Consider the following 103,278-nt stretch of genomic DNA (forward strand, 5'->3'; position numbering starts at 1 on the left):
TATATATATATATATATATATATATATATATATATATATATATATATATATATATATATATATATATTTATATACATACATACATATGAGTGCATTGGTCTGTTTTGAAAATCTGTTTTCATTTATGTTTAATACTTCTAATCATTAAGTCGGTCAAAAGTATATCAATCATGAAGCTTTGTATAAGTAATGGTGTCTCGTGTTATGTTTATTTTTATGTTTTTTGTATTAATATTATTAATTTTATCTACGTTTCATTTTTATACTATACTATTCTTTAGTACTTGTTTTTTTTAAAATAATAATTAAGACCAGTAATTGCTGTTTAATTTGATTATTACAAATCTATTAAAAAGAGCTTTTGAGCAACCCTATTTGACTATTTGAAAAAGGGAAATAATTTATGGAAGTGGTTTGAGCGTTTGCCTATCTTTCACACTACAGCTAATGTGTATATATTTTAAAAATATTTTTTTACACAACAGCATGTCTTAGCTACTATATAACATCACTGCTGTATTAGATCTGTTATCTGTTTGTTATTTACAAGGTTCCAGTGACGAAACTAATATATATATATATATATATATATATATATATATATATATATATATATATATATATATATATATATATAACACGCTATCATTCGTGTATTTATTTGAGACGTTTGCCTTGTTTTCTAGAACAGTGGTTATTAAACGTAAACAATGTCGGCACTTTATTTCTTGGATATTAGTTGTTGGAGCGTTAGCTTGTCTACACTACCACCAATACGAGCCAGCTTAGTTGTTGAGGCGCTATCTATTCGCTTCTTGTAAGGCTAAGAGCGGGAGGGGAGGCCTCAGAAAGGAACTTAAAAGGGACAACAAAGCACTGATGTGCTTTTATCCATCAGTACCAAATTTGGGATGGTCTCAAAAAGCCGTCTTAATATCTAGCGGCCTCTCGCGCAATTGATGTTTTTTCAAAAGAATTTGCCGACAACAGCGTGTGTTTGATTGTAGGAAAAAGAATATACAAGAGCGTGGGATGGTGTCTATAGAATAAATATACTCCAACCGCAGCTACAGTATTCTTTTTTCAAAACAACCATCAGGTCAAAAAAGAAAATTAATTTTAACTATAAAAAAATGATTATGGGCGGCTGTGGGCCCCCTAAACGGCGTGGGCCCCCCCGCATTGCGGGGTCTGGCGGCACTGTAGTTCCGCCCCTGGGGGGGGGGGGACGGTGAAGGGGGGGGGGGTATCGTCCTTAATGAGCTACTTATAGTGTTTTAAAGAAATATTTTTAGTGGCAGCGTTCGTACTGTCGAATTCACAAATTATGAATTACTGTAAAGTAGAAAAAACAACAACTAAATAGCGGCGTATGATATGCCGCGGACCGGCTCGAATTGTATATTCTTGTGGCGCGGGTTTGTCTACAGAGCGTGTTGTATGAAAGTCTTGAGTGTACGTTCATCACACAAAATAGAGTTTCTTTCAGGCATCTCTTCGGGGGGGGGGGGGAGAAAGTCTACCGCCCCCCTCCCCCGAATGAGATGGAATTTATATAGTAAACATATCCATTTACTAGTTTCCCCCCTTCCCCCGGAAAATGTAGACCGCCCCCCCCCCGCAAAATATCAACTGCCCCCCCCCCCACCCCGGAGAAAAAAGTCTGGAAGAAACAGTTACAATAATAACAGGGAGGTAGAACACACCTTGGTGACCGTAAAGGTATCACCTGTTACACTACTGCAGGGGCCGCGGGTGGTGGACGCTGTAGTCTGTCTGTGGGTGTGAAGGTCATGTGAGTTGACCAGTGAAGGTCACGTGAGTTGACCAGTGAATGTCACGTGAGTTGACCAGTGAATGTCACGTGAGTTGACCAGTGTTTCTTCCAGACTTTTTCTCCGGGGGGGGGGGGACGGAACACTATCAAAAGTATATATTATGCTATATAAATTCCATTTCGTTGGGGGGGGGGGGCGGTAGACTCTCTCCGGAAGAAACACTGGAGTTGACACGGTCGTCTGTTAACCTACTCAACGGCCGGTACTAATGAACTTACTTAAGGACTTAATTAGGGCAGGTAACCCTTTACGGATGCTGGTAATGAAATAAGAAAATAACTGTACTAAAATACTTGATCTCCTCATTATGGGCGTAGCCAAGATATATGGGAACAGGGAGTGGGTGTGCTGTGAACAACATGTGTATAATATTTGTATGTATCCCACGTGACACAACAGGCCAGGTACCAACCATCCCACGTGACACAACAGGCCAGGTACCAACCATCCCACGTGACACAGTACGTAATTTAGAGCTATAAAACACATGGGGTGAGCTAACCTGTTTTGCTCTACTCTAGACGCCATTTTGTTTCCGTCAACACCGGACATCTTGCGACAAAGATTATTTGTCCGGATTGTTTGCTCATCCTAGTCCGGATAAAATGACGACCGGATTGAAGCATTGAACAGCAAGTGCATGTGTAGGCTATGTATAAGTCAACAGCAAGTGCATGTGTAGGCTATGTATAAGTCAACAGCAAGTGCATGTGTAGGCTATGTATAAGTCAACAGCAAGTGCATGTGTAGGCTATGTATAAGTCAACAGCAAGTGTATGTGTAGGCTATGTATAAGTCAACAGCAAGTGTATGTGTAGGCTATGTATAAGTCAACAGCAAGTGCATGTGTAGGCTATGTATAAGTCAACAGCAAGTGCATGTGTATGTATAAGTCAACTTTAAGTGCATGTGTAGGCTATGTATAAGTCAACTGTATGTGTATGCTGTATGAGTGGACATGGTTAGCGCACAAAAATATGTCAGGAACGTAGTTCAACCGGAAAAAAAATCAGCGTTGATTTCCTGACGTCAGAATAGAGTGATCCGGATAGTACTGGTCTAATGGTAGACTAGTCATACACAGAGGCGTAGCGGGGGGGGGGGGGGGGGGGCGGGGGGACATATGTCCCCGGGCGTCGACCTTAGGGGGTGCCAAAATGGGTTGGAAAAATAAATTGAAAGCTTGAGAGGGGGTGCAAATCGAACATTTGAGGGGGGGGGAGTGCAAATCAAAATCTTGAGGGGGAGGGGGTGGTGGCGTAAATCGAAAGTTTGTCCCCGGGCGCCGGGAAGGGTCCTACGCCTCTGGTCATACAGCTGTGTATCTTTTAGACTTTATTATCGAGGGGGGGGGGGCGCTTGATATTTTCCCGAAGAAATGCCTGCTCTGATCATAAAGACGCTGCTAACGGGAGGTGACGAATAAATCTCCCCCCCCCCCCCCCAGTCAGGTGAAAGCCTGGCGGGACTGTTAGTTAAATATACATTTGGTATTGCTATAAATAGCACTGATGTTATGTTGGGCTAATACAATTGTTATACTTAAGTACACAATGCCAGTTATGTTTGTACATCCGGCCAGTAGGAAGGTCACGTGGGCGGAGCTTGCTATTTTTAGAAGTGATTGTTGAATGAATTGCAAATCCACTCACTGCAGCCAGATTGCAGAGTCCACCTTAAAGTTATTTTTAGAACTAGGAGATCCGTCTGAAGACGTCACTCGCTCTAAAGCCAAGAGTTCCCACGTCCAGTTTGTCGGGAGCTTTAAATAATTATTCGAATGTTGCGATGAGCTAATGAGCTGCGCTTGAATTAGCTCGGCTTTAGCCCTCTCGACATCATTGTTGGCATGGACGACGCCCTGGATTAGGTCACAGGCGGGAGACCACTCGTGGCAAGATGACCTCTGACCCTTGATTAGGTCGGATGCCAACACAGGATATTGGTTGCTTTAAAAACCCGCGAGCTGGTGACTAAATTATCCCAGCGACGGTTCATGTAGACAAAGCCGGTTTAGTTTTTTAAACTATCAGATTTTTTTTTAAAAACTCAAGGCTGATTCGGCTTTGGTCTGTTGTTTTTTTGTGGAAGTAATTGTCGCTTGAATCATCGATTTAAATTTCTCCAACCAATGGGGAGACTGACTGATTTGTGTGAGTATGATTTCAGACATTTTTCACCGGAAGGTGGGGGGAGGGGGGGGGGGGGCGGACTGTCTTTGATCATGCGTATAGGCTAAAGGTTACTTTAAAGTTCCTCTGCCCGTCTGTACATCTTTAAAGTTCCTCTGCCCGTCTGTACATCTTTAAAGTGCCTCTGCCCGTCTGCACATCTTTAAAGTGCCTCTGCCCGTCTGCACATCTTTAAAGTGCCTCTGCCCGTCTGTACATCTTTAAAGTGTCTCTGCCCGTCTGTAATCTTTAAAGTGTCTCTGCCCGTCTGTACATATTTAAAGTTCCTCTGCCCGTCTGTACATCTTTAAAGTGTCCCTGCCCGTCTGCCTGAACATCTTTAAAGTGCCTCTGCCCGCTTGTACATCGTGTCTCTGCCCTTGTTGAATGTTTACATGATCTGGTGGGGAACAACTGACACATTGATTGTAAGACGCTGGTCTGAATGTCTCCCTGACTCAACAACAGCCTCCCTTAGATATGTCACTTAATTATAAACTAATAATGAAGCAAGCTGTTCGCTTAGTGCAAAAAATCTTCCAGGTTTTAAAGAGCCACTTACAATATTTTTAAAAATATTATAGAGTCTAGTATTTGATTAGGATTAGGTAAATAAATTTAAAATAAATTGGTTTTAGTATGAAATAATATTTATTCATATAAAAACATACACATGTTTAATAAATATAAAGTATTTTAGCTAGCTCTGCTAGGATAATAAAATCAAATTGTATAACTATAACTATCCCTACCAAATTTAGAAGCTACTAACTAATAAATCGAGAGTGATCTCCCCTAAACTTTTTTGAATCTAATATATAAAGCTCAGTTCTGTATGTAACGCATATGTTTGTCGTTGGTCTTGGATGGATTTAAGTGTTAGACAATCATCGTGCGCATTTGTCTAAATTTATGAGTTAAACAAATTACTATTGAAAGTGTTGGGAAATAATTTTCATTTTTCAAATTATAGTAATAATTGTCGGCATGTTCATTAAACACAAGTTTTAAAAAAATATCATCTTTTACAAAAATTCTAATTATGTCTTTATTTAGTCCTATAGCACTTACTTCCCTTTGATAAATTAGGAAAACACAATTACTTCCCTTTATAAAACCATTGCATTTTGTGGAAAAGAATTTACTTTTTAATTACTTTGCTTTGGTGTTGGGAAAAAAAATAATTACATAATTAGCGGGGATTGATCAAGTGCAAATGTTGTAGGTATTTTACGGATAAGCTTGGAGTATTATAATTGTTCATTAAATTGAAACAGGCGCGTTCGTTTAAGTGAGTGCAAAAGACTATGAATAAGTTGGGGTACTATAGTCGTTCATTAAGCTAAAACAGGTGATTCCGCCCCGGGCGTTTATGTTCGCGTTAGTGTTTTCTTTGTGTTTAGGTGGGTTTGCGTTAGTGTTTGCGTTTTGATTTTGTTCGTTTTTATTCTTTCTTTTTTCGTTTTTGTTTGTGTTTTTTTTCTTTGGGTTTGTATTTGTGTTTTTGGTTGGTTTTGCGTTTGGATTTGGTTTGTTTTCGTTTGCTTTTTCGTTGTTTTTTTTTTGTTGGTATTGGTGTTTGTGGTTGGGTTTGTTGTTAGGTTTTTGTTTTCGTTTGCTTTTTTGTTTGTTTTTTCTTTGTGTTTGTATTGGTGTTTGTGGTTGTGGTTGGGTTTGTTGTTAGGTTTTTGTTTTCGTTTGTATTTGTAATTGTGTTAGCGTTATGTTGGCGTTTTGTTGTTTTGGTTGGTTGTGGTTTGGGTGGGCAATGCCGGGTTTATGATGATTACTAAACACACAGGTAATGGTCTTTAACAGAAAGGTTTTTCACAGAAGCCAGAGCAGAGCCTGGCCGGGACGGCTAGTCTAATTTATAAAGCTCATTTCTGTATGTAACAGATATGTTTGTCGTGGATCTTTAATGGATTTAAGTGTTAGATAATTAAAGTCCGTATGGTCTAAATTTATGAGTTAAAAAATTAATATTGAAAGTTTTGGGAAATAATTTTCATTTATCAAACTGATAGTAATAAGTTTCGGCATGTTCATTAAACACAAGTTTAAAAAAAATATCATCTTTTACAAAAATTCTAATTATGTCTTTATTTAGTCCTATAGCACTTACTTCCCTTTGATAAATTAGGAAAACACAATTACTTCCCTTTATAAACCATTGCATTAGTGCAGGGGTCGGCAACCTTTTGAAGCGGAAGAGCCAAAAGTTCCAATTTTCAAAATTTCCCTGGTTTTAAAGAGCCACTAACATTTTTTTATTTCAAATATTTTATTTTTTATTAAGATTATTAGTATTTCTTCATGGAGCTGGAGAGCCGCATCTTGATATCAAAAGAGCCGCATGCGGCTCGCGAGCCGCAGGTTGCCGACCCCTGCATTAGTGGAAAAGAATTTACTTTTTATTACTTTGTTTTGGTGTTGGGAAAAAAAATAATTACATAATTAGCGGGGATTGATCAAGTGCAAATGTTGTAGGTATTTTACGGATAAGCTTGGAGTATTATAATTGTTCATTAAATTGAAACAGGCGCGTTCGTTTAAGTGAGTGCAAAAGACTATGAATAAGTTGGGGTACTACAGTCGTTTATTAAGCTAAAACAGGCGATTCCGCCCCGGACTAGACTGTGAGCACGTTGCGTTTATGTTCGCGTTAGTTTTCTTTGTGTTTAGGTTGGGTTTGCGTTAGTGGTTGCGGTTTGATTTGGTTCGTTTTTTTTTCTTTCTTTTTTCGTTTTTGTTTGTGTTTTTTTCTTTGGGTTTGTATTTGTCTTTTTGGTTGGTTTTGCGTTTGGATTTGGTTTGTTTTCGTTTGCTTTTTCGTTTGTTTTTTTCTTTGTGTTTCCATTGGTGTTTGTGGTTGTGGTTGGGTTTGTTGTTAGGTTTTTGTTTTCGTTTGCTTTTTTGTTTGTTTTTTCTTTGTGTTTGTATTGGTGTTTGTGGTTGTGGTTGGATTTGTTGTTAGGTTTTTGTTTTCGTTTGTATTTGTAATTGTGTTAGCGTTATGTTTGCGTTTTGATCGTTTTGGTTTTGGTTGGTTGTGGTTTGGGTGGGCAATGCCGGGTTTATGATGATTACTAAACTCACAGGTGATGGTCTTTAACAGAAAGGTTTTTCACAGAAGCCAGAGCAGGGCCTGGCCGGGACGGCTAGTATTCTTATATAAAACAATAGGGGATGGGAACTCGGGATATAGTTATGATTTTTTATCCATTTTAAATACTTAAACTTTTTAAAATAGAATAGAATCTCATAGAAAAAAGTATTGCGCACCAAGCGAACGCCAAATAAAGATGTTCATAATAGTGCGCAATATTATTAGTACTTTATAAATTTACATGCGTTTTTAGAGAAATCGGAAATAGCGTAAATTAGTACTTCCGGTCAACGGAAATTACTGAAAATTTGTCAGAAGGTAGAGAATTAGATCTTTTACTTACATGTGAAATTTCATTTATCTATCTGAAATAGTACTCAAGTTATAGGCTTTTGAAAAATTCAAAGTAGAAAAAGTACCACTTCCGGATATCGGAAATCGCTCAAAAGTTGATAGGGATCTACGATTTTGATAAAATACTTATATATGAAATTTCATCAACCTAGCTGTAACGGTACTCAAGTTATCGTGTTTACAGACACACACACACACACACACACACAGACACACGGACAAGATTGCAAAATTATGTTTTTCCGTATCAGTGAGGTGTAAAACGTCGAGATTTGTAAAAATCTCGATTTTATTTTTTTTGCACGATTACAAGACTTTCTCTATACTTCGTATATACGAGAAAGTAAAAAACTCTGTCACTCAAATCAAATTAATGCACACTGACACTTACACAAATGATTTTTGAATAAAATAACAATTACTATTGATAATATTCCAAAAAATCTCGATTTTTTTTTCTGCACGATTACAATACTTTCTCTATACTACGTATATACGAGAAAGTAAAAATAAATAAAATGTACACTTCGGTAATGGAAAGCATGGAACCACTGCCACGGGGCTGACCACAGCACAGTTGTGGGACTGGGCCTTGTGCCCAAGCAGCTGTCAGCATACACTCTACTCCACCTATTCTTTGTGTTTTTATCTTGTTTAAAGTTGTTTTTTTACAGTATAATATTTTTATGAGTTATGAAAATAAAATAATATAATTATTATTTAACTGGCGAGCCGCATCCTGACATCAAAAGAGCCGCATGCGGCTCGCGAGCCGCAGGTTGCCGACACCTGGCTTAGTGCAATTTATTCATTAGCGTGCACATTGCTAGCAGAGGATTATATACTTAGTGTAAGGTGTCTACCAAAGAAATTGAAAGATTTTTCATAGACTGAATGTAAGTTTTAAGATCTTTGCTAAGCTGAGTGTATTTTGCTTGCTATATTTTATAATTCGCACTTATGTTTAAAGATTTGTTCTTTATAAAATCAATAATCGGCAGGCATGGAGATGCTATTCTATCAGAAAAAAAAGATCACCGGAGTTCATCAAGAACTGACCTAAATTGCCTCATGCGATTGTTCTAGAATCTGGTCTGATATGATCTGTTTATTTATGAAACAACCAGTGGGCCGCTAGAACAAATCGGCCCACATTTTTTTCTCCCAATTCCGCAAGTTTTTTTTATCCTGAGAAATTCCGCAAGTTTTTTATCCTGAGAAATTCCGCAAGTTTTTTATCCTGAGAAATTCCGCAAGTTTTTTATCCTGAGAAATTCCGCAAGTTTTTTATCCTGAGAAATTCCACAAGTTTTTTTATCCTGAGAAATTCCGCAAGTTTTTTATCCTGAGAAATTCCGCAAGTTTTTTATCCTGAGAAATTCCGCAAGTTTTTTATAATTCCGCAAGTTTTTTATCCTGAGAAATTCCGCAAGTTTTTTATCCTGAGAAATTCCGCTTTCATCTCCTTATCGCCCCACACGACGAGAGAGCCCGGCGTTGTTTACGTCTGTAAAAAAATGCTAGCAGACGGCAATTGTAGCTTTCTGTGTTCTTTCATCAAATTAAATAACGAATCGTGGTTTGTAGGATTATATGTTAGCTAATGGTCTGGGCATGGATCTACTTAGGTTTTGGATTAGCCGATAGCGGTGTTTCTTCCAGGCATCTCCCCCCCCCCCCCCACCCCCCGAACGAAATGGAATTTATATAGAAAATATATACTTTTTAATAGTGTCCGCTCCCACCCTCGAAAATTTCAAGTGCACACCCCCCCCCCCCCCCTTCCCCACCCCTCCACGGAGAAAAAAAGTCTGGAAGAAACACTGGCCGAAGTATGCCATTGTATCGTGTTCACATGAAACACAATTACACGACAGGCTTAAATGGCAAGTTTACCCGGCAAGTTTAGCTAGCAAGTTTAGCTGGCAAGTTTAGCTAGCAAGTTTAGCTGGCAAGTTTACCCGGCAAGTTCAGCTAGCAAGTTTAGCTGGCAAGTTTAGCTGGCAAGTTTAGCCAAGATGTAATTCTCTAAAGTGGAGAAAAGTAAAGCCAGCAGAGAAAAAAAAAAGTTGTACCTGAATAAATAAAACTTCCAGGAAACCAACGATTCGCCGCCAGATCCTGGAATCCTTGTGCCAAAATTGTTGTGGCACCCAGTGAGATCCGGGGTCAGTAGGTGAGCGGTGGGTGAGCGGTGGGTGAGCGGTGGGTGAGCGGAGAATTGTTGCTTTATTCATTCTCTGACCTCGTTTCCATAACGCTTAGGTTGGGGGGGGGGGGCGTGTTTATCTAAGACCTCCAAGTTCAAGGCCATGTGCCGAGATGTGGACCGCCCCTACCTAGGTCACGTGACAGGGTTTCAGTTCACACAAACATGTGACAGGGTTCCCACAAACATGTGACAGGGTTCACACAAACATGTGACAGGGTTTCAGCTCACACAAACGTCATAGTTACATAGTTACACAAACTCGTGCTCATACAAACTCATGATATTATACCGACGAGACAGAAAATGTCGGCTAAGCAAAAAACCAGCTCGCGCTTTATTGTTTGGATGCCAAGATGGGGGGTCATGTCGTCTGCCGACAAGAGAATCTTTGAGCAACAGAAATAAACACTTCTGTTACAAATGAAGAGGCAGCAAAAGTTGGACCAGCAGTTGCTGCATTTTCTTTCAATATGATCTTTTTCAATATGATCTTTTTTAATACGATCTTTTTCAAGATGATCTTTTTCAATACGTTCTTTTTAATACGATCTTCTTCAATACGATTTTCTTTTAATACGATCAATAAGCACAAATTGATTCGAAGGTCTTAGAACTTAAGGTGCATATATATATATATATATATATATATATATATATATATATATATATATATATATATATATATATATATATATATATATATATATATATACACCCTAGACAGACATAGTGAAGAAAGACAAAGCACAGAAAACTAGAGATGGATTAAATCTTTATCCCCTACTCTGCTTCACCTCCCTCCTAATCTTCCTTGATCAATAATCTATCTATACATCAAACTTGGGCTAATCTTCCTTACTCTATAATCCATATCTACATCAAACTAGGACTAATCTTCCTTGATCAATAATCTATATCTACATCAAACTTGGACTAATCTTCCTTAAACTATTGTCTATCTATATATCAAACTTAAGCTAATCAGATATAACCAAGTCTATACTCTATCTCAGTGGCGTAGCGAGGTCGGGTGTCACCCCCCCCCCAGAGGCGTAGCGACCCTTCCCGGGGGACAAACTTTCAAATTTTCGATTTGCACCCCCCCCCCCCCCCCTCAAACTTTCGATTTGCACCCCCCACCCCCCCTCAAGTTTTCGATTTGCACCCTCCCCCCTCGAGTTTTTCTCTATATATTTTGCTATTTTTTTCCTTGGTGTAACCCCCCTAAATGGTGTCACCCGGTGCGGTCCGCACCCCCCGCCCCCCCCCCCCCCCTCGCTACGCCCCTGCTCTATCACTACATCAACTTGGGCTAATCAGACTGAAATAAGTCTATAGTCTATCTATTATTCAACTTGGGTTAATCAGATTTAACCAAGCCTATAGTCTATCTATTATTCAACTTGGGTTAATCAGATCTAACCAAGTCTATAGTCTATCTATAGCCTACATCAAACTTGGGCTAATCAGATTTAACCAAGCCTATAGTCTATCTATAGCCTACATCAAACTTGGGTTAATCAGATCTAACCAAGTCTATAGTCTATCTATAGCCTACATCAAACTTGGGTTAATCAGATTTAACCAAGCCTATAGTCTATCTATTATTCAACTTGGGTTAATCAGATCTAACCAAGTCTATAGCCTATCTATAGCCTACATCAAACTTGGGCTAATCAGATTTAACCAAGTCTATCCGCGTCTGGTCGATGTCTATTTGCACGGCTGAGTACAAATGCGAGCTAAAGAGACGAACAAATTCGCCTGGAAGTTTTGACATGCCACTACACCTCCCGCCCGCCCCATCAAACAAGATTACACGTAATAGCACGGCGGGGAGGGCAACTGACAACTGATGGGGGAGGGGAGAGGAGGAAAATTTTCATCCTGGTTCCAAGAATGTCATGTACGCTTGCACGCTGCTCTTGTGCTAGTGTGGGCAGCCCATTCTCTAACTGACGTCTTGACCAGTCGGAGCATAACCTCCAACACAAGGTATGTGAAAATAGTGGCGGCCTTCGTGCGGTAAAGGCTAGGGGTCGCACGAGCAGGGTTCTATTTATTCTAATCATTGCCGATGATATATTTCTTGTGGTTTATTTAAAGATCAGGCATCAATGCACTGTTTAGCTGCCTTGTAACTCAGTGCAGAGGTGAAGTGTAAACTTAATTTCTTACTGCTAGTTCTCAGCTTTTGCTAAACCACCCGCGGTATCGCATGTTCACGCCTATCTTGATAAAAGTTTGTCGTGCTATTTTACCACCATCCACAAAGTTTTTGCACCGAATTTAAACTTTCAAACTGGTGGATACACTTTTCTACAAAAATGTGTCAACTGGTGGATACACTTTTCTACAAAAATGTGTCTGCTACAAAAATGTGTCATTAACTGTGCAACTCTAATGAGGCCCGGCAGTGATTGTTTCAACTAAAATCTGCTAACTCAACATGTGTGTGTGGGGGGGGGGGGGGGGGGGGGGCTCACTCCTCATCACCATCAGGTGTTTGGCTTTTAGTGCTAGACAAGACGGCGCTATAACACGTCATGGGTCTAACATGATGATGGCCTAACACGATGTAGGCCTAACGTGATATAGGCCTAACATGATGTAGGCCTAACATGATGCGCATGAAGGCCAAACGTGATGAAGGCCTAACGTGATGAAGGCCTAACGTAATGAAGGCCTAACATGAAGCACATGTAGGCCTAACGTGATGTAGGCCTAACGTGATGAAGGCCTAACATGATGAAGGCCTAACGTGATGTAGGCCTAACGTGATGAAGGCCTAACGTGATGAAGGCCTAACGTGATGTAGGCCTAACGTGATGAAGGCCTAACATGATGAAGACCTAATATGATGTAGGCCTAACATGATGTAGGCCTAAGATGATGAAGGCCTAACATGATGTAGGCCTAACATGATGAAGGCCTAACGTGATGAAGGCCTAACGTGATGAAGGCCTAACATGATGAAGGCCTAAGATGATGAAGGCCTAATATGATGTAGGCCTAACATGATGTAGGCCTAAGATGATGAAGGCCTAACATGATGAAGACCTAACATGATGAAGGCCTAACGTGATGGCCTAACGTGATGAAGGCCTAACGTGATGAAGACCTAACGTGATGAAGGCCTAACGTGATGAAGACCTAACGTGATGAAGGCCTAACATGATGTAGGCCTAACATGATTAAAGCCTAATATGATGTAGGCCTTACATGATGAAGGCCTAACATGATGTAGGCCTAACATGATTAAAGCCTAATATGATGTAGGCCTAACATGATTAAAGCCTAATATGATGAAGGCCTAACATGATGAAGGCCTAAGATGATGAAGGCCTAACATGATGTAGGCCTAACATGATTAAAGCCTAATATGATGTAGGCCTAACATGATTAAAGCCTAATATGATGAAGGCCTAACATGATGAAGGCCTAAGATGATGAAGGCCTAACATGATGTAGGCCTAACATGATTAAAGCCTAATATGATGTAGGCCTAACATAATTAAAGCCTAATATGATGAAGGCCTAACATGATGTAGGCCTACCATGATGAAGGCCTAACGTGATGAAGGCCTAACATGATGTAGGCCTATCATATGTACATAATGAATTGGCCCCACCATCCAGTCGACCAATCAGAACCCACCTCTTGAGGCAGGCAAGCACTTCACAAGGGGAACAACTGATCGCTTGATTGCTTTGTTTTGATATCGGGACTCACCAGAACGGTGCGACGGAAGTGGGGGGGGGGGGGGGGAAGAAGTTTTTAAAATGCGAATATTGAATGCACTAAAGGGGACAATTGTTACATTGACACATGTATTGGAGAGCTGGGCATGCGCACAGGGCAGCAGCCTCACACTGACGTAAGCAAGGTTTAAATGGTGTGCTAGACCGCCCGGTGTTTTACAAAGGTCAACAGTCACCAGCAGCACAAAGCACTCATTAGCTCCCACAACCCTCCCTACCACAACCCTCCCTTGAAACAACTCTCCCTACCACAACCCTCCCTTGAAACTACCCTCCCTACCACAACCCTCCCTACCACAACCCTCCCTACCACAACCCTCCCTTGAAACAACCCTCCCTACCACAACCCTCCCTTAAAACAACCCTCCCTACCACAACCCTCCCTACCACAACCCTCCCTTGAAACAACCCTCCCTACCACAACCCTCCCTACCACAACCCTCCCCCCCCCACACTTTTATCAGCTAAACTCCCGTTATTCTATTCTGCCCTGCAGTAGAGAATTAAAGGGGAGGCTGAGAGGGCTGTAACAGCGGGCCCCCGATGTTTAGGAGCCCAAAAATTTCCTGTTAAAAATCATAGGCCTAGTTAGTTAACTTGACAGCGTATTTGTTTGTTTTTCTTTACTAAAACCCCAAATGCCTAAATGTTTGCATTGCAAGCTTGTTTAAAAAGAAAAAAAAAAACGGGCACACGCTTATGAATAAATACCAGCTGTCATCACCTCCTACCCAGACATTGTTTATAGAAAGCCGACGCTCACTAAAAATAACATAGTCCGGACCAGCGTTCGCTCATGACAATATAATGAGTTGACTGTTTTAGACAGATAAATGAAATTTTACATGTAAGTAAAAGATCTAATTCTCTGCCTTCTGTCAAATTTTGAGTAATTTCCGTTGACTGGAAGTAGTAATTAACGCTATTACCGATTTCTCAAAAAACGCATGTAAATTTATAAAGTACTAATAATATTGCGCACTATTATACACAGATTGTTTGGCGTTCACTTGGGGCGCATTTATTTTTTTTCTACGAGATTGTATTCTATTTTAAAAAGTGTAAGCAATTAAAAATGCATTGAAAATCATGTCTATATCCCGAGTTGCCATCCCCCGTAGTGTTATATATATTATATAAGAATATTCGAGAAATTTTAGGGGAGATCACTCCCGGGTTTTTTTTTCTACAGCACTAACTAGCACGTCTTATAAACAAACTTTTTAAACGCTACGAATCAAAACATTTAGTCAACAGAAAAAGTTTATATCTTTGGTACAAAAGGAAGTATGAAATTGTTTACCGGTTACCATAACAAACTAAAAGACATTAAAAACAAGAAAACATACTTTTTATCAAAGCTACACTGAAATAAAACTGGGGAGTTTATGTGTACTGAAAAGTTGTCGATTTAAAGTTTGTTTAACTTTCGATTTTAGTGGATAAGAATTGAACAAACTAAAACATGGATGCCAATACACCCAATTAACTGTCCATAAAAGAATAAAAGAAAGCGAGAAATGCTGCATCCCTGATATAAATGCTGTATTGTGTAAAGGAATCGTTTTGTTTCGAGTCGATTTGTGTTTTTATTGTTTCAATTCTTGCCGTGTTGTAACGCTTTTGCTGTGTTACGTATTTTATTATTAGTGTTAATAATATAGTTTATACTTATACTAGCCGGCCAGGCCCTGCACTGGCATCTCTGAAAAACGTATCTGTAAAGGACCATAACTTGTGTGTTTAGTAATCAGCATTTATCAGGCATTGCCCACCCTAACCACAACCAACCAAAACACACAAAAAAACACAAACATAACACTAACACAAAACAAACACAAACGAAAGCACAAAAACAAACGCAAAGACAAACCCAACCACAAACACAAAGAAAACAGAAACACTAACGCAAACAAAAAAGTAAACAAATCCAAACGCAAACACCAACCCAACCACAAACAAACAAAACCAAAACACACCAAAAAAAAAACAACGCAAACGTCACAAATACAAATACAAACACAAACGAAAACAAAAAAGCAAACACAAAAACAACCACAAACACAAAGAAAACACAAACGCAAAGAAAAAAGCAAACGAAAACACAAACGCAAAGAAAAAAAGCAAAACCCAAACCCAAATCCAAACGTCAACACAACCACAAACGCAAACCCAAACTCAAACACAAAGAAAACACAAACGCAAAGATAAACTCAAAGTGTCCAAAGTCTAGCCCGGGGCGCCAAATCACACCATGACGACGTGCGGCGTAACCGCCTGATTCAACTTAGTAAACGACTATAGTACCCAACTTATTCATAGTCTTTTGAACTCACTTACGCGAACACGGGAAGGCCCGGGGCGCCGAATAGCACCCTTTCGGGGTGCCGGAGAACGCCCAGATTTGATTCACTTAAAGACTATAGTAACCTTTCTTATCCATAGTCTATCGCACTGTTTAAAACGAAATTATGCACCATAGCGCTCACATGATAGCCCGGGGCGCCAAATCGAACCGTGCAGGGGCGCCGGCGGACGCGCCTGTTTCAATTTAGTGAACAAAATTATAATACTCCAAGCTTATCCGTAAATGGAAAGAAATAAACATATAGGATTTGTAGGACCTGGCTTATTAAATGTTATTGATTTTAAAAAAAATAATCAGAAGAAAACAGTACGTTCAGTGTATGGAATAAATAAAAGGCAGTATTAAAAATACTAATAACATTGCACTTAATCAATCCCCCCTAATTATGTAATTATTTTTTTCCTAACACCAAAATAACGTATTAAAAAGTAAATTCTTTCTCCCCCCGAGTTAATGGTTTTTTTAAAGGGAATTAACTGTGTTTTCCAATTCAAGGGACGTTATGAGAACTAAAGGACAAAATGCAAATACATTTCAGACACAATTTTAGAAATTTTATAAACGTTGATACACTTTTGTTTTAATTTTATGTAATATTCATAATTGAAAATTATTATTCTAAGTATATAAAAGGAAAATTGTTTTTAAAGACTTTCAATAGTAATTTTTTAACTCATTAATTTAGACCATGAGCACTATAATAATCAAACACTTAAATCCATGGAAGTATCGTTTTTTTCGTTGTTTTTTATATTCCTTTGTAATCCTCGATTGCAAACATTTTACAAACATACAGATTTGAACTTTATATATTAGATTTATATCTATATAAATAAATAAATATAGGCATATATATATATATATATATATATATATATATATATATATATATATATATATATATATATATATATATATATATATATATATATATATATACATACTAGCCATCACAGTCAGGCACTGCACTTGCTTCTGTGTCTTGTATGTTTATTAAGCAGCAACTACCCGGCATCGTCCGGATTTAGGAAATATATTACATTTCATATTAACCTAACCACAACCAACCACAACCAGAACACAAGCGCAAACACAAACAAAAACACATAAGCAAGCAAAAACAAAACATAAACGAAAACATAAGCGTTAACACAAAAGCAAACACAAACGCCAACACAAACAACGCAAAAAAAAACGCAAACGCAATCAGAAACACAAAAGCAAACGCAAACTTAAACAAAAACGCAAACACAAACATAAACGCAAACATAACCGCAAACACAAAGGCAAACATCAACACAAACGCAAACCTTAGCTCAACACAATGAAGGAGGATTTTAGTGTTATAAAGCAAATATTTTCAGTGGCAGCATTGGTACTGTCGAATTCACAAATTATGAATTACTAAAAAGTAGAAAATAAAACAACTAAATAGCGGCGTATGATACGCCGCGGGTCGGCTCGTATATATATAAAGATCCTATTAAAAGCACCTTCGTCAAAATCCTGCAACGACTGATAAGCACCTTAAAACAGCTCACCTAGTACACAATTTATCGCCCGTCACAAAGTGTGGTTTTTATTTACGCTGCAAATTAAAACAGCTGCTAAAATAATTTCACAACCCTACTTCAATAGGTCTTGTGACTTTTTTTATTTCAGTGGAGATGGCGCCCCCTGGTAGCGACCACAGGAAAATTGATTACCTGTTCTTTGGTTATTTCTTCATGCAAATCCCATCCACAATTTTATTCGACAGCCAAGGGCTTTTGCCGGAATATTTCTACCCAGGATTTGTGAGTAGGCCTCTAGATCATCCGTCTCTCTGTAGTTCACCTTTAGATCACCCGTCTCTCTGTATTTCACCTTTAGATCACCAGTCTCTCTGTATTTCACCTTTAGATCATCCGTCTCTCTGTAGTTCACCTTTAGATCATCCGTCTCTCTGTAGTTCACCTTTAGATCATCTGTCTCTCTAAATTTGCCAGAGAGGGACGGACGCTGATAAAATTTTACATTTTAGGGACGACATGCAAAGCTAACCTAACAAAAATACTATTTCGTTCCGGGGTAGGGGGGGGGGATATCTGAAAGAAACTGAACTCTCCCATCTGACATAAGCTCCCAGCTGACATAAGCTCAGAGCTGACATAAGCTCAGAGCTGACATAAGCTCAGAGCTGACATAAGCTCAGAGCTGACATAAGCTCAGAGCTGACTTAAGCTCCTGTTTGAACCAACCTTTGTGTCCTCAGCTCAGATCCCTACGCCAGCATTACCTTGAGTCCTACAGGGACCCTTTCCTGGCCAACCCCTGGGGCCACCCCTGGTACCTGTCCATCTGCCTGCTGGAGCACTCTATAGAGCTGCCCTTCTTCTTCTGGGCTGCCTATTGCTACTACTACGGTAAGAAAATTGCATTTATAAATGTGCGACCTTTGACCTCTCATGGCTGAGCGCCAGACACCAGCAACAATATATGTACCCAGTGCCGGCGCCAGGTTATTTAGCGCCCTAGGCAACACTTATTAAGGGGGGAGGCTCCGGTAAAAAAAAACTTCTTTAATACTCGTTAAAAACAGTTATTTCTTTACAGTTTTATTAAGATACATCCGCATATGCATCTCCACTAAAAAAAAAATTCCTGGAAAAATCTTGGTAACTATGACAACTTCGGCCATCTTGAAAAATTAACCCCTTCGTAGGTTTTCCACCATTAATAAAATATTATGTTTTAAGCCCAATAAACAATCAATTCATAATCTTCTTCCAATTTTTTCTTCTAATTTTTTATGAATTTTCAAATTGTGGGTCCATTAAAAACCCTAGTTTTAATGCCCCCAAAAATCCCCAAAATTAAGTGTTTTGAACGAACCCAAATTTTGAAAATTCATAATAAATTATTTTGAAGATATGCACTTATTATATGTTTATTTGTAACTGTTTATTTGTAACTGTTTATATGTAACTGTTTATATCTAACTGTTTATTAGTAACTGTTTATATGTAACTGTTTATATGTAACTGTTTATTTGTAACTGTTTATATGTAAATGTTTATATGTAACTGTTTATTTGTAACTGTTTATATGTAAATGTTTATTTGTAACTGTTAATTAGTAACTGTTTATATGTAAGGCGTCGTCCATAAATGATATCACACTCGTAGGGGGGAGGGGGGGGGTTCAGATGGTATGACGTCACTTTTTTGCATTATAAAAAGCAATGTTAGAAAACGAGTTTTAGCCGTTATTTCGCGTTTTAGATAGCGTTTTTACTTTCTCGTATATACGAAGTATAGAGAAAGTCTTGTAATCGTGAAAAAAAAATCGAGATTTTTACAAATCTCGACGTTTTACACCTCACTGATACGGAAAAACATAATTTTGCAATCTTGTCCGTATGTCTGTGTGTCTGTGTCTGTGTGTAAACACGATAACTTGAGTACCGTTACAGCTTAGTTGATGAAATTTTATATATAAGTATTTTATCAAAATTGTAGATCCGTATCAACTTTTGAGCGATTTCCGATAACCGGAAGTGGTACTTTTCCTACTTTGAATTTTTCAAAAGCCTATCACTTGAGTACTATTTCAGATAGATAAATGAAATTTCACATGTAAGTAAAAGATCTAATTCTCTACCTTCTGTCAAATTTTGAGTAATTTTCGTTGACCGGAAGTACTAATTTACGCTATTTCCGATTTCTCAAAAACGCATGTAAATTTATAAAGTACAAATAATATTGCGCACTATTATGCACATTTTGTTTTGGCGTTTGCTTGGTGCGCAATTCTTTTTCTATGAGATTTTATTCTATTTTTAAAAGTTTAAGTAATTAAAAATCATGTCTATATTCCAAGTTATATAAGAATATTCAAGAAAGTTTAGGGGAGATCACTCCCGGTTTATTAATAATTGTAATAAGAATTGATCAAAATATCGATGTTTTAAGCAAAATTCAACAGCTATTTTGAGGGGGGGGGGGTTGTAGGCTGTGGTGTGACGTCATTTTAGGGGGGGGGGGGTCTGGATTTTTGTGACGACGTGTGACGGAGGGGAGGGGTAAAAATCTTCAAAAAAACGTGATGTCATTTATGGATGACCCCTAACTGTTTATTTGTAACTGGTAACCATATATTAAACAAAATGCCTGTTTTAAATTTATGTAACCATATATTCTAAACCCTTGAAGACATGCCTATTTGTACCATGCCGTGTATCGCCAGGTGCCATGAAGAAGCCGGCTGTCGTCCTGCCGTCCATATTGTACGGTGTGCACACGGTGACGGCCGTCCTGGCCATATGGTGCACGGCCCTGGCTGCAGACTTCAGCGCGTACGCCGACCCCGCCCCACGGAGCCCGGTGGAGCGGCTCAAACTCTGCTCGGCCTACGCCCCCTTCTTCTTCATCCCGCTCTGCAACATCTACGACTCCTGTACACTGGCGCTCAAAGAGAAGCAGAGTTAGCTGGTCAGTGGCCTCCATTGTTAACACAGGTCTCACGGTTCAGCAGACGTTCCTCCCCCCCCCCCCCCCCCCCCAGTGGTGGGAGAATTCACAGCAACGTGGAGATTTTTTTATTTGTAAATATGTAATTCTCAGTTCATCAGGATTTTATTTGATTTTCTAAACAAGGAGAGGCAATCGTTGAACAGGATGTTGATTGTCGAAGAGATCAAAGTGCAATATCTAGCAGCCAATCTGCGTGGACGTACAACAACACACGCAGGTCCTAATCCATCAGACGGACTCAACTTTTCTGTCTGACCAATGTCCATTATTTGTATAGTTCGATTCTACCCAAGCATACAACTACAACATTACTTGAGCACAAACCAAAGATCATTTTTTCTGTGTTGTGAAATAAAACCAAAGTTAAATATTTCGTGATTTTTAAAAATCTTTCTCATCTTGTTAACGTTGCATGGCCAAAGCTAGACTGTTAACCCGACAGTCTTTAGTTTGAATCAGGTTCAAATCAGTAGAACGTCCCTCTCTCAACTCTGATGGGTACCTCACTCACATTAGGGAAACATAGGGGGCTGGGCATATTGCTGACCACACTGTCCCCTTGTATGCCGAGGTCATTATAAGAAATCTACTAAGAAAAGATGATAATAGTGGAGAGTGGTTGAAGATTAGCTCGTCCACTTCTCTGAAGCATCTCTGGCATAAGTCATATGACTCCATGTAATGGATCAATTTATGACTACCTTCAGATTGTTAATTTATAGTTAAACTTTGAAAATTTAACACAATGACTTAACCCACACTGAGTAAAAACAAATATTTAGAAGCCAGTTTATAAGTTATAAATATTTTTTCCATTCAAAATTGTGTACGGGTGTGTAAAACCCAGTTGCCAGGGACCATATAAAAAAATTTCAAACCCTCATAAAAAAATTTTTTACGCATATTTTTAAAATTTACAATCTCCAATGTGTTCATCCCAACCACCTTATAGATGGGAATGAGGCCCAGAAAAATTTATAAAACGAGACTCGAGATATGAGCAAAAATATAGCAACTTCGGGTTGATTACACCCAGTCGCCAAGGAAAGGGTTAGCTCGTCCACTTCTCTGATGCGTCTCTGGCACAAGTCATATGACTCCATGTAATATGACTCTATGATCTGCAAATGTTGGGAGTCACATGACTGGGAGTCATATGACTCCATGTAATGGATCAATATATGACTCTATGATCTGCAAATGTTGGGAGTCACATGACTGGGAGTCATATGACTTTATGTAATGGATCAATATATGACTATGATCTGCAAATGTTGGGAGTCACATGACTGGGAGTCATATGACTCTATGTAATGGATCAATTTATGAACAAAGACGACTTTTAGGGTTGAACTTTATTTGGGCGAAAGAGTACCACAAGACATTACACACACACACAGTCACACACTACATCACAAAACCTCACACAAAATCACACACAACACAAAACTTCACACAAAATCACACACAACACAAACCTCACAAAATATCACACATTCACTCAACCTCACTATTTCTTATCCCCACAATCTTCAATATCATCTTCGTCTATCTGCAGAAAAAATAAATAAAAACACTGAGTTACTTGCTTGATTACATAAATGACAGAAACACACCATACAAAACAACATACAGACACACAAACAAGGATGACAGAAACACCATACAAAACAACATACAATACATATATACAAGGATGACAGAAACACACCATACAAGACAACATACAGATACATATATACAAGGATGAGAGAAACACATTATACAAAACATTCATAAAGCTTTAAATATTCACTGAGCTGGAAGAATGTTTTAGGAACAAAACAACTTCATTAAACAAAAACTTTAATTGGACCATTTTTAATTGGACCATTCGCTTCCAATTGGAGCTATACTAGAAATGTTGAATGAACTTACTATCTTCCATTTCTCGGGTAAGATATCAAAAAGTTCGTCCTTGACGTCCCCTTGTACAACAATCTCATCATCCCCACTGATGGAGGAACCACAGGAGAATTTACCCGCAAAAAATTTACTGGCTTCCTTCAGGTCAATTTCTGTCAAATATATGTCAACAACATACATATGATTAGAATGGCCAATCAAATATATGTCAACAACAAACAAATGGCATCTAATATAGGGCAAAATAATACAAAGATTAGAAAACTTCATCATGCTTTGTCACATGAAGCATGGCTATAATAATAAATACATATGTGTGGATATAATCTGTGTATAAATACAGCCTACATACATCTTGAACTTACAATAAATATTTGTGGGTATAATCTGTGTATAAATACAGCCTATATACATCTTGAACTTACAACAATAAACGTAAATATGTGTGGATATAATCTGTGTATAAATACAGCCTACATACATCTTGAACTTACCATATGAAGCCAGGCCTACAATGATGGTCACCTTCTTCTTTTTACCTCGTGTCTGTGTCCACAACTTCACACCTTGAGGCTCCATTTTCTTTTTAGCTTTCATGATGGCCTTACCTCCCCTGGTCTGTCTCTTCTTCTTCTCTTCTCCCTCCTCTTTACTCTCTGACCCACCATCCTCTTCAACTGAAATTTACGCACACAAAATAATATGGATAGAAAAAATTGGAATCTATATCAACTGTCGTTGGATATAAAAACAGATGGTAAAACATGACATTTTGAACATTTCTCATGGATGACATGACATTTTGAACATTTCTCATGGATGACATTGTAGGTAGATGAAGGCCATGTCGTTGCAGTCAGCAATCAAAAAATATTTTGGGACAAGTTGAAATATTTGAATGAATTCTACTAGAAGTAATTAGGGAAGAAGATATATAAATGAATTCTACTAGAAATAATAAAGTAAGAAAATATTTGAATGAATTCTATTAGAATTAGGTAAGAAAATATATAAATGAATTCTACTAGAAATAATTAGGGAAGAAAAATGTCTTTACCTCCTCCAGCTGTAGGAGAAGTTTTGTCAACTTTCAGTTTTTCAAATTCATCTGGCAAATTTTTTTCTAACCAAGCCTTGCATTTCTCATATGTTGGGTAGTTTTCACAGTACTGGAAGGAAACAATTCAATTAGACTAGACAATGTACAATTGTACACAAAACTGGAAGAAAACAATTCAATTAGACTACACAATGTACAATTGTACACAAAACTGGAAGGAAACAATTAAATTAGACTAGACAATGTACAATTGTACACAAAACTGGAAGGAAACAATTAAATTAGACTAGACAATGTACAATTGTACACAAAACTGGAAGGAAACAATTCAATTAGAAAGTTTTCACAGTACTGGATGAAAACAATTCAATTATAGAAGCATTTGCCAGAACTGGAAAATCAGAATCTAAAACACTGCATTAAAGAGAAAATTAACCAATAAATAAAAAACCTCACCTCTACAGGGACTCCACATTCTGTAATGAAAATAAAAATAATCAGACAAATGTTATCACTAAACTTTATGAAAATATCAAAATAATCAGACAAATGTTATCACAAAACTTTATGAAAATATCAAAATAATTTGCAAAAATATTATCACGAAACTTTATGAAAATATCAGAATAATTTGCAAAAAGTTATCACAAAACTTCATGAAAATATCAAAATAATTTCAAATATGTTATCACAAAATTTTATGAAAATATCAAAATAATTAGAAAAAATGTTATCACAAAACTTTATTATCTAAAACCATATAACACAACTCAGACTAAATAAAATATATTTTCCACACTAAAATTATTACTTCTGCATAGTTTTAATTTTCTAATCAGGGTGTGTTTTTAGTATATGATTCATCTATAGCCCTGTTGTATTCGGACAATTTCATTCTAAATGATAAGTTCATGATTCATTAAAACATTAAAGCTTTCTATGATATTTTCATTTCTATGATAATCTCACCTCCACAATATAAAACTTGGATAGGATAATCTCACCTCCACAATATAAAACTTGGATAGGATAATCTCACCTCCACAATATAAAACTTGGATAGGATAACCTCACCTCCACAATATAAAACTTGGATAGGATAATCTCACCTCAACAATATAAAACTTGGTTAGGATAACCTCACCTCCACAATATAAAACTTGGATAGGATAATCTCACCTCCACAATATAAAACTTGGATTGGATAATCTCACCTCCACAACATAAAACTTGGATAGGATAATCTCACCTCCACAATATAAAACTTGGATAGGATAATCTCACCTCCACAATATAAAACTTGGATTGGATAATTCTCACCTCCACAATATAAAACTTGGATAGGATAACCTCACCTCCACAATATAAAACTTGGATAGGATAACCTCACCTCCACAATATAAAACTTGGATAGGATATTTAACCCCAGGCTGTGGTCCACGGTACTCTAAAAATGACTTGGAATCTGCTACAGCAGCCATGCCTGTAACCTTTAGAAAAAAAAGCAAGTAGGTCACATACTAATGCAAGTAGGTCACATACTAATGCAAGTAGGTCACATACTAATACAAGTAGGTTGCATACTAATGCAAGTAGGTTACACACTAATGCAAGTAGGTTACATACTAATGCAAGTAGGTTACATACTAATGCAAGTAGGTTACATACTAATCTGGTATCGTGTAATAATTTTAAAAATTGGACTCAATTTCCTAGGCCTTAAGTGTAATCAAATTTTAACTGAAATCAAGTTTTTAATTACAAAGAGAACAACAGGGCATAGGAACCATTTTTAAATAATTATATTATCATAAAATAATCCTTCAAAATCAATTTGACCTTTTCCTTCTTATGGCATTGAAAGTTAGGACATTAAAAATTCTCTAAGCTTTCTATGCTTCCTGAAAATTTCAACAAGTATTGCCTTTTAAACAGTAAATAGATCTAGATCTAGATAAATGTAGATTATTCTAGATCTATAGTATAGGCCTATTATTAGTATTATTTGTTATTTTGTCCTATGAAATTATATATATATTTATATAGGGCCAATATAGGCCCATATATAGATCTATAGGCCTGTATATTGTTTTTTTTTCAAAATAACTTTAAAAAAAATATTTTGCAAGATGAACAAACCTTTTTGAGGTCATCGTGAGTTCATGTTATATATTGCTTCTAATATCTATGTTAGCGTACTACCACACATGAGAGATATTAGATTTCAAGAAAACCGACCAGGAGCTGTAGACTGTAGCCTATATTGATCTATTTTATAGTGCTACAATAATTTTTTTTTATTTGGACTGATAGGCCTATAAAACCAAATTATGTTTAACAGAAGAAAAAAAATAAAGCACATCGTTACATGCACGCTCAACATTCGCTCGGTCAGAGAAGTTCATACCATAGGCCATATATTTATATATTATAGATCTAATGACTCCCGCTCGCCATGACATTTGTCAGGAATGATATCGGGTATTGAAAGCAAGATCTCAAGATATCATTTAAAATTACAAGAAAAAAAAAAATCACAATAATGGAAAATATATATTCTGCATCCAGGTCTGAATAGATGCAGCCTTATTTTTAGGCTTGTTTTTATTTTATTTACGGTCGCTTTGATTGCAAAATATATAAAGCACATTTATAATCCCTGTAAACAGTATGGATTTTTCCAGAATTCCACATTAAGAAAGATGAAATGAAGGATTGTCGTCAAATCGGTGGTCTCAATTAATTTAAAATATAAAATTCAAACGGACTCGGTGGCTCTGTGTGTATGTATGTGGCAGGCGGACAGTTCCATGACAGTTGAGGCATATAGTAAAGAACTCGTCTTAATCGTAATAGTGTAAGAGAGCTTGTGCCGTGAGATAATATTAACAAACAAACCTGGAAGCTGTGAACCTATGATAGGAAGGGAGATAGTTTGTTTTGGTTAACGCACGACGCACAACACTGTGCGTGCCTGGTATGTGGCCTGACCTACTGAAAGGAGATTGTTTATATTATTGTTTTGAGTTTATATTTAACTCAATGCAACAAGCCCATGGGTTGATTAAAGCCAGGCCGGTGGAACATTCTGCCCAGGATTCAAAGGGACGACTCAAAATATCGTCTCATTTTTGTAACTTTCAAAACATAAATCTTCATAAAAATGTGAAATAATTACTAGTCTCGGACAATTTTAACATACCTATAAAACGAATGTTACCATATTTATAAAAGCCCTACGCCAACTGTGTAGCTGTATAGGAAATAATAAGGTAATCAATGTTTTAGGTGCGTAAAATCGCCCGAGGCTAATAATGTGCAAAAAAGTTGCCTCATTGTTAAGTCTTAAATAGAAGAATATTGTGATATATTTAATTTATATTTGTGTCAAATATTATAGATATCAATGGCTAAATAAAAAAATATATCAATAGGCCAGAAATTAACTTTAAACAGCAAGATTGTTGAAAACAGTTGCCATCTGTAAGTTAGAGTCTTTATTTTTTACTGAAAAGTTTGAATGCAATTGTTTAAAAACAGGTACATTAATGAAACTTTGAAAGATTTTTGTAACTTCAAAACATAAATCAGATGATTTTAGGGTAATCTATCGTTTTAGGTACGTAAAAAAACGCCAGTGGCTAGTAATGTCCGAAAAAGTTACCTTATTGTGAAGGCTTTAATAGAAGTATATTGTGATGTATTTGTGTCAAATATTGTAGATAAATGAATAATAAACCTAAATCAATGGCTAAATATATCAATATGGGTCAGAAATTAAATTTAAACAGCAGCAGTGTTTGCGAGCAAGATTTGCTATATAAACAGAAGCCAATTGTAAAATAGAGTGGCTTCCCCCTAAATTTCGCGCTATAAGTTTACAAAAAAAACTTAAACAAGATGGCTGCTATAGTAAATGAGCATGGCTGCATCTGTTGGAAACATCGCTAGTCTTCATTTATTACTGAAAAGTTTTAATTCGATTGTTTAAAAACAGGTAATTAATGAAACAAGTAGGCCTAGATCTAAACATTTTTGTATTTTTCAAAATATAAATCCTCCTCAAAATGTGAAATAATTATTAAAATTTAAATTTAAGGAGTCACCTGTTTTTCACATTACTAGTCGCAGGCGATTTAACCGTAATTTAACGTACCCAAAACGATAGATTACCTATTTTTAGTTTAGAGGCCTAGGGCCTGGCCTAGAGTTAATATTTAATTTACAAGTTTACAGTAGTAGTGACCTAGGCTAACACTACAGACTAACACCCTTTTTTTTTAAAGAAGATTCCATTTTGAGATTTTAGCCTTTTTTTTTTTTTAGGGTTAGGGCCTATCGGACACCGCTATAAATTTTCTCCCCAAATCTTTAGCTAGATCTATCAGCTATACTATTGCACATGGCCTTTTATTTAAATAAAAATTAAACAAAATATGCTTTTAAGTACTAATAAGTAGGCCTAACATCTGAAATAAAAAAATATTTCCATACTTGCTGTTATCTTCGTTTCGCTGATTCGAATTTTTATTTTTTTGGAATTTTCTAAATTAGGCCTAGATCTAGTAAATATATGATCTGTCTGGATTTTATATGTGGCACAAATTTTAAGAACTGAGAGCTATTTAGCTTCTTAAAAAATCAAAACGAAAACAATAATTATTAATATTTATTATATATTTTATAAATAAAAAATACATCTAGATCTACAACTTATACAGTATACAGATAATAGATTTTTAAAATTACTTAACATAGTTTATCTATTTTTTCAGGAGCTTGTTTTTACATAAGTTCACCCGGAAGTCGATGGTGTTGACAACGGGGGAAGCCGTAGCTTGATCGATATGGATCTTCTTGCATCCTTTCAAGATTAGTTCATGTTGTTTGCTCAGTATGTGGTAAGAAATACATCGTAATACATTACATGCGACAGTTTCCATCAAGTTTTACAAAATTTTGAACGCGTCAAGTACCATTAATTGAAAATCAATAATATTCAAGCTGAAATAACAAGAAGTTGCCGCCTAGGGCCCGCTTTCTTAGGCTTTCTTTCAGCTTTTGTTTTCATGACTTTTTTTGTTTTAAGTTAGTTTTAAATTGAAATTATTTAATAGTTTTTTAAAGTTATTTTGAAAAAAAACTATGGTAAAATCTTAGTTTAGCGTCGTAAATTCGGCCAAAACTAGTAATGTGGGAGAGAGTGAATTAATGAATATGTCATTAAATATGAGTAGGCCTATATTTTCGTATATTTTGATAAAGTATTATAGATAATTGAACAATAGATCACCATTGATGGTTAAATCAATTTAAATATCCTTAAATTAATTTTTATCAATCCTGTTCGAGATAGTAAATTTGCTATTAAAAACAGCAGCCATCTTAAGAAAATGTTATTGAGAGTAGCTTCCCTTTAATTTCTATTCATATGAAAATGTATTTAAATATGATCGTCTTGTTGTGTAGTCCGTATTACAAAGCATTTTTTTTTAAATGTGAATTTCCTAACAAACAACTTTATTAATTCTAGAAGCATTGTGAGATGCAACTTGTATCCATGTATTAAATCACGTTTTTTTTTACTAATGTTTATTTGATCTTACTATTACTAAATAGTTGTGAGTTTTTTCTTATTGTTTGAATGTTCACTATTTTCATTTCAGGTTTTTCTTTTCATCAATTAGTAATTCTATCGTAACTTATGACATTTTTTTACTTCTCTTTACCTTAATTAAACCCCAAACTCCGTCATATTTTTGTCGTCAATGTCACAACAAGTCATAATGTAAAAAATTACGCTTCACTCTGCCTTATCTAAGATCTCTAACCATAATTTTGACAACATTAAATGTTTGTCATCATTTATATATACAGAGAGACAAAATGTATTATCCACCAGCTTCCCTCGTAAAACATCATCTAAAACAATGAGCAGTACACCCCTTAAGTGCGTGTTGTCATTATGGTTGATCGCAAGTCTCCACCTGCCAGACACATTTTGGTTATCCTTTGTTGTCAAATTGTCAATATCAAGTACACAAGTGAGTGATATGGGGTTGTCCATAAATGATGTCACATAAGATTTGCTACGGGAGTGAGTGAAGATTTGTGACGTCAACTCATGCGGCTTTGCAATTTATGACGTGTCGGTCTCATGAAGGGAGGTGAACGGGGAAAAATACCTAGATGATTGATGGAGAACCTCTATAATGCTTTGTTCAATCAAAATAGCGATAAATAAGCATTAGTATACGTATACCTTTCTTAAAACGAATCATCACAAATGTTGCAAGCCTGCTAGTTTAAGACATTCGGCAAAACGGCCGCAACACATTATCCCCGCCAAAAAGGCTTGCCACCAAATGCCTGCCGACGAATAAGCCGCGTCTAATGCGGGGCGTTAGGAATACGGCCATTAGCATGGGCCGCGTTAGAGCACCAGTAGGCTATCGCGCTTTGTAAGATGACGTAAATACTTAAATTCAATTTCGCTAAACTGCGCGAAAATTTAGTAATGTTCCATCGTTTGAGGAAATTTATTTTCTTGGACTTAAATTGAAATAGCATGTTGACTGTCTGGCTCTTAATTTCCGAATATCACTTTTAATGTATCAAGATTCAGAATTATAATTTACTTTAATATAAGTGTCATCTTATCGTTTATTGTGCTTTTTATAAAGCGCAGAGCAGCTTCAAAATCGGACGGCCATCCTGTTTTCACCAAGCGTCTTTTGGAGCTTAATATGGGTAGCCTAGTTCTATACGGTGAGAGCTTAATACATTTTTAAAGGGCCGAAAGTTTCAAGACAGCAAGCTTGCAGAAATTACTACGTACGTTTAAATGGACGAGTGATAGATGTGTTAGGGGCCGTTTAATGAACACCAGCTTATGTAATCAAATTAAACGTCGCAAAAGCGTAAAAAATGCAGTGCTTGTTGTTTTTTTTTCTATAAAATTAGCCTAACGGTCGGCGGTACAGCTACATGACGTCACGTGCGAGCGTTAACTCGGTGACGATGTGCTAAGTGGGGGAATGAAAAAGGTGGGGTTCAAGAAATGCGACTCGGCAAGCTTTTTACATTTCTTGACCCTTCTTAATGTCTTAATAGTTCTTTCGTCCCCACTGAGAAAATGGATCACCAATGAATGACGCGTCATACTTCTACAGCTGGTCTTTCTCCCACAACCATCCCGTTTTCACGAGAAAAAAAAACCTGACCCGTCTCCAAAATCACATCGCTGAGTTCTATTCAACCTCTCCCCACCACAAATCACAATTTCTATCTGAAACAATATGTTCATATGTTTGCTCTGTAATAATGCACGCTGTCATTACTATCTTAAGAGCGACGTCATTTATAAGCGATCTAATATTGATTTGCTTACTGCAAATAAAGTGTTCAAAAGTTCGACCGCCCAACAATTGTTGTGGTCTTGGATGCACACTATCAAGTCTGATAAGGTCTATTAGTCATTCATGTCAACTATATTTAAAAAAAAGAAAAATTACTATACAGGGGGTCATCCATAAATGATGTCAGGCTTTTTTGACGATTTTTACCTCCCCCCCCTCCCCTCCGTCACACGTCGTCACAAAAAGCCAGACCCCCCCTGAAATGACGTCACACCTCAGCCTACAACCCTCTCAAAATTGCAGTTGAATTGTTTTTAAACAGCTATATTTTTCCAAAATCTTGTCTGAACTCTGTCAAAATAGAGTATTTTAATCAATTGTTAACACAATGTATTAAAACAGTTTTTTAAAACGCAAAATAACGTCTAAAATTCGTTTTCTAACATTGCTTTTTTAAAATGCAAAAGTGTGACGTCGCACCATCTGAACCCCCCCCCCCCCTCCCCCTCATCACACAACGTCACAAAATTACGGACCCCCCTCCCCCCTACGAGTGTGACGTCATTTATGGACTACCCCCGGCATATATTAAAGCAATACAAAACAATCATATTAAACCACAAAATCAACACAAAAGACATGCGAATAGACAATTTATTGTTTTTAAAACATGGCCGCTGCTTGTATTTACTCATTGTTGTCTCGAACGGAGTAGTTTAAAGTTTATTCCAGGATATTTATGTCTGGTTTGGTCTTGGATTGTGATTTGTTATTCAATTATCTGTTATATTATGTAAAATATGACATAAATATGGCCAAATGAAAGAAATATTCATTAGTTACCTTCATCGCACATTACTAGCTACGTTGGAATTTACGACGCTAAACTAAGATTTTACCAAAACTATATACAGGCCTATAGATCTTATATGGGCCTATATTGGCCCTATATAAATAATTAAATATATATATATAATTTCATAATCATAGGCCAAAATAACAAATAATATTAATAATAGGTAGACCTATACTATAGATCTAGAATAATCTACATCTATCTAGATCTAGATCTATTTACTGTTTAAAAGGCAATACGTGTTGAAATTTTCAGGAAGCATAGAAAGCTTAGAGAATTTTTAATGTCCTAACTTTCAATGCCCACACTGTGGCAAGAAACAAGCAATGCTAAACTTAGATGATGGTAAGTTACTTAAAGTTACATTTTAGAAACTTAGATGATGGTAAGTTACTTAAAGTTACATTTTAGAAACTTAGATGATGGTAAGTTACTTAAAGTTACATTTTAGAAACTTAGATGATGGTAAGTTACTTAAAGTTACATTTTAGAAACTTAGATGATGGTAAGTTACTTAAAGTTACATTTTAGAAACTTAGATGATGGTAAGTTACTTAAAGTTACATTTTAGAAACTTAGATGATGGTAAGTTACTTAAAGTTACATTTTAGAAACTTAGATGATGGTAAGTTACTTAAAGTTACATTTTAGAAACTTAGATGATGGTAAGTTACTTAAAGTTACATTTTAGAAACTTAGATGATGGTAAGTTACTTAAAGTTACATTTTAGAAACTTAGATGATGGTAAGTTACTTAAAGTTACATTTTAGAAACTTAGATGATGGTAAGTTACTTAAAGTTACATTTTAGAAACTTAGATGATGGTAAGTTACTTAAAGTTACATTTTAGAAACTTAGATGATGGTAAGTTACTTAAAGTTACATTTTAGAAACTTAGATGATGGTAAGTTACTTAAAGTTACATTTTAGAAACTTAGATGATGGTAAGTTACTTAAAGTTACATTTTAGAAACTTAGATGATGGTAAGTTACTTAAAGTTACATTTATGAAACTTAGATGATGGTAAGTTACTTAAAGTTACATTTTAGAAACTTAGATGATGGTAAGTTACTTAAAGTTACATTTTAGAAACTTAGATGATGGTAAGTTACTTAAAGTTACATTTTAGAAACTTAGATGATGGTAAGTTACTTAAAGTTACATTTATGAAACTTAGATGATGGTAAGTTACTTAAAGTTACATTTTAGAAACTTAGATGATGGTAAGTTACTTAAAGTTACATTTATGAAACTTAGATGATGGTAAGTTACTTAAAGTTACATTTTAGAAACTTAGATGATGGTAAGTTACTTAAAGTTACATTTTAGAAACTTAGATGATGGTAAGTTACTTAAAGTTACATTTTAGAAACTTAGATGATGGTAAGTTACTTAAAGTTACATTTTAGAAACTTAGATGATGGTAAGTTACTTAAAGTTACATTTTAGAAACTTAGATGATGGTAAGTTACTTAAAGTTACATTTATGAAACTTAGATGATGGTAAGTTACTTAAAGTTACATTTTAGAAACTTAGATGATGGTAAGTTACTTAAAGTTACATTTTAGAAACTTAGATGATGGTAAGTTACTTAAAGTTACATTTTAGAAACTTAGATGATGGTAAGTTACTTAAAGTTACATTTTAGAAACTTAGATGATGGTAAGTTACTTAAAGTTACATTTATGAAACTTAGATGATGGTAAGTTACTTAAAGTTACATTTTAGAAACTTAGATGATGGTAAGTTACTTAAAGTTACATTTTAGAAACTTAGATGATGGTAAGTTACTTAAAGTTACATTTTAGAAACTTAGATGATGGTAAGTTACTTAAAGTTACATTTTAGAAACTTAGATGATGGTAAGTTACTTAAAGTTACATTTTAGAAACTTAGATGATGGTAAGTTACTTAAAGTTACATTTTAGAAACTTAGATGATGGTAAGTTACTTAAAGTTACATTTTAGAAACTTAGATGATGGTAAGTTACTTAAAGTTACATTTTAGAAACTTAGATGATGGTAAGTTACTTAAAGTTACATTTTAGAAACTTAGATGATGGTAAGTTACTTAAAGTTACATTTTAGAAACTTAGATGATGGTAAGTTACTTAAAGTTACATTTTAGAAACTTAGATGATGGTAAGTTACTTAAAGTTACATTTTAGAAACTTAGATGATGGTAAGTTACGTAAAGTTACATTTTAGAAACTTAGATGATGGTAAGTTACTTAAAGTTACATTTTAGAAACTTAGATGATGGTAAGTTACATTTTAGAAACTTAGATGATGCAAAGTTACACTTAAGAAACTTAGATAAAAATAGAAAACAGTTTTTGTCATGTGTTTCATTAAAATCTATGCTAATTGATGGGGTTCAATAAGGTCAAAGCTAAGACCATCTGGTACCCTGTAACAGTGTCTAAGACCATCTGGTACCCTGTAACAGTGTCTAAGACCACCCTGTAACAGTGTCTAAGACCATCTGGTACCCTGTAACAGTGTCTAAGACCATCTGGTACCCTGTAACAGTGTCTAAGACCACCCTGTAACAGTGTCTAAGACCATCTGGTACCCTGTAACAGTGTCTAAGACCATCTGGTACCCTGTAACAGTGTCTAAGACCACCCTGTAACAGTGTCTAAGACCAGCTGGTACCCTGTAACAGTGTCTAAGACCATCTGGCACCCTGTAACAGTGTCTAAGACCATCTGGCACCCTGTAACAGTGTCTAAGACCATCTGGTACCCTGTAACAGTGTCTAAGACCACCCTGTAACAGTGTCTAAGACCATCTGGTAACAGTGTCTAAGACCATCTGGTACCCTGTAACAGTGTCTAAGACCACCCTGTAACAGTGTCTAAGACCATCTGGTAACAGTGTCTAAGACCATCTGGTACCCTGTAACAGTGTCTAAGACCACCCTGTAACAGTGTCTAACTTCTAAGACCACCCTGTAACAGTGTCTAAGACCATCCTGTAACAGTGTCTAAGACCACCCTGTAACAGTGTCTAAGACCATCTGGCACCCTGTAACAGTGTCTAAGACCACCTGGCACCCTGCTAATACTGTTTACTGTTGTCTGTGACAGATGGTTACAGCACAAGTGAATGTGGACCTCAGCACAGCACCCCCATCAAAGTAAGTTTTTCTCTCACCCCTCCACTTGACTTGAGGATTTGAATACACACTTCAATTCATTAGTAATGCTGGATGTCTACATAACCACGTGTACACATTTTCTAGACTTGTTGATCAGATCAAATTTTCTTTTTGAGTTAAATATTGTTGTATGGTTTATTTGTTTTATTGTCCCAAGAAATTAATAATTTATACTTTATTTGTTTTAGAGATTGAATCTTATTTAATTTTTAAAATGTTTTTTGTTTACAAAACATGTTTTTATAATCAAATTAGGGACAAGAAAATGTCCTTTCTAAAATGAGAGGCCATGAACCAACTTGGCAGCAAAGTGTCTGCAGAAAGAAAGAGGTACCCTGGAAGCCTGGACTGTTTGCATGGCAGCAAGCAAATGGTCCCAGCTGCTTATTGACACAATCTGAGTTGCTAGACTCTATTGTTGACATCACAGACCTGTCTCTCATCCCTTGTCAGCAGGTGGCTGACTGTGTAGACTTGACACCTCTCCCCTCTAATGCACCCAGCAATACATTTGTACAAATCCCTGACCCCCCAAACCCCTGCGCCCCACCAAACCCCTGTGACCCCCTGTTGTACACTTGTTTGCACACCTCACAGCCGCAGTGTTTCCAGTACCCGCCGGCTCTGCTGCACGGGTCCTACACGTCCTACTCCAGCAACAAGACCAGCGCCATGGTGACAGGCAGACATTCGCGGGTGGACAACTCCAGGAACACCAACCACCAGTCCGACTGCCGTCCGAGCTGTGCCGAGTGTCTCTCTGATTCTGATGTGTGCTCAAGCAAGAAGACAGTGCAGCACGCTCAGTGTCTGGAGACCTCACTGGCACACAGTCAAGAAGTTTTACTGGAGAAAATGAAATCTACCCCAGGCTCACGTTTCTTTCTGGATTCCTGCCCTACTGACAAGGAAGTTTCAGTCAGTGATAAGAAGGTAAGATTTCTGTCAGTGATAAGAAGGTAAGATTTCTGTCAGTGATTAGAAGGTAAGATTTATGTCAGTGATAAGAAAGTAAGATTTCTGTCAGTGATAAGAAAGTAAGATTTCTGTCAGTGATAAGAAGGTAAGGTAAGATTTCTGTCAGTGATAAGAAGGTAAGACTTCTGTCAGTGATAAGAAGGTAAGACTTCTGTCAGTGATAAGAAGGTAAGGTTTCTGTCAGTGATTAGAAGGTAAGGTTTCTGTCAGTGATTAGAAGGTAAGGTAAGATTTATATCAGTGATTAGAAGGTAAGGTAAGATTTATGTCAGTGATAAGAAGGTAAGGTAAGATTTCTGTCAGTGATAAGAAGGTAAGACTTCTGTCAGTGATAAGAAGGTAAGACTTCTGTCAGTGATAAGAAGGTAAGGTTTCTGTCAGTGATTAGAAGGTAAGGTTTCTGTCAGTGATTAGAAGGTAAGGTAAGATTTATATCAGTGATTAGAAGGTAAGGTAAGATTTATGTCAGTGATTAGAAGGTAAGATTTCTGTCAGCAATAAGAAGGTAAGGTTTCTGTCAGTGATAAGAAGGTAAGGTAAGATTTCTGTCAGTGATAAGAAGGTAAGATTTCTGTCAGTGATAATAAGGTAAGATTTCTGTCAGTGATTAGAAGGTAAGGTAAGATTTCTGTCAGTGATAAGAAGGTAAGATTTCTGTCAGTGATAAGAAGGTAAGATTTCAGTCAGTGATTAGAAGGTAAGGTAAGATTTCTGTCAGTGATTAGAAGGTAAGGTAAGATTTCTGTCAGTGATTAGAAGGTAAGGTAAGATTTCTGTCAGTGATTAGAAGGTAAGGTAAGATTTCTGTCAGTGATAAGAAGGTAAGGTAAGATTTCTGTCAGTGATTAGAAGGTAAGGTAAGATTTCTGTCAGTGATTAGAAGGTAAGGTAAGATTTCTGTCAGCACTGGTCAGCCTAGTATAGCGCTGGCCAGCTTAGTACCTTGTATAGCGCTGGTACATCGTACATGTTGGTCGGCTGAGGATAATTTCCCAGCTGTGTGGCCATACATCTCCCATGGCCACAAAACTCTGTGGGCCACATCTTAAATAAACAGTTGGTTCCCTTCAAACCTGTTTGACCAACTAGCTACAGTTGGTTCCCTTCAAACCTGTTTGACCAACTAGCTACAGTTGGTTCCCTTCAAACCTGTTTGACCAACTAGCTACAGTTGGTTCCCTTCAAACCTGTTTGACCAACTAGCTACAGTTGGTTCCCTTCAAACCTGTTTGACCAACTAGCTACAGTTGGTTCCCTTCAAACCTGTTTGACCAACTAGCTACAGTTGGTTCCCTTCAAACCTGTTTGACCAACTAGCTACAGTTGGTTCCCTTCAAACCTGTTTGACCAACTAGCTACAGTTGGTTCCCTTCAAACCTGTTTGACCAACTAGCTACAGTTGGTTCCCTTCAAACCTGTTTGACCAACTACCTACAGTTGGTTCCCTTCAAACCTGTTTGACCAACTAGCTACAGTTGGTTCCCTTCAAACCTGTTTGACCAACTAGCTACAGTTGGTTCCCTTCAAACCTGTTTGACCAACTAGCTACAGTTGGTTCCCTTCAAACCTGTTTGACCAACTACCTACAGTTGGTTCCCTTCAAACCTGTTTGACCAACTAGCTACAGTTGGTTCCCTTCAAACCTGTTTGACCAACTACCTACAGTTGGTTCCCTTCAAACCTGTTTGACCAACTACCTACAGTTGGTTCCCTTCAAACCTGTTTGACCAACTAGCTACAGTTGGTTCCCTTCAAACCTGTTTGACCAACTAGCTACAGTTGGTTCCCTTCAAACCTGTTTGACCAACTAGCTACAGTTGGTTCCCTTCAAACCTGTTTGACCAACTAGCTACAGTTGGTTCCCTTCAAACCTGTTTGACCAACTACCTACAGTTGGTTCCCTTCAAACCTGTTGGACCAACTACCTACAGTTGGTTCCCTTCAAACCTGTTTGACCAACTAGCTACAGTTGGTTCCCTTCAAACCTGTTTGACCAACTAGCTACAGTTGGTTCCCTTCAAACCTGTTTGACCAACTAGCTACAGTTGGTTCCCTTCAAACCTGTTTGACCAACTAGCTACAGTTGGTTCCCTTCAAACCTGTTTGACCAACTAGCTACAGTTGGTTCCCTTCAAACCTGTTTGACCAACTAGCTACAGTTGGTTCCCTTCAAACCTGTTTGACCAACTACCTACAGTTGGTTCCCTTCAAACCTGTTTGACCAACTAGCTACAGTTGGTTCCCTTCAAACCTGTTTGACCAACTACCTACAGTTGGTTCCCTTCAAACCTGTTTGACCAACTAGCTACAGTTGGTTCCCTTCAAACCTGTTTGACCAACTAGCTACAGTTGGTTCCCTTCAAACCTGTTTGACCAACTAGCTACAGTTGGTTCCCTTAAAACCTGTTTGACCAACTACCTACAGTTGGTTCCCTTCAAACCTGTTTGACCAACTAGCTACAGTTGGTTCCCTTCAAACCTGTTTGACCAACTAGCTACAGTTGGTTCCCTTCAAACCTGTTTGACCAACTAGCTACAGTTGGTTCCCTTCAAACCTGTTTGACCAACTAGCTACAGTTGGTTCCCTTCAAACCTGTTTGACCAACTAGCTACAGTTGGTTCCCTTCAAACCTGTTTGACCAACTAGCTACAGTTGGTTCCCTTCAAACCTGTTTGACCAACTAGCTACAGTTGGTTCCCTTCAAACCTGTTTGACCAACTAGCTACAGTTGGTTCCCTTCAAAACTGTTTGACCAACTAGCTACAGTTGGTTCCCTTCAAACCTGTTTGACCAACTAGCTACAGTTGTTTCCCTTCAAACCTGTTTGACCAACTACCTACAGTTGGTTCCCTTCAAACCTGTTTGACCAACTAGCTACAGTTGGTTCCCTTCAAACCTGTTTGACCAACTACCTACAGTTGGTTCCCTTCAAACCTGTTTGACCAACTAGCTACAGTTGGTTCCCTTAAAACCTGTTTGACCAACTACCTACAGTTGGTTCCCTTCAAACCTGTTTGACCAACTAGCTACAGTTGGTTCCCTTCAAACCTGTTTGACCAACTAGCTACAGTTGGTTCCCTTCAAACCTGTTTGACCAACTAGCTACAGTTGGTTCCCTTCAAACCTGTTTGACCAACTAGCTACAGTTGGTTCCCTTCAAACCTGTTTGACCAACTAGCTACAGTTGGTTCCCTTCAAACCTGTTTGACCAACTAGCTACAGTTGGTTCCCTTCAAACCTGTTTGACCAACTAGCTACAGTTGGTTCCCTTAAAACCTGTTTGACCAACTACCTACAGTTGGTTCCCTTCAAACCTGTTTGACCAACTAGCTACAGTTGGTTCCCTTCAAACCTGTTTGACCAACTAGCTACAGTTGGTTCCCTTCAAACCTGTTTGACCAACTAGCTACAGTTGGTTCCCTTCAAACCTGTTTGACCAACTAGCTACAGTTGGTTCCCTTCAAACCTGTTTGACCAACTAGCTACAGTTGGTTCCCTTCAAACCTGTTTGACCAACTAGCTACAGTTGGTTCCCTTCAAACCTGTTTGACCAACTAGCTACAGTTGGTTCCCTTCAAACCTGTTTGACCAACTAGCTACAGTTGGTTCCCTTCAAACCTGTTTGACCAACTAGCTACAGTTGGTTCCCTTCAAACCTGTTTGACCAACTACCTACAGTTGGTTCCCTTCAAACCTGTTTGACCAACTAGCTACAGTTGGTTCCCTTCAAACCTGTTTGACCAACTAGCTACAGTTGGTTCCCTTCAAACCTGTTTGACCAACTACCTACAGTTGGTTCCCTTCAAACCTGTTTGACCAACTAGCTACAGTTGGTTCCCTTCAAACCTGTTTGACCAACTAGCTACAGTTGGTTCCCTTCAAACCTGTTTGACCAACTAGCTACAGTTGGTTCCCTTCAAACCTGTTTGACCAACTACCTACAGTTGGTTCCCTTCAAACCTGTTTGACCAACTACCTACAGTTGGTTCCCTTCAAACCTGTTTGACCAACTAGCTAAAGTGTAACCATTACCTTGTAGAGTAACCCCAGGTACATCACACCCACCACTAGCTAAAATGTGACCATTACCTTGTAGAGTAACCCCAGGTACATCACACCCACCACTAGCTAAAATGTAACCATTACCTTGTAGAGTAACCCCAGGCACATCACACCCACCACTAGCTAAAATGTAACCATTACCTTGTAGAGTAACCCCAGGTACATCACACCCACCACTAGCTAAAGTGTAACCATTACCTTGTAGAGTAACCCCAGGTACATCACACCCACCACTAGCTAAAATGTAACCATTACCTTGTAGAGTAACCCCAGGCACATCACACCCACCACTAGCTAAAATGTAACCATTACCTTGTAGAGTAACCCCAGGTACATCACACCCACCACTAGCTAAAATGTAACCATTACCTTGTAGAGTAACCCCAGGTACATCACACCCACCACTAGCTAAAGTGTAACCATTACCTTGTAGAGTAACCCCAGGTACCCACCACTAGCTAAAATGTAACCATTACCTTGTAGAGTAACCCCAGGTACATCACACCCAAGAGTAAGACGAGCCATGGGGGGGACGGGGGACAAGACAGCGTGTACGTCCATAACGAGGCGGGATCCTGGAGTCCTGGGGTAGGTCAAGTCATCTGTTTTAAGTCATATTGCTGTGTCTAGTCTACAGCCATATAGCTGTGTCTAGTCTACAGCCATATTGTTGTGTCTGTCTAGTCTCCAGCCATATTGCTGTGTCTTGTCTCCAGCCATATTGCTGTGTCTAGTCTACAGCCATATTGCTGTGTATAGTCTACAGCCATATTGCTGTGTATAGTCTACAGCCATATTGCTGTGTCTAGTCTACAGCCATATTGCTGTGTCCAGTCTCCAGCCATATGTCTGTGTCTAGTCTACAGCCATATTGCTGTGTATTGTCTACAGCCATATTGCTATGTCTAATCTCCATCCATATTGCTGTGTATAGTCTACAGCCATATTGCTGTGTCTAGTCTACAGCCATATTGCTGTGTCTAGTCTCCAGCCATATTCCTGTGTCTAGTCTACAGCCATATTGCTGTGTCTAATCTACAGCCATATTGTAGTGTGTCTAGTCTACAGCCATATTACTGTGTCTAGTCCACAGTCATATTGTTGTGTCTAGTCTCCAGCCATATTGCTGTGTCTAGTCTACAGCCATATTGTTGTGTCTAGTCTACAGCTATATTGCTGTGTCTAGTCTCCAGCCATATTGCTGTGTCTGTCTAGTCTCCAGCCATATTGCTGTGTCTAGTCTACAGCCATATTGCTGTGTCTAGTCTCCAGCCATATTGCTGTGTCTGTCTAGTCTCCAGCCATATTGTTGTGTCTAGTCTACAGCCATATTGCTGTGTCTAGTCTCCAGCCATATTGCTGTGTCTGTCTAGTCTCCAGCCATATTGCTGTGTCTAGTCTACAGCCATATTGCTGTGTATAGTCTCCAGCCATATTGCTGTGTCTAGTCTCCAGCCATATTGCTGTGTCTGTCTAGTCTCCAGCCATATTGCTGTGTCTAGTCTACAGCCATATTGCTGTGTCTAGTCTCCAGCCATATTGCTGTGTCTGTCTAGTCTCCAGCCATATTGCTGTGTCTAGTCTACAGCCATATTGCTGTGTATAGTCTCCAGCCATATTGCTGTGTATAGTCTCCAGCCATATTGCTGTGTATAGTCCACAGCCATATTCCTGGAGCAAGACATCATCAACAAACAGCGCCATGAGATCCAGATCCTGATGGAAGAGCTGGGCACCAGAGACCAGGAGCTCAACGACCTGGTGGCCTCACACCAGCGCCAGGTACAGGCATGGGAGGTGGAGCGCGACAAGTTCCAGATGCTACAGTCACGGCTCAACAGTTATCAAGGTCAGCTCACTCTCACTTGAAGGTCACTGTTTTATGGGGCGTAATCCTTACATGGGGCATAATCCTTACATGGGGCATAATCCTTACATGGGGCATAATCTTTACATGGGGCATAATCCTTACATGGGGCATAATCTCTCAGATTTAATATTACCCTGTTCATACCTATTCTATATGGTCAGGGCCCCCACATTTTGGGTTGTCCTTCTATTCTATATGGTCAGGGCCCCCACATTTTGGGTTGTCCTTCTATTCTATATGGTCAGGGCCCCCACATTTTGGGTTGTCCTTCTATTCTATATGGTCAGGGCCCCCACATTTTGGGTTGTCCTTCTATTCTACGTGGTCCGGGCCACCAGATTTTGATGTTAGTAATAAAATTCTGTAGAAATAGAGTACCTGTAATACTTTGACTATTTTTATCAGTAATTCTACACATTGTGGTATTCAGTAACCAAAATATTCTCATCTTTGCAAGCACTGGTAGGAATACGTAGTTGGCTGGCTGCATCAATATAGACAGGATTCAATACTTGGGTGGCTGCCAATGTTTAGCTGCTTATTTCTTTATTCCAACATAAAATGTGATTCACAGCAACTCAGTTCAGTAGCAAGCATGATTTGTCTTGTATATGAACGATTAGATTTGTCTTGTATGTGAACAATTAGATTTGTCTTGTATGTGAACAAATATTTTTCCCTTAATTAGATGAATTAATCAGCAATGACCAGCAGCTGAAAGAAACATTGGCGGAAATGTCCCGAGTCAACGAGCAGAGGGAGGCGGACGCCAAAGAATTTAAAAGGACTCAGAATGAAATGGAGAAACTGGCTGAGAGAATCAAGGAGAACTCCCATTACATCAAGGAGATGGAGGTTTCTTTACTCACGATTTATACCCGTATTATCTGTGGCAGGATAGGGCCCTGGGGGGGAGGGGGGGAGGTCCAGGTACATGCTTAGATACTGTCCAACTTTCAATATTTGCTCATCTTAAATTATGTAAATATGCTTTACATTTTATATCTATCTATCTATCTATATCTATATATATATATATATATATATATATATATATATATATATATATATATATATATATATATATATATATATATAAAGGTATATTGAAATTAATATATTGAGATTAACTAAAGAAATCAAATAAAATTGGTTTTTATTGGTTAAAATGTAATAATTGTAAATCTCTCTTAAATTAATATTTATTGTTTAAAGTAATATATTATTTTCCGTAAATATTTTTGTGTAAAAAGTTCCAGAATAAATCACTGAATGCTACTATCAAAGATTTGATGGCAGAACGTAAATCTTGGGAAGAAAGAGAAGCCGAGCTACTAAAAGATATGGATGAAAAGGTGAGGACAACCAGTTGATCCTAATATATGCTTAATGCTTGATAGAACTAAAGTTTAGCATGAATACTTGGCTAGAACTTTGACTTGATAGAACTAAAGTTTAGCTTGAATACTTGGCTAGAACTTTGATTTCATAGAACTCAAGTTTAGCATGAATACTTGTCTAGAACTTTGATTTCATAGAACTAAAGTTTAGCACGAATACTTGGCTAGAACTTTGACTTGATAGAACTAAAGTTTAGCATGAATACTTGGCTAGAACTTTGACTTGATAGAACTAAAGTTTAGCATGAATACTTGGCTAGAACTTTGACTTGATAGAACTAAAGTTTAGCTTGAATACTTGGCTAGAACTTTGATTTCATAGAACTCAAGTTTAGCATGAATACTTGTCTAGAACTTTGATTTCATAGAACTAAAGTTTAGCATGAATACTTGTCTAGAACTTTGACTTGATAGAACTAAAGTTTAGCATGAATACTTGGCTAGAACTTTGACTTGATAGAACTAAAGTTTAGCACGAATACTTGGCTAGAACTTTGACTTGATAGAACTAAAGTTTAGCATGAATACTTGGCTAGAACTTTGACTTGATAGAACTAAAGTTTAGCATGAATACTTGGCTAGAACTTTGATTTCATAGAACTCAAGTTTAGCATGAATACTTGGCTAGAAGATTGTAGGAAAAAAAGTCACAGGAAAAAAAAACACAGGAAAAAAAAACACAGAAAAAAAGTCACAGGAAAAAAAGTCACAGGAAAAAAAGTCTCAAGAAAAAAAGTCACAAATATATATTTTCATGGGATTTGTTAATACTTTTATGTATTAAATATTCAGAGAGTGCAAATTAACTTAGGATTAATTAAATGTAATGTAATGTGTGTAGGTTGTATACGTATAGTAATTTTTATAATTCATCTAAAAATATTTAGTATGAATTATGTAGATTGTAATTATGCTAAACATAATATTTATAGCATTTAATAGAATGTCCACGGTTTTCATCGTGTTTTTTTTAAAATTAAATTACCGTGAAATGGTAAGGTCATCTGAATTACTGCCCTAAACTCATCGCAACAATAGTTATACTTAGTTCAACCACCTTTACTGCCCACATTTATCACGCTCATTACATAACAAAACTTAGGATCAAAACAGAGAGCCGACAAGGTTCAAAGGCTGTCATTGACACAAAACGTCAACAACACAAAATATGTTCGGACAATGCCGACTGAGGAGAGGCCGACCATAGAATAGCCTACAGCAAAACCTATGCAAAACACAATGATGTGCCTACATTTCTTTTATAGTTAACTTTTCTACCGCGTATGTAACTAAATTTGTAACAAAAGTTAAGATTGTTGTGTAAATTATCTTAGAGTATTTTTACTTACAATTTGTATAAACCATAATGCTTTTAACGTCTATAAATAATTTAAGCTATCAAAAAATACAACCCACAACAATAAACATACACAATTTTACAATTCTTAACAAATAAATCAAAATATTTCTAAAAAGATTTGTGTGACTTTTTTTCTGTGACTTTATTTCTGTGACTTTTTTTCCGATAAAATTTTTCCATTGTGACTTTTTTTCCGTGACTTTTTTTCCTAGCAAAAACTGTGACTTTTTTTCTGTGTTTTTTTTCCTGTGACTTTTTTTCCGTTTACCGGCTAGAACTTTGATTTCATAGAACTAAAGTTTAGCATGAATACTTGGCTAGAACTTTGATTTCATAGAACTAAAGTTTAGCATGAATACTTGTCTAGAACTTTGACTTGATAGAACTAAAGTTTAGCACGAATACTTGGCTAGAACTTTGACTTGATAGAACTAAAGTTTAGCATGAATTCTTGACTAGAACTTTGATTTCATAGAACTAAAGTTTAGCACGAATACTTGGCTAGAACTTTGATTTCATAGAACTAAAGTAGCTTGAATACTTGTCTAGAACTTTGACTTGATAGAACTCAAGTTTAGCATGAATACTTGGCTAGAACTTTGACTTGATAGAACTAAAGTTTAGCATGAATACTTGGCTAGAACTTTGATTTCATAGAACTAAAGTTTAGCATGAATACTTGGCTAGAACTTTGATTTCATAGAACTCAAGTTTAGCTTGAATACTTGGCTAGAACTTTGATTTCATAGAACTAAAGTTTAGCATGAATACTTGGCTAGAACTTTGATTTCATAGAACTAAAGTTTAGCATGAATACTTGGCTAGAACTTTGATTTCATAGAACTAAAGTTTAGCATGAATACTTGGCTAGAACTTTGATTTCATAGAACTAAAGTTTAGCATGAATACTTGGCTAGAATTTTGATTTCATAGAACTAAAGTTTAGCATGAATACTTGGCTAGAACTTGACTTGATAGAACTCAAGTTTAGCATGAATACTTGGCTAGAACTTTGATTTCATAGAACTAAAGTTTAGCTTGAATACTTGGCTAGAACTTTGATTTCATAGAACTAAAGTTTAGCATGAATACTTGGCTAGAACTTTGATTTCATAGAACTAAAGTTTAGCACGAATACTTGGCTAGAACTTTGACTTGATAGAACTAAAGTTAAGCATGAATACTTGGCTAGAACTTGACTTGCTTGTTCAGCTCATATTGGCCACTCATGTTGACCACTGTCTATCTGACACTGACCACTGTCTATCTGACACTAACCACTGTTTATGTGACACTAACCACTGTTTATGTGACACTAACCACTGTTTATGTGACACTGACAGCTGTCTGACACTGACCACTGTCTATCTGACACTGACCACTGTCTATCTGACACTGACCACTGTCTATCTGACACTGACCACTGTCTATCTGACACTGACCACTGTCTATCTGACACTGACAGCTGTCTGACACTGACCACTGTCTAGGTGACACTGACCACTGTCCATCTGACACTGACCACTGTCTATCTGACACTGACCACTGTCTATCTGACCACTGTCCATCTGACACTGACCACTGTCTATCTGATACTGACCACTGTCCACCTGACACTGACTGCTGTCTGACACTGACCACTGTCCATCTGACACTGACCTCTGTTGCAGGACTGCCAGCTGTCAGAGAGACGAGCTGAGTGGAAGAATATGAAGGACCACATTGAGTTCCTGCAGGCCAGGTGTGATGAGCTGGAAGAAAAAAACCTCAACCTCTCCACGGAGGCCGGCACCTGGAAGAAAAAATACTGCAACGCTAAGGATGACGCTGACAAACTGTTTGGTAAGGTGGGCAGATTAAAGTGGGCAGACCAATTGATTGGTAAAGCTAATGTGGGAAGATTATAGTGGGCAGATTATAGTGGGCAGACCAATTGATTGGTAAAGCTAATGTGGGCAGATTATAGTGGGCAGATTTAAGTGGGCAGATTATAGTGGGCAGACCAATTGATTGGTAAAGCTAATGTGGGCAGATTAAAGTCGATTCAATATTCTGTGCTAACAAGACTGACTTATGTCCTGATGTCTAGAGGAAGTGACAATCAAAGAAGAGAACATTCAGAAGATGACACAGCAACTCCACGAGTCTCTGCAGCAGGCCATAGCTCTACAGAAAGCTCTCTTCACAAGTTGTACGTCTTTTTATTCTCATCACCAGTTGTACGTCTTTTTATTCTCATCATCTTGTACGTCTTTTTATTCTCATCATCTTGTACGTCTTTTTATTCTCATCACAAGTTGTACGTCTTTTTATTCTCATCACCAGTTGTACGTCTTTTTATTCTCATCACCAGTTGTACGTCTTTTTATTCTCATCACAAGTTGTACGTCTTTTTATTCTCATCAACTTGTACGTCTTTTTATTCTCTTCACAAGTTGTACGTCTTTTTATTCTCATCACCAGTTGTACGTCTTTTTGTTCTCATCACCAGTTGTACGTCTTTTTATTCTCATCATCTTGTACGTCTTTTTATTCTCATCATCTTGTACGTCTTTTTATTCTCATCACAAGTTGTACGTCTTTTTATTCTCATCACCAGTTGTACATCTTTTTATTCTCATCACAAGTTGTACGTCTTTTTATTCTCATCACCTTTTGTACATCTTTTTATTCTCATCATCTTGTACGTCTTTTTATTCTCATCACAAGTTGTACGTCTTTTTATTCTCATCACCAGTTGTACGTCTTTTTATTCTCATCACAAGTTGTACGTCTTTTTATTCTCATCACCTTTTGTACATCTTTTTATTCTCATCACCAGTTGTACGTCTTTTTATTCTCATCACCAGTTGTACGTCTTTTTATTCTCATCACAAGTTGTATGTCTTTTTATTCTCATCACCAGTTGTACATCTTTTTATTTTCATCACAAGTTGTACATCTTTTTATTCTCATCATCTTGTACGTCTTTTTATTCTCATCACCAGTTGTACGTCTTTTTATTCTCATCAACTTGTATGTCTTTTTATTCTCATCACCAGTTGTACGTCTTTTTATTCTCTTCACCAGTTGTACGTCTTTTTATTCTCATCACAAGTTGTTCGTCTTGTTATTCTCATCACCAGTTGTACATCTTTTTATACTCATCACAAGTTGTACGGCTTTTTATTCTCATCATCTTGTACGTCTTTTTATTCTCATCACCAGTTGTACGTCTTTTTATTCTCATCAACTTGTACGTCTTTTTATTCTCATCACCAGTTGTACGTCTTTTTATTCTCTTCACAAGTGGTACGTCTTTTTATTCTCATCACCAGTTGTACGTCTTTTTATTCTCATCACCAGTTGTACATCTTTTTATTCTCATCACAAGTTGTACGTCTTTTTATTCTCATCACAAGTTGTAGGTCTTTTTATTCTCATCACCAGTTGTACATCTTTTTATTCTCATCACAAGTTGTAGGTCTTTTTATTCTCATCACCAGTTGTACATCTTTTTATTCTCATCACAAGTTGTACGTCTTTTTATTCTCATCATCTTGTACGTCTTTTTATTCTCTTCACAAGTGGTACGTCTTTTTATTCTCATCACCAGTTGTACTTCTTTTTATTCTCTTCACAAGTGGTACGTCTTTTTATTCTCATCACCAGTTGTACATCTTTTTATTCTCATCATCTTGTACGTCTTTTTATTCTCATCACCAGTTGTACATCTTTTTATTCACATCAACTTGTACGTCTTTTTATTCTCTTCACAAGTTGTACGTCTTTTTATTCTCATCACAAGTGGTACGTCTTTTTATTCTCATCACCAGTTGTACGTCTTTTTATTCTCATCATCTTGTACATCTTTTTATTCTCTTCAAAAGTGGTAAGTCTTTTTATTCTCATTACCAGTTGTACGTCTTTTTATTCTCATCACCAGTTGTAAGTCTTTTTATTCTCGACACAAATTGTATGTCTTTTTACATACATACATGTTTTGCTTTTTAATTCAAAATTTCAGAACGAACTTTTTCAACTATAGATAATAAAAATTTTACTTTTTTTTTCTTTATTGTAATAGAAGTAGAAGTTTATATGTAAACTCTGAAAAAGGAAACATTCAAACATTTAAAAACATTCTAATTCAAACATTTAAAAACATTCTAATTTAAACATTTAAAAACATTCTAATTCAAGCATTTAAAAACATTCTAATTCAAACATTTAAAAACATTCTAATTCAAACATTTAAAAACATTCTAATTCAAACATTTAAAAACATTCTAATTCAAGCATTTAAAAACATTCTAATTCAAACATTTAAATCTAATTCAAACATTTAAAAACATTCTAATTCAAACATTAAAAAACATTCTAATTCAAACATTTAAAAACATTCTAATTCAAGCATTTAAAAACATTCTAATTCAAACATTTAAAAACATTCTAATTCAAACATTTAAAAACATTCTAATTCAAGCATTTAAAAACATTCTAATTCAAACATTTAAAAACATTCTTATTCAAACATTTAAAAACATTATAATTCAAACATTTAAAAACATTCTAATTCAAGCATTTAAAAACATTCTAATTTAAACATTTAAAAACATTCTAATTCAAACATTTAAAAACATTCTAATTCAAGCATTTAAAAACATTCTAATTCAAGCATTTAAAAACATTATAATTCAAACATTTAATAACTTCTTCACCTGATGAAATATTTGAACATTTAAAAACATTCTAATTCAAACATTTAAAAACTTCTTCACCTAATGAAATATTTAAACATTTAAAAACATTCTAATTCAAACATTTTAAAATGTTCTAATTCAAACACTTAAAAACGTTCTATATCTGCTGTGGATTTTATAAACTCCTCTACTGGTGAAAGTTTTCTATTTAAATATTTTCAAATGGTGTAAGTTAACAGGTGAAAGTTTACTAACATTTTCAAATGGTGTAAATTTACTGGTGAAAGTTTACTAACATTTTCAAATGGTGTAAATTTACTGGTGAAAGTTTACTAACATTTTCAAATGGTGTAAATTTACTGGTGAAAGTTTACTAACATTTTCAAATGGTGTAAATTTACAGGTGAAAGTTTACTAACATTTTCAAATGGTGTAAATTTACAGGTGAAAGTTTACTAACATTTTCAAATGGTGTTACAGGTGAAAGGGAGAAGTGTAAGGAAGAGGTGATGTACTCACTGAGAAAACAACACAAAAGAACGATGCAGGAGCTTCAAAATATTCGCGAGGTATTTCGTTTGCGTTGTTCTTTTTACATGACCCTCATCTAATAGAGAAATCACTATAGATACATAACCTTAACCAGCTTGTTATGTTGTTATATTTTGTATGACAACAAGCTAAAATCCACTCATGCACACATTGAAGGACTTTTTAGACCAGATGGTCCATAGCAACACATTGAAGTATTTATCTGTTTCTAGAGATTGTTTTGTCAGCCTTTACTTGAATAGTTTATTGTGTATTCTTGAAAATGTTCCAAGGACATGGCATACAATTTGTGTAGGTTCAGACACTTGACAGCAATACAAATTTTTAACCCTAGCCCTTTGCTACTGCTCTCCTATTCCCAAAATTGGCTTGCCAGTCAATGTCTTTGTGGAGCTGACACAATCATTGTTAGCTGTGTAATGACACAATCATTGTTAGCTGTGTAATGACACAATCATTGTTAGCTGTGTAATGACACAATCATTGTTAGCTGTGTAATGACACAATCATTGTTAGCTGTGTAATGACAAGTGTAATCAATTATCTGTAGCTATATGATCGACAAAACCGTGACTTGACGTTGTACCACCTGAGTGTACGTGAAGCTCACGAGACCAAGCAGAAGGAAACTGAGGAAAATCAAAGACAGAAAGACGAGAAAAAAAGCTGGGTCAGCGTGGAGGAAGAAAAAGTGAAACGGGAAGAAAAGTATCGGAGAGATAAAAATATGAGGTAACTTTAGAGGAGAGATAAAAATATGAGGTAAGTTTAGAGTAGAGGATAGATAAAAATATGAGGTAACTTTAGAGGAGAGATAAAAATATGAGGTAGCTTTAGAGGAGAGATAAAAATATAAGGTAACTTTAGAGGAGGGATAAAAATATAAGGTAACTTTAGAGGAGAGATAAAAATATAATGTAACTTTATAGGAGAGATAAAAATATAAGTTAACTTTATAGGAGAGATAAAAATATGAGGTAACTTTAGAGGAGAGATAAAAATATGAGGTAACTTTAGAGGAGAGATAAAAATATGAGGTAACTTTAGAGGAGAGATAAAAATATAAGGTAACTTTATAGGAGAGATAAAAATATGAGGTAAGTTTAGAGTAGAGGATAGATAAAAATATGAGGTAACTTTAGAGGAGAGATAAAAATATAAGGTAACTTTAGAGGAGAGATAAAAATATGAGGTAAGTTTAGAGTAGAGGATAGATAAAAATATGAGGTAACTTTAGAGGAGAGATAAAAATATAAGGTAACTTTATAGGAGAGATAAAAATATGAGGTAACTTTAGAGGAGAGATAAAAATATGAGGTAACTTTAGAGGAGAGATAAAAATATGAGGTAACTTTAGAGGAGAGATAAAAATATGAGGTAACTTTAGAGGAGAGATAAAAATATAAGGTAACTTTAGAGGAGAGATAAAAATATGAGGTAAATTTACAGGAGAGGTAAAAAAAATTGAGGTAACGTTAGAGGAGAGAAAAAAATGTGAGGCAACTTTAGAGGAGAGATAAAAATATGAGGTAACTTTTCCCAAGCTCCCACACATTTCCTCTAGCCCCCACACATTTCCTCTACCCACCAGCCCCCACACATTTCCACCAGCCCCCACACATTTCCTCTACCCACCAGCCCCCACACATTTCCTCTAGCCCCCACACATTTCCTCTACCCACCAGCCCCCACACATTTCCACCAGCCCCCACACATTTCCTCTACCCACCAGCCCCCACACATTTCCTCTACCCACCAGCCCCCACACATTTCCTCTACCCACCAGCTCCCACACATTTCCTCTACCCACCAGCTCCCACACATTTCCTCTACCCACCAGCTCCCACACATTTCCTCTACCCACCAGCTCCCACACATTTCCTCTACCCACCAGCTCCCACACATTTCCTCTACCCACCAGCTCCCACACATTTCCTCTACCCACCAGCCCCCACACATTTCCTCTACCCACCAGCTCCCACACATTTCCTCTACCCACCAGCTCCCACACATTTCCTCTACCCACCAGCTCCCACACATTTCCTCTACCCACCAGCTCCCACACATTTCCTCTACCCACCAGCTCCCACACATTTCCACCAGCCCCCACACATTTCCTCTACCCACCAGCTCCCACACATTTCCTCTACCCACCAGCTCCCACACATTTCCTCTACCCACCAGCTCCCACACATTTCCACCAGCCCCCACACATTTCCTCTACCCACCAGCTCCCACACATTTCCTCTACCCACCAGCCCCCACACATTTCCTCTACCCACCAGCTCCCACAAAGATAGACTGGGCCCCCAGGAGAGTGAGTGCAGCTACCTGTTGAAGCAGGGGAGGGGCCAGCTGGGAAGTGACACGCAGCTGGACGTGCAGACGGAGAGGTCAGGAGAGTTGTCCATCTCTGCTTGCCACACGGTGCGCTGTCACAACGTTGCCACCATCACCAGCAGCACCACTCAGCTGTCAGATGACAGTCAGCAGGGAAGGTAACTCATCATTAATTTTTTTAGATTTTTGGCTAGGCCAGTTACTAGGAATAGTTCGTTCATGGTATAAAAATGAAACAATTTAATTGTCAACTATTTACTACATAGAAACAAAGGAATTAGTAATGCTTTTTTTACAAATTGTTTTTTTATTTTAAACATTTGTTAAACTTTTGTTATCAGCTCAGTTTGGTTTACAAAAGAAAATTGTATTTCATAGTTTTTAAAAGTACAAATGTATATAATACAGCTTGCTATTTAATAATCAAATGACTTTTTAGTCTACAAATAAAACAGAATTTTAAAAATACATTTTTAAAGTATTCATTACATAATACAGCTTGATATTTCATAATCAAGTGCAAAGAAAGAAAGATTTTGATATCAAATGCAAAGAAAGAAAGATTTTGATATCAAATGCAAAGAAAGAAAGATTTTGATATCAAATGCAAAGAAAGAAAAATTTTGATATCAAATGCAAAGAAAGAAAAATTTTGATATCAAATGCAAAGAAAGAAAAATTTTGATATCAAATGCAAAGAAAGAAAAATTTTGATATCAAATGCAAAGAAAGAAAAATTTTGATATCAAATGCAAAGAAAGAAAAATTTTGATATCAAATGCAAAGAAAGAAAGATTTTGATATCAAATGCAAAGAAAGAAAAATTTTGATATCAAATGCAAAGAAAGAAAAATTTTGATCACACATGGTAGTCACTCACAGGGGAAATTACCGCGAATAAAAAATGTCTAGTTGTAGTCATCAAAATAAAAATGTCTAGTTGTAGTCATCAAAATAAAAATGTCTAGTTGTAGTCATCAAAATAAAAATGTCTAGTTGTAGTCATCAGAATAAAAATGCCTAGTTGTAGTCATCAAAAGCTGAAGTAGATATTTCTTGACAAAAAAGGGGGATTTTTCAAAGATTTATTTAACAAAGAAAGGTAGGGAAAATAGAGAATTAAAAATGACCGAGTGTATAAATTTTCATATTGATTTAGCCACAAAAGACTTAACTCTGTTCATTGAAAATTACATAATCTTATTCTTACCCTTAAAACAGTAAAAAATGATTGAATTAAATGCATTTACTCTACCATTGTTAATATTTATCATATTTGTTCCACAAGTCTGAGAGAAAATAAGTTTGACATTGAATAGTTTAACATTTGTTTAGCAATGTGAACATATGCAATATTTTCTTCTTATTCTTTTGTCAAATATGCAAACAGACATAAACTTTGTAGGCAGTACATTATAGTCCACAGTCTTTAATTTGTACTAAGGCAGTGTGATGCAAGCAAGGCATGGCAATTTTGGTCTCCATTTAACCTGCATTCCAGTTACTTACATGATAAATAAGCCAATTATTAGATAGGAAGCCAGTTATTTCTAGGATTTGTGATGTATTTCTTTTTTTTAAATTACTTTGGTTCCCGAAAACTGTTTTGAAGCATTGGAAGCCATACATAGCAGTAACACATTTTTTTATTTCTGCAGTTTATCAGGTCCTTTATCCTTTTAGAATAAAGAAAGTGGCGTTATTTAGTTATTTTAAAAAAGTACTTTTTAATTTTTGTTATTGTTTCTTGATGTTATGCTAGTATATTTCTTTATGTTGTACCAGTATATTTCAGTATGTTTCTTGATGTTGTATCAGTATGTTTCTTGATGTTGTACCGGTATATTTCATTGTTGTACCAGTATGTTTCTTGATGTTGTACCGGTATATTTCATTGTTGTACCAGTATGTTTCTTGATGTTGTATCAGTATGTTTCTTGATGTTGTACCGGTATATTTCATTGTTGTACCAGTATGTTTCTTGATGTTTACCAGTATGTTTCTTGATATTGTATCGGTATATTTCTTGATGTTGTACCGGTATGTTTCTTGATGTTGTACCGGTATGTTTCTGTTCTTGCTTGTGTGGTACAGATCTCGAGGCAGGAACTGCCTGTCCTCCAGCTATGCTGAGAACATCTCTAGAAACGCCACAGACAAACGTTGCAGCTCAGACTCACGCTCCACCTCCAGCCAGAAGCCAAAGAAGAAAGTGACGCGCTCCAGGACCACCTCCCCCATCTTGACTCGCAAATGCAGCCCACAGAAGGACAAGCCTGTCGGGCAGAAGGCCGTTGCCAGTAAAAGTTGTCAGCGTCCGGAATCATCTTCTGACGCCAGCCACCTGACATCTCCCTCTAAATTTGACGATGATTTGACGCCAGCTGACAGTGATGGCATGTGCCATGAACTCAAGCGAGGTGATTGTATTTTTAAGAAATAGAACAAGTGTTACTATGGTAACTGATTCCATCTCTGGTTGTTGTGTTGTTCTAAGGATGTCTGACCTAAGATGACATTGTTTCTAAATTCTAAATTCATTTTAACATTTTTTTAATCTTAATCTTCTTTAAAATGTACCCACAGATATCAGCCATATTGGGAAAGAGAATTTTAGCAAGCAGCAGTCTAAAAGTTCGTCCAACTCATGGCGTAAATCAGCCTTATCCGACCCCAACAAACCCTCCTTCAAAAGCTTGTCAAACTTGTGGGATGCCCCGGCCAACCCCAAGAGGAGCAGCTTTCTTAAAAAGGACAGGGTGGAGAAGAGAATCAGCTTCAGTGCTGAAGATGAAGACACCCAAAACTCCCCCGGGGGTGGGGTAGAAAAGGTTTCCTCTGATGTGGCCAGAAGGGTCGAGGACTCTGGGTATGGAACAGCAAGGAACCCCTCCCCCCCACCCACCAAGTCACCAGCTACAAGCCCCAGTCATGAGCCACCTGTGTCCCCTTCTTACATACACAAATACAGCCAGGGCAAAAAAAACTCTGATCACAAACATTCAAACCAAGATGGAGTCGTACACACCTCCTCGTCTATAGCCAAATACAGTGACAGCAATAAACCCTCTGATCACAAACATTCACACCAAGATGGAGTCGTACACACCTCCTCGTCTATAGCCAAATACAGTGATGGCAATAAACCCTCTGATCACAAACATTCACACCAAGATGGAGTCGTACACACCTCCTCGTCTATAGCCAAATACAGTGACAGCAATAAACCCTCTGATCACAAACATTCAAACCAAGATGGAGTCGTACACACCTCCTCGTCTATAGCCAAATACAGTGACAGCAATAAACCCTCTGATCACAAACATTCACACCAAGATGGAGTCGTACACACCTCCTCGTCTATAGCCAAATACAGTGACCGCAATAAACCCTCTGATCACAAACATTCACACCAAGATGGAGTCGTACACACCTCCTCGTCTATACTCAAATACAGTGACGGCATTAAAACTTCTGATCACAAACATTCTAATCAAGATGGAGACATAAACAGTTCTCCATCTTACATCACCAACTACAGCGAGGGCATTAAAACTTCTGATCACAAACGTTCAAACCAAGATGGAGACATAAATACATCCCCATCTTACATCCCCAATTACAGCGAGGGCAACATAACATCGCGTCAAGATGTCCGCCAACACTCTTCCCCATCTACAACAAGAAAACTGCAGGGTCTTGCAGGGCGAAGGTCACCCTGTGCAAAATCTAAAAGTCCCAGTCAAGATGGTTCACTCCGCAAATCATCTACAGAGATAAAAAAGAGAACTTGCTGTGTGTGCAAAGAGAACCGCTCGCCCAAGGAGAGAAAGAAACAAGCCAGGTGCCCCGCCCACCGCTGCCAGTGCCATGCCAAAAGTTCCAACAGTGACGAGCAATCAGCCCCTGATAGGGAAATTAGTTTGTGCCTGACCAAAAGCAAGAAAAAAGTGCTGGAAGACACACCTGAGGAAATAGAGACAAGAAAACTTTCCAGCTACGCCATGATGGTCCCTGGCTACATTCATGCCACAGACGCCATGATGGTCCCTGGCTACATTCATGCCACGGAGAGGAAGGCCTCCATTGACCGCAACACCTCGCCACTGATCATGATGTCACCATCCGTCTCAAGGAAGGAAGTTGAACGACCTTCCACTGTGGACCTAAGTGAGCTGACCTCCACTTCCTACGAGCTCAAAGACAGACCGTCCAAGAAACTGGCCAGTAAGTCGCACACGGCCGTGAAGAAAGTGTCCTACATGGACCAGCTGTCCCCACCCACTGACAAGTCTTCTGTCAGTGAGCGGCTGGACGTCTCCCCCATGGTGCTCATGAACTGTCCCCGCAGCAAGGAAGTCAAGCAGCACAAGAGGCGACGACGCAAGAGCCAGTCTCCAATTGCTGGCTTTCCTCCACGGAAAGGAAAGATGAAAATCACAGTTGAATACTCAGACGAGGACGAGAACAGCTCAGAGGTAGATGAGAAGAGGGAGGTGTGCAAGTGTCAGAAAAAGTCCAAATCTTGTTGTGAGTTTGCCAGAGCTTACAAGCGCCGCAGTTCCAAGCCCGACACGCTGAAGAGCCACGGGATCTACTCGTGCTCTGATGGGCTGGGCGACTCCCTCTACTGTCAGAAACTCTACAAGCCTGGCCGCAGCACTTTGCTTGATGACAAGCTCCGCTTCTGCTCTGACCTGCGCCGCAGCTACCCCGACAGCTCCCGGTTTGACCCCTACAGGTTTAAGGCCCCTAAAGTTGACCCCTTCCTTGGACAACAAACCTATGCCAGTAAATTGTCTGCCATTCCCTCTGACGTCGGCACCTACCTGTCTCTCTACTGCAACAACAACAAGTCTCAGGACAGCCAGTCCGATGTTGGTTGTCATAGCAACAGCCAATCAGAGGCTGATTGCCATAGCAACAACAGCAGCCAGAAGGAGATCACCAAAGCCACACAGCAAACATCAGGACATCTTGCGCAGCATGTGATCTCTCCTGATGGTCTCAATGCCCCTGAGGGTGTGAACCTTGACCCTTCTGTAGGGACCAAGCAAAAACTCTCCAACCCATCCACCAGCGCTGACACTGAGCGGGAGACCCCCTTAAGCCAGCCCAGCCTGGGCCAGTCAGCTGGTGGACCCTCCTCTACTGAGCGCAACCTGGGCCAGTCAGCTGGTGGACCCTCCTCTACTGAGCGCAACCTGGGCCAGTCAGCTGGTGGACCCTCCTCTACTGAGCGCAACCTGGGCCAGTCAGCTGGTGGACCCTCCTCTACTGAGCGCAACCTGGGCCAGTCAGCTGGTGGACCCTCCTCTACTGAGCGCAACCTGGGCCAGTCAGCTGGTGGACCCTCCTCTACTGAGCGCAACCTGGGCCAGTCAGCTGGTGGACCCTCCTCTACTGAGCGCAACTATTATTACACAGAAACTAGGAGCACAAGCTCTTCAACTGAAGAAGACTTAAATATTAGAAAGTCACATGACTCAACCGTTAGAAAAAACACGGGGCCATTAAAGCCTTTTTCAAACACCAAAAAGCCGTCACTTTATAAGCACTTGTCAAAGATCCACTTCTCTGAAAAAACTCGTCGCTATGAGTGGATCAGGTCGGATGAGGATCAAGTTGAACTCTACAACGATAGGTCAGAGGTCAGCAAAGAGTTGTCTCCAGCATGTCAGAAGCCCCCGCCTGCCTGTCTGGAGGAACAGCTGGTCAGCAGGTACCTGGAGTCTGATAGGGCAGCATCCACCTGTAGCTATGGCAACAAGAACTCCAACAACATGCAGCAGTACCACCAGTTACACAGCGCATTCACTGATACAGTCAGTGACAGGTGGGGTCAGCAATCATATGACAGCACTACGCCATCCACCAAGGACATAGGCTTCAGTGAATCTCATCAACCTGCTGCAGGCTTCAGTGAGTCTCATCAACCTGCCGCAGGTTCCAGTCAATCTCATCAACCTGCAGACCCTGTCATTAGAAGACTGGAATTTGACAACTTAACGCTGGATGAAAGTGACGTAGCAGCTTGTCATCTGACAGTTAACATGGCAGCCGGTGTTGTGTCCGGCACGTTGATACCAGGTCGAGACATACCTGTCAGAGATGTAGGTCATTTGACAGGTGACCTGCTGGCTGATGCCACAAGAAACTCTAGTCCAGCACCCTTGGACTGCTGCCCGCCTCATCATCCTTCAAGCATGTCTAGAGCTGTGGATGACTATCTTTCTAAGACCAAAGCTGGACAGTGTCAGGCCAAATCTACACATCTTTTACCAACAAATCAGTTTCCCTTAGAGAGAAAAAATCTGGATACGCTGACAGGAAGCTTGAGAGGTGAAGTGACTGAGTTGCCAGGAAGGCCAAATGATTCTGTCTTTATTCCTGATCAACACCACACAAAGGATTCTGTCTTTATTCCTGATCAACACCACACAAAGGATTCTGTCTTTATTCCTGATCAACACCACACAAAGGATTCTGTCTTTATTCCTGATCAACACCACACAAAGGATTCTGTCTTTATTCCTGATCAACACCACACAAAGGATTCTGTCTTTATTCCTGATTACCATCATGCAGCTACTATGGACCAAACTTCATCTGTGATATATCCTCCCATCAATGAAACAAACAATAAATGTACAAATAATTTGCCTGTTTTAACCCCCAGTTTACATGTGTGTGAAAGAGTTATAGAACGCAGTGAATGTGTGAGTAACAGCTGTGAGAGTGTAGGACATTCAGAAACTTGGTCCTACCAGGACCCAGAGGACTGGAGTGACCAATGGAGTGACCAATTTTCTGAAAAATTATCCTCCTTTCTAGCTGATCCAGCAGATAGCAATAACCAAAGTGCATCATGGGTAAGTTATCAGTTCCTTTTGTTATAGTGAAAATTTCAACCTAATTTCTTAAGATGACACCCTTGATTCTAGGGCTCAATCCAACATTTACATTCTTGAGTCAAATGCACAGACTACTGCTATACATTGATCTTTATTTCACACGCCTCATTTCAATATCTCAATTAAACTGCCATGCCTCCAAAAAATATATTTTTCAGAATTTATTGCAACATAACCTGAAGTATAATTTCTTACCTGTCAACATACCTTGGCAGTTATAAGGGCAGATGAAGTAGAGTTCATCTGTTTTTGTTACCTCTGCTTATAACGGGATAGTTTGATCAATTCTAAGCCAACCAGCTTTAACTTCCCTAATGCAAGTCAGGTACCCATCAGAGCTAGGTGGAGTACAGTCAGGTACCCATCAGAGCTAGGTGAAGTAGAGTCAGGTACCCATGAGAGCTAGGTGGAGTAGAGTCAGGTACCCATCAGAGCTGAGAGAACTCCCAGAAGTCCCAAGGATTTAAGACTTTTGGGCTAGCAGTCCTCCCATTACCTTAAGCCTGATGTACATTTTCAGACACCCCATTACCTTAAGCCTGATGTACATTTTCAGACACCCCATTACCTTAAGCCTGATGTACATTTTCAGACACCCCATTACCTTAAGCCTGATGTACATTTTCAGTCCTCCCATTACCTTAAGCCTGATGTACATTTTCAGACACCCCATTACCTTAAGCCTGATGTACATTTTCAGACACCCCATTACCTTAAGCCTGATGTACATTTTCAGACATCCCATTACCTTAAGCCTGATGTACATTTTCAGTCCTCCCATTACCTTAAGCCTGATGTACATTTTCAGACACCCCATTACCTTAAGCCTGATGTACATTTTCAGACACCCCATTACCTTAAGCCTGATGTACATTTTCAGACACCCCATTACCTTAAGCCTTATGTACATTTTCAGACACCCCATTACCTTAAGCCTGATGTACATTTTCAGACACCCCATTACCTTAAGCCTGATGTACATTTTCAGACACCCCATTACCTTAAGCCTGATGTACATTTTCAGACACCCCATTACCTTAAGCCTGATGTACATTTTCAGACACCCCATGACCTTAAGCCTTATGTACATTTTCAGACACCCCATTACCTTAAGCCTGATGTACATTTTCAGACACCCCATGACCTTAAGCCTTATGTACATTTTCAGACACCCCATTACCTTAAGCCTGATGTACATTTTCAGATACCCCATTACCTTAAGCCTGATGTACATTTTCAGACACCCCATTACCTTAAGCCTGATGTACATTTTCAGACACCCCATTACCTTAAGCCTGATGTACATTTTCAGACACCCCATTACCTTAAGCCTGATGTACATTTTCAGACACCCCATTACCTTAAGCCTTATGTACATTTTCAGACACCCCATTACCTTAAGCCTGATGTACATTTTCAGACACCCCATTACCTTAAGCGTGATGTACATTTTCAGACACCCCATTACCTTAAGCCTTATGTACATTTTCAGACACCCCATTACCTTAAGCCTGATGTACATTTTCAGACACCCCATTACCTTAAGCCTTATGTACATTTTCAGACACCCCATTACCTTAAGCGTGATGTACATTTTCAGACACCCCATTACCTTAAGCCTGATGTACATTTTCAGACACCCCATTACCTTAAGCCTGATGTACATTTTCAGACACCCCATTACCTTAAGCCTGATGTACATTTTCAGACACCCCATTACCTTAAGCCTGATGTACATTTTCAGACACCCCATTACCTTAAGCCTTATGTACATTTTCAGACACCCCATTACCTTAAGCGTGATGTACATTTTCAGACACCCCATTACCTTAAGCCTTATGTACATTTTCAGACACCCCATTACCTTAAGCCTTATGTACATTTTCAGACACCCCATTACCTTAAGCCTGATGTACATTTTCAGACACCCCATTACCTTAAGCGTGATGTACATTTTCAGACACCCCATTACCTTAAGCCTTATGTACATTTTCAGACACCCCATTACCTTAAGCCTGATGTACATTTTCAGACACCCCATTACCTTAAGCCTGATGTACATTTTCAGACACCCCATTACCTTAAGCCTGATGTACATTTTCAGACACCCCATTACCTTAAGCCTGATGTACATTTTCAGACACCCCATTACCTTAAGCCTGATGTACATTTTCAGACACCCCATTACCTTAAGCCTGATGTACATTTTCAGACATCCCATTACCTTAAGCCTGATGTACATTTTCAGACACCCCATTACCTTAAGCCTGATGTACATTTTCAGACACCCCATGACCTTAAGCCTGATGTACATTTTCAGACACCCCATTACCTTAAGCCTGATGTACATTTTCAGACACCCCATTACCTTAAGCCTGATGTACATTTTCAGACACCCCATTACCTTAAGCCTGATGTACATTTTCAGACACCCCATTACCTTAAGCCTGATGTACATTTTCAGACACCCCATGACCTTAAGCCTGATGTACATTTTCAGACACCCCATTACCTTAAGCCTGATGTACATTTTCAGACACCCCATTACCTTAAGCCTGATGTACATTTTCAGACACCCCATTACCTTAAGCCTGATGTACATTTTCAGACACCCCATTACCTTAAGCCTGATGTACATTTTCAGACACCCCATTACCTTAAGCCTGATGTACATTTTCAGACATCCCATTACCTTAAGCCTGATGTACATTTTCAGACACCCCATTACCTTAAGCCTGATGTACATTTTCAGACACCCCATGACCTTAAGCCTGATGTACATTTTCAGACACCCCATGACCTTAAGCCTTATGTACATTTTCAGACACCCCATTACCTTAAGCCTGATGTACATTTTCAGACACCCCATTACCTTAAGCCTGATGTACATTTTCAGACACCCCATTACCTTAAGCCTGATGTACATTTTCAGACATCCCATTACCTTAAGCCTGATGTACATTTTCAGACACCCCATTACCTTAAGCCTGATGTACATTTTCAGACACCCCATGACCTTAAGCCTGATGTACATTTTCAGACACCCCATGACCTTAAGCCTTATGTACATTTTCAGACACCCCATTACCTTAAGCCTGATGTACATTTTCAGACACCCCATGACCTTAAGCCTTATGTACATTTTCAGACACCCCATTACCTTAAGCCTGATGTACATTTTCAGACACCCCATTACCTTAAGCCTGATGTACATTTTCAGACACCCCATTACCTTAAGCCTGATGTACATTTTCAGACACCCCATTACCTTAAGCCTGATGTACATTTTCAGACACCCCATTACCTTAAGCCTGATGTACATTTTCAGACACCCCATTACCTTAAGCCTGATGTACATTTTCAGACACCCCATTACCTTAAGCCTGATGTACATTTTCAGACACCCCATTACCTTAAGCCTGATGTACATTTTCAGACACCCCATTACCTTAAGCCTGATGTACATTTTCAGACACCCCATTACCTTAAGCCTGATGTACATTTTCAGACACCCCATTACCTTAAGCCTGATGTACATTTTCAGACACCCCATTACCTTAAGCCTGATGTACATTTTCAGACACCCCATTACCTTAAGCCTGATGTACATTTTCAGACACCCCATTACCTTAAGCCTTATGTACATTTTCAGACATCCCATTACCTTAAGCGTGATGTACATTTTCAGACATCCGAACATAAACTAACCCAGATGTCACCCTCATCCAAACTTTTGAAATTGTTGACCGACTCCCAAGAAATGTTACGTCTGCTAGAGGAGTCATCTGCCATCCCAGAATCTATTAGAGTCAAGGTGAAGGCCATAGGGGGTCATCCATTAGCCAAGGTGAAATGTCTGTTTTCTTTTCATTAGTGTGTGCTTACACCATAGGAAGTTTATAGTTTATTGAAATTAAAAATTGTATTCAGTAGAAAGTCAATAATGTCAAGCAACTCTTAACAATTTAAGCTCCCAATTTATGAGACCAAAATAAAAATACACACATACATATGTTTACAAGTCATTTTTAAATTCATCAACACCTGCCATTAAAACCTGGTTTATTTACTCTTACAGGTACCCATCTGATTGTGTGGTTACCATCTGATTGTGTGGTTACCATCTGATTGTGTGATGCCCTCTAATTTGTGTGGTTACCATCTGGTTGTACCTGTGTTGTCAAACATTCTATTAATTATTAATAGGGAGAAGTTTTTTTGTTATCATCCATCAGAACAGATCCCATTTGCCATTGTTACATCATTGTATGCACCAATTGTATGCACCAATTGTATGCACCAATTGTATGTACCATAGTAAAAGTAAAACTAGTCTTAGATACAATGCTGGACAACAAACTCCATGGAAGAGCCTAGAATACCCTGAGGTGGAATATTTATAACAACAGTCGTCATTTCAACCAAGAGCAGCTTTAGAGTTGTCTGTCCTGTTATTGTGTGTCACCTGACCTTTGTAGAAAACTCTTCCTCCCATATCTAGATTTGTTTACTAGCTCATCTTTCAGTGTCGGTCATTTAGGACAGAAATTAGTGACAGAATCAGGTGATTTTCTTTTAACTAAAACCACACAAGTCTTGACATAGCTTACCTCGTTTTGACACTTTTCTAAAAACATTTTTTAATATGATAGAAATAATACTTAGAAAGTAATGTAGCACTAGTTGCAGAGTTTTATAAGATTGTTTTCTAACTGCTAGGGCTGCACGATACAACTAAACCTGTGTTGCCATGTGTTTATTTATAGAATTAATAACAATAAATAAATGTTACCCTCAGCCCAAATGAATGGATGGATGCTATTGATTTGTGTGGCTGCATATTATGATGAACAGTAAACTTGATTCAATAAGACAAAAAATCTATTCAATTTTAGAATATTGTGTTGTTTTTTGAACATGTGAAAGCAGTGTCATTATTTTTTTATTATGTGTGTAACATGTACGTAGGCCTAGATCTATATATAATATATACTTAGATACTTTGTATGTATAGTAATACATACATATAATAAACATAATTACATATATATTATCATGTTATAGGGCCTACAGTACATATGCCTGACACACTTGATCAGCTTAAAACAGAGACTCATGCAGCATGAGTTGAGCAAGTTGTTTATTAATATTAGTATTAGATCTAATCTAGGCCTGTACAGTAAATTTAAAATATTTTGGTTTTACAACATTCAAATACATTTTTAATGTGGAACAAATGGTTCAGCACAAAGCCGATGACAAATCTTTATAGATCTAGATCTACTAGATATTTATAGTCAAACAATAAACCAAAAAAAAAAATTGACAACATAGATCTAGGCGGCACTAGGCCTAAACTAATCACCTAATCATTTTTTTTTAAAAGAGTTATGCCTGTTAAATCTAAATGTTAGCCTAATTTTTATTATTTCAAAACACTTGTGATTTGGTTTATGATGATCCTTCAAGTTGTTGGCTCAGTGGTTTTTATTTATTTAGCTGCGCAAGCTCCTTCATGCTTCAAAGTTAAACCCAGTCCATCGCTAAAAAAGATAAAAGATCAATTATTTTATATTTTTATATCACATAGATCTAGAATCTATTAGATCTATTTAATATTACGTTGATCTGACTTAAGTTTTAAAGTTATGTGCGGTGCGCTGCTGCCAGTTCAATTGTGCGAAATCTCGGCGAATTTAGATATTCTTATTACTTATTATAGATTCTTAGATCTATTTGATCTTTAATAATGTAGCGTAGACCTAACAAAAAAAAACAAAGTATACAAACAGTATAGTTCACGGCTGGCATTCAGATTTCCTAGCACAAACAGCGAATTAACAATGTAATAGTTTAAACGAAGAACAAATCCTTGAACTTACACACAAGACATGGACTCCATGACACACTTGTTGGCGTAAGTTAGATCATTGCTAGCGCACACGGGCATATAGATGAAGGGACACGCTACATTACATTGACTGGCTACCTGTGCCCGAACACTTGGGGCTGGGGAATAAAAGGCTACTGAGTTCAAGAGAAATAGTTACAAGAACACGCTGAGTTCTATCCGCAAGCGATTTCTAGACTTGTACTTTTTTAAACTAACAAACAACTAGGCCTAATTTAATTAAGTATAGTAGATGGTGTGGTGTTAATCAGTTTCTTCTAGGCAATACGTTTGGGCAGTGGCACTTAATGGTGTCACCCCCCCCCCCCCCCACAGGCGTAGCGACCCTTCTCGGGGACAAACTTTCATATTTTCGATTTGCACCCCCCTCCCATCAAACTTCGATTTGCACCCCCTTCAAATTTTTCTATATATATATTGCTATTTTTTGCCTTGGAGTCACCCCCCTAAATGGTGTTACCCGGTGCGGTCCGCACCCCCGCCCCCCTCGCTACGCGGCTGTGTCTGGGGAGGGTCCCCCCCCCCCCGAACAAAATGGAATTTATATAGAAAATATATACTTTATTAGGCCTAAATTAATTACTAATACTTTTGTGTAATTATTTCAATACGAGAAAAATGGCCCGTTGAGGAAGGATACAACGGGCGCTAGGCTGATAGTGCTGTCTCTTTTCTCTAAACTAAAACCACCCCACCCCCCACACACACCACCCCCCACCTCAACCCCCCACACACCACCCCCCACCTCCACCCCCCCACACACCACCCCCCCACCTCCACCCCCCCCCCCCCCCCCAAAAAAAACATGTCTACCGTCCCATTCAACGAAATATAATTATATACTTTTTCCAGTGTCCGCCCCCTCCCCGAAAATTCTACACCCGCCCCCGAAAATTTCAAGTACCCCCACCCCTCTCCGGGGAGGAAAAAGTCTAAATTAAAACCACCCCCCCCCCACTCACCCCCCCCCCACACACACACCACCACCACCCCCCCCCCCCCTAAAAACATGTCTACCGTCCCATTCAACGAAATATAATTATATACTTTTTCCAGTGTCCGCCCCCTCCCCGAAAATTCTACACCCGCCCCCGAAAATTTCAAGTACCCCCACCCCTCTCCGGGGAGGAAAAAGTCTAAATTAAAACCACCCCCACCCCCCCCCCCCCCCACACACACACCACCCCCGACCCCACCCCCCTAAAAAAACATGTCTACCGTCCCATTCAACGAAATATAATTATATACTTTTTCCAGTGTCCGCCCCCTCCCCGAAAATTCTACCCCCGCCCCCGAAAATTTCAAGTACCCCCACCCCTCTCCGGGGAGGAAAAAGTCTGAAAGAAACACTGGTGTCGCGCTTAGCCACTACCCGAAGAATTGCATTAAAGAAATTGCGAGAAAACCACTTTTTAGATTAGACACATTAATTAGGCGGTAATTTTATTATAGAGTATCGATGAAGAAATTTCTTTTGAGTTGGGGAGGGGGGGGGGGGGGCTCAGACGTTCTTACGCGGGGGGTGGGGCTTCGCCCCTACCCGAAGAATTGTTTGTAAGAAACTCTTCACGCAAACCAATTAGATTAGACAAAATTTCATTTTTATTCAATGTTTACTCTAAAATCAATGACGTCATATTATTGTGTGCACTCTCCGACTGGAGATTATTTTCTACTCTATGCTAAATGTGACCGCGTCATACTTCGTTTTTCGAATGACTGTGCATGTTTTTATTTTGCTTGTGTTTTCTCTACAGCGTTCTTGTCAGATAGATAGATAGATAGACAGACAGCGAAACTATTATATAGAATTAGATATTCAGAAAGTGCAAATCAACAGCTTTAATTTTATTTAAAGAAGTAATACAGTTTATTAAATTAGACCCCATGAATCACACGATTGTCTATAGGTCTAAAAAGTCTATCCTGAAGATGTTGGTTCGTTAAATTAAATTATAAAACATTTAAAATTTAGTTGTGTTTTTTAAAAGGGGTCGTCCATAAATGACGTCACACTCGTAGGGGGGGAGGGGTCCGTAATTTTGTGACTGTGACGTCACTTTTTTCATTATAAAAAGCAATGTTAGAAAACTAGTTTTAGTCGATATTTCGCGTTTTAGAAAACAATTTTAATAAATTGTAATAGGAATTGATCAAAATACTCTATGTTGACAGAGTTCTGACAAGATTTTGGAAAAATATCGATGTTTTAAGAAAAATTCAACAGCAATTTTGAGGGGGGGGGGGGGTTGTAGGCTGAGGTGTGAAGTCATTTTAGGGGAGGGGGTCTGGCTTTTTGTGACGGAGGGGAAAGGGGGGGGGGGTAAAAATCGTCCAAAAAAGCGTGACGTCATTTATGGATGACCCCTTAGTAAGACAAATAATTATTGTAAAGCTAAAGACATGGATAACTTCTTTAAACAAATCATGAGCTGTGGTAGGGCCATTGTTAGTAACCGTTTATAACTTTATATTAATATTATTCAAAAGTACCGGAATTATTACATAGCTTAGGTAAAACAAAAAACTATCAAACTCACCAACTCCTAAGACCACAAGTGTAAAAAAAATCTTAGTAAACATTTTACTCAACTTTCCAAGGTGTTTTCAACAATACAGAAAAGTGGTAGGTCCTATATGTTACTAGGTGCAAGCTAGCAGATAAGCTAAATTAAGTGCGGGAAAATACCAGCTGGCTTGGAAGTACCTTGTCCCACTCATGTGTGTGTGTGTGTGTGAATGACGAGGGGAGATAAAAGGGTGGTCGTGACGGATAGTTGTTGTTCCTTATTACGCTGTTGCTTCTGTCATTGGTTTTGATGACCAGAAAGATGCGTATCGGGAAAGGCGCAAAAACAAAATGCGTATAGAGAAAATGTGCAAACAGAAAAGTTATCACACAGAAAAATGCGCAAGCAGAAAAATGAGAAATGTGCGCACACAGAAAAACACACACCGAAAACTACACCAATGAGGATTTTGGCAATATGACAGTTTTTGGTCTAATGTTAATTCAAGAAATATATCTGGAAACGGTACGTAATCTTGTCCCTTACATTCTCAGCCAACCTATCTAACTTGGCCCTAACATTCTCAAACCTCAGCCAACCTATCTAACTGGAATTAGCGATGTATTTGACAGATCTTTTAAACTGGTTATAAGCTACGTATAGGCCTATTGCTATCTCAACTTTGTGCATGGAAAGCGGCTCAATTAATAGAAAGGAATAACAACGAGGGGGGGGGGGCTGAGTGTACTGATTTGTTACGTCATTTTTGGGGCTCTAACTTTTGGTGACGCACGTGTGTCGATGGAGGAGGGGGTTAAGAATCGGGCCAAACCATGTCTGTTGCCATTTATGGACGCGTCCTTCCTCCCTCCCCTTGTAATAAATGTAAATAAACCGGGAGTGATCTCCCCTAAACTTTCTCGAATATTCTTATAAAAAATAACAGGGGATGGGAACTCGGGCTATAGACATGATTTTTAATCCATTTTAAATACTTAAAGTTTTAAAAATAGAATAAAATCTCGTAGACAAATCAATTGCACACCAAGTGAACGCCAAATAAAAAAGCGCATAATAGTGCGCAATATTATTAGTACTTTTAAAATTTACATTAGTTTTTTGAGAAATCGGAAGTAGCGTAAATTACTACTTCCGGTCAACGGAAATTACTCAAAATTGAACAGAAGGTAGAGAATTAGATATTTTACTTACATGTGAAATTTCATTTATCTATCTGAAATAGTACTCAAGTTATAGGCTTTTGAAAAATTCAAAGTAGGAAAAGTACCACTTCCGGTTATCGGAAATCGCTCAAAAGTTGATACGGATCTACGATTTTGATAAAATACTTATACATGAAATATCATCAACCTAGCTGTAACGGTACTCAAGTTATCGTGTTTACACACGGACAGACAGACAGACACACAGACATACGGACAAGATTGCAAAATTATGTTTTTCCGTATCAGTGAGGTGTAAAACGTCGAGATTTGTAAAAATCTCGATTTTTTTTTTTTTGCACGATTACAAGACTTTCTCTATACATCGTATATACGAGAAAGTAAAAACTAAAATATTCGCTTAGGCGTCGAAGTAAACGTTGAAAAATTAATTAGTTACAATAAGTAAAAACTGATTTTACCAGCGGACTTCAACAAAGAGATTGCTGCTTTTGAGTGTATTAATTTAGTTGTAAGGTTAACTTTACAAAGCAATCAGTTGATTTATTGGGTAGTTGTTTTTTTAATGGATGGGGTGGGTGGGCGCACCATTGGGGACAACAAAATAATTATTATGAAGTGGTTTTTATTACACTAATCCCGATGGCAGCCTAGGGTCTAGACAGTGGCGTAGCCAGGATCGTCTCAAGGGGGGGGGGTTTCCAATTTTTACCCGGGGACAAACTTTCCCTAAAACCCCCCCTAACCCCCCCCCTGCCTACGCCACTGGGTCTAGATCTAAATCTGACCTTTCCTACTACACAATGACAGAGACAGTAGTCTACTAGTGAGTAGTAACCCATGTTTGTAGAGGAAATAGCACTCTTATGTAAATGGAACTAAAATAAACTAGCTCTTTAAAAAAGAAAATAATAAATTATATTCTGATAGTTTGTAGTTTGATTACTAGTTACCAAGGCAACCACACAATCATATTCTTAGCGGAATTCTAAAAAAAAGATTTATAATGAGTGGGGACTCAATAGATGTTTTACCTGAAAGTCATAATATTATTCGTAGATCTGATAGTCAAGGCGATGTCAGTGAATTCAGTTCATATAGCCGCAGAAGCAGCACAGTAAACAACAGCCTATTCGGCCTAGGTTTTCGAAGAAACCGAACAGGGCCTTATCTAGAAGGCAACCTTCGGTTATATGACACAATGTAGGTTAAAATTAATTAAAAGTAAAACGATATTTGATATATAGGCCTATCCTATATAGTAATTAATTATGTATTTTACTATCAGGCCCTTATAACTTTAATATAGGCATAACACTTCATAACAGATATAATATTATATAATATATAGGCCTAAATACTAGGCATATATACCAATATATATATATATATATATATATATATATATATATATATATATATATATATATATATATATATATATATATATATGCCTTAACTAACACTTACAACCTATATTGAATTGCCCTAGTCCTTTGCCATTTTAAACTCACATTTTATAATAAGGCAAGCAAAGTGATAAATTATTGTTTATGTGAAGGTAGTAAGCCTACCTATTTTTACTGATTATCAAATGTGTTATTAGTTATTATTAAATGATCTTTAACTTAGACTCATACAAGCACTTTGGAAAAAATTTGTTTTTTTACGTATTTCTGTAATTGAACATTACGATTACTGTTCAATAACATTTTTTCAGAGACAGTACATGCACAGGAAGGTGAATTAATTATCTCTATGTATTTATTTGACACAAATTTAAGTTAATCGTGCACACTCCCTAACATTTTATGTAAATTATGAGCTTAAATAAATCTTGACTTAAGTTTTCATCATAAATAGGTTAACTTTACCTAGGATTCTAAGAATGAAACAAGTCATATTTTAGTGCTGTCATTTTGTTCTTGCTGTTGTGTCATAATTTAGATACTTAAGTTGTGTAAACATGAGTATGGCTCTGGTTTGATCTAGTTGTTTGCACTGAACTCATTCTGTAATCTACACAATAGTAGTTGGTAGTTCTTGTCAGATTTTGTAAAATAAAATATTTCAATTTCAAATGTATAAGTTTATAAATTTAAATTCTCATTTTTTTTTTTAAATTAGGCTATTAAGTAATTCTTTTAAAAATGTTCTTATAATTAAAACAGCACTTTCACCATTCTGTTTTTGTTGTAAGAAATGTCCAATTTTATTTTAGTCCTATTTATTGAAATCTGCACTGAAATTTGTTTATATTAGTGCGCTTGCCTATTTTTTGTTGTGTAACTTCAAATAAAATTTATTTGCACTTTTTAAAAATCAGTTATTATTCAATCAACATAGCAATGTTGTACATTTTCTGAAATTGTATTACTATTTTATAATAAAAAAAACATGTTGAAATAAAGGAGCAAAATTAAACACAAGAGATTCTGGTGTTTGAAACTTCTCGTTTCCTTTTTTCTAGAGAGCTGCCGTCTGATGTCATGTGCTGTAGATTTAATGATGATGGACAACACTTGGCCGTTGGATTGTGTGATGGAACCATTAAGGTTATTTGTTATTCAAAAATTATTTTTCTTGTAAATATTTATTAGAATTTAAAACAGTATTGTTGATATTGCTATTGAATACTAAATTGATTTATATTTGTAGATGTAGTTCTACAAAAATTCATTACAAATTATATATAAGGTCTTAATATTTTTTAATTTTTTTTTTACACAAAATGGTTATTTTAAATAGATCAAATGTGAACATGTCGTTTAATAAATAAATTAAATGTAAACACGTGGTAGATTTGTTTCAGATCTTCAATCCAGTCACATGTCAGCTGTTGTATTCCCTGCACGACGAGGACTCAAACAAAAACAGACTGCCTGTCACTCAGATTCGTTTCAGGCCTTTTTCACCTGGAGAAAAAACAGAGTACATTCACATTATTATAGCCACATGTAAATCATTTTCTAATACTCATTATATTCTTTGAAGTTATGTTTTCCAACTGAACTTAAGCTGCAGTCTAACAAAAAACCATTTCCTCCATTACAGATGCGTCTGGTCATGTCAAGTTTTGGCACTACACTTCAGGCACATGCTTGCACTCCATCGACGAGGGACGTCAAACTTTATCTTTGACCATAAACCCAGAGGGGACCCACTTTCTGACCGCTGGGGCCAACCCACAGATCTACATGTACGACCTGGACACCAAACAGAGAGTGGCCACCATGGAGCCCAGGTTTGAGGAGAAAGTTAAACTGTTAAACTTCTCTTTAGCCTGGCATACAATACTTCTATGTTAAACCTGTTATACACCACTGGCTGCATTATAAATCTGAACATTCAAAAATTCTTTTAAACCTAACATACAACATTTATCTGTTAAACCTACCTTACAACATGTATCTGTTAAACCTACCATATAACATTTAACTGTTAAACCTAACATACAACATTTATCTGTTAAACCTACCATATAACATTTATCTGTTAAACCTAACATACAACATTTATCTGTTAACCCTACCTTACAACATTTATCTGTTAAACCTACCATATAACATTTATCTGTTAAACCTAACACACAACATTTATCTGTTAAACCTACCTTACAACATTTATCTGTTAAACCTACCTTACAACATGTATCTGTTAAACCTACCTTACAACATTTATCTGTTAAACCTACCATACAACATTTATCTGTTATACTTACCTTACAACATTTTCCTGTTAAACCTACCTTACAACATTTATCTGTTAAACCTACCTTACAACATTTTCCTGTTAAACCTACCATACAACATTTATCTGTTAAACCTACCTTACAACATTTTCCTGTTAAACCTACCATACAACATTTATCTGTTAAACCTAACATACAACATTTATCTGTTAAACCTACCTTACAACATTTATCTGTTAAACCTACCATACAACATGTATCTGTTAAACCTACCATACAACATTTTAACCTGGCACACAACTGCTGCAGTAGAGTGGATGTGTAGTGCAGGTTGGATACAGCAGGGTTTACCCACAGCTTAGTAGCTGAACCTGCTGGGTATCTCATTCAGCTGAGTGAATAAAAGATTTTTTACAAAGTATTTAAAAGTATTATTTTTAAAAAAGTGTAACATTATCCTTGAGGCAATTGTCTGTTTAGTGTCATTAACAAGCAATGTCTGAGGTTAAAGGTTAACATTTCCTTCTATTAACAGTGATGGATACGACATCATGGATGGTCACCGCTTTAGGGTGTTTGCTATGCAGTACAACCCCAATCATCCCCACATCTTCATTTCAGGTGGTTGGGATGATACAGTGCAGGTAGGGCCATTTTGTGGGTGTAGTTAGTTTGTGGTGTTGTGTTTTGTAAGTGTAGTTAGTTTGTGGTATTGTGTTTTGTGAGTGTAGTTAGTTTGTGGTGTTGTGTTTTGTGAGTGTAGTTAGTTTGTGGTGTTGTGTTTTGTGAGTGTAGTTAGTTTGTGGTGGTGTTGTGTTTCATGAGTGTAGTTAGTTTGTGGTATTGTGTTTTGTGAGTGTAGTTAGTTTGTGGTGTTGTGTTTTGTGAGTGTAGTTAGTTTGTGGTGTTGTGTTTTGTGAGTGTAGTTAGTTTGTGGTGTTGTGTTTTGTAAGTGTAGTTTGTTTGTGGTGGTGTTGTGTTTTGTGAGTGTAGCTAGTTTGTGGTGTTGTGTTTTGTGAGTGTAGTTTGTTTTTTTCTTTACAATTCTTCTCATTGAGTTCCTCCATCTTTTCAACTGACGGAAATTTTCATTTTTTTTTTAGTATTGGGATGACAGAAAAGTTCATTCAGTTAAGTAAGTTGTTAAATTTTAATTTTTTATGCTAACTGTTGTGGGAATGGAGAGTCAGTTGTAGGAATGGAGAGTCTGTTTTAGGAATGGAGAGCCAGTTGTAGGAATGGAGAGTCAGATGTAGGAATAGGAGTCAGTTGTAGGAATAGAGAGTCTGTTTTAGGAATGGAGAGTCTGTTTTAGGAATGGAGAGTCTGTTTTAGGAATGGGAGTCAGTTGTAGGAATGGGAGTCAGATTTCATAAAGTGGATTCAGTTTTAGAAGTAACTGATGTGAGGATTTGTGTAAGGAAACAAACCGTTTATATTTTATTCAAGAGACCTCAGCATTTTTAATCAAATTAAATAGAACATAAGCCAGGCTAACTTAAGAAAAGTTTTAAGATTCCCCACCCTAATCAAAACTCAACTGCATATTCCTTGTATTTTTAAAATGATAAATATTGTAAACTTAAAAGAATTGGTTAACGTCCTGATATTTCCAGAAAGTTCACTGGACCTCACTTGTGTGGAGATGCCCTTGACATTGACCCCGTACACAACCACATTCTGACTGGCTCATGGCGCAAAACACATGTACTACAGGTAAACACACACTACAGGTAATCACACACATTACAGGTAAACACACACATTACAGGTGAAAACACACATTACAGGTAAACACACACATTACAGGTAAACACACACTACAGGTTTAAACTTAAGATTGGTAAGAAATGTAATGACTGTTAGACAATAAGAACAAAATTAATTTTGTCATTTTCTCTTCTTTTTTTAATGTAAAAACAGATTTGGGACTTTGCTTCAGCAGTTAAAATTAAAGATGTGCCTCAAGATACATTACATCACAGTCAGGTAAATCTTTACAACAGTCAAGTAAATCCTTTAAATCATATAAATCCTTACACTTGTAAGGTAAATCCTTACACCATAGTGCAGCAATGATTACCCTTTGGTAAACAATGACACCAGTCAGTCAAAAATTGTGACTTTGTATCAAGCAAAACAAATCAATGTTGACACCATTACAAATGGTCACCTAAATATGCTCATATATAGAAAGCTATTTGTCTGTATTCATACCAGTTGTATAGAAGATTATTTGTCTCTATTCCCACCAGTTGTATAGAAGATTATTTGTCTCTATTCCCACCAGTTGTATAGAAGATTATTTGTCTCTATTCCCACCAGTTGTATAGAAGATTATTTGTCTCTATTCCCACCAGTTGTATAGAAGATTATTTGTCTGTATTCCCACCAGTTGTATAGAAGATTATTTGTCTGTATTCCCACCAGTTGTATAGAAGATTATTTGTCTGTATTCCCACCAGTTGTATAGAAGATTATTTGTCTGTATTCCCACCAGTTATATAGAAGATTATTTGTCTGTATTTCCACCAGTTGTATAGAAGATTATTTGTCTCTATTCCCACCAGTTGTATAGAAGATTATTTGTCTCTATTCCCACCAGTTGTATAGAAGATTATTTGTCTCTATTCCCACCAGTTGTATAGAAGATTATTTGTCTGTATTCCCACCAGTTGTATTGCGCCCAGTGGCTGGGTAAAGACAGCATCATTTGTGGTGGGACAGACCAAAACATGGCCAGGACAATTGACAGGGGCACCCTAAATGTAAGCAATTACTTGTCTTAACTGTGGTGTAAGAAGCCATGTAAGCAGCAACTGTAACAGCCATGGGCATAAAGCTTGTGTAATCAGCTACTTAACACAATCTTTATTAGTAGCCTCATTAACACAATCTTTGTAGCCTAATTAACACAATCAAATTAAGTACAGTTAGTCAGCAAGTTAATTTGATGTAATTAATTCATGGGTTAGAACTTGGGAGGAAAGATTAATAAGAAAATTGGCACAGTTTGTAAGACATAAGATAAATGTAATGTAAATAAGATAAATGTGATGTAAATAAGATAAATGTGATGTAAATAAGATAAATGTGATGTAAATAAGATAAATGTGATGTAAATAAGCCATGAGGTTGTCCATTTGTTTCTCTCAGACCACTGGCCAGCTGGTGGACCTACCACAAGGTGTTTACTGCATCGACAACGACAGACTGGGCTCGTTCCCCCGAGTGGCCATAGGTTCTAACAGATATATTTATATCTTGAGGGCAGAGAAAAAGATGTGATTTGATGATATCTTGAGGGCAGAGAAAAAGATGTGATTTGATGATATCTTGAGGGCAGAGAAAAAGATGTGATTTGATGATATCTTGAGGGCAGAGAAAAAGATGTGATTTGATGATATATTTATATCTTGAGGGCAGAGAAAAAGATGTGATTTGATGATATCTTGAGGGCAGAGAAAAAGATGTGATTTGATGATATCTTGAGGGCAGAGAAAAAGATGTGATTTGATGATATCTTGAGGGCAGAGAAAAAGATGTGATTTGATGATATCTTGAGGGCAGAGAAAAAGATGTGATTTGATGATATATTTATATCTTGAGGGCAGAGAAAAAGATGTGATTTGATGATATCTTGAGGGCAGAGAAAAAGATGTGATTTGATGATATATTTATATCTTGAGGGCAGAGAAAAAGATGTGATTTGATGATATATTTATATCTTGAGGGCAGAGAAAAAGATGTGATTTGATGATATCTTGAGGGCAGAGAAAAAGATGTGATTTGATGATATCTTGAGGGCAGAGAAAAAGATGTGATTTGATGTGCTGACGGATGGCTTCACATCATTTAATATTTTAAGTGCTTGTTTCAGATGGTGTTCATGAAATGTAATTCATTGGGTTGGACAATATCAAACCTTTGTATTTTTACTGAGTTTTTTTTAAGGTATGGTATGACAACAGGTTGAAAAACTTTGGAACAAGTTTTTAAAATGAGAATTCTATATTTCCCTAATATTGGACTCAGCATTAATCATGAAGGCATTGTTTGAATGTATGAATGTATTTGTGATAAAAGATTGTACAAGTTTTCTAAAAAAGCATTTAGTTTAGAGTCCCCATGCGTGTAGCAAGCTGCTTCACTTCCTGTTGAAACAGATGTGTACTAGTGTTCAAACAATACATCTTTTACTATTGTCTTTGTTAAAACATTGTAATTAAAGCTTTCTTTCAACCATTTTTATGTGTTAAAATAACCAATCTTCACCATGCCTAGACCACTCGATTTCTGGGATTACAGTAATGTTTTCTTGTAAATATTTTTTTGTTCAAATTTTGTATTTGGTTAAAACTGAAATTAAACATTTGCTACAAACAAAATTCTATGACCGGTTAGGGTTTGTTTTCTTTTGACCATGATGGGGGTTGTGGGGGTTGTGGGGGTTGTGGGGGTGGTGGCTTTAGTGGTGGCAACAGACTTGGTTTTAGTAAATGTAATTAGACATAGTAATGTTTTGTGTGAGTGTGGTGTTGGAGGTGAGTGAGTGGTGTTGGAGGTGTGTGTGTGAGTGTGGTGTTGGAGGTGTGTGAGTGGTGTTTCAGGTGTGTGTGTGGTGAGGTGTGTGGGTGTGGTGTTGGAGGTGTGTGAGTGTGGTGTTGGAGGTCTGTGAGTGGTGAGGTGTGTGGGTGTGGTGTTGGAGGTGTGTGAGTGTGGTGTTGGAGGTCTGTGATGGTGAGATGTGTGGGTGTGGTGTTGGAGGTGAGTGGTGAGGTGTGTGAGTGTGGTGTTGGAGGTGTGTGAGTGTGGTGTTGGAGGTGATGCAGTAGAACAGATAGGAAACTGGGCCCTCTAGTTTTATAAAAAATGTACACCAACAACAATGTGTATTAACACATGTCCACCAATATTTGTGTAAACATGACATATGCATTTTATTTCCAAAATTAGTGAATGTATTTACAGACATGTTAAAAAAGAAACCATTTTTAACACAACAAATTAAAACAAAATTAAACAGCCCTTCAGTGGGTGAGTGACTGGTAGCCCTTCAGTGAGTGACTGGTAGCCCTTCAGTGAGTGACTGGTAGCCCTTCAGTGAGTGACTGGTAGCCCTTCAGTGAGTGAGTGACTGGTAGCCCTTCAGTGAGTGACTGGTAGCCCTTCAGTGAGTGACTGGTAGCCCTTCAGTGGATGAGTGACTGGTAGCCCTTCAGTGAGTGGTAGCCCTTCAGTGGGTGAGTGACTGGTAGCCCTTCAGTGGGTGAGTGACTGGTAGCCCTTCAGTGGGTGAGTGACTGGTAGCCCTTCAGTGAGTGAGTGACTGGTAGCCCTTCAGTGGGTGAGTGACTGGTAGCCCTTCAGTGACTGGTAGCCCTTCAGTGAGTGAGTGACTGGTAGCCCTTCAGTGGGTGAGTGACTGGTAGCCCTTCAGTGACTGGTAGCCCTTCAGTGGGTGAGTGACTGGTAGCCCTTCAGTGAGTGAGTGACTGGTAGCCCTTCAGTGGGTGAGTGACTGGTAGCCCTTCAGTGAGTGACTGGTAGCCCTTCAGTGGGTGAGTGACTGGTAGCCCTTCAGTGAGTGAGTGACTGGTAGCCCTTCAGTGGGTGACTGGTAGCCCTTCAGTGGGTGACTGGTAGCCCTTCAGTGAGTGACTGGTAGCCCTTCAGTGAGTGAGTGACTGGTAGCCCTTCAGTGGGTGAGTGACTGGTAGCCCTTCAGTGAGTGACTGGTAGCCCTTCAGTGGACGAGTGACTGGTAGCCCTTCAGTGAGTGACTGGTTGCCCTTCAGTAAGTGACTGGTAGCCCTTCAGTGGATGAGTGACTGGTAGCCCTTCAGTGAGTGACTGGTAGCCCTTCAGTGGGTGAGTGACTGGTAGCCCTTCAGTGGATGAGTGACTGGTAGCCCTTCAGTAGATGTGACTGGTAGCCCTTCAGTGACTGGTAGCCCTTCAGTGGGTGAGTGACTGGTAGCCCTTCAGTGAGTGACTGGTAGCCCTTCAGTGAGTGACTGGTAGCCCTTCAGTAAGTGACTGGTAGCCCTTCAGTGGATGAGTGACTGGTAGCCCTTCAGTGAGTGACTGGTAGCCCTTCAGTGGGTGAGTGACTGGTAGCCCTTCAGTGAGTGACTGGTAGCCCTTCAGTGGATGAGTGACTGGTAGCCCTTCAGTAGATGTGACTGGTAGCCCTTCAGTGACTGGTAGCCCTTCAGTGGGTGAGTGACTGGTAGCCCTTCAGTGGATGAGTGACTGGTAGCCCTTCAGTGAGTGACTGATAGCCCTTCAGTAAGTGACTGGTAGCCCTTCAGTGGATGAGTGACTGGTAGCCCTTCAGTAGATGTGACTGGTAGCCCTTCAGTGACTGGTAGCCCTTCAGTGGATGAGTGACTGGTAGCCCTTCAGTGAGTGACTGGTAGCCCTTCAGTGAGTGACTGGTAGCCCTTCAGTGGATGAGTGACTGGTAGCCCTTCAGTTGATGAGAGTTCCTGTGTGGGCTAATCCTGGTCTTTGACTTTACTGGCTGCAGGAGTCACAAGTCACTGACTGCAGGAGTCACAAGTCACTGACTGCAGGAGTCACAAGTCACTGACTGCAGGAGTCACAAGTCACTGACTGCAGGAGTCACAAGTCACTGACTGAAGGAGTCACATGTCACTGACTGTTAGTCACAAGTCACTGACTGCAGGAGTCACAAGTCACTGACTGCAGGAGTCGCAAGTCACTGACTGTTAGTCGCAAGTCACTGACTGTTAGTCGCAAGTCACTGACTGTTGGAGTCATAAGTTAATGACTGCTGAAACAATCTGGCTGCTCATGTCAAAGTCCCTGACTCCTAGAGTCAAACCTAATGGACTGATGGATGCACAGTTTGTTAAAGTCACTGGTTCTTAGAGTCACTGACTCCTAGAGTCAAACCTAATGGACTGATGGATGCACAGTTTGTTAAAGTCACTGGTTCTTAGAGTCACTGACTCCTAGAGTCAAACCTAATGGACTGATGGATGCACAGTTTGTTAAAGTCACTGGTTCTTAGAGTCACTGACTCCTAGAGTCAAACCTAATGGACTGATGGATGCACAGTTTGTTAAAGTCACTGGTTCTTAGAGTCACTGACTCCTAGAGTCAAACCTAATGGACTGATGGATGCACAGTTTGTTAAAGTCACTGGTTCTTAGAGTCACTGACTCCTAGAGTCAAACCTAATGGACTGATGGATGCACAGTTTGTTAAAGTCACTGGTTCTTAGAGTCACTGACTCCTAGAGTCAAACCTAATGGACTGATGGATGCACAGTTTGTTAAAGTCACTGGTTCTTGGAGTCACTGACTCCTAGAGTCAAACATAATGGACTGATGGATGCACAGTTTGTTAAAGTCACTGGTTCTTGGAGTCACTGACTCCTAGAGTCAACAACCTGGCTGGTCTGATGCAGGTGCGCTACCATCATCTGATGTTGGGTCAGCATGACTTTCATCATCATCTTTATTACTGTCTTCATTGTCATCATCACTGGTATCACTCCCATCATCACCATCAGGCTTTTTGTTATCTGTTTAAAAAACATGGCTGGATGAACCATTTCACAACAACCACAGGGAGGTAAATGCAACCACAGGGAGGTAACTGCAACCACAGGGAGGTAACTACAGTAAAGGGGGGGAAGGGTAACTGCAACCACAGGGAGGTAACTGCAACCACAAGGAGGTAACTACAGTAAAGGGGGGGGAAGGGTAACTGCAACCACAGGGAGGTAACTGCAACCACAAGGAGGTAACTACAGTAAAGAGGGGTAACTGCAATCATAGTGAGTAACTGCTAGTATACATAGCTCATACTAACAATACCATGTGATATGTGATGTCTTCAACAGTCACACTATAAATATCATGTGATATTTGATATGTTCTACTGCCATGCTATAAATACCTGTCTTCTTCATTTTCTTTGCTTTATTCTTCTGCTTTTTCTTTAACCTGAAGACAAAGTACCAGAGCCATTAGTCAAACTTTCTCCCACAAACTTTCTCCCACAAACTTTCTCCCACAAACTTTCTCCCACAAACTTTCTCCCACAAACTTTCTCCCACAAACTTTCTCCCACAAACTTTCAGCCTAATTTTGTGACAGCAAGAACCATTTCTCTAACAAACACAGGTTTTAAAAACATTTTTTCTGGCCCTATATTTATTATACAACACTGATATTTATTCCAATGATAACAAATTAAAATTGTTCTAACAAAACATATTTCTTCCAGTTTTAGAATTGTATCTTTCATTCCTCATGATCTATGTTGAACCTAGTCAAACATTACGTAAGCTTTCATCAAAAATGGAATTTTTTCTTATACTTTTCTTTAGTTTTATTTTTTTAAACCTGCAAACTTAATAAATGAAACAAGATCTGAAATTAAGAACAATTTATAATTCAATATCTAGATAGAACCTACTGATTGAAAAAGCTGCATTTATTTTTTCAATTTTCTCATTTTAGACTAACATGCTTTTAACTTTTAAAAATGTATTATCTTAATCACAAGATTACATCTTTTTAGGTAACATTTTTGCCAATATTTTATGATTACTCAACTGAAACAACAAATATACAAAAATTGCCCACCCCTAATTTTTAATTTGAAGGGTCATATGACCAAAGACAATCAAAACTATCTATCATTTTAAAAAGTTTAGCTGATGAAGTTTTAAAATAAATCAAACCATGTAATATAATTGTAGATTCTAACTTACAAAGTTTAGCTGATGAAGTTTTAAAATAAGTCAAACCATGTAATATAATTGTAGATTCTAACTTACAAAGAAATATCTGAGCTCAAAGTTGAATGATCAACAGCTGAATTATCAATAGTTTGATGATTACAAGTTGAATGATAAATAATTGATCATTCAACAGTTGAATTACCTACAGCTGAATGACCAAAAGTTAAATGACCAACAATTGAATGACCAACAATACTCACCTCTTGGCTCTCTTCTTGGCTGTCCTCTCCTCAGCCTCCAGCTTGTGCTGCTCCAAACGTTTCTTGTAGGCCTCGTCCAGTTCTTCCTGCCAACACACAATACAGGATTGGATCAAAGTCATCTGCTCGTAGTTAACACACAATACAAGATTTGATCAAATTCATCTGCTTGTAGATGAGGAACAAAAAATCAAATATTCAAGATTAAATGATGTTTAACCTTCTCAGCCATTTCTTTAATGAACTTTTGTCTGGCATATTCTCTCCGCCGCACACCTCTGTACACATGGAAATCCCCGCTGCCTGCCCCTGCACTAGATCCTGTCAAAAACATTTCCCTGACATTACTAGTTTCATTTTATGATTTTCTTCTCTATAACTTTAGTTTCATTAAATATAATAAGAGCTACAAAAAATGTCTTCTTCTTACAATGGTTCTATACTAGCTTACAACACTATGATTGTAAAGACTTTATGGTACTTATATTTGATTATTATTTCATGAATACCCTTGCATGCTCTTAGAAATCAATGATTTATCTTTACCCCAAATGTTTCTGATAAATTCCAGAGGAGCTTTGGGTGCCTTATCTTTTGACCTCTCAGGAATGATGACTTCCTTGGTCTGGAAAAATAAGACAAAGTATTATTTTTAAAAATAGGTTACACAATGAGGGGGAGAGGAGCAATTAAAAATGTACAAGGCATTATGATTATAGTGTAATTTTAATGTTTTTCATAAGGGGGATGTGACAAGTTAATAAATAGTTATTACTATTATTCTATAGGCCTAGGCCTATACGACGTCGGGTAATCTCACGATATCGGGTCGGTTATTATTCCGAAGTGGTACCAAAGTAAAAAAACAGTAAAACCATGGCGTAGTCTGTCACGCTGTTCCAGAAACCTCCGGAAATATTGTAAACAATATTTTATTTGCTGCCATATTATTTTTATATATAATTATTTTAAGTGCATATTCTAATTATTGCTGCTACTAAACATTGTTCTAGTTCTTCTTACAACTTTAAAGTTTAGTAAATCTAATCGTCTTATTATACTTGGCCTAGATCTAGATCTAGAATCTAGTTGTCACAAATTGTCTGCAAGTTTTTTTTCTGTGTTTCTTAAAAAAAACATTAATTATTACACTCAACTTTATTATTAATAAATTAATATTTAGGCTAGATCTACTAATTGTTGCTTATTTTTTGTCAATTAAACTTTAAATTAAGTTAGGTAAAATCATGATATATCGTCGGAAATTATTGCGTAATGTTCGTTGAGTTTCGGTAACATTCATTACTGTAAACCATAGTTTATTTGACCGGTAAAAGAAAAATAAAGTCAAGTGCATTAGGATGATTATAGATACCGGTGTCCGAAAATGGAATCTTCTTTAAAAAAGGGGTGTTAGGTTGTTAGTAGTAGTATTGCAATCTTGACTAGTTTATGGTTAGAAATTAGGGTTAGGCGTATGGGTGGACCAGGGTTGAGGTTAGGGTTAGGGACAGGGTTAGCATTGACATTAGCCAGCCATGTGTGTATTTAGTTAACTACCAGTAACCTAACACCCCTTTTTTAAAGAAGATTCCATTATCGGACACTGGTGTAAACATTCTCCTGTGCATTAAATTAATATTTTAACTTAATTTAATGTTAAACTGACAAAAAATTAGCAACAATTAGTAAATCTAAAGGTATACCATTCGAATCGTCCTTAGAGGATTTCATAGTGTCAGCCGCCAACCAATCAAACGCGCGCTTTGTCCGCGTTTTGGTTGGCGGCTGACATCACGCGACGCGTTTTTGGAGCTAAAAAGGGCAGAAAAAGCCATTTTTTTCTACGTGTAGTTCGGATTTATTTACATTTTTTAAAATGGGCCCGAAAATGACACTTTTTTAAATTGGACTTTGCCATTTTTTTCAAACAATTTGTTCGAAAAAAGGCCGTTTTGGGTGATTTTCGGATGTAAACAACGGCCTAGGTCAGCACGTGTCAAACCACGTGAAGGCACACAATCGACGATTTCGGTCACGCATGAGTGGTTTTCATACGTTCTCGTGAACTAAATACCAGTTTCTTGACAACAAAATGGAAAACGACTATTTCGTGAAAATAACGACCCTAGAGGAATGGCTTTTGAAGATTATTAAATAAAAATCGGTGTATTGGCCACATGTATTGATTCTAAAGTTGTCTATAATTGACTAGTAGGGCATGCTGAAACAACGGCCTGAGGGCGCCGTGTAGTGTGTAGTTTCGCTAAATGTAAATTAATCAGCCCGTCCGCAGATCAATCGCAAAGTGTTAAAATGGTTGAATGTGAAAAGCATACTACTTACAAATTACTTTTGAATATTCACATCACACAAAATAATCCCAAAGAAAGCACAAAATAAAATCCTTTAGAAAAGCATCGCCATGAAATTTGAAAACCACAGTTTGTCAACCTTAACCAGCCATCTTTGGCTCGATCTTGAGGTCATTCTTTAGCCTACACATGTGTCTTGTCAACCAATTTAGTTTCTGAAGGTACACGACATTTAGATCAATATAATATAACAAACTAACTGAATTCCAACATTATATCCATTTAATCCCAATATTGAAACAGAATTTGAAGCACAATGATCTAACAAATAAATCCAACTCTATGCGAGTGTCGCAGCTTTAGTCCTGGATACCACCATAGTGTGTAGTCGTGTTGTGAGTAAATTTGCACGAGATACAACACCGACCTAGACCTTCCTGATGTGTATGACCCCAAAGTTAAGTGCTGCGAGTAGGGGAGGGCAATTTAACACCAGAACAGTTTTTTTTTTCAATAGTTAGGTCATCAGTAGTTCACACATCCCAACGGGGTTGAAAGTGTAACTTTAAATTGAACTAGGCGAGAGGGGGAGGTTGAGGTCATTTAAACAACGGAGCTATATTTCTAGTAGAAGAATACGGGGAAATCATAGCTTGAAGTTTGAAGCCGGCATTTCATTTTTTTTTCATTGTTAATGTTATTGAGTACAGCCCTTTAATGCACAACTAGGTTACTCATTATGAAATTTTAAAATGTAGTTGTGCTACCATGCAAAAGTAGCCTAATAGGTCTTGTTTATTTAAATGCAGATCCCGTTAGCCTAAAAATATTTGGATACAAATTTTATTTATACCGCAATGATTAATGTTATAATACAATGCATATATTCTGGCAGTCCTTCAAGTTTTTGGACAATCCATAACTTGTATTTCAAAGATTTATAATGAGCGGGATGCACTCGATGTTTTAAGTGCTGCATTCGGTAGCTGTTACTTTGTGCATGACAGCATCCCAATAGTTCACTGTTAATAATGTAGACTGAGCTTGACGAGATTCCCATCACCAAGCAATCGTATGATAGACCCAGCAAGCATCACTCGTTAAATTCGACCTCATAGCTATACCAGTCCTTGATTTTCATTACAGCCTTTAAACACCTAGTTCTTGGTTTTAAAAAAAAAAGTGTCTCCCCCCCCCCGCTTGCGCCGACAACGTCATCATAGGCCAATACCACTGTGCAATTTTTTAACGAGTATAACACACCCCCCTCTCCCCCTCACAGCAAGCGCCAACAACGTCACCGAAGGCCCAAGGCCAATAACACGAACCACGGTGGATTTTTTTTTAAATGAGTATATACCCTACCCACCCGCCGCCTTACAACATACCGCATGTCTCTACGAACGGGGTTAAAAGTTTAACTTTGAGTTCAAGAAGGGGAGAGGGTGGTATTGAAACAACGAAGCTGTTTCTTTATAGTACAAATACATAGTTAAAAAATTATACTTACCGTAACTTACCTACTGCTATAGCATCATACATAATTTTATAAATAAGCAAATTAATTAATTAATTAATTAACTAATTAAATATATCTAATGATAATGAAGGGAGATAGTTTATTTTGGCTAAGGCACGACACACAACACTGTGCGTGCCTGGTATGTGGCCTGACCGACCTAAAAGGAGATTGTTTATATTATTGTTTTGAGTTTATATTTAACTCAATGCAACAAGCCCGCCGGTTGGTTGAGGCCACGACGGGGGGACGTTCTGACCGGGATTCAAAGGGTCGACTCGAAATATCATCCAATCTAAATATTATTAATAAAGTCGAGTGTAGTAATTAATGTTTTTTTTAAGAAACAGAAAAAAACCCGCAGAAGATTTGCGACAACCAGCTCTAGTTCTGTTAGTAAATAAGACGATTAAATTAACTAAAGTTAAGTAGTTAAAAGTAGTAAGAATAACTAGAATAATGTTTAGTAGCAGCAATAATTAGCACATACACTTAAAATAATTAGAAATACAAAATAATTAGCAAAACAGTATTTAAAATGCAACTAAAATCAATCCTTGCACATTTTTAAACATTATGTATTAAAAATAAATGATGGTTACAGTATTTCCGGTGGTTTCCGGAACGGCTCGACAGACTACGCCATGGTTTTACTGTTTTTTACTGCTGTACAGTTCCGGAAAATAATAACCGACGCTATATCGTGATTTTACCTTAAGTTAAAACATTAATTTAATGCATTTGACTTTATTTTATATTTCAACTGTCAAATAAACTATGGTATAATTTCCGACGCTATACTGTGAGATAATCCGACGCGGCGTCATACCTCAAAACTTTGAAAATTTAAAACTCGTTTTCCAGAAGAAGAAAACAAAAGAATGACCTAGTAGATCTAGATTTTCTAGATGTGTTTAAAAATGGGTAATCCCTTAGTTTAGCGTCGGAAATTATCGGGTAATGTTTGTTGAGTCTCGGTAACTAGAGTTACGGTAAACCATGGTTTATTTGACCATTGAAATATAAATAAATTGAAAGTCGATTGTAGTAAATTAATGTTTTAATTTTTTAAGTTTAATCGACAAAAGGAAACAAGAATAAATATAATAGTAGATATAAATTAGTAGATCTAAAAAAAAAAACATATATTAATATAAATATAAATAATGAAGTCAAATGTAGGCTGATAATTTAATGTTTTTTGCTTGCAGCGGATTTGGTACCATTAATTAATTAGATCTAGAATCTAGATTAGGGACTTGGATGAAATTTCATTTTAAAAAAAATAAAAAATGTAGTAGCACCAGTTTATAGAGCTCATTTAGACAAGAACAAAGATACTTTTATTTTGATTTTAGCTCAAACGGTTACGAAGTTATGAATTTTTAATGTATTTAATTTTCGGGTTTTTTTACTATGGGGTTTTCTCAATTTTTTGCTTCCCTACTTTTTTGGATGCGAACTAAAATCTCTGTAACTTTTTAAATAGCAGGTATTTTTTAATGAAAATTCACCAAGATCAAGCTTATGATATCAGTAAAAGAGTAAGATAAAAATAATTGAATTGGATGAGAATGATCATAAAAAATAATGTTAACAAAGAGGGTCACCCCCCTAAAATTTTTGAATAAGCGTCTTTGATAGGCTACACACAATCTGTTGCCAAATTTTTATTATATGGAATATCTTACTGAAAATTGGCCTGAATAGTGCCAACACTGTATACATTAACAGAAAGTCAAAATATTTTACTTAGCTTATGTGGTTTTATTACAATGTTGGACAAAATAAAAGTCATTTTTATTCTGCGCAACTACTTTTTTTGCAAGAAAGAAGTACAATGTTGAGCTGATTTTAGATTACTTTGCTTATATGCAAGAAATATTGTAAACATGAAGGTTATTATATACTTTGATATTTCCTTTGTTCAAATTTGATTTTAAAAATATTTTATATATATGGCGTCATTAACAACACAAGTACACTTCCGGTTTTAACCTGTCTTTCCCGGTAGTCGTAAAATGTCTTAATAAGCCTATACTTTCTAAACTATTTATAAAAAAATACCTTGCTATCGATTAACATTATGAAAATTTACACACATAAAGAAAAATGGTGATTATGGTCGGAGGGCTTTTTATTGGCCTTCCTTGTTAGTAAGTTTTTATGGTACAAAGAGTTTTACGTAGCCAAAGTTTGGCTCCAAAAATCCGTTTTCACCTTCAACAAAATCTCAAAACAAAAATACCGTAACATATGAAATCCATTTGTTTTTCAGAATCAGTCATCAAATTATTAGTAGCATCGGCGATTTATAATAAAAAAAATTTTTTCGATCATCACCCGCGACCGCACTGCTAAATCGACGAAACTCGGTATGGGCAGAAAACTCTCGTTTTTAGTGCCTCAAAATCTACGTCATCCAAGTCCCTAATCTTAGCTAGGCCAATGCAAAAATTTAATTTCAGTAAAACAATATAATAGTTACATATTTGGATAGGGGCTGTCAATCTGATTACAGATCAGTTTGAATTTTCAAAATCTGACCATAAACAAAAAAGTTATGAATTTTTTAGTCATTAAAAAACAGCAGTTTTTTCAGACAACCGGGGTAGACCCTGAAAGAGGAAAAATACTGGGAGGGTATGGACCAAATTTTTAAGCGTTTTTCACTAAAAGTGGTATAAAAGCCAGAATACTTTATCAATTGAGGTAATTTTAAGACATTTTATAGATTTTTGTATGCTGAATCCAATAATGCTATTTTAAAAAGTGTCCTTCGATTACTCAACCTACTAATCTCATAGATTATGTAATACCCCCCTTTCAATTTTTTTTAAACATCTAATAATCAATGTGATAAGAAGTCATTCTTTAAATGTAACGCTGTTTTAATCTAAAATATGACATTTGTATATGCTGAAGCTAATGGTAGATTTAAAATGGTCCAACATTGTTACATAACTATCAAATGATTAGGTTATGTAATCCCACCCTTTGCTCAAAATATACCATGAATTTGTTTTAAAATCACTTTTGCTCATTGTCAGTTAACTTCAAGTTAATAGCCTACTAGAAGAAAATATAACTAATCAAGTTTTTCAATACAAAGAGAAGAATGCTATAGTAAATTTGTGATTATGTAACTTCTTAAAAGATGTTATGTAATCTATGTGCAATACTATAGGCCTACTCTGTTCCAAAAATAAAGGCCTATCTCATTATAATTATATTTCTTGTTATTTTACATATCTTAATCCTTTTTGCTATAGAATTAGTCTAGTTACAAATGTGTCTGATCAGAATCAGAGTGTGCTTTATGGTAATTAGTAATATTATTACCCATATTAAAGTTAATCATTTTTACAATGTCCATAAAATAAACTTTGGAGGAAAATATTTTTTTTAAAAACTTGCACAAGGTATAGATCTAGTGTAAGTTATAGATACATAACATAAATTTATATTTATGCCCAATGTTTATGCTAGTAGTAAGTAGGTTTATGTATTTTGTAAGCCTACCAGTAGGCCTTTTACAATCAAAAACTTTCTTAAGAAAAAAAGCACGTGTTTGAGTGCTTGACTGTGTAGATCTAGTAGATTCTAGAAATTGTGTAAGATTACCGTGTTTGGCTATACACAGACACGTGTACCACCACCAGCTTTTGCCTAGATTTAGTTCAATCTGACATGTGGGTAACCAGGTCTTCTGACCAACGAATTTTATTGCCCTATTACGTAAACACGACCGCTGGATAGGCTAGTTGGCCAACCCGATGAACGTGTCAGATGAATATTATGTAATCTCAGAGACAAAAGTCTGGCAAGATTTCTTGATCTATGCCCGAGGGTTAGTAACATCAACTCCACAAAGTGAAGGGGGGAGGGAGGTGGGGTATGAAACCACCGTGTACCGTACGGGTGTTATACAACATCAAAAGCGATGCTCGCCGGCTTGTCGCGTCACGGACTAGTGGGGGCGGGGTGAGGCTATGGGTGATACATACGGTGTGGGATGGTCAGTGGCTACCCCCATCCACTCCACCCCATTTTGGTCGATTTGGCAAGCTAGTAACTCCCACGTTGTTAGTGGTATTAAAATTTGTAGAAAAGAGCCCCGGATATAATTTAATTTATTTTTAAAGCCATTTTTACGAAAATGTAATGTACACAATAATGAAACGTTACTTGAATCACATCACAGCATTGTTTGATCGGGCAGAAGCTATTCGGATTAATTTCTAAAGAAGATTAATTTTGACGATTAGTCTTCAGCCGTAAATACTAACAAAACTTTTGTCTGACGTTTCAATGGGTTAAGACAAAGTTATGCAACATGTCTGTGTGCTTATAAATATAAAGTAGCAATAGCCGTCGAGTCAAACACGGGAACACATGTATCTATCTTTAGACATTGTTTATAGTATCATCCAATCGGATCAAGCGCCTAGCGTCACGTGACCACACACTCGGCTGTGCCACACGATGTGTAGATCACCAATCAGTCGGACGGCGGCAGACGCGTTAATTTTTATTTTCGTTCGGTTTTAAAATGTATGGACGGCTTTATTACGAGGTGCTATAATACATGTCATACATTAAAATAAACGGCGGGATTTCGGGAACACAGCTCAGGGTTCAACTGTAAAATATGTCCAATAATAGACCGGGAAACTTGGTTCAGCTTTGCGGTCCGATATCTCCAAAAGTATTTAACTTATTTTGACCACGAACCCTGAGCGTTATACGTCTACATTTAATGTATTCGTCTGCCAAATTTAACTGTTGTAGTACGTAAACTCGATACGTGTATACAAATTTTGTAACGCGTCATCAAGTTAAAGACGGCGATTTGAAGCACAGCAGGGCGGTTCAGTCAGACAGCGGTCGGCACGTCGTGTTTATATTTTCGGTCCACTTCAAAGTCTATAGACGTCCTTATTATGGGGCCTTATAGGACATATCATACATATTAATAAACGTCGAGATTTCAGGAATACAGCTCAGGGTTCAAATAAAAAATCGGTCCATAAATAGCTCAAATAACATAGTTTAACTTTGCGGTCTGATATCTCCGAAAGTATTTAACATATTTTAACCAAGAACCCTGAGCGTTATACGTGTACATTTAATCTATTCTTCTACCAAGTTTCACAATTGTAGTACGAAAACTCACAGAGTCTATAGACTCAAAGTAACACCCCTCTTTTAAAAAGGTGAAAAAGCCTCCCCCCTAATCGGCACGTCGCCGCGGGGGGTAAAAAATGCGATTTAATCGGCGATTTCTTCAACGTCTGAAATAACAGAGAAATCAAACTTATACAGTTAAAAAGGTAATTCAATTACGAACAGAATGATGTATAACATGTTAATATAAACACAATAAAAGCATGCAAAAAACAAAGTTAAACATGCAGGGGGTAGGGAAAAGCCGATTTGTCCGATTTTCTCGGCAGCGGCATTGGCCTAGCTACTAATCTAGATCTAGCTAGATGTCTAGCTGCTAGGCCAAGTAAAAAAAATCTAGATTACGAAAATTGTAAAAATGATTACTAAATGTAAAAATGATTACGAAAATAAATCTATCTAAATTTTAAACATTCTGTATAAAAATAAAAGATGACACCAAATAAAGTATGGTTTACAGTACTTCCGGTGAATTCCGGAAGTGTGTGACAGACTTTGGCATTGTTTTACTGTTTTTTACTGCTATACGATTCCGGAATAATAACCGACGCTAAACTAAGGGATTACCTAAAAATGGACATGCATACAACAGATATTGGTAGATCTAGATCTAGACATCTTGTTTCGTTTTGTAGTTTAGAACATCCAAACAATTATTTTGAGAGCAAAAAACAGCAGCTTTGAGCAGTGGTTGACCTAAATCTAAATCTACTAATCTAATTTAGAAATAGAGAATCTTGAACAACTTACGGGATTTTTCATAAGTTTTTCAAGTTTTAACCTTTGCAAGTCGACAGGGGTTTTGATAACTTTAACATTGTCTTTTTCTTTTGTTTCTTTCACTTTTACACTCTTGCTATCGTCGGGTGCTGCCATTTTGGACGAGGGGCAACTCTTGATAACTTTGAAAAATAACATCGCATTTTAAAAGCATTTAATTTTAATTATTATAGGATTTAGATCTGTTTTGTTAAATCTAGTTATGTGATACCATGCAATTTGCGAATTTTAGATCTGCCTTAACACAAATATATAAAAAGACGCTAATTTAATATACCCATATATATAATCTATATACTTATATATATAATACTAGATCTATATTTATTTGGTTATATTGTAAAGTGAAACAACCATACTAACATAATTTTGACGAAAATATTAATTGAGTAATTTCCCTTGCATTGCTAAAGTTTAATTAAGACTATTTAAAATTACGAGCCGACCCGCGGCGTATCATACGCCGCTATTTAGTTGTTTTATTTTCTACTTTTCAGTAATTCATAATTTGTGAATTCAACAGTACCAACGCAGCCACTGAAAATATTTGCTTTAAAACACTATCAGTAGGCCGTTAAGGACGATAACCCCCCCCCCTCCTTTCCCCCTACCCCCGTGAAAGCAGCCTCCTCTTAGTTACCTCCCCTAAGTTTAAAATAGTTTCAAACTAAATTATCTGCCCCTAATAGTAGTCACTAAACCCGGCTCTACCATTGTAAACAATTAGCGTGAACCACAGCTCACTAGACCATGTGGGAGTGGGGGTGGTAGGGATATGCCTAGAGAGGAAGAGAGGGGGCTGCTAGGCGCGCTTACAGCTTGGTGTTTTCTATGGTCTCCAAGAAGAGAATTATGTATTGTATATAGATTGTTTGATTTTTGTAATTTAAAAAAATAATAGGCCTAATTGATTAATTTTTGTAATTTAAAAAAAATCGTAATTATAAAATGAAAAATTTGTAAAATTTCGTTTTAAAAAAAACTTTTTAAAGTCAAAAATATTATTAGTCTCACTTTCTCACCAACCCCCCCCCCCCCTTTGTCACATCCTACCTCATTAAAATCCAGCCACCACTGTCCCACTATATGGGTGATTGTTTAATTTGAATTAATAGTGACATTTTACATTTACAGATTTGGATGGTGTCCTAATAAATTCACAATGTATCTTTTTATTTCTACAGATTTGGATGGTGTTGTAATAAATTCACAATGTATCTTTTTATTTCTACAGATTTGGATGGTGTCCTAATAAATTAACAATGTATCTTTTTATTTCTACAGATTTGGATGGTGTTGTAATAAATTAACAACGTATCTTTTTATTTCTACAGATTTGGATGGTGTCCTAATAAATTAACAATGTATCTTTTTATTCCTACAGATTTGGATGGTGTCGTAATAAATTCACAATGTATCTTTTTATTTCTACAGATTTGGATGGTGTTGTAATAAATTCACAATGTATCTTTTTATTTCTACAGATTTAGATGGTGTGTCCTAATAAATTCACAATGTATCTTTTTATTTCTACAGATTTAGATGGTGTGTCCTAATAAATTCACAATGTATCTTTTTATTTCTACAGATTTGGATGGTGTGTCCTAATAAATTCACAATGTATCTTTTTATTTCTACAGATTTAGATGGTGTGTCCTAATAAATTCACAATGTATCTTTTTATTTCTACAGATTTGGGTGGTGTGTCCTAATAAAATTCACAATGTATTTTTTTATTCCTCAGGTACAGCTAGTGTTGAAACTTGCTGACCAATATCTGGATTACCTCCAACAGCTTTGTTTAAGTCCATATGAACAACTTGGATCAACAGCTTTGTTAAAGTCCATATAGGACTCACTCAAGGTGTTTAGTTTCACTTGTTGAACAAGTTGCCATTATCTGAAAAATCTCATCCACCCTACTCAGTCAATGACTGTGCCTTTGCCTTCTAACTTAAACATAAACCAAAGTAAAAAAAATAATTATTTTTAAAAATTTTATTATGAAAAATCAGAAAGACAAGATTTGTGAGAAACTCTCAAACTCAAGAAAGCATAGAAAACTAAGAAACCAACAACAAACTATTTTTTTCAAACTTTTGTGATGAAACAAATTGTATACAACAAATGAATTAAGCTCAAGTTTGTGTAAAATGTGAAAACAAATATTAGACCATTAAGCCACTCCCACCAGGGGGCGTGACGAACAAGTATTTATCCATGCTCCTCCTGCCTCCATACCAAACTCTGTGACAGCTGTCAATCATGACATCATAGAGTGATGAGCAGAGGGACGGGCATGCACGTACACAGATGTAGTGTCCGAGTCTTGGACAGACCAGACACACGCTGATGGACATGCAGAGTGTTGCACACAAGACTGTCATGCAGATGACCGCCACAAACAGACGGTCGTATTTGTCCTCCTCGTCCAGCACTGGAAGTAACTGGAATTCAGGTCAAGCTATGTAGGCTAGATCTCTTGAAACAACAGCACTACACAGATACTAGACTAAAAGTCTTGAAACAAGTACTGACCTTTGTAGTTAGGTTATCCTTGTCTACCATGAAAGATTTGAAAGTCTTGAAACAAGTACTGACCTTTGTGGTGAGGTCATCCTTGTCTACCATGAAAGATTTGAAAGTCTTGAAACAAGTACTGACCTTTGTGGTGAGGTCATCCTTGTCTACCATGAAAGATTTGAAAGTCTTGAAACAAGTACTGACCTTTGTGGTGAGGTCATCCTTGTCTACCATGAAAGATTTGGTGGGGATCATCTCCTTGAAGGGGTCATCCAGGAAGTAGCGGTGGAGCTCTTGGACGGTCTCACCAAGGACAGTGCGGGACAACTTGTCAGCTTCCTGTGGAGGGGGGGAGAGACATGTTTGTTAACTTCCTGTGGAGGGGGGGGGGGGGGGGAGAGACAATTTTGTTAACTTCCTGTGGAGGGGGGAGAGACACTTTTGTTAACTTCCTGTGGAGGGGGGGGGGGGGAGAGACAATTTTGTTAACTTCCTGTGGGGGGGGGGGGGATGACAGGGACATGATATGTGGCTATAAGAAGACAGTGAGAATTGTTGTTAACGTTGGAAATGGGGGTTGTATTATGACCAATATGATTTATCTTATTATTATGTTTTTATAAACCAAACTAAAACTGACCTTCTCTAAACCAATCTCTCTGAGCCTGAGCGCTAAAAACTCAAAAGTCATGTTCTTGCCTTGATCTTTGCTCCAGGCTCGAATCCTTCTCACACAGGGCGCCTCAGGGTGACCTTGAACTGGTTTTGGGGTGGTGAACCTTTCTGGGTGAATCTGTCCAGATTTAGTTCACGTACATACAGACCATGTCAAGATTTAATTCACTTATATACTATATAGAGAATATGAACATAACAGCTATGTTGATGATGTCTAATTAATTGAGAAAAAATATTTTTACCATAAATGTTTTTTCACCCAGCGCTTCCATGAGTTGATCACATTTCTTGTCTGTCAGATGGTCAGCAACATACTGGATTTCCTGAACGTTCAAATCCACAACAGCCAGGGCCAGATGTATTGAGACACACAGGAAACTTGTGACCCAGCCCATCACAACATTAAGTGTAACATTTTATTTAACATTTTCATCTGGAGTTCTGTCACAACATTAAGTGTAACATTTTATTTAACATTTTCATCTGGAGTTCTGTCACAACATTAAGTGTAACATTTTATTTAACATTTTCATCTGGAGTTCTGTCACAACATTAAGTGTAACATTTTATTTAACATTTTCATCTGGAGTTCTGTCACAACATTAAGTGTAACATTTTAATTAACCTTATATTTTCATCTGCCACAACAAAAGAGACAGCCCGAGAAATGTTTCCTGTCACTCAAATCAAGAGCACCCACATGACCCACTAAATGTCCACTAAAGGGGTCTGTCAACACAACTACTGACAAAAGGACTCCCAATAAACACACATTTTAACAAAGGGATTTGCAGTTATAGTTATTTTCTCAGGTAGAATCTAGATCTTTTGGTTAAATATAGAAAGGGTAAAAAATAAAAAAAATTACCTGAATTCGCTAGGCATATGTAAAAATAATTTTTAAAAAGATGAACAAAACTAAATTTCAGTTTCAATAAACTGGTCATAAGTAGCAATTTTAAGCCTGCATTAAACCAGCAGGCTATTTGCAACTTTGTCCACCTTATTGTTGATATAGAATGATATAGATCTAGATCTAGAACAGAAATATTTTGTCACTATAAATTCCTCTTTGGAAAAATACTAAAATTAAACTTAAATAAAATATTTTAATGTAGGCCTAATCATTTATTTTAAATAAGACAATTTAGATCTAGATATAGTGATACTGTATGAACTAAAATTCGATAGCCTACATTCATTTAATTTTGAATTGTTTTATTTTATTTTTTTGGGAAGGGGTGTCATTCATAAAGGCCTAAGCCCTCTAAAGGCGGACATCACACTTTAATTTAAGGCCATTGTTGTAGATCTAGGTCCTAAACAATGTAAATATGATAATATCTAGTGAGTGAATCATGGATGACCTCTAGATCTAGATCTAGATCTAGATCTAAATAAAAAATATTATTTCTAGATCTAATATAAATAATGCGATAAAAAAAACCAAAGGAGCGTCATACGTTTTTATTGGTTTTTGTTTTAACGATAAACGCCGACTAACCATTTCAATTTTTGTTTAACTTTTTCGCCTCAGTAAGTTCCATATGAAATTTAAGGAGTCACCTGTTTTTCACATTACAAGTCGCGGGCGATTTTACGTACCCAAAACGAAAATGAAAACGATAGATTACCAAAACATCAGTCCCTCGAAAGACGTGTTAATTTTAATTTAAATTTAGATCTATAGGCCTAGGCCCTATGTTAAAATATCTAGATCTAGATATAAGGATAAAACTAAAAGGTCTAGAAATCTACTTAATCTGGAGGATCTGCCTTTACACAATAATTATTAGATCTAGATCTAGATCTAGTATAAAAGTTGTTTACACGATTTAAAGTTAAAGCTTTTGAGTCAATAAAAATAAAAGTAGTCTGCTATTAATTTAAATGTTGTAGTAGCTTCCCTTAGTTTATGGCGCCAAGGGACAACATCAATATATTTATAATATTAGATCTATAAATTTAAAATTAGATCTAGAATCTATAAGTCTACTCTATAAATTATTAAATAACTGTTATTGCAATTTGTTTACAGATTCAGAGCACGTCACAGAGACAATCTACTGTAATCTAGAGTCTAGAATTCTAGCTACTAGAGAATACTACTAGATCTAGATCTACTAATCTAGATCTAGTAGTACTACTGAGACTCTTGACTGAGAGATCTAGATTCTAGGGCCTAGCAGAGTCTAGCTAGAATTTAGGGAGGCTCACTAACTTAAAAGCGTCCTTGGTTGCTAACCAGAACATGGCGTAAGGATCGGACCATGACTTCCGGCGAGTTTTTCGACTTAGTTCCAGAGACCTTCTTAGAATTACTTTTAAAAATGTTTATCACGAGTAAAATGGCGGGTTTTCACGTTATAAAAACATGCTATAGGTGGCAAGGTTAAATATGCCAGAAAAGCATTTTCAGAAATTGCTTTGGGGAATGTAGGCTAAATTTAAAGTCGGTGTCATTCAAAATAATATAACTTTTTAAATATAGATCTCCCTCTCACAAAATTGATTTCCAAAGTAAAGCATTATTAGTTTTATCATTCTATGAAAAAATAAATCAAATATCTTCAACACTTTTTTTTATATGATGTGTCCATAAAATGACAACCTAATTTTTTTATTTTTTTTGACCACGTGACCGCTATTTGAATGGATACGTTTACCTGGCATGGTTTTTTATTTTGCTCTTTTGTACAATAAAAAATGTTATAAAATTAAAGAAATAAAAGAATTCAAACATCACTTCTGTCTTGTCTTTTTTAAAATTCTTTTCTGATGACATTCTCTTAAATTTTTTTCCTCTATAAATATATCCCGACGATAGACGGGCCAATTCTACTTTTAGGAACTCTCTTGTGAAAAAAAATTAGATCTATTTCACGGTCACTTAAAAAGTTAAACCTTTCAACTTTTAACCAGGTTGTCATGGATGATCCGTCATATCATAGCTGTGAGTGACAAAACATTTTAAAATTCAATAATTTAGCCTAAACTCGCTACAACCCCCAAATTAGTGCCTAGGGGATAAAGTATGGACGTTTTTTATTCAGTTGTCATGTTTAAATTGAGAATTGAGTAGATTTCACATATAGTAAGAAAAACTAAGCTAGATCTATACTCAAAAGATTCTAGTCTAGATCTAGTTCTAGACCTAGAAAGTAGAAATCGAGTCTAGATCTAGATCTTAGATCTAGACATCCAGATTCTAGATCTAGAATCATTCTAAGAATGGACGTTGAATCAGCAATAGAAGAATCCATTCGACGCATTATTTCTCAACATGACATAAAGTAAGTTTCTCTTCCCATCCCCCCCCCCCCTTATTTTTTATTTTTAGGGTAGACTAAATCTACATCGAACATCGTAGTCACAATTTCTTAATCTCAACTTTTGTAGGGCCTAAGTTAAAGCAATAATCATCTTTTCTTTTCCCATTCATTTCATACACAAGACACATGGGGCAGATGAAGTAGAGTTCATCTGTTTCAGAGACCTCGGCATTTGAAGGGATTAATTTTATTATCATTATTATGGTCAGCACTATGGTCAGCTGCCTATGTATCCATAATGTGAGTTAGGTACCCAGATTCGAACTTGAGACTTTTGGTTTAGTAGTCTAGCTCTCTACTGCTAGGCTACACCTTCCCATTATACTAAATTATAGTAATAATAATAGGCCTAGTTCTTATAATAATTTTATTGTTACTATTTGTAGTCTACATAGTCTACTACTAAATGGCTACTAAATAGTAGGCCTTAATTTATTATCCTACTTACCATAGGTGTAGTTGTAGCTAGGGGAGGGCAAGTGGGGCGGCTGACCCTCAGGGGCGCCAAACGGGGTAAAAAATGTAATTAAAAAGCTCATTCTGAGCAGCATTCCTGAATAATACACAGTCCAAGTTAAAAATACACAGTCCAAGTTAAAAATACACAGTCCAAGTTAAAAATACACAGTCCAAGTTAAAAATACACAGTCCAAGTTAAAAATACACAGTCCAAGTTAAAAATACACAGTCTAAATTAAAATAATAAGATTACTGCTTGGCCTTCCTGACTAACTTTTCAATTTGGTGACATGATTATAATAACTGTCAAGTGACTAGTGAACCTGACCACACACTGCCAACAACATGTTAATGTCCCACACTAGAACTGCCAACAACATGTTAATGTCCCACACTAGAACTGCCAACATGTTAATGTCCCACACTAGAACTGCCAACAACATGTTAATGTCCCACACTAGAACTGCCAACAACATGTTAATGTCCCACACTAGAACTGCCAACAACATGTTAATGTCCCACACTAGAACTGCCAACATGTTAATGTCCCACACTAGAACTGCCAACAACATGTTAATGTCCCACACTAGAACTGCCAACATGTTAATGTCCCACACTAGAACTGCCAACATGTTAATGTCCCACACTAGAACTGCCAACATGTTAATGTCCCACACTAGAACTGCCAACAACATGTTAATGTCCCACACTAGAACTGCCAACATGTTAATGTCCCACACTAGAACTGCCAACATGTTAATGTCCCACACTAGAACTGCCAACAACATGTTAATGTCCCACACTAGAACTGCCAACAACATGTTAATGTCCCACACTGTATTCATGTGTACATAACATGCTTGCGAAAAAATGATATAACAATGAAAGTTAAAATTGTTCATGGCAATGATTGAATAAACTTTCTTGTTAATATATCCTCGTCTACTTGGTAGATGCTGCGACCTGTTTCAGGGAGATGTCTGTTTTTATATTCAAGCAACTTTTTCTCTTCCCATTGTTCCAGTGTCATCACCAAAAGGATGGTGAGGAGCATTTACATGTGGCACAGCGGCGCAGAGTCCCTGACCCAGCACGAGTCTGACGTGATCAACAAAGTTTTGAACAACATTGTCATAACTCTGGCCCACTCCCAGGGCATTGACCCCACTCACAGCAGTCTGTTGGAGACTTACACCAAGGTATCACATCTTAAAGACTTACACCAAGGTATCACATCTTAAAGACTTACACCAAGGTATCACATCTTAAAGACTTACACCAAGGTATCACATCTTAAACAAAGACTTACACCAAGGTATCACATCTTAAACAAAGACACCAAGGTATCACATCTTAAAGACTTACACCAAGGTATCACATCTTAAAGACTTACACCAAGGTATCACATCTTAAAGACTTACACCAAGGTATCACATCTTAAAGACTTACACCAAGGTATCACATCTTAAACAAAGACTTACACCAAGGTATCACATCTTAAACAAAGACACCAAGGTATCACATCTTAAAGACTTACACCAAGGTATCACATCTTAAAGACTTACACCAAGGTATCACATCTTAAAGACTTACACCAAGGTATCACATCTTAAACAAAGACACCAAGGTATCACATCTTAAAGACTTACACCAAGGTATCACATCTTAAACAAAGACACCAAGGTATCACATCTTAAACAAAGACACCAAGGTATCACATCTTAAACAAAGACACCAAGGTATCACATCTTAAAGACTTACACCAAGGTATCACATCTTAAACAAAGACACCAAGGTATCACATCTTAAAGACTTACACCAAGGTATCACATCTTAAAGACTTACACCAAGGTATCACATCTTAAACAAAGACTTACACCAAGGTATCACATCTTAAACCAAGACACCAAGGTATCACATCTTAAACAAAGACTTACACCAAGGTATCACATCTTAAAGACTTACACCAAGGTATCACATCTTAAAGACTTACACCAAGGTATCACATCTTAAACAAAGACACCAAGGTATCACATCTTAAAGACTTACACCAAGGTATCACATCTTAAACAAAGACACCAAGGTATCACATCTTAAAGACTTACACCAAGGTATCACATCTTAAAGACTTACACCAAGGTATCACATCTTAAACCAAGACACCAAGGTATCACATCTTAAAGACTTACACCAAGGTATCACATCTTAAAGACTTACACCAAGGTATCACATCTTAAAGACTTACACCAAGGTATCACATCTTAAACAAAGACTTACACCAAGGTATCACATCTTAAACAAAGACACCAAGGTATCACATCTTAAAGACTTACACCAAGGTATCACATCTTAAACAAAGACACCAAGGTATCACATCTTAAAGACTTACACCAAGGTATCACATCTTAAAGACTTACACCAAGGTATCACATCTTAAAGACTTACACCAAGGTATCACATCTTAAAGACTTACACCAAGGTATCACATCTTAAAGACTTACACCAAGGTATCACATCTTAAAGACTTACACCAAGGTATCACATCTTAAAGACTTACACCAAGGTATCACATCTTAAACAAAGACACCAAGGTATCACATCTTAAAGACTTACACCAAGGTATCACATCTTAAACAAAGACACCAAGGTATCACATCTTAAACAAAGACTTACACCAAGGTATCACATCTTAAACCAAGACACCAAGGTATCAGCATCACATCTTAAACAATCAACATTCTTCTCATAAGTAAAGTTGTTCATTAAAATGTCTGAAACAGAAAGTACTTAATCATGTTTTATGTTGGGAGTAAACTTAATCATGTTTTATGTTGGGAGTGAACTTAGTATATCAGTACATGTCTAGCATCTGGTGCACACTGACATATTCATTTAGCAACTGACTAGAGTGGCACATCTTGCCACACCCCATGTACCCAACAGTTCCTCACCACAGTCAGTGAATGACATCATGAAAAAAAATGGGATTAGTCGCTCATCATTGACCAGCATCAGTCAGGCATTCTGCTGACATGTGAAGTTCACTCCAGACAAAAATATCCTCAAGTATAATCTGTTACAATATCCAGCACATTACCAGCAGTATGTATAAATATGTTTGTTGTTTTTTCTCAGGAATATAGGGGTGGCAGCCACAAGTCCTCTAATGATGGCAGCCAAAAGTCCTCTAATGATGGCAGCCAAAAGTCCTCTAGTCATGTACAAACACCTCCAGATTACTTAATGAAGGTTAAAAATAATGTGCCTTGTGGCCAAGCTGAACAGCTGCATAAAAAGAACTTAACCTTTGACCTTAAAGAGGAGTCAGCCAATCCAGGCATGTTAGAGGAGTCAGCCAATCCAGGCATGTTAGAGGAGTCAGCCAATCAAACTGATGAATCTGATGTGTCAGACTGTTGTACTCACAAGAACAACGCAGGTGCTAAGACCTGTCAGAATAAATCTAGTAACAAAAGCAGACACTTCCAAGATATCTTTGAAAACATTTCAATATTGGCCACACCAGATGCTGCCATGGGTAAACCAGAAAGGGTTGATATTTCTACGACAGAAGTGGCTACCTCAGCAAACTGGAGCGGGCCCAGTGGTCCATTCAATAAGAGAAGTTGCTGCAGAACTTTGTTTCACTCCCCTGCTTACAAGAACTCTTCAGTCTACAAATGTGCTGAGGTCAATAGTTCACGTGCTGGTCATCCAATGGCTGCTATACCCTGTTCACATTTTTATAAATCTCTCTGGCCAGGATCACCTAGAGCAGACCACATAGAGGTCAACCAGTCTCTGGCAGGTGGCAGCACTGGACAGGTCAACTCCCAGGACAAACTGGAGGATCATTCTCACAACAAATCTTCTCAGTCTACTCAGTCTTTCAAATTTGAACCAAAAAAGAAATTGTCACCTCAAAATATGGCTAATGTGAGCATTAAAAACCCAAACTCAGATTATCAAAACAATGCAAGTCTGCCAGTTACTTGCGCTAAAAGCTTGCCAAAAAAGGAAGTTAGAATTCAAGTCATACCAACTCGTGCCACAGATGTTTTGACCATTAAAAGACTGTCTCCAGTGATTGAGGAACCTGTCAAAAAGCTGAAATTATCCTCCCATAAAAAAGAGTGTTCAGATTTCAACACCAGTGCGACTATTTGTGGGAGGGGCACCAACGGGGGAGCCCGCTGGGTTCACATCAAGGTAGTCCCAGAAAATGACAAAAGTGTTTCACAAATCTGTGACGCCACTTTAAAGAACTTTGATTTGTCTATTTTAAGCCAGCAATGCTGATTTAATCTAACACAGATTTTTAAAAATGATGTAAAATGGTTGGAATGTCGATGTAGGCACAGTTTGTAGCTAATGTTTTCTGTCAACGTAACATACAGATTAGCGCAGGGTTCTGGTTGGCGTACAGGTGGGTGCATGTTAAATTTCCTTGAAATGTGCCAGATTTCTCTGACTCTGCAGGTCAAACCATTCACCTCTCCAGCAGAAAGCCAATTTGGTATGAGTGCCTTCCCCTGTTTGTTGTGGTGTTGTTAATGTATGTTTGTCTTGGGTTCCTTTTGTTAGTGTCAAACTGTCATTCATTTTCTTGTCATGAACAGAAGGACATGAGCACAAAATTTGTGTGAAATAGTTTTGATATCATCAAAACACTGGTAGCTGTGCTGTTCTATTCTATAAGGCACATTAAATGTTTTCAGACATGCTGACACAATTAAGTTTAATGAGACTACCTGTTATTGGTATAGTTTTTGTTCAAAATGTTTTTTTTTTTAATAATGGGGGGAGGGTGTCTCATTACAAAACATTTTATAAACAGGTGTAAGATGCTCATGTGTCAAGGGTTGACACTGTGATCCTGTTGATTTTTTTCTTATTGATGACAAACAAATTTGTCTGTCTGTGCCTTTGTTCATTTAAACTCAATGTTTATGAATAAATCAAACAGTTGATGTGATTTGTCGAGTCATTTAAATGCCATGTGATTTAGTTCTGATCAGATTAGAATCAAGTTGTCATTTCAATTTGTTATCATATTGAAACATTGATTGTCTTCCTTGATTTCACTAACACTGGTTTGTTGTTTAGTAACATCAATAAATATTTCAGTTCCAGACCTGTCTAAAATTAAAAATTATTTCCATCAATATTTTATTTCCAATAAATTTCTTCTTTTCCAGACCTGTCTGAAATTTTTAAAAATATATTCCATCAATAAATTTGTTCTTTTCCAGACCTGTCTGAAATTTTTAAAAATATATTCCATCAATAAATGTGTTCTTCATTGTGTTTACTGTCTGAAATTTGAAAAATGTCAATAAAAATGAGTTGCAGGTCATTTAAGACTAAGAGGATCC

General features: G+C 37.3%; 7 protein-coding genes and 1 long non-coding RNA gene across 12 annotated transcripts; 4 read left to right on the plus strand and 4 right to left on the minus strand.

The window, feature by feature from the left end:
• Window positions 1-14,703: 14,703 nt before the first annotated feature.
• LOC131952992 (sigma intracellular receptor 2) lies at window positions 14,704-20,347 on the plus strand. The gene is made up of 4 exons (XM_059315968.1): window positions 14,704-14,733; window positions 17,477-17,610; window positions 18,069-18,219; window positions 20,042-20,347. Coding segments are annotated over exons 1-4 (528 nt in total). The 5' UTR covers window positions 14,704-14,732; the 3' UTR covers window positions 20,284-20,347.
• A 1,321-nt stretch (window positions 20,348-21,668) lies between these two features.
• LOC131952990 (density-regulated protein homolog) lies at window positions 21,669-27,839 on the minus strand. Of its 2 annotated transcripts, none has more exons than XM_059315964.1 (7): window positions 27,788-27,839; window positions 24,684-24,783; window positions 23,750-23,769; window positions 23,291-23,402; window positions 22,728-22,910; window positions 22,246-22,385; window positions 21,669-21,880 (listed from the first exon to the last, which is right to left on the minus strand). In XM_059315964.1, exons 2-7 carry the CDS (start codon window positions 24,772-24,774, stop codon window positions 21,839-21,841), a joined length of 588 nt encoding a protein of 195 aa, XP_059171947.1. In that variant the 5' UTR covers window positions 24,775-24,783; window positions 27,788-27,839; the 3' UTR covers window positions 21,669-21,838. The 2 variants fall into 2 exon arrangements, with proteins under 2 accessions (XP_059171947.1, XP_059171948.1); XM_059315965.1 differs by lacking the exon at window positions 27,788-27,839 and adding an exon at window positions 25,433-25,451.
• A 271-nt stretch (window positions 27,840-28,110) lies between these two features.
• On the plus strand, window positions 28,111-63,713 carry LOC131952976 (uncharacterized). Of its 2 annotated transcripts, XM_059315938.1 has the most exons (17): window positions 28,111-28,194; window positions 31,763-31,852; window positions 34,603-34,652; window positions 35,271-35,606; window positions 40,198-40,302; window positions 41,371-41,563; window positions 42,273-42,439; window positions 42,838-42,939; window positions 46,015-46,186; window positions 46,434-46,535; window positions 49,507-49,595; window positions 50,129-50,310; window positions 51,864-52,076; window positions 54,013-54,338; window positions 54,505-58,790; window positions 62,521-62,679; window positions 62,911-63,713. In XM_059315938.1, exons 2-17 carry the CDS (start codon window positions 31,834-31,836, stop codon window positions 62,920-62,922), a joined length of 6,513 nt encoding a protein of 2,170 aa, XP_059171921.1. In that variant the 5' UTR covers window positions 28,111-28,194; window positions 31,763-31,833; the 3' UTR covers window positions 62,923-63,713. The 2 variants fall into 2 exon arrangements, with proteins under 2 accessions (XP_059171921.1, XP_059171922.1); XM_059315939.1 differs by lacking the exon at window positions 40,198-40,302.
• A 241-nt stretch (window positions 63,714-63,954) lies between these two features.
• LOC131952996 (uncharacterized) lies at window positions 63,955-67,437 on the minus strand. The gene is made up of 3 exons (XR_009388580.1): window positions 67,284-67,437; window positions 64,715-64,841; window positions 63,955-64,375 (listed from the first exon to the last, which is right to left on the minus strand). It is a non-coding gene; the product is annotated as an uncharacterized LOC131952996 (long non-coding RNA).
• Window positions 67,438-69,378: 1,941 nt separating this feature from the next.
• On the plus strand, window positions 69,379-76,514 carry LOC131952981 (WD repeat-containing protein 38). 2 transcript variants are annotated; one of them, XM_059315950.1, is made up of 11 exons: window positions 69,379-69,640; window positions 70,908-70,992; window positions 71,250-71,394; window positions 71,492-71,681; window positions 72,664-72,772; window positions 73,232-73,263; window positions 73,745-73,844; window positions 74,052-74,117; window positions 74,804-74,896; window positions 75,285-75,387; window positions 75,496-76,514. In XM_059315950.1, the coding sequence occupies exons 1-11, from the start codon at window positions 69,444-69,446 to the stop codon at window positions 75,522-75,524; spliced, it is 1,149 nt and encodes a 382-aa protein (XP_059171933.1). In that variant the 5' UTR covers window positions 69,379-69,443; the 3' UTR covers window positions 75,525-76,514. The 2 variants fall into 2 exon arrangements, with proteins under 2 accessions (XP_059171933.1, XP_059171932.1); XM_059315949.1 differs by having other exon boundaries at window positions 75,285-76,514.
• Window positions 76,515-78,801: 2,287 nt separating this feature from the next.
• LOC131952991 (PRKR-interacting protein 1 homolog) lies at window positions 78,802-91,013 on the minus strand. Its single transcript, XM_059315966.1, has 6 exons — window positions 90,882-91,013; window positions 81,657-81,735; window positions 81,331-81,431; window positions 81,111-81,196; window positions 80,061-80,107; window positions 78,802-79,683 (listed from the first exon to the last, which is right to left on the minus strand). Exons 1-6 carry the CDS (start codon window positions 91,005-91,007, stop codon window positions 79,541-79,543), a joined length of 582 nt encoding a protein of 193 aa, XP_059171949.1. The 5' UTR covers window positions 91,008-91,013; the 3' UTR covers window positions 78,802-79,540.
• A 2,000-nt stretch (window positions 91,014-93,013) lies between these two features.
• On the minus strand, window positions 93,014-96,015 carry LOC131952988 (uncharacterized). 2 transcript variants are annotated; one of them, XM_059315962.1, is made up of 5 exons: window positions 95,943-96,015; window positions 94,355-94,553; window positions 94,075-94,227; window positions 93,639-93,773; window positions 93,014-93,358 (listed from the first exon to the last, which is right to left on the minus strand). In XM_059315962.1, exons 2-5 carry the CDS (start codon window positions 94,505-94,507, stop codon window positions 93,080-93,082), a joined length of 720 nt encoding a protein of 239 aa, XP_059171945.1. In that variant the 5' UTR covers window positions 94,508-94,553; window positions 95,943-96,015; the 3' UTR covers window positions 93,014-93,079. The 2 variants fall into 2 exon arrangements, with proteins under 2 accessions (XP_059171945.1, XP_059171946.1); XM_059315963.1 differs by lacking the exon at window positions 95,943-96,015 and adding an exon at window positions 95,871-95,898.
• Window positions 96,016-97,298: 1,283 nt separating this feature from the next.
• On the plus strand, window positions 97,299-103,061 carry LOC131952980 (uncharacterized). Its single transcript, XM_059315948.1, has 3 exons — window positions 97,299-97,405; window positions 98,928-99,102; window positions 101,039-103,061. The coding sequence occupies exons 1-3, from the start codon at window positions 97,344-97,346 to the stop codon at window positions 102,200-102,202; spliced, it is 1,401 nt and encodes a 466-aa protein (XP_059171931.1). The 5' UTR covers window positions 97,299-97,343; the 3' UTR covers window positions 102,203-103,061.
• The last annotated feature ends 217 nt before the right edge of the window (window positions 103,062-103,278 follow it).

Source organism: Physella acuta, unplaced genomic scaffold (genome assembly GCF_028476545.2).
Source record: "Physella acuta isolate Inbredline_101_S28 unplaced genomic scaffold, ASM2847654v3 ptg000897l, whole genome shotgun sequence".
Lineage (NCBI taxonomy): Eukaryota > Metazoa > Mollusca > Gastropoda > Physidae > Physella > Physella acuta.

Coding starts and splice junctions, on each gene's coding strand:
- LOC131952992 (XM_059315968.1), top strand. Junction 17,611..18,068: donor AATATTTCTACCCAGGATTT/GTGAGTAGGCCT, acceptor TTGTGTCCTCAG/CTCAGATCCCTACGCCAGCA. Junction 18,220..20,041: donor TGCCTATTGCTACTACTACG/GTAAGAAAATTG, acceptor GTGTATCGCCAG/GTGCCATGAAGAAGCCGGCT.
- LOC131952990 (XM_059315964.1), bottom strand. CDS start 24,774: ATGGCTGCTGTAGCAGATTCCAAGTCATTTTTAGAGTACCGTGGACCA. Junction 22,911..23,290: donor TTCTCCTACAGCTGGAGGAG/GTAAAGACATTT, acceptor CGTAAATTTCAG/TTGAAGAGGATGGTGGGTCA. Junction 22,386..22,727: donor TGTAGGCCTGGCTTCATATG/GTAAGTTCAAGA, acceptor TATATTTGACAG/AAATTGACCTGAAGGAAGCC.
- LOC131952976 (XM_059315938.1), top strand. Junction 34,653..35,270: donor AGCACAGCACCCCCATCAAA/GTAAGTTTTTCT, acceptor CACACCTCACAG/CCGCAGTGTTTCCAGTACCC. Junction 54,339..54,504: donor GTGCCATGAACTCAAGCGAG/GTGATTGTATTT, acceptor ATGTACCCACAG/ATATCAGCCATATTGGGAAA.
- LOC131952981 (XM_059315949.1), top strand. CDS start 69,444: ATGAGTGGGGACTCAATAGATGTTTTACCTGAAAGTCATAATATTATT. Junction 71,682..72,663: donor GTGGCCACCATGGAGCCCAG/GTTTGAGGAGAA, acceptor TTCTATTAACAG/TGATGGATACGACATCATGG. Junction 73,845..74,051: donor GCAAAACACATGTACTACAG/GTAAACACACAC, acceptor ATGTAAAAACAG/ATTTGGGACTTTGCTTCAGC.
- LOC131952991 (XM_059315966.1), bottom strand. CDS start 91,007: ATGGCAGCACCCGACGATAGCAAGAGTGTAAAAGTGAAAGAAACAAAA. Junction 81,432..81,656: donor ATTTATCAGAAACATTTGGG/GTAAAGATAAAT, acceptor TGTTTTTGACAG/GATCTAGTGCAGGGGCAGGC. Junction 80,108..81,110: donor GCCAAGAAGAGAGCCAAGAG/GTGAGTATTGTT, acceptor CTTTGTCTTCAG/GTTAAAGAAAAAGCAGAAGA.
- LOC131952988 (XM_059315962.1), bottom strand. CDS start 94,507: ATGGGCTGGGTCACAAGTTTCCTGTGTGTCTCAATACATCTGGCCCTG. Junction 94,228..94,354: donor TGGGTGAAAAAACATTTATG/GTAAAAATATTT, acceptor AAATCTGGACAG/ATTCACCCAGAAAGGTTCAC. Junction 93,774..94,074: donor GAGAGATTGGTTTAGAGAAG/GTCAGTTTTAGT, acceptor CCCCCTCCACAG/GAAGCTGACAAGTTGTCCCG.
- LOC131952980 (XM_059315948.1), top strand. CDS start 97,344: ATGGACGTTGAATCAGCAATAGAAGAATCCATTCGACGCATTATTTCT. Junction 97,406..98,927: donor ATTTCTCAACATGACATAAA/GTAAGTTTCTCT, acceptor CCATTGTTCCAG/TGTCATCACCAAAAGGATGG. Junction 99,103..101,038: donor TGTTGGAGACTTACACCAAG/GTATCACATCTT, acceptor GTTTTTTCTCAG/GAATATAGGGGTGGCAGCCA.